This window comes from Lytechinus variegatus, chromosome 11, assembly GCF_018143015.1.
Source record: "Lytechinus variegatus isolate NC3 chromosome 11, Lvar_3.0, whole genome shotgun sequence".
In the NCBI taxonomy this organism is placed as follows: Eukaryota; Metazoa; Echinodermata; class Echinoidea; order Temnopleuroida; family Toxopneustidae; genus Lytechinus; species Lytechinus variegatus.
Genome location: NC_054750.1, coordinates 24,041,690 through 24,160,941, shown reverse-complemented (window position 1 = coordinate 24,160,941; position 119,252 = coordinate 24,041,690). Strand labels below are relative to the sequence as shown.

Here is a 119,252-nt window from a genome sequence, read left to right as displayed (position 1 = left end):
ATTAAAAGTTATGCTTAACTGCCTGTGCATACTGTACATGATATTTAAAACATAATTTTAATTATTATTTATTTCAATTGATTTAACCACAGTAAAACTCACATTCAGTCAGAGCAGACTGCTTTTCAGAGTCTGTGACATTGAAAAACAGGCACTAGTGTACCTACGGGGGAGGGGGGGGGTTTACAACCCATGCAAGGGACGTATCCCTCCCCCCCCCTGACGAGTCACAAACCATGCAAGGGACATATCCTCCCCCTGACGAGTCACAACTGATCCCTGACAAACCACAAGTGGCCCCCTCCTGTGAACTTGAAGACCTTTTTTTTTCTTTTCTTTTTTTGCTTGTCAATTTCTTTTCTGGTACGAAATCCTTTATTTGTGGTTTAAGACCCTTTTTTTAAACAGGTAAACATAAAAGTTCATTAAGTAATACGTAGTACAGTGCATCCCATGAGTGGGACCGCATCAGTGACACCATATTGTGTTAGATACGCATTTGGGAATGGTACAATCTTAGATGCATTTAAATCTCAGTCAACCCCCCCCCCCCCCCCCTTCGTACTAAGTTTTGTGATGAATGCAACAAAACACATAGTAGCATACAGAGCCAATGGTTTAACATGAATTGCAGCAAAATAGAGCTAGCAATCCCTTGTCCACTCTCATCAAGAACACTGTCCTTCCTTTTCCAGCCTCTAATAAAATACCCCCTTCTCTCTCACTTTCTCTCATTTTTCTTTTCATTCTCATTCTCTCTCTCAATCCTTCCCTTCATCCTCTATATGATATCCCCATCACCTTGTCTTTGAGACTGTCAGACTTCTCAAGATCCTCAGGACTTGTTGAAGCTTTTGAGGAAATTATTATATCTCTCCACTTCCCCCGCTTCTTCATCCTCTTTCGTACCGCCTCCACCATCGGGTTTCAGTCCCTTGCAGACTTGACAAGACGGAACTTGATCAAGTCGTAGCCGACTCCTGGCACACTTCTTCATTGACCAGAAGCACCAATCCATCTCTTTACACTCCATCCTATCCATGCGGACGATCAGTGACTGGTTCTGGGAAGAAAAATCAAGTGGGTTGTGAGTTATGTAGGACATTGATTGGTTAAAATCATCTATTCTGGTATAAACATACATGAGAATTATGATCACTTTGATTATCAATTTTGTCATGATACATATAATGCTACCAAAAAACAAGAATATGTGATACAAGAGAATATGAAGAGCTGAACATTGATAAAACATGAAACATGGATCTAAACATCAAAATGACCAAGTTCTACATGTATGATTTCATTAATGCCATTCAGCTACCTACATGTAGGCTATATGTAGACAATTCTATACCATTTTCAGGCTTGTACAAATTGAAAATTTGAGTGTGGCATAAGAAATTAAATGAATCTGGGGCCTTTTCATAAATCTGTTTGCAAAGTTATAACATATTTTATTTTTCGAAAGCAAAATCAGAAACAGAAAGCCCCTAAAAAATGATTTTCCCGATTGATCGTGGGCCCGGCAGCTACTGTGCAGCACCAGATTGACATAGCTCTATCCCTTTTATTGTCGAACGCCAAACAGGGTAGCAGCAACTCCCATATTTTGACGTATTTTGGTCTGACGCGGCAGGGGTTAGAACTCCCGCCCTCCCGTTTGTGAGGCAGACGCTCTACCAACTGAGCCAACACTTACCGGTGGTGTTTGCCATAGCGTTGATTGATGACCTTTTTCATCCAGCATCCTTTGAAAGACGATGCCCTTATGTCAATCTCACCTTCCTCTAACTGAACAAAGGGAAAATAGAAATAAATGTTCTAAGCATTTGGAATATAACTGTCGGTGAACGGCGCAGCAAGCAGGAGGGCACTAGGCCCCACCAGGATGTTGCTAGGAATTCCAGAAGATTTCTTATTGCTTGTCCGATTTCCTTTAAACTTTCAACATCCTGTTTTATCTATTTTTCTCCTTTCGAAACAGCAGTTTATGACCAGGGCTGGATTCCCGTTAAGATCTCTCTGTTAACTTCATTTACAAATATGTACATATACATGTACAGTTGAGGCCAGAAGTTTACATACACCCAGGAAATTCAAAGAAAAGTTGACACTTGCCAAACATCATAAAATTTACTGTATCTTATAAAATATTTGTGCTATCATGACAAATTTGATATCAAGCAAATGAGTATGGCATGCCTTTTCATCACATTGCTTTGTCATCAGGTGCTGAAAAATATTTAGGTGTCAATTTTTCCCCCAAAATCTTCATATTTTATATAAATTGAAAAAAATAACTTTACAAAAACATTTCATATTTGTGCTACTTACTTCTCAACACAAACATTTTTTATTACACTTTTTTGTTCAGTGGTGACATATCAAGATAAAAAGTATAATATAAATCATAAATTTGACATTTTTATATTTCTATGAAAAGATGTTTGAAAATATAATAACAAACAATAGAATACATTTTGCACGAATATTGCTTTTTTATTCAAAGAAAATTCCACCTGAAATATACTATAATCCTGATGGCATTCTTATTATGGAAAGAGCTTAAAATGCTCTGTGATTTGATACCAAATTCGTCATGGTAGTATTTATATTTCTGGAGATATAGTAAATTTTGCAATGTTTGGAAAACGAACAAATTTCACTCAATTCCATGGGTGTATGTAAACTTTTGGCCTCAACTGTATATTCAAAGGAACTGTTGCTGCACTAGCGCCATGAGCGTCTCTATACGGTGTGTGTACGCAAGAAGACATCACTATTATTAAATTATCATAAATTATAAATTGTAACAAATCACTCCCCCAATGATTTTTAAAGGAGTCCATTTGACATAAAAAGAGCATGATTTTGCTCAGAGATAAATAGAGAATTTGGTGACCGAGATGACAGAGATGTGATAGAGTGCTATGTCCCCCATACACAGCTTTTGAATGCAATTTCACTATTTTGACATTGCACAGAGTTTGTGAAAATAGCCAAGAATAATGATAATAAAGCCACACACACACACACACACCATCAAATGATGTACATGTACATGGTGCTTGATCAATAACAGTTCTCATGTATTTGTATACAAACAAATCAAACATAAACAAATCTTCAAACTGGCCTAATACCTCAAAAAGATACACTATGTAAAAATGTGAAGTATTAGAAGCTATTACTACTCAAAAATGTTTTTTTTTCTCATATATTATGTTTTGGTATACCCATGGCTATATATATATATATGTTTTAGCTTATGTTCAAGTTCCATTTCATGTGCATGTATTTACTTTTTATAAATAGCCAATGGAAAACAAATTTCTGCATTGTGGATCCACGCAAAATAATTCAATTCAATGAAACATTCCCAAAGTGTCACTCCAGTGGCTTTGAGAGAATTTTGAAACTCCACCATTTTATTCATACCTCATCCCAACTGTAGAGCTCTTCATAGCATTCCGATGAGATGCATTTCCGGATGCAATTTAACCGCTCTCGGCCAACATATGATGTGCACTCACTCTCACAGATCCTTGTGTCACGCTTGAAAAGGTTTTCCTGGAAAAAAAGAATATCATCAGATAACAAAATGTATTGCATCAATGTTGATATTAATTGATGGACAAGAGCATATTTGAATTTGTATTTTTTTTCTATACATAATGTGATAGAGAAATTTAATTATGAATGGGAACCAATATACATATTATATTAGTAGATGAAAAACAACTCAGGCAAACCAATCCAGGACCTGACTGCAAGAACGTAGGGAGATGGGCAAAAATGTTAAAGCCCAATTACAAGCAAATACCCTAGACCTGTGTCTCAAAACCTGCAAGTCTGCAACAAAATAGTAGCTTATCTTCCAAATATAAAAAATATGTTGAGAGGGAATTAAATTCTATCGAGGTGAAATGATTTTGGTGAGAGAGGAATATATATTGGCTACACAATATCTATGTGAAAAGCAAAATATATGATCATGACAACTGAAAGTGAACTGCATTTTTGTTAAAAAAAGTGAATATAAAGTCAATAGGAAATCTTTTTTTATTAAGAGAAGCATGTACATTTTCACTGAAAAGGGGTCTAAAACAAGGGTCTAAGACAGAGGTCTAGCTATCAACTATCACATGAAATGTTTTATTCATTAGAATGTTGTTAGGTTTTTATCAGTTAGGCCTACTTAGTTTCCATGGTTTCGTAAAACTAAAAAGAGAAGAAAATCTGAAGTCAAATTCAAAACCAAGCTTTTTAATAAGAGTAAAATGCATTTCTAATTTAATTATTTCCTTCAAAGTGTCTCATAGACACATGGCTCATTGAATGTTGATTGATGTCAGTCTCAATCTTTTCTAACAAACACCTGACCTGGCCTGTCCGGGTTTGCCATGCCAGTCAGGACTCGGGACAGGTATCCCTGGCCCTGTCAACTTATTACATGTGTCTGAAACAAGCACAAATTTATACATATGGGACCGTATCGCTGCAAACTGTACAAATAATCCCGATTATCATCAATAATTTACACTCACCGATCTTGGTTTCTTCTTGTAATGATACCGATTGAATTGATATATCATTTTTGAGCTGCAAACATTTACAAATATCATGAGAAATAGTAGAATAATGCAAAAGTTTCTCATGGTGACAAGACCTAACACAACACAGCCTCACGATGCACAGGCTCTAGCTAGCTCTAGCTCTGCTGACAAAACAAACAGCGATAGCAAGCTCGTCGCGGTATTTGGTCGCCCCCCCCCCCCCGTCGAGATCTTCGGGGAGGGGACCACGGAAAAAAAAATTCCGTGAGGGGGACTCAGTGTTGGATCCAGCCAGGGAAGGTCTGGAGGGGGTGGCAATTAGCCAACGCCTCCAGCTTCAACGATTTTCAAGCAGGCCTTAATCAGGCCGCGAAAATGAAGAAATTATTTTTTTTTAATATAAAAAGACTAAATGATTTAATGAACCAACAAAATCATGTATAGTAAGTAGACCTGAATGTAGGCCTGATATGACTCAACAGGGAGGGGGGGGGGGAGGTTAGTGTTTCATACAAATAATCATGGTCCATATGACCCGATTAATTTTTGCATTAGGCCCTATATGAACATAATATGTTGGAACACTAAAAAAATAATAGATATATTGGTCCGTACGTTTTTTAATCATTGATACAGATTTGAAAATTAGGCCAATTGCAAAAATGTGATAACACTTCTTCTGTAAAATTGTTCAGATGTAGGCCTACAATGTTTTTTTTTCTGCAGCACGGTTATCATGTTCATAGGCGGATCCAGTACTAGGGCAAAGCCTCCAATCGCCCCCCCCCCCTCAATTATTGGTCGGAAAAAATATAGGGAAAAAAAGAATAACTTTAAGAATGAGAAGAAATGGAAAGTGAAATGGAGGGGATCGATCATTTATTGAAAAATAAGTAGGAACATTTTCAGGTTTTGAATATCAACGGTTTGAGGTCGCGCTACGCGCTCACTATTTTTAGTTGATTTATGGAATTGCTATCCCATTTATGAATTCCCACAGACAGTCCTAGAAAGTTTCTCTCTCTCTTAGGTCAGTATAAGCCCATTATATCAAATATTTTAGCTCGCGCTTTGCATGATTTGCACAAATAGCTTAGGCCGAGTTTAGGTTGATATACGCATTTTGTCCATAATTATAAAAATTATTAGATCCCGTTTTTAGGTCTAAATAATCGCCCCAAACAGCTTTTTAGTGAAATTCATATCAAACGTATAATTTCCTACATGTTAAACAATTCTGAAAAAGGTTAATTTCCTTTCGAGAGAGTATAAATAATTCAGCTTGTGCTTCGCGCCCTACGAAATAAATATTGATGGTTACACGTAGATCTTGTTCTGTCAAACAAAACAAACAAAAATATTCTTAATAATCCGATATCCAGATTTGAGATCGGAATATTACAAAACTTCAGCTCGCGCTTTGTGCTGGAATCATTTATTTAGGATCACGATTTATACACACACTACATCAAAAATGTTCTGTTTTCAGGTTAAAAATCTAAAATTATTTCAGATAACACTTCTTGCTCGTAATAGGCGATCTAGTCCTAAGTACGTAAAATGTTGATTAAAAACGAGATTAATGTGTCCATCTCGATCCTCATATATCATGTAAAATAAATTCCATTCTTTTATTGGAATAAAAATATTTTTTCTGGATAAGAATCCTGCATCCACTATACAACATACTGTCCTCTGAACCCAGAACCTAACACTATAGCCCAGAATATTAATAACCAACTGTGTGGACAGTACGTTTGTCTATATAAGGTTGGTTAAAAGTTGGGCATTTTTGCCCAACTATTATTTATACGATCTAAAATCGCTTTCAATTTTAAGAAAAGTTTGAAATTTGTATCACACGACACGGAGGAACTGCTGGTCTGCATGTGATGTCACAATCGAAAGTTTAAACAATTATAATTCCGTTATTCTTCACGGATTGAGAGGCACAATTAAAATTTGTAATGTAAAAATGCCGTCAAAATGTGCCCCCCCCTTTGAAAGTGAAGACTTTTTCTTTTCTTTTTTTTTTTTGCTTATCCAAAAAAAAAATTCGGGAAGGAAACACCTACCCTTAATTTTTGGTTTTGTCAAATTCCCCCCCCCCCCGGCTCTTGAAAAATCATGGATCCGCAACTGCATGTAAATCAAAGGACCCCCCTTGCGCTTATTATATTTTTTCTGAACGAAAATGTCCCCTGCCTATTCGGGGGAAAATCCAAAATCTGTCCCTGCATGGTAGGCGAAACGTCTCAAGTCACAATTTTTTCACCCATGATCTTTCGAACATCGAGGAGCAATTCTGAATATGGAAGAATGGCTTATCATAATACATCAATCACAATACTTTGTGTCTCTCTATAATCGTTTCAGTCACGCGCAGAAGGTTTTTGCCAAGGCCAGGGAGAAAGTGTACACTCGTGAGCTTGCTGCATCAAAACAGTTCTGAGTTTCGAAAGTTCGTAGACCTCACTAGTTTGGGAAAGTAAACCCAGTTTGGATTATGATTCAGAGATCTTCTTCGAAATGACATATCTGAATTACCAGGTTCTTTCAGTCTATGTAGGCTTGAAGAAAATCTATCGTCGATGAAGTTGCGGAATTGACTCGTAACAAAATTTGGTCAGCAAATTATATTATCTTATTAGCTCAAACCATTGCACGTGAACAAGCAAGACCTAGATAAGCCTAACGCAAGATTAGAAAATTAAGGGACACCGAATTTTAAAGATGCACATGCAAGACTTGGTGTACAAATTAAGAACACTAGAAATTATAATTTGGAAGACTAATCTATGTTTTGTAATATTCAAGAAAGTATGAACTCGGCTGCTCATAGAGACTATAGCGTCAAACAGTAAACATAACATGTAATCCTGTTTGATCGCTGCTGAAATCATGCTGTAAAGAACGAGCAGTGCATGCATTGTCGTATGGTGCGTAGATTCATCCTATCAGGGAGGGAGGGTGAACGTGAAGCGGAACAGCCAAAACAGCTGACTGCATTGTATGCTAATGTGCAACAATAAATACGCGGACCTTACTGGCAGGAGCAGGCAAGGGTTTGTTGCTATCTGATAAACACAATAAACCCCCTGGCCGTCGTAAGTCTTCTGGAGCTACGGTTGTCACTAATTAAAGGGGGTATATATATTTATTTTTTTACGGTACAGTGAACTTCGCAACGTTGTGAAAGAGCATCATCGATCAGCTGTTATTTCATCCAGGTCTTTTCTTGGACACTCTAGTCATTCAAGAGCTCTGACCACTGCTCTTATTGGTTTTCCTGGGCCCTGTAACGAAAAAAAAGAGATCGATTGACTAATTTGTAGCTCTTGTATTTGGTGCACAATTTCCCCTCATATATCCTTATTTACTTGAATATTTCTCGAGGAAACATGCAATTAACAATTTAACCAAATGATCAAAGGTGTAATGAAAAACAACAAAGAACCCACTATAATACAGTGATTAATTATGTCTGGAATATCACACAATTTCGGCTCGTATTTCGCGCTCTTTTCAATTATTGTTTATCAAGGTACTCATTCTGTTTCTGGTTACAAAAATGCTTACGATGTCCAGTTTTTAGGTTAAAATATTAAAAAAAATCAGCCCGCGCTTCGCGCTCGCATTTCCGATTGGTGAGATATGTATCCTATTCATTATTCACGAAATGCAGTCTCAAAACATTTTCCTTTTTTGGTCAGTATATTAAAATTTTCAGCTAACGCTTCGCGCGAAAAATACTTGTCTAAAAGTTTGAGCTCATGATTAGCGCTCGCAAAATCTCGCAAGGATGCCCTTTTAAACAGCAATTAGCGCCATAATTGACCGAAAAGCGAGTTTTACAACTTCATATTTGAATTTTTTTCCAAACCGCTCGCTGGCGGAAAAATAAAACCTAAATATATATCTTATTAATCAGAAATTACTTCAAAAAAAAAAAAACCTTTGCTCAACTGAATTACTACAAAAACACAGAACTTGTTTACACAGATGATATTGTCATAGTGAAAAATATTCGTTTGCCCCTGTCCGAAATGCCCATAAGTGCCCTTTTTGGCTTTGCCCCTCCCCCGCAAAAAAGGAAATACGTTCCGCCGCCCTTACAACTGAACAAGACGTAAGAAAAAAAAGAGACGTGGTTTTAGTCCCCTTGTGATATCCATAAACAGATTCCTTTAAATATATCACTCAAAATGTTTATTCTTTATTTTTACGAAATAGGCCTGCATTGTTATGTGTGACATGAAAATGGCAAGAATTAGGAATTCGTTTTGATAACCTGTTTGCATGACCAAGTTAATTTCAACTACTCTCTTTACTTTATTCATCAGCTTTACCAATGAAAAATGCCTATAGACCTATACTCATTTGTTTTGTATAACCGATTTCTTTTTTATTTTTTATATGTTCATTTGTATTTTTTTCATTTTAATCATTATAAAACCCCAACATTTTCATAGTTTACATTTATCGTCACAAGATGGAAGCTAACATGTGACATTTGTATAATTATGTAAATTTTCAGTAGAATGTCTTTACGCGATATTTTATCGTTGTTTTCTCTTTTTCTTTTTAAATCACCAAAGGCTACTAAATGTTTTTTGTTTATGAACATTTCATTTTTAATTTCTACCACCCCCCCCCCCCGCTTCCCTGTTCTTGCACGAGTTAACGGTTAAGGGTAAATTTCCGCGGCTGTTACGGTTGAATGTCCTATTGTCAATGGCGCTAATAAATATTGTCAAACAATAAACGGAAATCTCTCTTGATGACATCGAAGAGAATTGATTCAATCAGAGACAATTAGTCAGAAGAGAATCGAGATTATAATAATTGATCACCAATACTGATCTGATTTATCCTCAGTTGCCATGCTGATGTAACCATGAATTTGAGATGAGAATCGAGAGGAAACTCGCTCACACCCCTTCCGCCTATTCAATGTGTTTATTATGCTTACCATGATACACCTTGGGTATGAAAACAAATTATGATTTGTTGAACTAGATTGACCCTCTCCCCGCCTCCGAAACAAACATGGAGGGGGGGAGGGGGCTTCCATATTCCTATTATCCTATTATGTACGAACTGGGCCCCGTCTTACAAAGAGTTGCGATTGATCCGATCGATCACAACTATGGACGGCCAGCAGTGGCGTACCTGGGATTTTCCACAGGGGGGGGGGGGGCAAAACCAGTCGAAAAATTTGACAAGCAAAAAAAAAAGAGGTCTTCAATTAAAAAAGCTCATCAATCGTATCCGAAAAAAATGGACAAGCAAAAAAAAAAGATCGTCAGGGGGGGCAGGGATATGTCTTTTGTATGGGTCGTGACTCGTCGGGGGGGGGGGCAGACTGCCCCCTCCCCCCCGTAGGTACGCTAGTGACGGCCAGCAACATCGACATCTAAAATGTATGTTTGTTCAAAATATTTTCTAGAAATTTATGATATATACATTCACAATAGTCAAATAAAAATAATAAGTGGGGAGAAGACGTCATTAGCTCGCTCATGAGGACATGCATGACTGTTAACTTTCTCCTAACTACTGATAACCTTTGTTGTCATAACTTTGTTCTTCGTCCGATTTTGATTAAAATGTCAGTGTTAAGGTTTTTCTGATTTTTCTCTTTCTGTTTACATCACATCATTTTCAGCCTGGAGTAGCCTTTCAATACAGTCACTTCGAACATGAATATTCAGTGATTGTATTTTTCAGAAAGCTATAGCCTTTCCTGAAAATTTAGCCTTATCACAAGCATGTAATAAAACCAATCAAATGCAAAAATATATCGGGTATTATTTTAATGAAGTCATTTACTTTAATGAAGTCATTTAATTGTAAACGTACATATATAAGTGTCATATTTTTCATTGTATCTTTATGTGGACGTTTTATGTGGCAATATATTCAAACTTTTAGAATAAAATAATAATCCTTAGTAGTTCCGAAACTAAACTGGTTACATGCCTCAATTCTTTCCCTGTCAAACATGTTATAAAAACAACTGCTATTGTTTTCATTTCTAAAGATATATTAACGTTCCTAAGTTCTTGTCCGATTATACAAAGCTTTGAAATACACTGTTAATAATAATAACAATAACATTTTATTTACCCAGGGTAGCCACTTCAATCATAAGACTGCTCTTCCAGCGGGCCCTGCATAACATAATATGCTATTTTTACCCTTCTCCAGTCTTAATGCTGAGCGCCAAGCAAGAAGGCAGAAGATCCCACTTTTATAAGTCTTTGGTATGACTCGCCCATGGATCGAACCCACGACCTCCCGTTCATGAGGCGGACGCTCAACCACTGAGCCAACATGCCCGGTTAGAAAATTATACTAAAACCCCCTAAAAATTCCTGCAGCAGAGTCTTGAGAACACATGTAACAGGGGCCGCTGAACGGTTTTCAAAGTTGGGGAGCTGAGCCAAAAGTGGGCATGGTGGGGTGGGTGGGGCTGACCAGCAAAAAAATCACAATCATATGGTCGTTTTTACGTTTTTGTACACGTTTTTTTTTTAAATGAGTGGAGGGGGCTGAAGCCTCCCCCTCCCCGCTTCCGCGGCCCCTGTGTAATATTACATGCATTTATGTAAAAATACAGAAAATTGGTATTTGGTGTGTGTAACCTTACAAATTGTACTGTTCCCCTTTTTTAAACAGGCCTGTTCTGTAAAATTGTAGAAATATTGTAGAAAATACTTCCTGTTAAAACAATTTACAAAATGATTTGGTCATTTCTTTCTATAAAATCTGATGTTTAATCTTTCTTCTGTAAAATCTTTTCTGCTTTTTTTCTAACAGTGTAGTTTTATGATTAGAATAGAAAAACTAACATTGAGTCTTCGTCCAAAATCCATAATGACCAATAAAACAATATTTTAATCTAGTTAAGTAGATTAGTCATCAATAAAAGGACTGTCTAATAATGGATGAACTGGACCACTTGATTTTATACGTCAACTCACAAAACTAACATTTAGTCTTCGTCCAAAATCCATAATGACCAATAAAAAATATTTTAATCTAGTTGAGTAGATTAGTAATCAATAAAAGGACTGTCTAGTAATGAACTGGACCGCTTGATTTTATACGTCAACCCATTAACCCCACTTTACCACTTAACTTCTCATTATAGATAATATTGTCATATTTGGACCCGATAATGGAATGATTATCTATCATAAAGTCTGTGTCAATACAACAATAGAGCAAATATTGATAATAATTATTAATATGATGGGTCATTGAGGTTCAATGATATTGTCCCATCAAAATAAAGTGCTTTAAAAATGGGAAATATTGTGGAGAGGAGTTGAAGAGAGAATTTCGAACTGTTAAAGGTGATTTGGTCTTATATCAGAGAATTCATTTTTAAATGAATAGAGGATTGTTTATAGTTTATATATTTGTGAAGTGTGAAATGTATGCACTACCGTTTCAGCTTGTATTTGTAAGGTGGTATCAGTCAGTCAGTCAATCAATCAATCAATCAATCAATCAATCAATCAACCAACCAACCATTGTCTCCCTTTTCTATCCTTTGTCGTTTCTGTTGTGCATGGAACTTTTGCCCCCAAGCTCCCATCATCGATACGCCGCTGGCTGATATAGTACCACCAGTGAGTCAGCTTTTCCTTTTATATTTTGTTTTATGATATTGAATTTGAAACATCTAATATTTCTGCTCTAAGAATAAAGAAGCATGTGTTCCTCAAAAAAGAGTAAAATCATAAAAGGTCTTAGTAAGACGTGTTTGGATTGAGTAATTCTGTCATACGTGCTTCTATGAAAGATTGAAAGAAGTCTAAACTGAAAAAACAAAATAATGATGGCTTCTCATGTCATAAACCACCTCAACAACTAAGTCATATTACTTTCAAAGAAAGTTATTCCCCCTGATTTTGACGAACGCTTTGAGGGCATGACGTACCAACTTCAATTCTTCAACCCCCCCCCTCTATTTCTTTCTTTCTACTTCGCCTTCCGTTTCTTTCATTTTCATTGTCTGGGTCAGGGTCGATCGGGTCATCTAAGAGGTCATCATCAAAACCCTCAAACCACAACATGCACAAGGATTCGTGATTTACAATCGTTTGTCATAACACATTAGGGATTTCTACAGGAAAGCATTAAAGTTTTCTTTGAAAGACCATGCAGGCTTGTTTCATTCGAGAGCGAACTTGCACGATTGATGAACCTTTCTTACGCACTAAATAATCACCGATGAACATAATAGTTATAATATCATTTACCCCTTAACTCGATCACTAACAGCTTTATGAAACGGCACCCTGCACTGCGTGGTAAAAATGGCAGAGGTAAAAATGGCAGAGGTAATAATGGCAGAGGTAAAAATGGCAAAGGTAAAAATGGCAAAGGTAAAAATGGCAGAGGTAAAAATGGCAGAGGTAAAAATGGCAGAGGTAAAAATGGCAAAGGTAAAAATGGCAAAGGTAAAAATGGCAGAGGTAATAATGGCAGAGGTAAAAATGGCAAAGGTAAAAATGGCAGAGGTAAAAATGGCAGAGGTAACAATGGCAGAGGTAAAAGTGGCAGAGGTAATAATGGCAGAGGTAAAGATGATAATACATCATAATAATTATCATCCATGACCGAACTCTTGTCGATGAAATGGGCTATAAAAACTGATTAAATATTATGTTGTTTTTCGTCATTTAAGATCTATACTCTGTCATTTATATATGACTAAACTCAAGCATTTTCTCGCCAAAATGATTTCAGTTAGTGACTGCATGATGAAAGAATATTAAGCTCGTAAGCAGAACAACGCTTTACATACAAACCCACGATTTTTTTAAATGTAAACACCAATGTGTGCAGCCACTAACCCTCTGAAACGAACAAGTTCGTGTCTACGTCGAACTACTTTCATAATTTAAACTGGATAAAAAAATAACTGAACATTCTGTAATAAAAGTATTTTTTTAAATTTCCATATCATGATGGATCATGATGAATAGATATTGATGTCACTGGCGGATCCATGGGGCACAGCTGGCCCGTGCCCCCCCCCTTGAGAGGTACAATTAAAATCTTAGCAAATATGCTAACTCAAGTGTGCCCCTTTTTAAAGCGAGACCCTTTTCTGGTTGCTAATTATTTTTGTGGACGAGTTTGTAGGCGGAAAACGTTTTTGCGTGTCATTTTTCAGGAAAATGTGCCCCCTGGAAAATCCTGGATTTGCCCTTAATTAGTGTGATACATTAAATGTAAATGATACAATTATTGTTCAGTCTTTAGAGCAATACCTCAATGCAGCTAGTACAAACTGATGCCAGGTTCCCAGATGGTTTGACGTCATATATGGGAAGCTGTCCCATGACATTTTATGCACTAAATAATGGTTCATAATTGTTTTAAAAAATATTTCAGGAGCGTCAGTGAAATGATTTGTCTCTTGATATATACTGAAGATAAAAAAAAAACATTTTGATTTTTTTTCTAGAAAATTACATTTCATTAATATTTTCTATACACCAAATATGGGAAAGCTGCTCGCAAATGACGTCATCATTAAAATATAAAAGTATAGCTTTTTTAATCTTTGATTGATTTCCTAAAACCCTCACCAATATCATTTTATTTTTTCTGCTATTCTACAATGACTTTTAACTGAGGTTGAACTTCCCCTGTAATGAATTAAGTACAATTGCGATCAAGAGTGTGCTTCAAATTTAAATACTAATACAGCGATTTGACTCAGAGAAGGTCGTCCATGAGAGTCCAGAAAAAAGATATTCTAGCCAAAAGATTATCAATTTGGTGCAGACGATCTATCTATGATTTTAAGAATTTCACCCTTTCCATTATTTTTATTTTCTTAGAACCTCTCTTAGTTAATCTATGTAGGGCTTACATGCGGGGGCTGTTTGATTTTTTTTTCATGGGGGTTTAAGACTCTTTTTACCTATACCATTATGACCTCTGCCATTTTTACCTCTGCCATTATTACCTCTGCCATTTTTACCTCTGCCATTATTACCTCTGCCATTTTTACGTCTGCCATTTTTACACCGAGCCGGTAAAAACATGTCCAGGTCCAAAATACAGGCATGCATCAGGGGTCGCGGAACCGGGGGAGGGGGCGGGGGGATGGGGGTTGCGGGGCTTCAGTCTGCCCCTCTTTTCCCCCAAACCATGTACAGAAACGTAAAAATGACAATCTGATTGTATTTTTTTGCATGGTCAGCCCCCAATTCGGCTTAGCACCCCCCTGCAAAACCGTTCCACGCCCCTGTGCATACACCGTGCATATACTTTTGGTATGCTATATATTTATAACCATGATGATGTTTGAATGAGTCAGAAATACCATCAATATCTGCCAATAAACCATTCGTGGTTTCATGTTTTGTGCAAAACAGAGGAAATCATGATGTTTTGATTCCTTGTCCATCATACAAGGGCTTATCCCAAGCGTATGCACTTAAAACAAAACCAAATAAAAACCTGTCGGAACGGGGGGGGGGGGGGTAAAAGTGATTGGAATAGGGTTTCATCACTCACAACGGCTCTCTTCGACAGTTGAGATGATGCCCCCATTTTCTCCTTGTCTCATGCATGTCCTTGAGGTTTTTTAAAACTTGGTATTATTTATTCACTTCATTATATTCTATATTGGGGGGGGGGGGTCCGTATGTAGACTGAACCCTGGACCCCCCCTGGACATTCTGGATGTTTGTGTTGCGTACTAGTTTTGGTTATATTTGTCAGCTTGTGATCATGAGCATAATATGATCATGTTCCGAACAGAATATTCCATTTTATTAACTCGATCGGGACGATCAGGCCCGCGATCAGGCTATGTTTATGTTTATGAGGGTTCCCGACATATCAGTAGTCTGGTGCCCTAATCCCATGTGTCTCGTTTTGGCATTAGTTGACACATGAATGACAATGACTTTCATTTGGGTTTTCTCGCTCGAACTCTGCCAAGGAGTTTTGGGTCAACAAACTTTACTGACTTCTCTCTCTCTCTCTCTCTTGTTCTTTACTCTCGGTGCAACATCTCGGACATGGACGGGTGAACAAACTTTTGATGAAAATTTGCATGTATTTTTCTATTATAGCAAGGAGCTTTCCTTAGCTAGGCCCTATATACTTCTAATCTCCTTTCTCATACCAGCATTGTATGGAAATCTGGTATCGACTATTCGATCTTATGACTTTCGTCCGAGGCCCCTATTAATAGGCCTATACAAATTACAATACAAACATTATTAAAATTTATGGTCCCGGAGAATAATTGTGCAGGTCTTTGTCCGTTGCGGGTGATTACCTTAAATCATGGAGGGTCCTCATTACATAGTAAAAACTTTTTTATTTGTATACATAATCTAAGATGAGGCCTATATGATTAGAAATTGTCATATTGGCCAAACTGTCCGGTCTATTTCAGTTTACCATTGAAAATATATGAACCAATTCATTCAGTTCATATGATTTGAAGATCTACGAAGCCTGGGCCGATGATCGATCAATCAATCAATCCGAATCAATCAATCAATCAGTCAATCAACCAATCAACCAACCAACCAACCAACCAATGAATGAATGAATGAATGAATGAATGAATGAATGAATGAATGAATGAATGAATGAATGAATGAATGAATCAATCAATCAATCAATCAATCAATCAATCAATCAATCAATGAATGAATGAATGAATGAATGAATGAATGAATGAATCAATGAATCAATCAATCAATCAACCAACCAACCAAGCAAGCAAGCAAGCAAGCAACCAACCAAGCAACCAACCAATTAAGCAACCAACCAACCAATTAAGCAACCAACCAACCAACCTACCAACCAACCAATCAATCAATCAATCAACCAACCAATCAATCAATCAATCAATCAACCATAACACCGAATTATGAGGTGTCGCAATTTTCATATTTGTATCGGGGGGGGGGGCACATATGCGGTAAATACATTTTGTATAACAAGTGATCGGGATTGGCATCACCTTAACGATTCAAAACTGAAACATGTTTTGTCATTTTAGGATTGAAATACCAGGAACCGTCATAACAGGAAAAGAAAATCTGGACGCATACAGGTCATGATCAAATAGGAATAAGGGCTGGTCCCAAAGATCTGAAATCTGGAACCTATAAATTCAGAACGAGATTTCCGTCAGCTGGAAAAAAAAGCATCTTGAACTCAACATGCTCCAGTTTTATGTGCAAGCCCCATCCACAATGTGAATGACACATGACATGTACACATTCTGCGCTTCCAAGAGGGATTTGAAAGCAATGATCATAAATAAAAAGTAAAAAGTAACAATCATTCTCCGAGGAACCAAGCCACTGATCTCAATGGATTAAAGAATGAATATGATTTTTTTAATGGAAATAACAATTTTCACATATTCGAGGGGAATGACTTTTTAAAGAACAAATAGAGAGAAATGACGCTGAAAATGGTTATCGAAAATGAGAGAACAATTTTGAACGTTATATATGACATCGAAATATCGCTTATTTTCACATTAAAAAATGTGCATAACAATGTACGATTGATATTCATTTAACAGAGTCTTGAATTAATAATGCCACACACAGTTTGTTTGTCCTATACATGAATCTGATTTTGTGCACATTGGACAATAAAGATCTGAATTATTGACTAAAATAGGCACGTAAGTAGGTTGCAAGTCAACTCCACATGTTCAAGGGGGGGGGGGTGAACCTTTATTTTACAGGAGGGAAAATGAAATGATTTGACTGAAGTGACGTCGTAATTGGTTCCTTCGTTTCCATACCGATACAGATATGTCTTAACTGTTTTGTGATATTAAGCCGGAAATCAATAATAAAAGAGAAATTAAAAAATGTCAGAACTTTGTTATTTTACATCCTTCATGTAATTTTCAGCTTTAATTTAAAAAATATTAATAACTTTTTGTTTGGGTTTTGGGATTTAGTCTTTAAGTAGGCCTATACGAAAAATGATAGCTTTGTCTGAAGTACCATTTGTCACAATCAATTCGAGATTTGCATATATCGAGTGATAATTTATCAAACATCAATCACTTTGTGTTATTTCTTGCTCAATTTCTTTCGCGATTTCCTCAAATAATTTTCTGTAGTTGCACATGTCTGCTGTACATGGTGTATAGGCAGGCCTATGCAAATAATGAAACTGCCATTGAAAACGCTCAACATCACATCTGAAAACTTTACATCCCTAAAAAGTACATTAAATTTTGGGGGCCATTTCATCCAGGGTAGGTAGGCAAATAACAACAGACAAACTTTCTAATAATGTTTCCTTACGTCATATTGAAGCTAGTATAGATGGGCATTGGCAAGCATCCCGGGTGGACAAACTTTTGGGCAGGATATTGCAATTTGCCGGGAATCACAGCGAACACACGTGATAAGTCTTCACCTCTTTGCTTAGAGTTTGTAATTTAATTTAACTCACCTGTCTATTCTCTTCATTTAATTGTAACGATAACTTGCATCTATATAGGCCTAGGCCTATCTATTTCATGAGAGGTGACCATGTAGGCCTATCCACTTACAGCAAAGAAGGAAATAAGAAACAAAATGGTCTTAGCTAGATCATATCAACTCTACGTAGGCCAACTGGCTGGGACGTCGATCAATGTTTGAAAGAAATGTCAAAACTTTTCGCCTCATACCAAAATACAGAATTCTACGCGCGAAGCGCCAAAAATTGAACATTCGTGTTTAACATTTTTTAATGCGAGGGTTTAATGGTTTCATAGTGCTTTTCCGTGCTTTCGAAAACATATATTTGCATCATTTGTACATCATGAATCTTTAAAGTTAGCAAAATTACTAGTGGGAAAGGGTGGGGTGGGGGGCTAAATCGCTAAATTTGCCCCCAATTATTTCATGATTGGGGCGATCACCCTCTTCCCCACATGATCAACGCCTCTGCCTATTGGACAATCATATTGGAAGCTCCGGGTGCTCAACCCCCTTTTACTGATATTACAACTGCTATGTTTGCAGGATCGTTATCGTTGAACGGGGGGGGGGGGGGAGGGGTCAGTCGCCCATTTTATCAACAAGCGCGGACAAAACCGTGAAAATATTTTTCATTATACTTCTTATAAGATTAGTTCTTTTAGTCAATGCATCTATACCTATATCATGCATTTTGTTTTATATTAAACGTTAAATATAATCAATATGCCCCTTTCTCTTATATAACATGTTTATTATCAAGATGAAAGCAACATGCTCTGATTGCATTATCCTTTTTGAATAAACATAGGCCTTTGTAAAAGTATAATGAAATGACTAATACGCAAAATTGCGTCACAAATAAGTAGGTCTATATGATTGTATCTCTGTTAGCTCCATGATTGTATCAAATTGAACTGTGCAAGCACCAATCTGAACCTGAAGATTATAAAAGCAGAATCTGTATTGATCCTGGAAACTGATAATATTTTCTCTTCCATCCATTGTGTTAAGAAACATGTCTGGACTTTGATTGAACCTGCAAGTATTTCTTTATTACAATGGTAACAAAGCACGGAACGTGCTCGCATATACATTAACCAATGACCCCTCTTGTTGTATTGAGGATATTATAAATGTCTCCCAAAGCGATTACTCTCGATCTTGGAAGGAGCTAATCCAGAATTTGCAGAAATTGATTTTGTCGGGTGACAGATACATGGAGCTTAAAGGATGAGTCCACCCCAACAGAAAGTTGATTTCAATAAAAAGAAAAAAAAACAACAACAAACATAACACTGAAAATTTTATCAAAATCGGATTTAAAACAAAAAGGGTATGACATTCTTAAGTTTTGCTTAATTTTACAAAACAATCATAATGCACATCCTGGTCTGCAGTGGCGTACCGTGGGTCACGGCATGCGGGGGGCACCAGCAAAAATTTTGAGTCACTTCGTGGGCGCGCGAACCGCGCTCAAGAATTGCCAGGTAGGCCTATACTGACCTGAAAGAGAAATTTTAAGGATTGTTCCATTAAACGGATATGTTTCTCACTGATCAATTAATGCGAACGCGAAGCACGAGCTGATTTTTTTTATATTCAGACCTAAAATAAAGACATTATAAGCTATTTTTTACAGTCATGATACATACCTGTCTCACTAAACAAACAATGCGAGCGCGAAGCGCGAGCCGATTTTTTTTGCATATATCGTTGACCCCGAACAGGGACAGGAATTTTTAAAGAAATTCATGAAGGGCATACGTATCTCACCACAGCCATCTAATGCGAGCGCCAAACGCATGGTTATTTTGTTAGAATTACATTCAAACACATGAAACACTTTTTGTAGTCATTGTAATCATGAACATGATACATATATCATTAATCAAATATTGCGAGCGCGAAGCGCGAGCTGAAAACTTTTGAAATTCAAACCTGAAGAGGGGCATTCTAATGCTTGCTCGTAGGAATTCACTAAGACCAAAAGTATTTCAATATACAAATGATGCGAGCGCGAAGCGCGAGCTGAAAATTTTCGATATTCAGACTAGAAAAAATGGACATTTTAAGAATTGTTTTTTAAATTCATGAAGAGTTAACATATCTCACCAATTCGCTAACGCGAACGTAAGTACGGATTGGAAATGTTTTATATTCAGACCTTAAAAGGGGGCAATCACTTTACGTAATCATGAAAAAGAAGTATAATATCATACCACTACATAAAACAATGATAACTGGAACTATAGGCCTATTTGGTGTATATTGATTTGAAAGCGGGATGTTTTAGTACACCAGGAATTGAACAGACAATGCGAGCAGCAGGAATGATGAACACACAGGCCCTAACCAAATTATGTTTCATTAAGTTATGAAAAATATTTCTTATGTAAAAAATATTATGTAAAATATAATGTTATATATAACATAGTATGATATACAATATTTTTTGATCCCCACTACGTTTTTCTTTCTTTCTCCCTCTTTTTCTCTTTTCCCCCGTTTTTTTTTGGCCCCCATGCCCCCCCCCGTAGTTACGCCACTGTATAACAGGGTTATAAATCTCGTTCAACAGACAATGCGAGCACCAGGAACAATGAAGACATAGGCCCTGAGCAAATTATGTTTCGTAAAGTTATGAAAAAAATGTTTCTTATGTAATATAACATAACATAATTACGATATAATATGACGTTATAATGAGCAATAATATCTTTTTTCCCACTACGTTTATATTCTTTCTCCCTCTTTTTCTCCTTTTCCCCGTTTTTTTTGTCAGCCGATGGGGGGGGGGGGGGGGGGAGGGGGGCACGTGCCCCCATGCCCCCGTAGTTACGCCACTGCTGGTCTGTATGCAAATGAAGAAACTAATGACATCATCCACTCACTAGTTCTTTTGTATTTTATTGTATAAAGTATGAAATATTCAAATTTTCTCCTCATTTTAAAGTGTTCGTAATTCCTCCCTGAACATGTGGAATTAGCATTGTTTAATATTATATGGCTCAGTCAAGTTGGTCCTTATTGTCAAATCATATTGTGTAATTCAAACAATAAAAACAAAGAAAAAGTGAGGGACACCATCGTCTGTCTCATTTGCTGTCACTGAGTTGTGCATATCACTGTTTTGTGAAAAATAACCGAAACTTTAAATTATCATAACTTTTTTTAATTTTATATCCGATTTTGTTAAATTTTTCACCATTATATGCTCATTTGATTTTTCTCTTTTTATTCAAAATAACATTTTTTCCGAGGTGGACGTGACCTTTAGGATACTAAAGCGATTACTTTCGATCTTGGAAGGAGTGTTAATCCAGAAATTGATTTTTGGGTGACAGATACATGGAGCTCAAAGACAGAGACATCCCTTCCCCTGGAACAGAAACTCATTGCAATGACTTTCTTTGCGGTGGTTTTGCTGTTTATTAAGCGTAATAACAACTGTTGTCATGGTATAGATTTCATGACGCACAATATCTGAATATCTCGGAATAGATACCTTGGGATGTTTCCTCGAAAATCACCAAGAAAGAAAAACAAAATCCCAAATCCGTTTCGTTACAATCTTTTCCCATTATAGATATAATGGAGGTACTGAATGATGGAATTACGTAACAGCTGGCATAATCATGATATACCGTCGAATTCGTGTACATAATGAAAACAGAAGAACTAATTCAAATTCTAAAAGACGAACTATAAATCGAATTATACTGCAGTAGAACGTTCATTATAACACTGTACCAACTCATCTCGATTGTTGAAAGTTGAGGTCCCTTGGACTGAAATAGACGTTATTTTCACTTTTCATAATCGTTCATTGTGATGTGAAGCGGTGCCTGAATTTGTCAGTGAACCTGCAAGTCTTTCTGAAATTTGCATGTCATATACCAATGTATTGCGAGTGATGCCCGTTCTCTGTTATTTTGCAACAAACAGTTTCCAGAGGGGTGATCGCTGTTGGTTGGAAGAGCTTTCCAAGCTGCTCCCTGGCAGCCAACCCGCGGTCTCCGTTCTGCCAGCACCGTCATTGGTGCAAAAAAGTTAGCTATAAATTGGCGCTGTTGCTGCTTGGCGAATAATTGGAAGTTTGGAAGTTAGGAGGAGAGAGAATCTGTATTCTGTGGAGTTCCAGTGGGATAGTTCAACCCAATACTGGGACCAATTATGGATTTCAAAACGCTGTTAGTCCTCGCTTGTGTAGCGGCTGGATCTCTAGCTGGTATGTTCATCTTTTTTTCCTTTAAAAAAATCCTCTATATCTTCACGAAGCTTCGTCAAGTATAATCATCAAGGATTGTGATTTTAATCATTAGTTATTTATGTTATAGAAAAAATCATTCTGGTAACGCGTCTGGATACGATGATAAGATGAAATAAGTTATCTCAATATAATGTATTTTTGGAGATCAATTGATTAATTTGGATGTATACCTTATTGTATTTATATTCTCTTTGTCTATGTCAGAATTTCCGGAAAATCAAACTATTAATTGGGTCCATTTCTTATGATTGTGCTTATATATCAACTAATTTAAGACGTTTCTGTCATGTCTGTCGGGCTACGTGACAGGAGGGGAGGGTATAGTTTAGATGTAAATTGGAGAAAGAGAAATGAGATGGAGAAACGGGGGTGAGAAGAACAACAAGATATTCTGCAGTGAAGACAAGGGGGATGGAAGATGAGATGTCGGTCTTTCCATTGACTTATTTTATATGTCTCATATGAATTTCCTGAAGTGTGAGGATTTCAATTTCATATCATTAGACTGAAATTTGATCCAAATTTGATATTTTTACCCAGTATGTTCCTTTAAGACCGTCATGTGTCACCTGTTCAACATCATAGGGTGCGCAACAATAGGCAACTAATTTTACCAGCTAATCCCTTTTAATCCTCAAAATAGATTAAGCTTTAACAGTTTTCTTCTTATTGATCGACGGATGGATTAGGATTTATAACCCCTCGTTAGAATAATATCGTCTTGCGTCTTGGGGATCGAGCTATTTAATTGTTCTTCAGTGTTTTTACTTCTGGTATAATTAAAACTGCATGTGTTTTCTTGCGAAATATCTTACGTCGATACTCTTTTCTTGCTGACACATCGCCCATACCTCACGACCCCAAACTTGATATGATAAATTATTTATGCCTATTACTTTATTTGACAGACTTTACAAGGCTATGTTAGCCTTGAAATAAATGATTGTGAGCTCTTTGAGTTTTTATTTCTTTCAGAATAATCTTACGTCAACATGGTATTTTACTTTTGAGCATTCACTCTATAGTTAAAACTATCTAAACACTTTCTTATATTTAAGTTTTGTATTGAAATAATTCAGTAAAAATCGTGATAAGTTCCAAAGATTTAAATGATTAAAAACGCCAAATCGTGGTAAAAAGTCTGAAACTTTCCAAGAGGGAAGCTCCGAGATGAGGGACAGACCTCGGTTCGAAACCACCCATGTAAAAAATACACAACAGGAGCTCAAATTGACAGAACTTGAGAGCGCCGATAGGCCGATCGAGGTCTTGTTTACGTCATGTGCAGTGTCCATCATGTTAAATGAAACCGCACACATCCACAAGGGCTACTAATTATAGGATTATTACGTAACTTGAACACAATCATTTATGTAGACAAACAAATTGGCCATAGGATAATACCTTGTAGAGAATGTTTGATATCTTATTTAATATTTTGGAGATTGTAGATTATAAATTTATGACTGTAAGATAATAAAAGATGCAATTGATCCCTAAGACGGAATTGAAAACAAACTGATTAGCCATGATTGCCTCGATCCATGCATAATCTACCTATTTAAAAAAAAAACGCAAGCAGAAAATGTTGAAGCCGTGTTGAAGACGAGTCAACAACCTCGAATCTAAACTGATATACTTATGTTGGTTTAGGTGAGTGCACGATCCAGGGTATGACGTTCTTGGAAAGTATTATATCATTTCATTGACATCATGTAAACAAACTAGTAACTGTGAAAAACAGCTGGAGGTTTGGCCAGTGGTGAAATGAATTTGGCCTTCCTCCAAAAGGCATTAATCGTGCGGGTGGTTCATATGGATAATAATGCACTTGTTTATTGCTCATAATGTTTTATAGATTATATCATGACCTGGTGATTTTTAAATAGCAATACTTTTTTTAAATATATAAATCAAATTTGTCTCATTACGCCCATCTGCTCATTCAATTTGTTGTTATACTGTTATTGCATTTTGAAACATTATTGGTCACTGCATGCTATGTATCTATTTATTTTCTCTGTTATGTGTTTTTTTTATTGTAAACTCACATTGTTAGTCTTCGCCTTCGGACTTTTTGATGAGTATTGTTGAATGAAACCGAATTTAAAATGAATTTGAAAAGAATAATTGGAATTTGAATTTAGTTATTTAGTTGTGACGAAAGTATTCTTCTGCAGTTTCAAATACTATCGTGACCTATAGTAATGTTTCCTGGATGATATGTCAGGCATGTTCGTATCAGTTTATTTCTAATTGTTGTTCATTAATTAATAGGCCTACAAATCCTAAAGTATAATAAGGTGGTAGATAAATACTTCGAGGTATTCTAGAATTAATCACATTAACAATATTCTTGAGCGAGGTATAAATAGATAGATGAATAACAAGTTTGGGTCTATTTTGCCCCTTTTCTTAATTGTCATTTATCTCTTGTTTTTTAATGTCACAGGACCAGTGAGGGAAACGCAATGTGCGGAACAATGCAATAGTCGAGGTAAGGATGTGATTGTATTTGTAACCATTGAGAATTTCCAATGTCACTCCCATTGTGAATGACAATTACCTTTCTCGAGAGAGATGTGCGAGAAGAAGGCAGGACTGGATGTTGATTGCGAAATACTGAGAAAAGGGACGGAGATCGAATAAGAATGGGAACAACAAGCAGCCATAAAACTTGGCTGTTTTTGTTGGAAGAAGGGGGCCACGAAAGGTGTTGTGTGAATTCGGGATTTGCATAGAATTGTTATGTTGACTCTGAGTCAGTGCAGGGTTTCTTGGTAAAGCTAATTCGTTTCCTGACCTTGTTGCGCACATGTCCGCTCCAGCTGATCAATGTTTACACCTATTTGCGTTCTCATTGGTCAGCTCTACTTAGAGTATAGTCTAGAGTGAGATGACCCAGTTAGTAGTTTACCAAAGTTTTACCTTTTTCACTTTATTTTTTGGGGTCTTTGGGAAAAAAGTGAATCTAAGGTAAATATTGAGGATAGTTAAAAAAAAATCATTTAGGGGTATTTTCCCCTCATATTATCTCTTGTAAGAAAACAACGAAAATCGCCTGCATTTGTAAGTCAAACTAGATGCTGTATTATAAGACTAACGTTAATCAACTTGGAGGCGGACTCTTCTGCTAATTCATTGTTTTCTTACGAATTTTGTGGCCTAGCTTTGCGGTCCATTAAATCTATTGTAAGTTTTATCTATTATTAAATGGGTCATGTGATTTATTGGCATTATTTTTTTACTTCATCAATATTCAGAATGAAGGGTTTGAAACCTAGAAAAAACGTCTGTTTCATTTTGTATTTAGTTCTAGATCTATCTCAGTCCCATATGATGATTTTTTTGTTGCAATATTTACTATTCCGTCTTCGCCTTTGCTCAGCTCAGCTTTGGCCTTTCCTTTATTTTCAGCTTTTCAAATAAAATAAAGTCCTAAATTCTTCATGAAAATCTGAAATTTCAGTTTAGACCTAGTAGTATAGTCGATCTAATATAGGTCCCCATGCCATGTCTGATGATGATCTGAATTCTTAACTGAATAAGATTATACTCGACTGCGACTTTCCGACGACATCCGAAGACTGGAGGATGGAAATCTACAAGTGTAAGATGCATAGGGATGAGTCTGACTGACTGTCTTTGTATGACGTATAGTAGTGTCTTGCATCTTATAACATTTTTATGCATATAAGAGTACATATTATCTTAGTATCAAATGGTAATTTTTTTAATGACAAGAGAAAAGAAGGAGTGCTAGATTAAACATGAAATACCGGTATATTCACAAAGAATCATGGGTCTATTGGATGAAAAGATTTAACATTAATGAATAGTCACTAAAATTTAGTAAAATTATTTTTTAATGTAAGATGATTGATAGTGTTATATAATTCTCATTATTATTGAAGTTTTGAATATTTACAAAAGGCAAAGCCAAAATGTAGTGTAACAAGTTAGACGAGATCTTTATAAAGTTCAGAGTTGTTTATTCATTTTCATAATATGAGTTGGTTGCAAGATTGAAAGGGTAAACATGTTTTTGAGAAAAAGTTGCAATGTATTGGACTAAGGAAATTTAAAAAGTCTCATATATGTAGGGTTCTGTAGATTTGTCTTAATTTTTGTACATAGATTTCTGATATTTCTGATACAAACTTTCTCAGTAATGTAATTGATGAAAAAAGAAATAAAGAATATGTCGATTAAGACTACACTTTTGTAAGATTAGAATAGTTAAAAGTGGCATAATGAAGTTAATTGGCTCGGGGGGGGGGGGGGGGGGGTGGGGGGCTCATGCCCTGTTATGCATCCACATCCAGGAAATCATTGAATGAAAAGGTTTCATTTCAGGCAACCAGGCTTTTTGGTGTCTTTTGAAGAAAAAAAGTTGCTTTTTCAGCACATGCACTTTTCAGAGCTGCCAAGTAGTACTAATCTTCAGTATTTGGTACTGAAAAGTGAGAAAATACTGATAGTTTATTGTAAAATACTGATTTCTATAAAGTTTCAGCTTTATGTGGTGTCGTATGGTATTTTTTTTTAAATACTGATTTCCTCACCAAAATAATGATTTTCAACTTAAGAAATACTGAAATGTTCTTTTTCATGTTGGCAGCTCTGACATTTATTAGCAATAAATTAGGATTTTCCCTTCCTTACATTACAAGATTTAGGTCATTTAGGGATGCTGATTTCGTTAAGCAGTACTATTTACTCTGGGCTCATCAGGCACATTATTTATGAATTATCAAGTCTTTTTTTTTTAGTGAGCTTATTTAATGTGGACTGTCATGCTTAAAAAAAGGACACTTTGCTAGGTTATCACTGTTGATTTCAATGTTTATGCCACTTAGTTGGGGTAAAGAATACCTTAATAAATTCTTATGTACCTGTATGTTTTCTTGCTGTTGCATATGGGTGACTTTTATATATTTTCATTATGAACATGTTAATTTTAGCCTATATTGGCTGTACTGTATTGATTTTTATACTCAATAACCATTCATTTTTGTACTCGATAAAATAATTTATCAAATTGATTTTTTATTGAATTAGAGGATTCTTGCATAAAGGCCCATGAAGATGAGTAGTTGTGCAGTAAAGAGTACCAGTAGCTACATACACACTCTTGTATTAACAGGGCCCAGAAACCCCTATCTCTGTACCAGAGCTTACAAGTAGTACAGATAGTCAGTATTAAGTACTGAAAATGAATGCAAAATACTGATGTCAAAAGTTCCAGTTGTGTGTGTTTTCCTATGGTATTTCTTTGAAAATACTGATTTCCTCACCAAAATACTGATTTTCAGCTTTTGTAATACTAAAATGTTTTTGTTCAGCTTGGCAGCTCTGCTATACTGTTCAAATCAATGTCAATGTACCAGATGTGTGTAGGTGTGTTTTTGTAATATGAATGAATGCAAAGAGATTGATTGTGAATTTTGTTATTTTATTTTTTTCTATCCATTACAGAAGATGAAGGGATGTTCAGATCCTTCAAGAGCTACTACTTTTCATATGCCGTGGACATTGACAGCAGAATCAATGGCTCCGACATTGCCCAATCTTCAACCGTCCGAATCGAAGCTACAGCCGTCATCGAAGGCCTCTCAGCCTGTGACAAGATGCTTATAGTAAGCAGTGCAATAATAGTTGTAATCCTTTGGCAGCCATCTTGTTTTAGGGATCTGATTTTACCCCTCAAATTCTAAACACATAAATTGCAAAAACATTTTGCAATGCATGCATGGACTTCAGCTCCAGTTACGAGAGATCTCTTCAGAAATCTGTCTTCAAATTTATTTTGCAAGATTCACAATTACCTGTTGAGAATTTGTGTAGACTTGGATATTGTCTAAAAAAAATTGGGTGTTAACTTGTTCTTGTAAAAACAATATGAATATAGACACCTTAAGATTTTTTGCCATATATATCTGTGAATCAAGGCTTTGATAAATGTTAAGCTAAATGTTGATGCTTATCGTAAATGGAATTGCATTGTTTGAAGGATGCGAACAAAGCCTTCATTGGTGATCCCTACTACATGTTCATTGTTGTATTCTGATAAAGTATGCTTTACATTTTTTCCTCACGTAGAGTTTTATAAAAAAATTATCAGTTTTTCCTACTATGTTCAGCTTGAGAGTTCATATCCTTATGTGTTTGTCATTTCCTCATTTTTAACCCAAGTTTATGGTTGACTCTTCTTTTTCAGCTCAGTGATATCAGCATCCTTGAAAGGCAGTCCGATGGCGTCATGGTACCCGCGGAGACGGAATCAACCTTCGCCCTCAGTCTCAATGCCCATCCTCTGCGCTTCTCAATGGAGAGCAACGGCACCATCACCTCTGTCTGCCCTGAGGCCGGGGAAGAGATCTGGGCCCTCAATGTGAAGAGAGGATTCCTGTCTCACATGCAGACCAAGAGAACTACCTCAAACGATGTTCTGTCCGTGGCCGGTGTCTTTGAGGTAAGCATCTGTTGGGGCCAAAATTTTAGGAGTGGAATACTCTTGAAAGCTAACTTTTATGGGGAATTTGATGCATTAGGCTGTTCACCAACATAGGACATAAATGAGGGCGCCGGGCGGGTTGCCCTCATGACAGCGCAAAACGCCTCTGAAGTTTCCAAATTCACATTTTTGCGTCAACCACTAGAGACAGTGATTTTCCGTTTCAAAAAATGATCTTTACCTTTTCTGAATATCTGTTATTCCATTTCAACTTGATCTAAAAATGGAAATTCCATTTTGTAACTGAAAATGTACACAGCAAAAACCTGAATTCTGTTTAGAAAAAGGCGAATTCCATTAATTAACTTAAACATGAAAAGTATAAGAACCAAACGGAATTTCCATTTTATCTACTGGTAAAATGGAAAAATTACTGTCCCTAAGCCACCTTTTCAAGAGCCTGAGCAAGAGCTCCCTTAACCAGTATTCAAAAATATTTTAGAAAATTAGTATTTTGCACATAGTAGAATTGCAATGTTTGCATTAACTACATACATTAACATTAACTACATACTTACATAATTGCTCGTTGAATGGAAAAAAAGCCTGTTAAATTAAAGAAATGGCCCTTTAATTCAACAATCACTCCAATAAAATGAAAAAAAAGCCCCTAAAAATAAGAATAATTTCTTACCCTGGTGTTCACCCAGTAACATTCGCTGTCTGTCATCCAGAATGGAATCAAGTCTTATGATCAGTTATTTGTGTATTTTATCCATGGATTCTTATATCATTTAGAGTTAATATTATCTCACTTTTGTAGCCTGACATTGCCCCAAGCAGGCTAAGGAATGTATGTTCTTAAAAGACAAATATCTGTGCTACTGAGATGATGCTCTCAAGTCTTGATCCATCATCCACTCCCCATGATACCATGGACAGTTTGTATTTCATATAGAATTTATCAGTGAGTAGGTTTCAAATTAAAATTATATTTAAAATGTAGTTGTAACATGACTTACTACAACCAGTATATGCAATACACATTTCTAAAAACATGAAACTTATTCTTTCAACTTGCAGCTGAAAACACTGTTCTAGATCCTTAATCATATTCAGACTGATTAATTTTCAACATTTCATGTCCCCAATCGTCGCCAAATAATACACATAGTGTCCGATAGAGCTGCAATTAATCTGGCATGTTATTGTTAAGATATAATTTTTGTGCACTCCATCTTATCTCAATCTGCAGACTAGTGTCACTGGAACTTGCATGCCTGTGTACAGTCCAACAGGAGAGATGTCATTCATTAAGAGTAACGATTATCTGATGTGCAAGCACAGGACGAACCTTAACATGTTTGTGGATGCCGTGCCCGTCCATCTTCTTGCTGTAAGTATTCTCTATGTTAATTGAATGATGTGGGGAAGCATGTTACTTCTTGACAGGTAGTGTTGGGAATTGATAATTGAGAGCACATGAGGTTTGTTCAGAAATGCAACTTGAATATTTGATCTGCTCCGACTTAGATTATCATTTACTGCCTATCCGAATTTTCTTGGCAATAACAGTCATGATGAATACCCCCCCAAGATGTAGCAATTATGATATCATTTAATGAATCATTTGAGAGCTCAATGCTGTGTATAAGTAGCGTACTGAGGACACCAATAGTGCCCCTCTTCTATTTCCTAAAAACAGGGTGTTGAAAACATCTTGGCCCTCAGATAGTATCTCGAATAATGACCACATTCTTTGGTGTTAGAGACATTCACAGGATTGAACTCATTGTACACATCCCATGCTGGTTGGCTCCGGGAAGGTTTCATCAAAGTCTGTCATGTGATCTAACAACTTTCTTTGATATTGATTGGCTGAGAAGAAGTGTTACCATGGTAACTGACATAAACAGACTTGGTGGGATAAAAATCCGACTGTCCTTTCATGAAACGCGACCCATGAGAGTGTCTTAATAGTTGATTTGTTAGTGATTTTTCACATATCAAGCACCGTAAATACTTGCATCTGATTTGTTGAGAGCAGACTGGTCAATGAAAACAGCTGACGAGTTGTTTCATGCAAACCTCCCTTGATGATGCCAGTTCCGTTGATTTATCCCCCTTACTTTTATTTACAGCCTACTGCAAGCCCTTTGACAAGCAGAATGGAGTGCGAGTACACGATGGACAGTCAGAGTATCAGTACCATTGAATGCCAGGAGACACACACACTCAAGCCATTCGCCGAGTCAGAGTCCCATCCAGAAGTCAGTGTACGCACATCGATTGCCAAGATTGATGTCAGGCCAACGATCTCATCATCACTTGGTAAGTTGAGAAATGTGGATGCTGAATCTTTCTCTAGTATTTGTGAAGGAATTGGGAAGTCACTCAATAGCCTTGTTAGGACAAAACGCAAGACAGCTTGTGAGCAATGCTTCACAACTTTTTAAGGTACATGCATGATGCGACAAAAAATGGTAAGAGAGGCAATCCTTTTGTCACAAGGGAGTGATGCTGTGGGACCATTCAAATTCTCTTTTTAAAAATGTGCAAAACATGATGCTATGAGTTGGTGATTTGCTATATAGATTTGCATTTTTTAATATCTTCTTTATTTGGCAATACTCAGAGACAGTAGTCATTAATTTTTTTTTTCTCAAGGTTGATTTAGCTGTCAGAGAAATGTAATAGATACAATTAGCTCATCACACCATAACATCTTTGCTCCTGTGTCCCACAGGTAGCGAGTTTGCTCGTAGGACCAGTCTTCTCTATGAGAATCCAAGCCCAGTCTCTGAGGTAAGCAGTAGGGATGTCCGAAAGACTATCACCCAGATTTGCGATTCCATCACCAACGGCATCAGCCATGAGACTCCTGGACTCTTTGAAACCCTGACCAAGCAGTTCGGAGAACTGGACATGGACAACATGTACACTGTGATCAACAGACTCTTCAGAATCTGCCCTGAGACGAATGAAGTCATGTAAGTCGGTTGATGTCAGTGTCATGTCTGTAGTCGGTCAGTCATCCAGGTTTTACATCCGGTTAAGTCCCCGACAACAGGGATGCCTGGCTTTACTTTGCACTCACAGAGATCACCCCTCCCTCAACTCAAATGCAATGCATTTGAATGAATTAATGTGATAAGATGGATCGATAAAGGGAGCCAGGAATAATCATTCATGAAGATTTTCCAAGGTGCTAAATTGGCCAGGGGGGTTTCCCAATACTCCTGAGAACTAAAGTAATATGATTGCTTGTTATAAAGCTTGAGCAGGTAGGACCTTTGCAAGACCACATTCATTTTACAAGAATGAATCCCTTGGGCGAGCATGTCATCAATATTCATTGTCCGAAAAGCTGTCAGACAGTCATATTTTATGGAATTACCCATCAAAGATTTATGGTACAAAGGTCTAAATAGAGCTACATCTGTCTTGCAGTTCTAAGTTTGTCTTTGTTATGCCCTTGTATGAATACAAGTTTTTCACATCAAAGGGTACAAGACAAAACAAGTATAAAATGGAAATTAGGGGAAATGATATGGGTTATTCTAAGTAGCATTTACGGCAAAGAATTATAAAAGTAGATGAGCTGTTGGGAGAAATCGGAATATTATAGTGTGAAGGCTGAGACTCGCATATTTCAGACCAAGTGGAATAAGACCAAATAAAAATTCACTGTGAATGTATTATACTCGTGTTAAGTTTCTATGTTTGCATCCTTTCAGTAACATGGTGAAGGACGCTTTGACTGATTGCGACACCGAGCAGTGCGCTCAGGGATTCCACTCAATCATCAATTCCGAGAACTCGGCTGAAAACGAATTCTACCTCAGGAAGTGGTTCATGAAGCTCGTCTTTCACAAGAACCCTACCAAAAACATGATCAACATTGTCAAGGTATGCACCTGAATACGGGGCAAGCTATCTTCCGCTGTGTTGCATCAGATTTTCAAGATATTACAAGTCAGTTCTATGGAAATCCATCGGTGTCAAAATTTTTTCTACAGGATATATGCACAAAGTCCTTTGTAAACAAAGAGAAGCACGGTGAATTTTCCAGAAAACAATGAATACATGAATATACATCATAGTTAGAAAATATTTTGAACAAACATGCATAATAGATTTTGACATTGCCGGCCGTCCATAATTGTGATTGATCGGATCAATGGCAACTCTTTGCAAGATGGGGCCCTGGAATCACTTGCAATTTTTTTATTGATTGCTGGTCAGCTTTCCGAACTGAAAGTTAGCATTAGTTAGCTGTTCGATCTATCAATTGTAAGTGTGCAGTTTGCCAAAATGCAATCAATTGCAATTTGAAATTCCTGCTACCATTGGAAACTCTTCCATAAGGCCAACTCTCTTAAAAGGTTATATATTGTGTCTATCACAATAAATGTATGTTGTCTGACATTCTAAGACAGGCTACTGGTCAGATAGTGACCCACATTGTGTATTCCGTTTGAGTGACGTTAATTGACCCAAGAACTTTGACCTTCCATCACTAAAGTGATTGATGAGTTTTGAAGAGAGATTTAGTATTAAGACTAGAAATATGGACAGTTTTGATAATAATAATGATAACATGTGGGATTTATAAAGTGTATTTCCCGTCTAGATTGAAAGAAGGTATATTCTGATGGCATGAGGCAATCTTTCTTCTTTTGGATTTTTGTTGTGTTTTTAGATTCACTTTGTAAGTTATATATCGATTTCATGTGAATCAATTTACTTGTTTCAGCGCTATGTCCATGGAACCGAGGAGGTAAATCTCCCGGCTTACTACGCCCTCTCATCGATGATCCACCAATATTGTCGCATCTCGGACGACGACTGCTCCAGGGACCCTGATATCCAGCAGGCTGCCATGGTCTTTGAAGATAATCTCCATGAATCCTGTCTGCCAGAGAACGAAGAAGATGAAAATAGGGTATGTTCACCTGTCTCAGGTCATGTTTAATTTCAATTTCTTTTCCATTCTTAAAAAAACCCCAGCAGAAATATAACATAGTATTAACCCTTTGCATTGAGATAACAGTATGGATATAATAGACATGGAGGTTCCTCTAACTAACAGCAAGTGGCTTGTAAAATTAATGAACACAAACTTGTACGATCTTGAATACAAAGTTTTTCAGTTATCTTGATGCTATACTGACATAGCAACAAATACCATTGTCTGGATTGCCCACTGGATCTTTGGACAATCATTCAGAAGTCTTTCCTTTGATACCCACAATCAATGAGTTTGTGAATTTCACGTAGTGGTGTTGCAATGTTCTGAGCAGACCAACATTTGTTTTTTTGTTTGATTAAGATGATGTTTCCTGTCACTTTACATTGCAGCTCAGATTGTGAAAGTCAATTTTGCTATTCCATTATCTTTTTAATAAATATTTTATTTGCTGAATGTAGATACTGATGTCTGTCAGGGCCATTGGTAACATGGGTCTTATCCAAACCAAGAGCCTCCTCAACCGATGCAACAGGGACCAGAACTCTAACCAACTACGTGTTGCTTCTATTCAAGCTTACAGAAGAGCGTCTTGTGCTGATGTCCCTGTAAGTAATTTTTTCTTAAAACAACTCAGAAATACCCAGTGATGACCTTATTGTCGTTCAGAAAATTCTGTTTCAGTGATGTAGTTTTAAATATATACTCTCTTACTGTCGAGAAAGGATCTTCACTTAAGATGTCGTAACCTTGCATGGCTCCATGACATTTGCTCCTGCAGAAATTGCTTGGATTTGAAATGCACATGTTCGGCCAAACATAAACCAGAGCTTAATACCTTTCCTCAATCTTCATCCCGATCATGAGATGATTCTGATGAAGACGTCATGTCATGAATCCCTAACTTGGAGCTTAACAGTTTGGAAGATACCTAAATTCTTCATGTTTTGCTGTCTTCTTTTCATCACCAGATTGATCGCTTCATGCGTGTCTTCAGCACCGTCGATAACGACAGTGAGTTGAGGATTGCTGCCTACCGGGCCATCATCAGGTGTCCTTCAGAGGAACTCCTTCAGGGCATTGCTAACGCCATGGCCGTGGAACCCACCAACCAAGGTAGGACTGTAGAGCATTTCATAAAGGGTTGGTCCATACGTGATTCCAGCAGATATCTGTTGTACTCTACTGAAATCTTTGTTGCAGATTGGTGCAGAGAAAAAAAAAAGGGGGGGGGGGCCCAAGACGAAGTTAAAAGTTGTGTTTATGGTGGCAGGAGTGGGATTTATAGTCTTTCTGGTCGATAAAAAAATAAGTCAACCTTGACACGACTAATGAGATTTTTCAATTACTACTAAATCTATACTGTAGTTTGTTGGTGATCTAATTTGACGTGTATTTGCATCAAGTTCATGAATGTATCTTTTTGATTGGAAAGTGTCGAGGTAGGGAGATTCATGCCTCAATCTAGAAGAACTTACTTTTTTTTTATCATTATTGTTGTTTATGGGGGGGGGGTAGTGTGACATGAACCAGGATTTCCTCAAGACCCGTCTCTACAACACAGAGGTAATGGTATTTGCATCTTATCCCAAATATGAACTGCGTTATAGAACTTACAGGCTGGACACAATATATGACCTTTGACCTTTCAATCTGTATCTTCCAGTGACCTGCTATGTATCCAGCCATCTTGCCAACCTGAGGAACTCCCAGGACCCCATGGTGCATGACCTCCAGTCTGCCCTCAGCCAGAGCCCCCTTGCCAATGTGACAAAGTGTGGCATGGACTACAGGAAGTTCTCCCACAACTATGGTCTTTCATACTTCGACGGTGAGTGCGAAGCCCCATGCATTTAATCGGGACTTGTGGGGGCCATTTCACATGGCTGTTTGTAAGTTGAGCATTAATTAAAAATGATGGGAGACCATTCCCTCAGCTGAATGAGCTATATTTCTTGAGCCAAATATACCATGGTATGATGTGTTATATTATAAAAATTCCATTCAATATTTGAAAGGAACATGATAAATAAAAGTATATTTCTTAGAGAATGAAGGTTTGGAATGATGTGCTTTATGATCATCACCTGCAGAAATAAAATAACTTTTTTTTGCACCCGCGTGGGAAATGGATTATTTTCGGGAATTTATATCACATGACACATGGAGGAACTGTGACATCACAATATCAAAACTTCAAAAAGATTGTAAAACTGTTATTCTTTGATGAAGTTTTATCAAGCCGTAACCATTTTTTTAAAATCAACTCATTGGCATGGTGAACGTCCCAATTAAATTGCATCTTGCATTTTTATTTTGTAGATGAGAGTGGCAATGGCATCCATTTTGATGGTGACGTTGTCTTCTCCTCCGAATCCTACCTCCCAAGGAGTGGCAGGTTGGCCATGAATGTGGATGTCTTCGGATACGGACTTGATCTCTTTGAGGTATATGATACACCATTTAGAAATTTTCACAGCTATGTGTATTGAATGAACATTATTGTTACTACGTAAGCTAACACAACCCCAACCAATTGTGAATCGTAGCTCAAGTATTCTGTTTGCTTACTGTATGTTTCCAACATCGTAGGAAGTAATCACATCTGTATAAGGACATGCTGCACATGAAATCAAAAGTAGATTGAGAGGTTGTTAAGAAAAGACAATTTCCAAGAAGTAAAACATTCTTAAAACCATTCTACAAATTTGTTAATGCAGTACATCATTGATCAGGGTTGCCTTTACGAGCTATGAAATATTGCCAAAACCATGATTGGAAGTGGTTTTTTTTTGAGATTGTCATTATACCAAGGATTCTTTGATTGCTGTGTTGGTGAACAATATCGAAATATCATCGAAGAAATCACGTGCCATTTGAATGGGCCACATCATGTAAATGCATGAAATCCGAAAGAGACCAATTTCTTAGTATTGATGTTGACAGTGCATCGATAATATATAGCATGCAGTCTCTATTTGTATATTCAAATCCGCAATACCCCCGGTTTTAGCGTCAGCTGCTGTTTCTAGCGCTTGGTACATTTGAGGATTTAATCCTGCTGGGTACCCATTTACCTCAGCTGGGTGGAGTGCAGCACAATTAAGGTGAATTCCCTGTTGGCGGAAAACATGCTGTAGCTGAGATTTGAACCTGTGACCCTCTGATTGAAAGACACGTGTTAGAGCACCAGGTGGGTGTTTCATAAAGCTGTTCCTAGGTCACAACTCAATTACATAGGGATATCACATCGCACAAAAAAGGATCACCGGTCATCCGTAAAGTCATTTCTTATCTTAGGAATAGCTTCATGAAACACCCACCAGACCACTTAATATGACTAATATGTAATGGTATATTGGGTGTTCTCTTAGTTGGATGCCAGGACAGAGGGATGGCAAGAAGCCCTGGAGTCCCTGATGGCACACAGCGATGAGGACCGTGATGCCAACATGATTCGATCGGTTCAGAGGATGTTCAAGAAACGCGCCAGGCGACAGAGGAGGGAAGGCATCAAGAATTCTGCACTGAATAAGATCAGGAACCAGGTGATGAACAATTTCTATCTGGGTCAGCCTAGGGAATAAATGAGGACGATGGGCTACTTCCCCTGAAATCTCCCCGAAATGCATGCTTCAGGGTGACCAATATCTCTTGAGTCGCCCCAAGATCTGTTACAAACAATATTCAAAATTATTTACAAAATCAATATGCTAACTATGGCAGAATAATGATGTTTGCCTTTACTGTATATGCTTGATGCCCCCCCCCAAGTAGCCCTTAAAATGAAAGAAATAGCCCTCAAAATTCTGCAATTGCCCCAATGGGAGAAAAAAAAGACAGCCTTTAAAAATTCAGATTATTTCCTTTCCTGATCTGGTTGATTCCACCACATACATTGAACATTCCTTTACGTATTTAAAATGACTGTTACAAATGGTATTGCTCCAAATTCTCAAAGGTAGTTTTTGATCGGTGGTTTTAATCGTGGTGTATGTAGACTGCATGCATCTGGTTTTGTAAGTGTGTATAGTTCAATTGAAGTTTAATATCAAGATTTTGTACCTCTGTACTCTTACATGTATATCCTACTGGACTTTGCACACTCCAGTGTAATTCTTATGTATCATACACAAAAACATTGTATTTCCATTTTAAAGTTGTTTATTATTTACACTGTATTCTACATAAAAATATACAATCATGATTATACTGGGTTCTTTACAATTAAATATTCATTGTTCACTCTAACAGTATGAATCAAACCATGACTTGGAGCAGGAGGAGATCGAGCAAGCTTCGTTGGCAATGAAGGTCTTTGGTAATGACGTCTTCTACAAGGACCGTGATGACTTTGAGCGTATGGCTGAGAAGTTCAGCAGGGAAAACATCATGCAGGTAAGGAGATACATAAACACGGTATATATTATAATTTTTTACTGATAGGGTGTGTAATATAACATTCTTCTGACTGCCAGAACCCTCTTTCCTGATGGGACATGAAGAGAATTGAAGATACATGAATGTGGTATATAATAATGTATTAATGAATGATGGGGTGGGCAACATAGCATACGTGACTGTAACTTTACATTTTCCTGTTGGCCCAAGATTGCAAAGGAGGATGGTTGAAGATTGGTATATATTGAGTATTATTGACTAATAGGTTGTGAAATATAACATTCTTTTGACCGTCAGAGTTATATTTTTGTGATGGATTAATAAAGGGAGTGGAAGATATGTAAACATGATATTTTGTATTAATGAATGATAGGGTGTGGAAATTAATTGTTGCACCGGCTTTAGCCAGTGGAGACTTATGAAAAAATCCCAGTTTCAAACTGACCTTTTTATGCATAGATTTTCTAGCAGAATGGTGTAATCAATAACTTATGCCAGAGTTAATACCAGAATTGCTTTTGACCCATCAAATTTTCAATTTCAGTAGCTTATATCATGAGACAAATTCTTCAAATTTGAGTTGTCTTCTTTGAGACCTTAAAGACATCAAAACAGTGTGAAATTGGAGAATATTTACCTTTTAAGTATTCAGCGAAAGCATTCATTATTTCATTGAAAGTAATACTTGCATAAGTTTAGCATATCTGACATGCTCCCTCAAATCCAATTTTGCAGAGAAGGCAAAAAGGAGTTTCTTGAAAAAAAAACCCAAACTTTTAGCCCTGACTTTTAAATTTTCATCAAACAACCTTCTAAATCTCGGTTCCAAAGGGCTAACCTTCATTAAACATACATTCCTATTTCCAATTGTTAACTGCCCACAGATCATCGCATCCCTGACCACGCACAGGACCCATGAATACAGTCTGAACAAGAACTTCAAGGCATCCAAGGTGTCCATCCCGACAATGGCTGGTATGCCTCTAGAGGTCAACATCCAAGGAGCATTCAACAGCATCCTGAAGGCATCAGGGAAGCTGGACGTCCTGGGCATGGTGGCCAGTCCAAGGACACTGGCTATCAAGGGAGTTTTTGAGCCAAGGTAAGCCATTTCACTTGCTATATCTTGCTAATCTAAAATATGTTGCTTTATGTTGGATACTTATATTGATATTGTATACACAATACAACATCCATTTTTTTTTTAATTATGAGAGTGCAGGCGATGTATTATCATAATCAAGTAATATCATCATGATGTTTAAGATCGATTGTTTTGACAGCCGATCCCGGTAAACATTCAAACTAAGCTGAAAGAGTATTGATAAATCATTCAATGTGCAATTTAGGATGATGAATTTCGCTCAAGTTCATCTTGACAGTACCATCTTATGGACCCAATATTTCCATATTGACTATTGTAGTACGCAGAATGGATACTTAAATATTTTCCTGAACTTGATTTGTTTTAGTGCGGCCATTGAGGTGAGCAGTAACATGATGGTGGATGCCCATTGCGCCCGTAGCGGTCTGTCTCACAAGGTCAACATGGCCACATCCCTCAGCCTCGGAGGCAGCCTGTCCTTCGAGGATGGGATGCTCAAGGTCAAGGTTGACGCTCCACCAAGACGAGAGACCGTCATCAAGGCATCGTAAGTATTTACAGAGGATAGGAAGACGTCACAGTTCTTAGAATATCATATGTTATCTGTTGGATGAAGATAATGGGAATTGATCCGAAATCATTTCTAGTAATATCTTTTTGATAAATTACTTAAATAAACACAATCATAATTAAACCTGAAATAAAGTTATATGGTAATTATAAGAAGGATAAAGATTGATTTATTGATTACATAATAGATAGACATCTTTCTATGCACTTTACATAGTAAGACATAAATACATTAATATTTTATGGAATTAAAACTAGAACTATTAGTAAGAATTCCAAAACTGATATTGAGTGTAGGAATTACTGATTCAAGATGAAAGTAAAACATGGGATAATTGAATCAAAGTTAGGCCTTAGACATTTTAAACACCATTTTTGGGAGAAATTTAAACCAGCCAGAACATGTCAGATTAGCATCTTTGCATATGATTAAATTCCTTTTTTTTTTTGCCAGATCCTCCCTGTCCTTCATGCAGGGTAATGATCAACTGGTTGCCGTATCTGAGCCAGAAATCTCCATGGATGAAACTTTTGCCAATCCAAGATACTCTCTTCATATCACTGGAACCAGACCAGCTGCACCCTTCTGTCTGGTGAGAATCTGCTTCTTTATAGCCTCCTTATACCCTTTCATAAACCCAATTATGCGGCTAATAGCAGCACAATTTGGTCCTAAAATCGGAGGAGGACCAGAGTTATCCGCATTATTTTGATGCTGCTATTATCCGCATAAGAGCAGCATAGGGACCAGATTATGACTTTATGAACGCATTTCCAAATAATGTGGATAATTGCCATGGTGCGGTCACAAGGTCACCCTTTTCCAACACCACCACATCGGAGGGGGCGTGTGCAGTTGTCATGACGATTATCCTCCTTTTTCAGGACGGGCGCTCGTAAAAATAGTGCGAATTATTTTCGGAGTTTGTGAACGCAATTTTTATTGAATTATCCGCATTACTCTTAGGCGGCTAATTGGAGGATGGGTTTATGAAAAGGGTTTTACTGTTTATTTTTTTTACCTTACACACAGAAACAGTGACACTACACATTTATTTCTTATTGAATTGTCACATTTTGATAATGACCATGTCCAGCTCAATTAAATGTAAAGGAAGTACACTTTTAATTGATTAAACTAGTTAAATGCCTTTAATCTCAATCTTTGGTTGGAATATCTAATGGTCTCACTTGATTCCTTAGATATTTTACTGCAGTGTAATAAAAAGAAGTAAATCATCCCCCCTGCTTACCAAAGTCTTTAAACACTTATATCTAAAAAAATGTTAATTTGTCTCTTGAGTATGGTTCACAGTGACAAAATTCTCATATGATGATTTACTGGTACCAATGGGACAGATGATGCTACATGTATCATTGGTATTTCAACTTTCCATTCATGACAGTTTGGTAGTATGACAGAAGTCTTGCTTATCATCACCTACATGTATAGGCTTTTCTGACCCATCCTAGAGTATTGAACTATGATATTGTCAGCAATTGTTCAATTTCATCATTGCAATGATCATATATAGGAGCACATGATGAAAAAAACAAACAAGCAAATTGGACATTAATCGGTTCATGGTGGCTCAAATTATGGGATCTCGGGGTGTTTCTCAAGGATTTAGGTGTGGCTTGGAGTCGTTCTGCAATTTTGTTTGCTTGCGGTACATAGTGCATCGCCAGTTTGGTAAGATCAATCACACTGGATGCACACGACCATGTATCCATCAATTACTGTAGGTTACATGTATGTGCTAAATATCATGTGCGCATTGGCACATAAAGCATGACTCTCAGTCAACCTTAAAGTCTTTGTGAAACACCCCCCTAGGAATATTCCTGGCTGAGATAAAGAATCTCAATGATATCTGCATTACCCACCACTAATATACTGCAACATGTTTCACAAATCAGTTCTTTTCCTTCTCTGTTTTGATAGCCCGGTGCATTATTCCACACCTGGGGAATAGAGATCACATTAGACAAGCTTGAGGATAGCCTTGTTTCCTACGATCTTGAGGTTGGATTCAGGACAAAGCAGGTAGAAATCTTCATCGTATTTTAGGGAGCTGTAGATGTAATTATGATAACATTTCGCTTTTATGTTGTACCTTATGCATAGGATGGATGTCTCTAGAAGCGTTTTGCAGATATCTGTATTTTATTCTATTTTTATTCTTCGGACAGTTCTTAATGAATTTGAAATTGAATCGATTAATAAACTTCATTCACTCAACATGACAATTTTGTTTAATGATATATATTCAGTGATAACATAAGAATAATTATAGCAGTGTGTCATATATGATGATATGACATTTCATATTAGTTCAACTCTTTTCTTTGTTGTGTTTGTCACAGAGTGTCAGGAACGGTGAGATCGTGAAAGTTGATGAGGTCCGTCTTTTAGTTGGTGCTGAAGGCAGTGAGAGCATTGGGGTGTACAGCATGGATCTGTTCTATCACCGTGCCAATTCAACACTTCTTATTGATGCAAAAACTCCATTCCATGGCAGCACGTATTTCATAGGTATGAACAACATGGTGTGAATGTGTTTTAGATTTGCCATTTGGTGTAATGCATTTCAACTTCAAAACAATTTGTGTGATAACCATTTGGTCTAATAAATATGTACCAGATCTTGTACCAGTTTGTCTAATTTCCAGTCAGTGGGATACTGTCTGTTCAGTATTCAGTGCAACTGTTAGAAGTTGAAAAACCACCACTAGTCGAAACAATAATGAAAGATCAGTATGAGAGGCCAGAGAATGGTTTTAGAAGTGGGGGAAGGGGGGCTGACCATGCAAAAGATAGGAAGCAGATGGTAATGCTTCTGTTTTTGTGCAAAAAAAGACCCCCCCCCCTTGCCGAGTTCGCAGCCCCTGTTTATCAAAATACTGTAGTCGAGTACATGTAAGTGCATGTATATCTTGATTCTGCAATGTCTTCCCTCCAGGATCACTCCAAAATGAGCAAACCAACAAGAGACTTCACCTGCAAGCAACTTCAGATGCTACCGGAACTGTTCAGACCTACGTCTTGGACGCTGGTATGGACACCATCCCACTGTCCAACGGTATCAAGTTCATCCCAGTCTTCTCCTTGACGATCCCAGAGCTTGTGAGCTACAACCTAGAGGGATACATCAGCAGCACCGACCAGGATAAGGTGGTGGATCTCAGCCTGGTCGATGGATCAGAGCAAAGGCTTATTTCCCTGAGAGGTAAATCACAATTTTTTTTCATATCAAGCAGGTATTTGTTATTCTTGAGAGTTCATGAGAAGTGGATTGTGATTTTCCAATCCCAGAACTCTGGAAAGAACTAAAAATTTAGCACTTGTCGCTGTTGATGTAGTTCTGATGGACAACGTTCGATGTAGTTTTTAATCGGCGAACAATTTTTATGTTGGATATCATCCCTTTTGAGGAATTCCTTGTAAAGCTCATTACAGGTAACCTGTGTGTATTTGCTTGTCTTTAAGAGCATTGTTTTTTTTATTTGCAAAGGGCATTTATGAGAGGTCCGTATCTTAGCACGTATCAAGTGCATGCTCTCAATTAAATGCTTTTTGCTCAATGTACCAATATTTGTACAGGCACTTGTGAAAGATCTTTGCATTCATCATTCAGATATGATAGTTTCGTCTGCGGACAAATCATGTACATAGCAATTCATTGTGGCTTACTCAGTTACTATTTGACCCTTACCTGCACTCAACCCAGGTGAGGTAAATGGGTACGGCAGGAAATAATTCCTCAAAAAGCTGTGTGCAGCTGAATCGATAGCCTAGCTTAGCCGGGTAAGAATAATAGCAGGGACAGCTGGGAGAACAGTTTTCGGAACTGAAGTGGCTACTCTGGGTAAATATGCCGTTATTATTATTATATTACCTTTGATCTTTGATTTTTCTTCAGGTGACTTCATCAAGAATGACACCATGCGCCTCCTGTCCGTGTCCGGTAACGTTGGTGCCTTCTCCGGCTCCCTCCAGGGGGGCTACAAGTCGGAAACCACACCCTCATCTCGCATGATCACTCCCATCTTCAGCCTTACCAGCGCTTTCCCTGTTGTCTCTTTGAGACTTGGTGGAGGCCCTCTTGTCCTCTCGGACAATGGTGTGACCATGGGTGAACTCTACCTCACCTCAGCCAACTCAAGACTGATTGAGATATCCCGTGAGTATGATTCAGAACTATCGTTCTTTTATTAGCTTATCTGGTCTGTAGGGCCGGTGACGCCACATTTGCTCCTACGACAGTATCTCTGGTCGTAATATCTCATAGCGCATAGGGTTAAAGTTAGGATTGTTAAAGGGGTTTTGTTTCAGAATGATGTAAAGAAAAGGATTATTATTTATTTTGTTGTGGACGTTTGATTTTCTGTTTGGCTTAACATGCAGATTTTTCATTGGAGTAATTAGTGCCATAGCAATCTTCACTGGACCAAATGTCAGGGAACTGTAGGGCTAGGGGCCAGTTGCAGAAGGAGTTGTAATCAGACACAACTTAAAAAAAAAATCAAATGCATCTTGATTTTGTGCTGATCAGACGTGTATTTAGGACTTGCGTCCTACGTTACTTTAAATGTAATTCTCTGCAACGGGACCCTGATGTCTGTCATCTGGCGTCTGTTGTCCGCTGTCTTTCCACATTTTGAAGACGCTTCTTTTTTGTCATTTCATGTCTGATTTGAATTCTGTTTGCCTTAAAATGATCAGACTATGTTGGGATTCAAATCTGCTACATCGAATATGTTAATTTCTGCGCATTTTTCAAATTTCGCATGAAGTGTTTTGATTATTAGTTGCCGTTATTGCTGTAATAATAACTTCTGTTTACCCATTCTCTGTATCACCACCTGTACCTAACTTTAAATGATTTGCAATTCATTCAAGTTAATAGCAACTTAATCTTCTACTTAAAGAGAAAAAAACTGATATCAAGTATACATATGCAGAGATATTGAGTAGGATCCCTTTGAACTTCTTCCGTTTGTGACATAGAAATTTGAAATTCAAGATTTTTGTTTGACCTTTCAACTTCAGACCTACACCTCGAGAAAAGTGAGAGGAGGTTTGGTGTCCAGGGTATGATCAAAGAAATCATTCCTTTCGGCATCGAGTTTGAGATGACCAACGACGAGCAGAGACAGTACTCCGTGGATCTGACCGTCAACTCCATGGGCTCATACAACATTCAGGGTACACTCTTCAACAAGTCAGCAGACTCTATCTACAGGATTGAGGTCGTGACGTCAGTCAACGGCAATGAGTACTTCAATGTAACAAGTGAGTGTGAAATAATTATCACGTCAATTAAGTGTCTGACCTATTGTAAGTTGAATAGAGCTAGGTCTGTTTTTCATCATACCTTATTAGCGCCAGGACCTGGCAGAGATACTTGTACTTCCCTCTGTTGAATGCATACCATTAGAAGAAGATACTGTAGGAAATTCATAATTCAATATCCACTGTTGTACTTACATTGACTGTTGAAGATCTTGTTGTATTTTGTGGCTTTTCATTGATTGGTGATTTTAAGTTGCATCTGAGTCCCAATACTTTCTCATGAACAGAGATGTCATGACTTTATCAAAGCATAGTCGAATGATGTGTAAGTCATTTCAGATGACTTTCCCTTTATTAGGATGAAGTACATGTACAGTTTAATTGTAAAGTAAATTCATTCTCAACTTCTGGGGGCAATTGAAATATTTGTAACAGGGTTTGGTGATATGGTGATTTTTTTTTGCCTGATTGCTATTCATCTGAAAGATAAGAAAGCATGAATGCTTGTAAGCAAGCAACCAGGGGACTGTAGACATAAGGTCCTCTCTGAGGGACTTGGTAATGCCTCATCAAAGGGCACTAGTGAGTCAAGTGGGAATCGAACCGGGGTCACCAGAATCCGAAACCCTGGCTCTACCAACTGAGCTAAGACACCTCCTTTTAAACCTGTTTGCCACTGAATTCCGCAATTCCCATAGATTTTTGCACAGGGGCCATGTGGTTCGAGTATGTAGACAGCAGGATAAGCATGAAGCATTCTTGTCCCATGACAGGTGAATTCAAGAACCAAGTCAGCACGCATCAGTACCTGGACACCATCATCAAGTTCAGAGGCAATCAGATCTTCAGGACCAAGAACGGTCTTCAGGTCCAGCCCATGAATTCCGGGAACAGGTTCACCCCGATCTTCCTCTTGGAAACAAACGAGCTTGGAAGTCTCTCTCTGGGAGGATCAGTCAATGTATTAGTGCACAGTGGAATCTTGATCAACAACCTGAGGCTGATTGGTACTGAAGATATTGTAACTCTCAGTGGTATGTATTGCTGATATGTTAAGCCGTTAAGCCCTATATGCCCAAAATTTATCTGGCTAGTGTCCATGGGCAGTGGGTAATATGGTATGTACTGAAATCAAATTGTGTTCAATGGGTTAAAGGGTAACCTAACTTTGGTGGTGAAATGATTTGTGTGAAAGGGTAAAACATGAGAAGAACAGAAAGGTAAGGTAGCTAGCAATGGCAAATCAAAATGAAAATCAGTATTAGGGGGTAAAATGAGAATAACAAAATAATGAGTGAGTAACCCAATCTTTATATCTGCAATAAAGAGGGCAGTATTCATTTTAATCATTTAAACAGTCAAGTGTCAAAATTTTAAGATTTTTTAAAAAATTTTAGGCATTTTATGTAAATGCCCCCAAATGCAGTTTCCCCCTATCCAAACCCCAGAATTTAGTGCAAAATGAATGGGCGCACAAAAAAATTGTTTCCACTTCTTCCCTTCAAATCCCAGAATTTTGTGCAAATGACAAATGACAAGCTGCAGTTGTTATGAGATTGTTGGCACATTTCTCAGAATTTAAGGAACACCATTAGCTCAAACCTTAAGAAATTTTTATTTAATCTTAAGTAGGTGCTCAAACATCAAAGAATAATTTTCATTTATGGACAATGAATAAATACTTATACTTATAGAGTCCCATATCTTTACAAGTAACAATTCTTTGTTTTTCATCTGCATTCAGGCTCTGCTTCCCTGGACCGTGAAATAAGGACTATCGACTGGACATTGAATGTTGGTGGTGCTTACGTCATCGGGGGTGTATCAGGGTCTGCCTCCCACCGTGATAACACTCTGACCTTCCAGTCATCTTTGACATTAGATGGATCAAGCCAACCTGACTACAGCCTCAACATTGAACTTCAGAACTCGACCGCAGAGGTTTGTAGTTCCATTGAAACTCATTTGACCCAAGATTGTTCAATCTTAGGGGTTGGTGCAAGAAATTATTTGCAATCAGTTGCTGATCACTGTTCCAAATTTACGATTGATAGATCCATTTAAACTAAAGCAAATTAGTTTAACTTCTTGTTTCAAAAAGCAGACCAACAATTAAATGCAAGTTTGCAATCAATTTCATTACTTATGATTGATTTTTGGAGCCTAAGTTTACTTGGAATTGATTGCAAGTTAATTGCAAACTCTCCATTAAATTGGTTCCATGACAGTTGCTCTGGCGACAATTGCTCTGATGGAAAATCTGCGCTATAAGCCACACATAAAACCTAATCTTCAGAACTAAATAAACCCTTATCCTTATCTTTACATTATTCTGAATCAGAAACTCTTATTACAATCCTTACTCTAGCCCTATGCCTTCTGAGAAATTAAGACCAGAGTAGTTGTCGCAAGAGCTAATGTCGTCTCACATTTTTTCTCGGTCACCTTTGCATCACTTAAAGTGTTTCCTTATATTAGAAAAAAAATTGAATGACAACTTACCTTGATTTAGATTGACTGAGAACACAGTACCAATGGTAACTGTCAGATAAAACATATTTTCTTGGATAAAACGTTCTTTCCTGAAATGCTTCCCAGGGTCCTGTAACATAAAGGTTTGCGATCAATCGCTAAATAGCATTGGCCTATCAAAATCATTTTTGCATATGAAATTAGTTCAAAATGTTGGCAAGTAAACAATCAAAATATGTTCCTTCATACATGTATCTACAATCCATCATAAACCTTTATGTTACTGGGGACACAGGTATGCTATTGTGATTTATCCTGAAGGCCAACAAGGCTTATTTCAGACTACAGTATTAAGTTCATAGAACTGATGTTTCAACAATGTACTTTGCATAAGTTGATATAATATAATAATAATATTCCCCTTTTATATAGCACTTAATACATGTGAACGACGTATCTAAGCGCCGTACAGATAATATTTGTAACCCCAGTCATTGAATCCTGGCATGCAATGTATGCACCTTCTCCCCTCCCTTTGGAACATTCCAAAAAAAAGTTCCAAGACTCATTTGCTAGGGACACTACATAGGCTTTTGCATCCTACTGGGTTTAGCATCTCCTGACTCTCGAGAATTGAAAAGTAAACCTGTCCATGTTATCACTGTTTCTTGATCAGGGTGAGATCTTTGCATGGGACGGCAAGATTGAGCTGGACATGCCCCACCATCCTGAGCTGAGCTTCCGTATGGACACCGAATATGCCTTATCTGATGGCCGATCCAGCGGAAACGTCTTCAGGCTCTGCTACGATGGAATTGACTGTACTTCTACTGATAAGAGGGTATGAGCACAGAAACCTCTTGTTTTTTGTAATCTGTGTTTTCTTTGATGTTGACCTGTGAACTGTCAATAATTTTAAGGTCACAAGGTTCAAGGTCGAAGGTAACTAGAATTTTTGTACCTGAAAAATACATTTTATCGTGAGAACTGAATTTTTATTCATTTTGAAGGATCACTCATGTATTCATATGGGAGTGGTGTTGACTTTGAGAAGATTTTGGGATCACTGGGTTGAAGGTCAAGTACTTGAAAAAAATGTCATTCATAAAAGTTGCTGTTCTCACAGTAACTTCTCATAATGGCTTCTATAAAACAGATCAAATTTGAAGTTGACTTTGAGTAATGATCTGATTAGGATATTGGGAATCATAAAAATGTATGAAAAGTCAATTGATTAATTTCATGATATATTTCACATGTTACAATTATGGAGGCATAAAGTTTCACGAAGCATAGTTCAGAATCCATGTAATTTTGATAATGTTTTGTAAGAATAGGTAAGTGATGCATGCACAATGTGAATGCCATTGAAACGGAATTCATGATACTAATATTTAGCATATCATAAAGTTATATTACTTTCTGGCTAGTGACTAATGGTTTGATGAAAAACTCTCCCTTGCACACTATGATGCGACTTTAACTTCAGATGAAGAACAAAAAAAAATGTCATCATATTCCTGCTCTCATCCGTGTTTTTGTTCCCCCTTGATCACCCCTCCAACACTCCAGATCACTTTGAGCCATGACCTGACCTTCAGTCATGTAAGGAACGTTTCATACAGTCATGACATGGAAGTGTCCTACACTCATCCTGCTGTTGGTGTTGACTTGTCGATGGAATGGACCACCGGATGTGTCGTAGGTGTTGTAGGTGCCTCCTCCGGCATGGAGCTGACTCTGAGGGACCATGAAGAGGATCTATTCACCACCACCATGAGGTACACCGCAGAAGGACCGTCCACCAACGGCTCCGTAACGATCCTCCTCACGGCTCCAGGTTACTTCGATTACGAGTCCACAGACATTTTCCACTTCAGCAACCCCATGGACATCCTTTGGTTATCGAGGTACAGATCTGGCGAGCAGGTCATGAGCTTCCTCGTGCGCTTCAATATGACTGCTGAATCTGAAACAGATTTCGGGACGACCACTGTTTTGGAATATACAGACATCAGGAACGATGCCTATACTCTTGAATATATTTTTGACAAACATAACGACAATAAGTTGGACTCGATGGTTATCAAGAAGAATTCTGAGTTGAAACTGTGGAAGCTTGAGGAAGACACGGTGGAGATATCAGAAACCCGAATCTTCACTCGTTACATCCGTGCTTTAAGGACCACGTTCCAACCTGTCCAGGACATACGCTACTACCAAGCGGTGACTATCGATCGTCAAACTGGCAATGCCAATGCAGACCTGCAGCTTCGGTTCCTCCCTGGCCAGAAACCGATCTCCCTCATTGCCGATTTTACAAACAGAAGCACGGAAGCAAAGGAGGACGGCCAGATCATCGCCACTCTTACTCTCCCGAAGACTGCCATCACTGTTCTCACTGAAGGAAAGCTCGAGAAGGGTGTCCCGTCCGGCAATATGAGCATTAAGATACAACCTCTTATGAGATCAGCTGAAACCTATGCTGTTGAGTTGGCCATGAAGAACAGGAGCTCCTCATCAAGCCAGGTGTACGACACCGCCTTGACCTTCAGGTCTCCTGCAAATGTTGGGTATGGTCTCAAACACACAGTTGAGTACATGTTTTCTGAAGATCAACCGCCATTTATGACAACTTCTCTCACTGGCATGTGGGGTGGTAAGTCCTAGTAGTAGTATTCATGATGATGGTGATGATGATGAATGTAATGGTGATAATATTGGTGATGATGATGAGAATGATGGTAATGGTGGGGATAATGATGATATTCGCAATAGTGACAATCATTAATTGTTGTGATTATAATAATAATGATAATATTACTGATGATGATTATTTCAATAATGATAATAATTATAGCTTTTCATTGATTTATTTTTTTTAGATTGGTATTATTTGCCAGATGCTCTATTGTTATCATACCGGTTGCATTTATGCTGAAGTATGGAAAATTGTGATTCTAGTTGTATAATATATTTAATTTTTGCATGATGTTTTCATTCTTTGCAGAGGAGGAGGTAGTTTTCGATGGAGCAGTATATGTCCACGACCCCTTGAATGAGGGCATTGCATGTGACCTAAGCCTTACCACCCCAGCTCACGTGTACAGCCTTGGAACTAGGTTTAATATGGAGTCCCGCAACATCACCCTCGCCAAAGACTCCGTCATCATCTGGTCATCCAACTACACCCAGAACTTCCTGGAGAGCGATGCCGGCTTCAGCTACAGCCTACAAATTCTTGAGAGCGTGATGTCCTATGGCTCTGGGCTGACCGTGACCCTGAGTAATATCAGCAATTCCTACGAGTTCAACCTCCAAATACAGGAGAATGATCGGGAGAACCTCTACACCATCTGGGAGCTTGACCTTTTCCCTGGCCAGAAGCGCTTTGACCTGACCACGGAGACCAGGTCAGATTTCTTGCCAGGTTACAACACCAGGACCTCTCTGAACTTTGAGAAAACTGAGCTGGCTTCTACTCTCTTCTACTCACATAATGTGGACAACAGGGACGTGGTAGGTCCCTTTACTGACTGTTTCATATTACTTGACTTTGTAGTAAACATTCGGCATGGCATTGGTTCACAAAAATTTAATCACTTGTTTTGAAAGCACAATTCAACATACTATTCAGTTTATTTTGTCATGATGACACTGAAAATTGCATGCCAAGATGAAAGATGAAAGTATTCTCTTATCTATTATCCTGTTACAAGAGGTTGGATGATAGAAAATTACACATGTATGATGATCAGTGCCACCCAAATATTAATGGCATGTGCACAAACAACATTTCTAGAATCTGGGAATTACGAAAAATTCTCTTAATCTAGATTTCTAAGACAAGACAAGTATTGAAAAAAGAACAGAGCAAAGCAATTAGTTTGACTCTCTCTCTTTCTATGCTAGTTCTCCTTGACATTCACCAACGGGTCATCAGACGAGCCCAACTCCCGTACCACCAAGATTGTCATCAGACAGCCCACCAATCCCAGCATCAACCTGCATCAGGTGGTCCTTGTCGATTCCTGCTCCATGAACGAGCAAGGAGTCGCCCATAACACCACCCTGATGTGGGGTAGTCTGCTCCCTACCCAGACCGTTGCCTTGCGTTTCACCGGCAGAAGAAACCAGGGTGGAGCTGGGGCCACCCTCATGCTCCGAAATGAGGGCCGCATCTTGGGCTTTGGAAGAGTGTACACCCTGAACTTTGACAAGACCAGTACCGAATCTCTTACAGGCTGCAATGTAAGTGTCATACACCACATCTGGGGCCCATAACACAAAGCTTACATGTAGCAATGATCGTAGAACATTTTTGTGCGATTGATTCCATGGACTACAATGTACAATCAATCGTGAAAATCAAGCGTACGATCAATTGCTAATCTTTATGTTACGGGACCCAGATGTTGGGAACTTATTTCTGGCCACAATTTGAATCATTTCTTATGTGTACTCATGCAGTTTCAAGAGACTGCAAATGAAGTTAACAGTGATACAACTATTGGAAGTACTCTGAAAATTTGTTTTGCCCAATTGATCGTGGGCCCGGCAGCCATTGTGCCGCGCCAGATCGACATAGCTCTATCCTTTAAATTGTTGAGTGCCAAACAGGGTAGCTGCAACTCCTTTGTTTTAATGTCTTTTGGTCTCACACAGCAAGGGTTTGGATCTCCTGACATTCTGGTTGTGAGGTGGACACTCTACCTAATTAAACTAGGTGTAATATATTGACAATATTGAATATTTTCAAATTACCAGATTACTCCAAATTGACCAATCCTGATCTTGATATATTCCATTGAAATAACATTTGAGAAACAAGCTTCAGACTGACTGATACGTACATTAAATGGTTGGGTTTCTTCAAAAAGTAAAATTCTCTCCTTTAGTTCTTGCTTAATTCATGCGTTTCAGAATAAATGCACCAGCAATGGTCATAATAATGAGAGGCTTGGGGGTTGACCACTTCTTCCTTAGACATAGAAGATATTGCAGACACCAAATTACAAAATAAAGAAATACAGTATGTCCGAACGATGACTTCCAAGCCAAGGGAAATATAAGGAGTAACCAGTGGTGCTACATGTAGCAATGAGATCCAGGAAAAATTGTAGTGTTTAATTAAATATTGTAATCACTTTCTTAGGGAACCACAGACTGCAATTAACGCATGGTATTTAGTACGCTTTTTTGTTTTGATATTCAGCTGAATTTCAGCTTATATTTGGCTTTCTCCGGTACAAAAAGTATGGGAGCTCTTTCTATTTCAGACTTTTTCAATACTCTTCAACTTCTTCAGATCTTTTTATTTGTGACAACTCACGCCCCTGAATATGGGCAAAGTGGCTGGTATTATGAAATGCATGTATCGGGTGTGGCTTGAAGATCCTAATCAGTTGTTACCAATTTTCTCTGCTTCAGACCACTTTCACCGGGGAGAATGGAAACATCGTCTCTGTTCGATCCGTGCTGTCCAATAATAGCCTTGGCATCACCAAGGATTATGGTTACAGTGTCACCACTACCATACTTGACAGACATGTAAGTAATAATTGGTTTTATAATTGTAATATTTCACTTTTAAATGAGGGCTTAATGCATGAGACAATTCCTCTAGGCCATTTTATATTTAGTTGTATTGCCCTGATAATTTGATTGTTGATTGCATGCATACAGTGTTTAAACTTTTTAAGAGTGTCAGCTCTCAAGTGCTACATGTACATGTAGGCCTAACGTATTAGCCCTCACACCTGTTTGGAGAGTGACAAAATGGAAATTAATGTAGCTTTTGAGTATACATCCATGTTTTATCAATATAAATGTAATTATAGTGTCATTATAATTTCTTGACTTGTAAGTATCCATTGCAATATACATGGAGGTAAATATTGTAAATATAACTATTTCTGTAATGTAGAATCTGAATTAATCAAAATTGAACCAAATCGAATCATATTGATTTTTATGCATATGCCTGTATCATTGTTATCATTCATTGCATTATAAATGTAGGTAAATGTACGAATATGTATTTGTGTCATGTAGACTCCGAAAGAATAAAAATCAAACTGAATTGTTTTGCTTTTGACCATGTTTCGTGTATATTCCTTTGATCTCTTCAGCCAATCACAATAGCGAGCAGCCTGATTCAGAATAGCGGAAACACAGTCATGGACGCCGACCTGACCATCACCTATAGCATTGAGAAGAACCAAAAATTGACCGCTGGCGTCGAGGTCACTCGTGTGCCGAATGGTCACTCCATTCACCTGAACCTTCAGCATTTGGTCAACACCATTGATGTGGACATCATTGGGTGAGTGCACGGGATATCTGGCTCCAGTTTCACAAAACTTGTAAACACTTGGCCAGTGAGATATTGGTTGATAGTACATGTACATGTAGCTATTGACAGATAATGTAATTTTGTTACGTGAAGCCTTCTGATCTCATGCTATCTTTCTCTCTGTCTCTGCCTCTTGTGATGTTTAAACCTAACAGAACTGACCACCTTAAAGGTATTGTTTAACTTTGTGAACCAAGATGAAACATGTGTACAAGTGCATGTATTAGAACTAATAAACCCTGAAAACAACCATTATTGAGAATGAAAAGCGAAAACTACAAGGCAAACCCTGATTTTGTAAATAGGCGTCTTATAGACACCTAAATAGGACACATAAGTGTATGGGATGAAATTAAGATGTTGTTTCTGGTCACTTTATATTTCAATTTTTCAAGCACTAAATAATTATTTTCGAATGCAATTTTTTCTGGGATTCATTTTTGTAACATATCACAGACACAGGTGACAAATGTGACCTTCTAGCTCAGTTTTTTAAAAAGTCAAACCAATGTTAACCAATCACTTTAACCTTCGGTCATTCAAAAAATAAAGGTGATTGTGTCGAAAAGTCAAGATGCGTACATGTAATTCTGCATGTGGTCAGTCCATTCACACAACTTATCTCAAGGTGCCTTAAGTTGTACGTGAGCAAGGAGTTTCTTTAATGGACAATCATCGAAAGAGTTATGCTAAATCATTCATTATGTGATGTTTTAAATTCTCTAGAACCTATTCGAATACTTCTGAGCAATTTGAGGTCTCGCTTGAGAACAGCGTTCTTCTTGGTGAGGATCGACATATGCCTGAACTTTCATTCACCCTCAATAGAGCCACGAAGGAGGTGTCCTTCATGGTATGTATAATTGCTTTATATTGCTTATTGAGATTATGATGATGTTTGAATGTTTGCATGGTGGCATGGACAATCATGGAAGTGGTTTACGATGCACCATCTGGTGAGTCATAGATGGACTGTCAAATAAAAGTGGATAGTGGTAGAAATTAACTGGATAGGCGAGAAAGAGGAAGTTTAGAAAGTACATTTATAATTGGAAATGAGTTTAGTCGTCAAAAGGACTGAACCAGATGACAGGCTGAAGTAGTTTGAGAGATGGGAGGCTTGAGTGGTTGGGTAGATGACATTTAGGCATTCAACTTGGCGACCAGTGTTGTCTTGTCATTTTCTCATAATTATGCTCTTTGTTTGTGAATGTTTCGGAACCTTTTGACTTCCCCAAACTCGCAGTACACTGGCAGCAGACGCTATGGATTCTGGGGCCGGTTTTTCAACAGAACCACCGAGGCAGGCCGGGCGTATCAGATCAGTTGTCGCAACACGTTCGACAGGCGTGTGGTGCCATATGACATGATGTTCGACGAACCACGAAGACTGGTGGGCATGACAGTCCAGTACAACCCAGGTATGTACTAAAGATAATTGATGGGGTCAAGGGTGTTACACGTAAAAGAATGATTTTCTGGTATGCAGAGGACTAGCGATCATTTTATAAGCAGAGGTGTTGTGGCTCAGTGGATAAGTCTCCGGACTGTGTACCACAAGGTCCGGGGTTCAAATCCCACCACAGCACTTGCATCCTTTGGCAAGGCGTTTATCTATATTTACCACTCCTCACCCAGGTGTAGTAAATGGGTACCCGGTTGTAAGGAATTCCTTGAATGCTCGAGCACCCAATCAGGGTCGCAGTACTAAAGCTGGGGCAATATTATGCAGCACTTAAAAACATTTGTATTAAGCACTGTATAGATGTTGCATATTATTGTAATTAAGTCTCGCTATCGGCTATATCCAGATGTAGCTCATGCCGTTAATTTGTGTGACCCAGTAGTTTTCAGTAAAAGCAAGAGGGATGACACAAGTAGCAAGCTATTGGATTCCTCCTCGAAATGTAAGTATAGATAGAGAACGTGGTTGGGAAGGGGATGGGACTGATCTAACTACCATAAGAGCAGGCCGGAAGTTGTTTGGTCACACATCGCTGAATAAGAAATAGAATTTCTAGTTCAGTGCACAAAGTGAATGGCAAATTTATGCAGTGGGTCACACTGTACATCCTGGAACTTATGGTTATTGCAGATAGATATTGTGAGTGGGCCATGAATTTTGATATTATTTAAGTAATGTTATTTAGTTTTTGTTACTTTTATTATGACTAAAATTTTTTTCAAATTAATTTCATTTAGATAATGCTGATGACATCTGGGAGTTCCTGGCAGGTTACCAGAACGATACAGCCGTCTTTGCTTCTTTGGACACCGTCCACTCTGGCCAGACAATCCAGAATGGTTCTCTTGTCTTCAGCTTAGATGGCAGCATGCCAAAGGTTCTTACCACCCAAATCAAGTGGGAGCCGGCATGGCCACAAGACCTCAAGGTATCTAGTCTTACCAAGGATTTAACACCTTTATTCTCATTTGTGGAAATGGTTTAAGGTACACCATATGTAAAGTCCAGGACTAAAAGATAGTGGATAGAGGTAGAAGTGAAAGGGATAGGCGAGAAGGTGGAGGTTAGAAAGTAGATCTACTGTTGTCCTTAAATGAACTGTAAACAAGAAGGCGTGGAAAGCTTGGGTAGTAGGCATGATGAGAGGCTTGGGTAGAAGGCTGGCTTTAGTTGGAGATATGAGAGGAAGATAGGCTTGAGCCAACAAAGTGGAGTTGTAGAGCAGAAGCAGGTGAGAAGACTCAACACTTTTGGGCATGTTGACTGTCTGTCCTTCTTGCAATGACCGTCATTTTGCTGTCCTATCTCTTCACATAGGCTGCCATTCAGGACATCATCAACAAGACAATCGCGCTGCAGGCTGAGAAGCGTGCATCCATCTGCGACGGCTGGAAGAAAGTGGCAAACAGATTGAACCAAACAGCAATAAACTTCATGGTATCCAACATAGACATCTACACTCGGATGCAGCTACTGAAGACTAGCGTCGAAGCTGAATGGGAATTGACCACACTTCCAAGGATGGTACAAATTGGCAACCTCGTTGTAAGTTTCTCACGTTTAAAGGACTGTCTTTCATGTCACTGATTTATTATGCATTCTATGAGTTGTTTAAGATAATGTACATGTAGATCACTTATAAATCAATTTCTATACAATGACTTGAGATATTACAACATTTATAGAAAAGAGATTTTGTTCACTTGAACATATAAAAGAGATATGCCAGGTAATCTATTTAAAAAGGAAAAGGGAAAATGGCATTACTTCTCTTTAAAAAACATCTGTCAAAATTTTTTTGGGGTCTTTTTATTGATTAAAAAATTGAATTCTGAACCAGCTGTAGATAAAGACAATTGGTGAATAAACTGTTAGTTTGTTTCCCCTCTCTCACTATCTATCTTACTATTTTTTTCCTATTTCATATATACCTCTTGTATTTTTCTTCTGGTTTCGGATGCAGAAAGACTTGAGTTTAAACACAACTCAATATCATATTCAAGTCTTAGGGGGTGTTGCCAGAAAATATTTTCAATCAATTGCAAATATTCTGTTGTCATTTTATAATTGCTAGATCAATTTGAACTGCAGCAAATCAGATTTCACTGCTTGTTTCAAGAAGCAGATTAGCATTCAATCACAAATTCACAATTAATTTAAAAACTTTAAATTGATTTAGGGACCAACAATCGACTTGCAATTGATCGCAAGTTTCTTGCAATGCTCCACTATTTTCATTCCTCTGATTGGTTGAAAATCAATATTTGTTCAATTTTGTAAAATTGCGTTTGATTGCAACTTTTTGCGCAATACATGTAGGTCCCTCCATTATGGTTCCATGACATTTGCTCCGGCGACAATTGCTCAGATGAAAAATCTGCGCTTCAAGCCAAACATAAAACTTAATCTCCAAAACTAAATAAACCCGAATCCTTATCTTTGCATTATTCTGAACCAAAGACTCTTTTACAATCCTAACTCTAACCCTTTGCCATCTGAGACATGAAGACCGCAGCAAATGTCGCAGGAGCAAATATTGCATCAATGAATACATCATCTGCTCATTTTTGTATATCTTATGCCTATCGCAGGGAAAATGGATGGCATTCAACCAGACATTCCACAACAACTTTGTAGGCCTCGACGAGAAGTCCTTTGCCTACATTACTTTGGCTATGGAATTTGCGAATGTCGACACATACTTCTCTACACGATTCAATGCGTTTTCAGAGGTAAATACTTGATTTCTTCTTCTACATTTTCTTGAATGAACCAACTTAGTGGAAATAAATTCTCGCACAATATCCAAATGAAATTCACTTTATTTTTTTTTCTCATTGAATAAAACAGTTTGTCAGTGTTTATCCTGTAGATTTTGCCCATGTTTTGATTCAATTATGCATTCTCATTGGAAGGAAGAAAGCCATTATACAAATAGTGAATGTTCATGAGTGCAATGGATAGAATACTTCACGAGGTGAAAGATGAAAAGATCTATTCGAGGCGTAACCGAGTTGAATGGATCATTCATTTCATCCGTCACCGAATGAAGTATTCTGTCCATTGCACAAATGAAGAAACATTCATTATTTGGTTTATATGACACTTAAAACTTGATTATTTTTCATAGGAAATTTATCGATTTCGATGCAAAATATGATAATTTTTTTCAAACAGGCAGTTACCATGGACTGGTTGTCATTTCGATGATTCATGTCAATGTGGCTAATCTGTAGACTGTTCCTACGATGGATTTCATAATGAAACACTAGACAGCTTTGACTTAATCTTAACATTTCCTAAAACCTTGTTTTTTTTTTAAACAGGCAGTTACCATGGACTGGTTGTCTTTTGAAGGGTTATTCAGAGCCATTCAGGATGAGTTCAATGAGACGGCCATTGCTGCCCACTTGGCTGCCGGTGATGAGGCAACGAACGCTTTCTTTGACAATCTATTCGCCCAGTTTGAACAGGACATCGAGTCCATGGATCCAGACTTCACGCCACTCGCTGAACGCCTCTACACCATCGGTCAGAACCTCAATGCGGTCGGAGAGCGCATTCGTGAAGAGTTCAACACAAGGATTGGTGAGTACAACCAGGTCAAAATACTTGTACATGTTTTATAGAATGATAAGAAGAAGAGGTTTTGGAAGAGCCAGGGGTTGAAAAAAATGAGGGATCTTAAATATATAAGAAGGTAAATGTCCTGGTGGGTGTTTCATAAAGCTGTTCGTAAGATACAAATGACTTTACGCACGACTGGTGATCCTTTCTTGTGCTATGTGATATCCCTATGCAATTGATTTATGACCTAAGAACAGGTTCCAGTCGTGCGTAAAGTCGTTCGTAACTTTACGAACAGCTTTATGAAACACCCACCAGGTTTTTAAAAAGTGAAGCAAATAAATTGAAATTGAGAACAAAGGTAAACAAAACCAAGCCAAGTTGAAATAAATTTGAGATAAACAAGAAAGTGGACTATAAAGGAAATTAAAAACAATGCGAGGTACTTAGAACACATGCTCTAGTGTAGTACTTGTTGATAATTTAAATTATGCTTTGTCTTCTTTCTCCCCAGCTGCCTTGAGATCTGAAAAGAGAGCCATCAAGAATGTCATAGCAGCCATTGCTGAGGATGTCCAGAGTTTTAATGCCTCTCTCAGGACAGCTGCATCAAATTGGGAGGTCGCTATCGAAAGAGAGCTTGAGCTATTCCGCAACTTTGATTTTAGCCAAATCCTCACTGTTGTAACACAGTTCAATGAAACCATCCGAATGGTAAGCATGATGAATTGCAGATGTAGGACAATCTTGAACCTGTTTTTATTAGGATGATTGCATTCCAGATTGTGGTTGCAGGAATGAAAGAATGATGATGATGGTGATGATGATGATGGTGGTGGTTGTGGTGGTGGTGGTGGTGGTGATGATGATGATGATGAAGATGATGATGATGATGATGGTGTTGGTGTGGTGGTGGTGGTGACGATGATGATGATGGTGATGGTGATGATGATGATGTTGATGATGATACCTCATGAAGTCTCCAGGAAGGAAGCATCCATCAACTGTCCTATTGCCAGTAGTTACAGTTCTTCTATCTGTCTTTTTTCCCGATGTAATTGACAGATGATGGACGAGGCAGCTGCTCAGGAACTTTCCGCAATCACTACTCATACCTTTATGGCCCCGTACGCCGAGCACCTGGTTCGTCGGCGCCGTCAAGCTCCTGCAGGTTCACCTGGAAACCTAAACTATGACCAAATATCTGCTGCTCTTGCAAAGTTCAATGCCAAGTATACTATCCCTGATGTCCCTCAACAAGTCGATGTCCCTCAACCAGTCATTGTCCGTCCAGCTCCACCTGTTGAGGAAAACGAAGGCTACAACTTCACTGTCCTCATCAACGTCCTGAAGAAGGTCTTCAACGGCACATACGAGCTGACCAAGTTGGATCTGATGAACGGCGAGATTGTTGTCAAGATATTTTTGAAGGTTGGTCTGGTATTCTTACCATTGAATGGCTTATTGTTTCTGCTGAATCCTCCATTCTTGTTGAATCGTAGAGATACATCAGTGTACCGTTTTCGTAGACCATTAGATTATTTACATGTACTATTTTCTAATCATACCTAATATATACTGGATTATGTTTGGTAGATAATGATTTAATTTAACATGGTGATAATTGATTACTCTCATTTAATTGTAGAGGTACATGTAACCTTCTATATATTGGTGTAGCATGTTGTAAGACCATTATTTATTGTTGTCTAATCATACGAAGTATTCAGAAGATTGAGTTTAATAGAACATGGTGATAAATGATTTTCATTCCTTGTGTCTTGCAGGACTTTAGCAACATCACTTCCTTTACCAACTTCACTCATCAGTACATGGACATGCGCATGCTGGAGAGGTTCAACATGACCAAGCTGGAGAAGGTGATTGGCATGCTCCAGGAAGGTAGCCTCAGCGACTTCAAGGCCCGCTTCATGGAGCAGTTCACCGCCAACCGTACCTACTACGAGGAGATGATGCAGGAGATCCAGTCCAGGATGCTTCAGGGTGGTGTCCAGGATGCCTTGGAGACCCGCATCATCCCCTACCTGGACCGCATCGGCGACCGCATCGTCGAGGGTGGCCGTCCCTTCTTCGGCCGCATCATGGACCTCCCCGACGAGGAGGTGCGACGCTCCTTCCTGGAGGAGCTGACCAGCGAGATGGACTTCGCCACTCTGGAGAGGATGTACGGGAGGATGAAGCAAACCATGTGTGGAGTGCGTAATGCTGTGACTGCTGTAGCAATGAAGGCCAAGTTCAGTACCTGTCCCCATAGCTGGATGCCACCATACGGAGGTAAAATAATCTTTGGCCCGTATTCTGAAGTTGGGTTCAATTCAAACTGTGGTCTAAAATTGTGGTTTAAGTATGGATATAATCTCTCACAGTAGAGATGTAATGTATCAGCTTGTTACACAATGTATGACTCTTAACCCTATCTAGGCCGGGGGGGGGGGCCTCGGAGGCCCCCCCTCAACAAATCGCGCGATATTTTCGCCGTGCGAAATTTTTTGACCGCGCCGCTCGCTGACTTTTTACTTTCAAGTCTTGCGCAACTTTTGAGACCAATTTTGTTTCACCCGGGTACGTGGTTCTGAAATTACGCAACATGTAAGTGCATGTCAGACCGAAAATTGCTCAAAAACGTGATTTCGTGTACAAAGTCAATGCAAATTGTGTTTTCAACCAAAATTCATAAATGTATGATTATTTTTAGTTTTGCTAGTCTAAATGTATTCATTTTATGATCACAGAAGAGTCCCCAACAAATTTCATTGAAAAAACAATGAAAAACAAAAGGTCAAAAAAACAAAGAAATACATAAGAAATTGCAAAAAAAATATAATACATAAGAAAATGATTTGATATCACAATTTTTTTCATGTACACTTGCTAAGGACACCACAAAGAGTTTCTATACCAAAAATTAGTACATTTGGAGCTTTATTTAGGGAGTTAGAGGAAAAAGTATGATTTCGCATACTAATTACGCATAAATTAGCATAATCACTTAATAGCGATTCGCATGAAATAAATTACTATACAATCTTGTAGATTATGTCCCAGGCAACCCGCGTGCCAATTTCCGGCGCGACCGTGCGGTCGACGGCCGAGATACCCCAGCCTAGATAGGGTTAAGTCATTCTTGATTATCTGTGAAGTATGAATATGATACTTGTCTTCACCACTAAAAAGTCAGAAAAAGAGCACAGTAAACATCAGAAATCTTATTACGTGAACTCAAATTTTGACGTTTTGCCTTGCCATAGTTTTAGAACAGAGTTTAGACCATGGTCTGATTTAAACCCAACTTCAGATATGGTTGAGAACGGTTAAATGTATCAGTTCTTCCTCTATTTCTCTATTTTGCAACTTTCTTAATCTGTTCTCTTGGTTTATAACTTAAAGAGGAAATGAATATTTAATGTTGCTTTCCTAATCTGTTTTTACACAGATAGTCCTTTAAAATGATAATCGTAATGATATTGATGATTTTTTAAATATGTACACCTTTTTTTGTCCATCTCAGCTAATGCCCTTGTCATTGGAGCCCAACATTACATGACATTCGACAAACTCTTCTACGACTTCTCTGGAAAATGTGGTTACATCTTGGCCAGGGATTTTGTCCATGAAAACGACTTCTCGGCCATCGTTGACTACGAACGCGACATGGAAATTCCGATCAGGAACATGATGTTCATGATCAACTCCACAACGTTCGAGATCAAGTCTGACGGCACGGTAAGGATGATTCCATGTCCATTTCATGGTTGCAAATTTATATTCATTTGTTCCATTCAATTTAATTCAATTCAATCTATTTATTAGACTATGATATGTTCATAGAAACTTTTCCTTCACTGGCTTTACATAAAAAATAAACATTCAAATGTCTGCCTCTGACAGATCTTTCAGGTTCTATGTCATTAAGAAAACTTTCTTGGTTTCGTAAGGTATGTTATCGTAAGTTTAACACATGGCGTAATGCTTTGTTCAGTTATCAAAATATATTATTACATGTATGTGCTCACAAATGATACATGGACTCCATCAAATATTCTTCCATCTGTCACCATCAAGCAATCATGTCCTCATGCTGTGCATTTCACTTCCTTGTCTTAACCACAACTATGGAAAGCCAGCAACGTCGACATCTAAAATGCATGTTTATTCAAAATATTTTCTAGACATAGATGTTTACTTATAATAATACTAATGAAACGTTTCTGTATAGCGCAAAATACATAAGCAAAGTTGCATGTCTCTAAGCGCTTTTTACAAAAGGAGTGGAGATGGAGGGGAGAGCACTGGATTCTTACATTAATTGTTTACAAAATGGTGAATAAATGTGTTTTCAAGCTATTTCTAAACTTTTTGTATGGTTGTATACTTCTAAGATATTCTGGCAGATTATTCCATAAAATAGCAGCTGCATGTGAAAATGATCTTTCCCCATATGACTTTGTCACTGTATGTGGGACCTGTACTAATGACTTTTTACTTGAACGTAGCATTCTGTCAGGTTTATATGGTGTTAACAATTCAATGAGATATAATGGAGCAAACTGATGGAAGCATTGGTAGGCGAATTATACTCTGATAATTTTCTTAAAAATTCAGTGTGCCTCTTTTTTTTCATAAAGTACATTGTGCAAATAACCTGTAAAAAAAAATTACGACATGGATGGATTTCTATATAGTTAAGGTTGATTGGATCTATCGTAACTCTTTGTAAGACGGGGCCCTGGATTTCACATTTTGATCAAGAGTTTCTTTTCTCCACCTTTTCTCTCAAACTTACTCAATGGTGGTCTTCATCTATAACAGATCTCTTTTCCAAAAGTGCCGTTCTTGTAAAGTACTTATAAAAATATGTTTCTCAACTCATGCTAAAGTTCTGATGATGAATTGCAATCAGAAATTATCTACTGTATAGCTTAATAATCTGACTGATTGGCAAAAGACATATTTCATGAGAGGGTAGGGGAAAGACTTTATTGATCTATGTACGATAGTTGATGCTGAATGATTTTCTTTGTCCTGAATTTCATGATACAAACCTTATGGGTTTTTTTCTGTCTCCGGATTTCAGCTATAATTGCTGTGTTGTCAATGTCAGCATGACTGAATACAGCAAAATAAGATAGACATCATTCTGGCTATAATAATACTAATCAATATGCAACGAAATGATGTATCAAACAGGTACGAGTGAACCGCCAGCCTCAGGAACTGCCGCTGCAGCGTGATGGGACTGTCATCATCCGCATTGGAAACAGTATCTTCTTGAAGAACTCTGAGGGCATCTCGGTTGTATGCAAGTTACCCCATGACATCTGTGTACTGAAGCTGAGCGGCAGATACTTTGACAGAACCGCCGGTCTCCTGGGCAACTTCAACTTTGAACCTTTCGACGACCTCAAGACCCCGAGTATGTATCGCTATCGTTGGATGCGTATTCTACAAACCATCTATCTATCTATCTATGTATCTGTCTGTCTGTCTGTCTATCTATCTATCTTATCTATCTAATCTATCTATCTAATCTATCTATCTATTTATATTTATCTTTCTTTAAATTTTTCTTCCTCATCATTTGTCTTTCCCCTCCCTTCTTTCCTTCCTTTCAACTCTCTCTCTCCCTGTTTATATACCTCTCTTGTTATACATCTCGCTTATTACATCTCTTCATTTCTCTCCCTATAGGCAATGAGCTCCAGACCAACATCACTGCTTTCACCGAATCCTGGAAGGTCGGCAAGAACTGCCTCCGTTCCGAGGCTGCTTCCCTGGATCACAACCGGGTCCTCCCAACCATGGATCCCGTTGTGAACTTTGACCCCCTTCACCCCGACAACGAGGCCTGTGCCAGCATGTTCCTTGACAACTGTTCCCCTCTCGCTGCCTGCCATGGTGGGGTAAGTTTCCACTAAGAAAAGAAATGCATATATTTCATGAAAATATCATTCTTTAGTGTCCATTCTTAAAGTCACTACTCATCCTTGCGCAACCCTCCTCCAGAAATGGGCAGTCAAGTAACTGATCGCTCTTGTTTTCATTTTGGGAACTAGCACTTAAGCTGTTGTTTACTCACAATTTTAAGCCCATCTATGGGCTCACTTTTGATCTAACTGCCTCTGGTGTCACAAAAATAGGCCAACTTGTCAATAGTCTGTGCGCTATGTCGTTTAGAAGGAATTGTGCTACGAGGTTACTGTGCGTCTTCATATTGATTTTCCGCGCAATCCGCATTATTTTGTGTACAGTGAAATGTGATGATCGGTAATGAAAGGCCACTTGCCGGATGTCCCCAGGAAAGTCACAGCTCTTGACTTCTGTCAAGGTGTCTAATCATGGAGACGAGTACCTTATAAGGTTTTTATTATCATTGTTCTTGTTATTTTGTCCGTAGGTTGATCCAGACTCTTTCTACAGGATGTGCATCCTAGACACACGTACCCTGCCGGAGGCAGAGCGAAAGAGCAAGATGTGCAGTATTGCTGTTGCCTACAAGACCCAATGCTGGTTCAGCAAGCAGCCTGTACGCATGCCTGATGAATGCAGTAAGTACTCTTCCCCCCTTTACCATTTTAGAAACTTTGAATAGCTCTAAATAGTTTTGAATTGGTGTGTTTCCTAAATGATACATCCATGCAATTTGCACCTTGTATTGTGTTGTCACTCGGAGGGGGGGAGGGTTCGCAAAGATTTGACTTAAAGTCACGCTTAAATTTCAAGTTGCATGCGGTATAAAAGGCATCATCCCATTAGTCAAATCATGCTAAGAGGATGCGCCAAAATAGGTATTTAATTATTAAGATTGCGTGTTGCATATGCGTGTTATCACTATGCATGACTTTGAGTCATATATGTACATGTACTTTTAAGTATACACTCCCAGAACATGGAATCCTGCATAAAGATATTTCAATGATAATAAAAAATCGAACCCCATTGTATTCAGTGTCCCTTGAAGCAAATTATCTTAATTCATTTCATTATCAGTCACCTGTGAGGTTGGAGAGCAGTCCTTCCAAGCTGACCAGCCAATCAGGATCGAAGGAGAGGCGGTACCTCGCAAGGTGGATATCGTCTTCGTCGTGGAAGAGAAGCGATGTGCACGAGAGGATGCCCTTCGCCTCGACGATATGGTTGCCAGATTGGCGAGCGAACTTGAGAGTGCCGGTGAGTAGAACTTCTTGACCCCTCTCATCTTTGCCTCATTTTGTAATTTGTTGGTGATTCTGTGTGTAAACACTGTTTGAAACCCAGCCTGCTCTGGGAAATAATTTAGTGGAGGATCCGGAAGAGGGGATTCCCCCATTGAAATTTGATTTTTTAGACACAATAGTTTCTGTCCGTGTAAATGATTCACCTTACTAGCGCTGAATGCGATATAGCTTGCTGCTGTCATAGATGTGTAAGATGACACTTATTAGCATATTATTTGGAGAAATCCTTTTTGTTTCTGAAAAAAGATACATATTTCATTAGACTGCTCTCCTTCAGGGTTGGTATCCTCTGTTTAAAAATGGTTGTTTCCATGGTGATAACCAGTTTGATATGAGGATCTGTGCTGAGTCTTGAGTTCATTCATATCATTTCAGGTTATGAGGACACTCAGTTTGGTCTCACTGGCTTTGGCGGTCTTGAGATCCACGACGAACCCCATGAGCACACCATCAACCACAAGCTCTTCAACAACCGCACCCGGGACTTCCTACTGGGTCTCGACTCGCTGGTCTTTGAGGATGGCGATAACAACGACACCTTCGCCGCTATCAAGTACGCTGCCAACTATCCCTTCCGAGCTGGAGCTGCCAAGCATATCATCCTCCTCTCTTGCTCAGAATTCACCGGCGATGATTCAGAGGTACGTTGTGACGGTGTTTCCTTCCTCTTGAATCTGCTTTGAAACGGCACCAATATGTATCAGTATTCGCCTCTCTCCATCCAGGGTCCTCTAACACAAACCTTTGCAGTCACCTGAAAATCTACCCATCATGGTCACTGAAACATTCACATTGCTTCAGAAGACTGGCCATTGATCACAAAACTAGTTGCCTATCACGATTGTTGTTACATCCACATTTGGTTTGAAGGAGTGACCAGCAGCCAATCAGAATGGTTCTTTCAAAATTTTGCTGTTGATTGCAAATTATTGTGTAACGAGACCCAGATGTATCAAATGGATACCATGAATGAAAGTTTTTCTCAAAGATTTCAGTCCTTTACACCTGCTTATCAATAGTACTTTGTAGTTCCTTATGTAGTTACATCAATCTTTCTTAAAGAAGCCTGCATATATGTTTGCATATCAATGTTAATGCCACTAAATAGATAGGATTTGTTGACATGAGGAATGGGACCATTCCAAGATATCATGTGAAAAAAACATGTGGTGCATCAATATGAAGAATATTGCAAGCAATACTTCACATATTGATTTTGAATATTATGATTGATATAGTTATATGTTTGATAGTTTGAAAACAATATTTACCATGACCAGTTATAGGGGATGGGAAGTATTTGTTCTGTCTTGATATGTAGGCCTCTGGATACATGACCCCATCCATTCAATTTCTATTCAAGTATATTGAATTGAATTATATTATTCATTTTCTATTAAACATATACACACTCAAGAAATACAAACAACATTACAAAGCATATGAATAAGTCATTATATCAATGGAATGTATCATATCATAATTAATAATAATAATAACATAGGGTATTCGTATTGCGCACATATCCACCTTGTTAGGTGCTCAAGCCGCTCCTATATTACCCGGCTAAGCTAGGCGTTCATAGCGCACGCAGTTTTTTAAGGAATTACTTCCTACCGGTACCCATTTACCTCACCTGGGTTGAGTGCAGCTAATAATAATAATAATTGAGTGCAATCTAATAATAGATTGTTTTTACGTAGAAAGAAACTAGTATGCTTGTGATGTTGGATTCAGCCAGAAAAATGAAAATAAGTAAAAATTGATGGAACACAAAATGTTTGGAATAATAATGTATCTGTGGCTCTTAGTCTTCAATGCAGTTATCTCTCACTTTCCTCATCTTTTCTTTCCATATTTAGCTGAGTTTCAGGGAGTTGTCCGTCATGCTTCGAAAGCGAGCCATCTCTCTCACCATTCTCATGGATTATCAGTTCAGTGTTTCAAACTCTAAATCAAAGTCAAAGTCTGAGCTAGTTTACGGTAAGCCATTTTAGTGTTATCTTTTGTATCATCATTACTTTGTTTGGCACTTCATACATCAAAGAATTGTATGTTATATCATACAACACAATTGAAATAATGTGCATAGAATGTGAAGGGTTAGAGTTAGGTTTGAACTCTTTTGAACCTTTGAGCTTTTCATTGTTCTATTGGAGCAATTATCTCCAGATCAAATGTTACGGAAGCCAATTGTGGACATAACGAAAGAAAATTAGATACGTCCCAAGCTTGTAATGATGTGTTTCTTTTTGTAAAGAGTAGGCTCTGGGAGAACAAGGCATTCATTCACTTGTTATGTCCTCATCAATAATTATAATAAATTGACTTATATCGTGCCAGATCCACGGTGTTGAGTGCTCAAGGCCCTTTTCAAATAATTTTAAAGGTAATTAATATTTGAGGTAATTTTTGAAAGTTTGAGAATTTAAACGTTGTTTTTATTTAAATGTCTTTGGAAAGGCTGTTCCACAATTGAAAGGATGAGTGGATAAATGATCTTAATAACTTGATCTTTTATTACTATGTTTTGATTTACAGGTATTGACTCGACAGCGACGTACACCAGCAAGATGGCCGGTCTAGTGCCGTTCAAGGGATCCGGTTCCCTCCGCCAGCGCACTACCGAACCTAAGGGTGTGAATGCCCTCCTTGCCCAGGAGTCTGGTGGTGCCATCTTTGACAGTAGCAAGCTCCGTGACAAGAGCTTCAACGAGGTCTTTGTCAAACGGTTGGTGTACAAGACCGAACCGGCCGAGTGCCAGGTCTGCAGCTGTGTCCATGATGATCTGCTGGCAGTTGGACGTTCTGTGTGTGAAAAGTGTGCAGATCCTCTGAACGTGTTTGGTGAGGTGAGAAACGAAATGAACATCCTGGAGATGCCCTTGTCAGCCTTCACTTGGATCTGATGTTAATATTAAAGATGATCGGGAATCAATCTTTGATAATTTAAACCAAATTTATATTAGAAGGGAAGTCATCTTGTTGGATAAGACGATGAATACATCAGACAAAATGATATGATTATGAATACAATCAAAGCAAGCACTGTCAAATATAGGACGTCTGTCTATCAAGAAACTGATAAACAGTACGGTCTATCCCAAGGTTGACTATTAATATTTCCTGGCTTCAGCTTGTTGTGCAACTTCCATAGCTTGGTGCTTGCGAGGAATTAATTCTTGTCAGGTACTCTTACACCTCACCTGGGTTGAGTGCAGCTTCGGGTGGATATATTTATTGTTGCAGGAAATACATGAAAGTACACGAATGTCCTAGTTGATATTGTCTTAGTTGATATGCCAAATGAGATCAGCCAGTTGCTTTCCAATGGAACAAGATTTGATAAAGGTTTAGAGTAGTGAAACAATCAATTTAATGCCTTTTTATTAATGGATATACAGTATAATACCCAAATTTGTGTAAAACTTCCAAACATTATCCATTTGCATGCCGATGTTGCAATTTTGCACTATTGAATTCAACAATCGCAATAATAAGTTTTTTCCCATACCTTAATATTCGAGAAGCTAATACATGGCCATAGTTCTTAGATAATATATAATAATCATCAGTATCATTGGTGCAATATGGACATCTGTGTTCAAAGAATATAACATGGAAACGGTTGTAATTATTATCCCCACAAATTAATTCAGTGTGCAAAGAGTCTTAAAAATTGCAGTATTTGTGCATTTGCACATAAATGAACATGGCGTGGACAATTAAAAAATGCTTTATTAGTTTTTTTTCCTCTTTCTTTCATTCTCTCTTGCAGGAAATCCGAGCCGGTGTACGTGACTTTGAACTGAAACATGCCCTACCACACTGGCGGTATCCTGATCAAATAGTCGAGGAAGACGAAGAGTAAATTTATTTTTATGTCTATGGCTACGACTAACCTATGCATTAAACTTGTCTTCCTATTGTAGCATTCGTTTTTTGATGTAGATACTTCGTGAAAATAATGTAGATATCATTTTTGGTAGGAGAAATTTGGGACCAACTGTTAGTGATTGTATTGGACCGTTATTCCATCATGTTTGCAAGATTATTCAGGTGGGGGGTGCGAGGGAATGCCAAAGAATCATCAGCCATTTTTGTTTGCAATACTACGTCAAGTAACAAGGACAGCTGAATTTATAAAGCTATCGTTATTGGACTTTTCTTTAGATTAAGCTCACTTTCGATGACCTTAGACTGCTAAATTTTATATGTGGCTTTCTAAAAAAAATTACAATTTAAAAAACCAACAATATAACTATTTTACAATTCAGTACTCAGCAAGCTTTTGTATCTAGTAAAAATCAAGTTGGATGAAACCCTTTTGTGTTTTTTGAGTATTGTTTTTGCTGGTTAATAATATCCTGATATGGGATATTGAGATTGTTTAGAGCTTGTTAAAATGTAATGTAACTGTGATTTTGATGTAAATTTTTCTTTTGCTGTGTGATTCATGCATTGCTTTATTGGTTTCATGCAGACAATGCAATTTTCCTTCATGTATCTGTTGTTTTGAAAGAATGAGCAATTGTGAGGTTGTGTTGGTGTTTATGCAGTATTAGCAGTTATTATGTTTCTCTCTCGTAATCTGGAAGAAGAATTTCGGTTTGTTTGTACATGTTGATGTCTTTATGTTTGTTAAGTGCATGAAACCGATGCACTATTATTCACAAAATACCCGTTTTTGTGCAGTATTGACGTCATAGACATGTAAGTTTCAAGTTTTTTTTTAACATTCCGTGACAGTTGTCATTCATAGCTTGGTAAAACAAAGCTTAGATATTGATTGTAAAGTCAATACATACAATCGATTTTGGAAAATTACCAATGAATCCATACCTTAAAAATTCAATTCTAGGATTGATCGTTCAGTTTTATTCTTTGTGGCCCTAACTATATTAGTTCTGCATCACCTTATTTGCATATTGCCTTCATAATGTCCCAGATACAAACTCTTATATAGCCTTCTTTAAGAATTTTTTTCTGCATTATGTTCATTCATTCATTATTCCATGTAAAATCCTTCGCAGAGTGACATTTATTTAAGAAATAGTGATGATCGGGATATTGTGTCCTTTGTAAAATGAAATATTTTGTTGATTGTATGGTATGTTATTATAAATTGTTTTATGAAAATGAATTAACATGTATTCAAAAGCATTGTGATCATTCCATTTTAAATGGGGAGTGTGTGTCAATTTAAACTTAGCCTTGTGGCACATTTTCCAGAGGGGGTATGGTGTATGTGCATGTGTTTTTTGGAGGGAGGGGGGGGGGTTGATTCAGAGAATTAGGAGACACACAAGGTATAAAGCAGATAGAAGATAGAGTTGGAGATATGAACAAGGGATGGATACTAAGAAATTGGGAGGTGAAGGAAGGGAGAAGATCGAAAGACAAGGACAAGGAGGCAAATAGAAAGATCATCAAAGAGGAATGAGTGAGAGAAATAGAGAAAGAAGGAGAGAAAGAGATTTAGATACACAAGATAAAAGAAAGAGTTAGATAGGAAATAGGGATGGATACTAAGAAATTGGGATGTGAAGGAAAGAAGATCGAAAGAAAAATATAAGGACAGGAGGCAAATAGAAAGATCTTCAAAGAGGAATGAATGAGAGAAATAGAGAAAGAAGGAGAGAGAGAGATTTAGATACACAAGATAGAATAAAGAGTTGGATAGGAAAGAGGGATGGATACTAAGAAATTGGGATGTGAAGGAAAGAAGATCGAAAGAAAAAGACAAGGACAGGGAGGGAAATAGAAAGATCATCAACAAGGAATGATTGATAGAAATAAAGAAAGAAGGAGAGAGAGAGATGTGGGGGGGGGGGGTACAACGGAAGAAACAGGAAATAAATGAGATTATCACCCGTATCAGACATCTGAGCTGGTCATTTACAAAACCGTATTGCCCTACATTTTCTGAATATCGGGAAGGGTAGGTATATTGTTTGTATTTTCCTCGGTCTCAGTGCGCATATTTACTTTGCATGCAGAGACGAAGCAAAATATACCTTTGTATTTTCCCTGGTCTCACATCCGGGCATTTGTGGATGCGTATAAAGAGATACGCTTCATAAGGATCCGCCCACCAACAATATACGTCATAATAAAGACAACGCTGAATCCGAGCGCTTGCAAGTACGTCATAATGGTAAAGTGCAGAGCCTAGACCGATATTAACATGACACAATAGAACTCTATTTTTAAAAGAAATATCCCCATTATCATGATTTTTGCTCTAGATATCTGATTTGGATGATAATAAAAATATTGACTGGCTCTTCTTTCGGGGAACATCAAATATATTGCCCTTAAATGACCCATATTGCCCTCGTCTAAAGACTCGGGCCAATATGATTCATTTGCTGGCAATATATTTGATGTTCCCCTCAAGGCCAGTCAATATTATATAAGTATAACCGGTGGTTCTTGTACACCTACGTACATATAGGATGACCCCTATGTGAAAACCGTAGTGACCCTGGTCCCTAAAACCAATCCCACATATGACCCCTTATCACTGACTGTTGTGATATGATACTTTGTGTTCTTGCATGTGATTGGTTCAGAGCAAATTTGTCAACGGAAATCACTAACAAGATGTTCCATGAAACAGTCTCTTTGAAAAGTGCCCCCATGAGATGGATTCTCCACAGGGTTCCATGTCATTTGCTCCGGCGACAATTGCTCCCATGGAAAAATCTGCACGTTGTGACAAACACAAAGTCTGACTGCCTAAACGAATATCTGTACATTACCCTGAACCAACAACCCAATAATTACAATCCTAACTCTTGCCCTATTCCTTCTGAGATATAGACCAGTTCGTAGTTACTTCATGGGCAATTTTGGTCAAATGACTTTTCATTTCTTTCATCATGATAAGCAGATTTCAAAGCAAGATATTACGTAAGCTTGCCTTTCATAGCAGGATGAAGAAATTGAATAGACCAGGTGACTAGAATAGCACACCAATGAACACTTAATGAAGGTATTTGTTGCATTCCTACTTTGAAAGCATATCTTAGCATGTTGCACAATGTACTTGACAAACTGAAATACCAGTCGCTCGTGGAAGCATTGTTGTTTTTTGTGGATGTAAATGAAACGACAATTCAAAAGAATATATGAATAATCAAGACATCAAAGTTGGTGCTTATCTCATTAGATTTTAAAGCACCATGTCACTTTAGTACAAATTAGGCCTACCTTCTTCTGATCATGCGTAGAATCTTTTGATCATGCGCAGAAAGGAACTACGAACTGGCTTATTCAGACCGGATCTGGAGCCTGTTGCATAAAACTTTTAACCTGAGAAAACTCTGGTAAAAAATGAAAACTAAGGTTAGTCTGATTTCTGCCATTGACTTTAACACAGGGCAAAAACTCCGGTAAAAACAACCTGAGTTTTCTCAGGTAAAAAGTTTTATGCAATGGGCCCCAGATGTCGTGCCACCTCTCTACATAGACAAAGCTGTCCTATTCGGCCAATTTATGTTGTATTTTTTTCCCTAGAAGTGGAAGTAATTGTGTATGGGGGAGGATGGGGCGCGGGGATAATTTTCTGAGCGTCATTGGTCGTAGATAGTATTGATCAGACTTGGTTGTCCAAGTGAAACTTTGAGCAAATGGAAGTCATGTTTTAATACGTGGATAGGGTAAATATGGTATTTGAAGAGTGAAAGATTCCAGTAACATGGAGATATAAAAAGGAGGGGGGAGTTGTGGATGAATATTGAGTAGATAAAAAGGCGAAAGACAAAAATAGGTAAAATTAAGAAGTAAAAGGGAGAGAAATAATTTTAATGGAATGAAAGCTAGAAAAGGTAAAATAACATCGTTACCATCATCATCATAATCACCACCACCACCACCATCATCATCATCATCTTCATCACCACCACCACCACCACCATCATCATCATCATCATCACCACCAGTGGAGTACCCTGGGTCACGGCATTGGGGGGGGGGCACCAGCAAAAATTTCGGGTCACTTAGGGAGCGCGCGAAGCGCGCTCAGTTGTCAGGTATACTGACCTAATAGAGATATTAGGTCATGCAGTGTCATTAAACAAATATGTATCTCACTGATTAAATAATGCGAGCGCGAAGCGCGAGCTGAAAATTTTTGATATTGAGGGCTAAAAATTATAAACAAATTGTTTTGTAATCATGATACTTAACTGTCTCGCTAAACAAACAATGCGAGCGCGAAGCGCGAGCTAAAATTTTTGTATATACTGACCCTAAACAAGGAAATTTTAAGGATTATATTTTAGAATCCATTAAGAGTATAAATATCTCACCATAGTCATCTAATGCTAGTGCCATCCTTTGCTGATTTTGTTAGAATTACATCTAAACACAGTCATGAAGCACCTTTTGTAATCATGTAATCATGATTATCATATGCATCTTACTAATCAAATACTGCAAGCGCAAAAGCGCGAGCTGAAAATTTGGAAATATAGACCTGAAGAGGGGCATTCTAAGAATTGTTTGTAGGAATTCTCTAAGACCCTACGTATTTGACAAACCAAATGATGCGAGCGCGAAGCGCGAGTTGAAATTTTTTGTATATATTGACCCCAAACATGGATACTTTAAGGACTATAGTTAGGAATCCATTAAGTCAGAGTATACATATCTCACCATAGTCATCTAATGCGAGTGCCAAGCGCTTGCTGATTTTGTTAGAATTACATCAAAACACATGGAGCACTTTTTGAAGTCATTGTAATCATGATTATCATACGCATCTCACTAATTAAATACTGCGAGCGCGAAGCGCGAGCTGAAAATCTAGGAAATTCAGACATGAAGAGGGGCATTCTAAGGCTTGTTTGTAGGAATTCACTAAGACCCCACGTATTTCACTAACCAAATGATGCGAGCGCAAAGCGCGAGCTAAAATGTTTTGATATTCAGATCAGAAAAATTGACATTTTAAGGACTGATTTTAGGAGTTCGTGAAGAGCAAAAATCACAAATCCACTAATGCGAACGTTAGCACGGACAGGAAATGTTTTATATTAAGACCTTAAAATAGGGCAATAACTTTCAGTAGTCATGAAAAAGAAGAATGTATCACTACTTAAAACAATAATAACTCTAATTGCGAGGAAATATATTATTTTGTTGTATATTGATTTGAAAACGGGAGGCTTTAGTACAGCAGGTTTATATATCTCGTTAAACAGTCTATGCGAGCACCAGGAACAATGAAGACACAATTAAACAAATAATGTTTCATAAAGTTATGAAAAAATGCTTCTTATGTTATAACATAATATAATATAACACTATAATAAACAACAATTTCTTCTTTCCCCCACTACGTTTCTCTTCCTTTTTCCCTCTCTTCTCCTTTTCCCCGTTTTTTTTTTGGCCAGCCGATTGGGGGGGGGGGGGGCACGTGCCCCAATGCCCCCCGTAGTTAAGCCACTGATCACCAACACCACCAACACCACCACTACCACCATCATCATCATCATCTTCAATGTCGTCGTCATTATCGTCATCATCAATCATCAACATCACCACCACCACTATCACGTCGTCATCGTTTCCACAGACGTCGTCCAATAATATTGTTTTTTTTGTATTGCGATACATGTATGTATCTGCTTATTCTCGTCTCATATACATGCCATGATATTGTACAATCTATTTATCATTACTCTATCCTATACTTTGTATTGATTTTTTTTAATTGAATGGAAACTTCGAACATATGTGACAAAATCATTACGACTTTAGAATCGCAAATATTTTGGAATTTGATTTTTATTCTATGCAAGTATAATATTTACAACCTGATACTGAAGGAACACTCTGTTGATGACCAATTTAAGATTGAGTTTTAACCAATCAACGCGTTCCGAAATAATACAATAACGCATGATTTGACCTGCAACGCATAGATATTTCTTCACCTAGTATGTTTTTGTCAGGATTCTCTTTCGAGAATCGTCAGGTAAGGCATATAGACACAGATAATTATTTTCTTGCTCTTCCACGTTTAAAATAAACTCTGGCTTTTCCAGGTCTCGAGTAATATGTAAAACCATTGGCGTTGCTATTACACCGGCAAGATAAAAAAATCGGTCCCTAGGTTGGTTGTTGAAGCACGGATATCCGGGTAGTACATCGAGTGTTGTTCAACGGATGTCTTTATTAGGATCAATAATCTTATCAGATGAGGTCTGTGAGAAACAATCAAGTTGGTTTCACTTTTACCCACACTTCTGTTTAACTACCAATCTGTTCCCATATCAATCATGATGATCTGAGGTAGTCTATCAGTTTTAAAATCACACGTCGAACTTTGAAAAGTGACGTTGATGGGCCGTGGAACCGGGGGAGCGTTTCATGAAAGGACTTGTCAGACGTTTTATCCGACAAGTCCTGTTTTATCCGACAGTTACTATAGTAACAATGCTTCTCAACCAATCAGAATCCAGGAAAGTTGTCAGATCTGACAACTTTTGGACGAAAATATTGATGAAACGCCCCCCCCCGATTTCATCAAAAGAGGTGAAGGCAGGAGCCAGGTGGAGATCATTTCTCTAATTAAAGGACAAGTCCACCCCAACAAAAAGTTGATTTGAATAAAAAGAGAAAAATCCAACAAGCACAATACTGAATATTTCATCAAAATCGAATGTAAATTTCGCTTGTATTCACATAACAGTTATATGCACATCTTTGTCGGTATGCAAATGAGGAGACTGATGATGTCATCCACTCACTATTTCTTTTGTATCTTATTACATGAAATGTGAAATTCTTATTTTCTCCCCATTGCCAAGTGAAATAACTATTTTTATTTTTTCCCTGTACATGTGGAATTAGCATTGTTTAATACTACATGGTTCAGTCAAATCTGTCCTTATTGTCAAATCTGTAAAAAGTGAAATATTGTCCCTTTATTGTATAATTCAAATAATAACAAACAAAAGAAATAGTGAGTGAGTGAGGGACATCATCGTCTGTCTCATTTGCATGTCGCTGAGTTGTGCATATCACTGTTTTGTGAAAAATAAGCGAAACTTTAAAATGTCATAACTTTCTTCTTTTCCATCCGATTTCGATGAAATTTTCAGCGTTCTGCTACTTTGATTTTTCTCCTTTTATTCAAATCAACATTTTTATGGGGTGGACTTAACCTTTAAGGGGAAAAGAAGGTAAAACGAATCAAGGGAAGGGGTCCGAAAGGGGAGGCGTGAGTCCTTTTCAATAGTCATCTCGATTTAAAGTCATTATTGGCGACTGTTATTCAGGAGTTATCATCCCCCGGTGTAACGCTCTTTTCGCAGTGACGGTCATTCACCATGGATGATCACGCTCACACTATTTTCCTGATGCCCTTGCTCTCGCTCTACCACGGGGTCTGTTGCGTCTTCCCGGATTACGCCTTCCTGGTCGATTTTGACCGGGCCGTCGACGTCTCGGGCGCGGTGTGGTTGTCGCAGGGGTGGTTTCTTCATCGGGAACGCCTCGGTATTCGAGCAAACGAGGGGCAGTCTCAACGACGGGGTCATTGTTTGTTCTACTGGGTAGGTTATGAACATCGAGCTCGTCCAATGAGATGTGGTTATCACCTGTTTTATCGACAAGGAATATCAATAAAGAAACATCGTTTTAACAAATGGGCTAAAAGCCAAGCCATCATCATCATCATCATCATCATCATCACCACCATCACCGCCACTGCACCACCACCACTCAGCATCATCATCATCCCCACGACTACCATCGCCGTCATCATCATCATCATCACCATTATCATCATCATCATCATCAGTAGCAGCAGCAGCATCATCACCATAGTTATCACCTGCCATCATCACCACCACCACCACCACCTCCTCCCCACTCTCGCCACAATCGCTATCCACTTCCTCAACACAAAGCTTACCATTGGAATCCAGGCGGAGAAGCATGAAATGGAATTCCAGTTGGGATCCACCTGCACCAACCCATTCATCAATTGACACAAGATCGTCTTGGTCTAAAGGATCCTCAATACTTTCAAATGCTTCTTCCTTTGTAATGTTTCCAGAAAAGTACCTCGCAACGGCGATGGGGATACTGACATGCCAATAAGAAAAAAATATATATAAAGAAATCAGCGTAAAATGAATAACACGATGGTTAAAAATGATAAATATTAGATTGTTTATTATGGGGTGTACTATTAAGAGACATCTTTGATATCAAGATCGTTCGAGTTTAACATAAAACTGACAGGTTTCAAGTTTCTTAGTCATGTTCATATAACGAAGATAAAATCAGAATTTGTTTTATTCTATTCAATGCGCTTTTTAGGGGTGAAATTTGTGCAAGCCATGGTTCGTTTGGTTTCGAAAATTACACTGATGACGGGTGTGTTTTGGGGAGTTGCATCTGGTTTACAATAAAGCCTGCAAAAAGAATCATATACATAAAGGGCAACTAAAACTTTGTGCAAACGGAAAGCATGTTTAAGTCATGGCGTCTTCAATTTGTACACATACAGAATGCAAGCAATACACCCGATCTCTACGAAACCCTGATGACGTAGGAACAGATATAAGCAAATTAAAGATACATTTGTGCTTACCCTGGTGTGTTCGATTCCTGTTTGATGAGATGTGACAGATATTCGGAATTTGAGAAAATGAAGAAAGGGGAGATCAAAATCGACGAAAAAACGACAAAAAAGAAAGAGAGAGACAGAGAAGAGGGAGAGAGTGCGAGAAAAAGAGGAGGAAAGAAGGGGATAGATGGAGGGAGAGAAAGACAAAAAATAGTTATCAGCAAACTGATGTGCATTTTAAAAAATTGTTTCATTTGAAAATGAATTTGTTGATGAGGTTGAAAATTTTTACTTCAAACATAATAATACTACGAAATATGAAAATGGCACTAATTTAAAAAGGTTTATTGCTATTTCTTCGTCATGCACTGAAGTAAGAACAATTGCAAAGAAAAGACCAAAATATCTATCACATTTTTATAAAAGCGAACAATTAGAATAAGGCCCAATAGTTATTTTGTATTGGACTACTTGCAGCAGACTTTTTTCTTGCTTTTTCTGATAAAAGGCTTTTCTCATTAGCTGGTGATTTATAATCATTGAACACAAAAATGTAGGCAAATCAAATGTGATAGGATAAATTCGTTTAACATGAAATTTTACATATTGTTTTTTTATTGGTGAAAAAAATTCAAGACACACGAAAATTGCAATGGGACAGGATTAATACAGTTAATTTTTTTTCATTAATACGTGAGTTGAAAATCACTGAGTTATAGTTAAATCCGTTTTAATGCAAGAGGTAGTGGAAATATTCTAATAAATGTTTATCTTTGAGGAAAGCGCTATACGACGGTATAATGCTACAGCCGGGATGATACCAAATATCGAGCGCAGTAGAGAATATACATATAAATGGACCTTATCATTAATATCATTATTATTATTATTACTATTTTATTATTATTATTATTTTTATATTCATTATTATTATCATTATTATTATTATTATTATCATTATTATTGTTATTATTAGTACTATTATTATTATTTTCATCATTATTATCATCATCATCAATATCATCATTATTAGTATTATTATTGTTATCATTATTATTATTTAAGGGCGTCGAGATTATTATTATAATTACATAACTTTGATTTACCTCTAGTTCACCTGTTCCGATATGTCCGGGCTTGCTTCTTCCACCGCCTGGTCTCTGGCCGCCTATCTCCCACGATGGACCCGCACCGGATACACACCCCCAGGCCGTGGAGATGGTGCACATTACGAATACACACGTCACGAGAAATGCCTTCATCGTGCTTCAATGTTGATTGTAAAATAAAGAGGAAAATTAACATAAACACTCAACAACAACAAAATAAGCCAATGTGCAGTATAATTACCGTAACGTGCCCTTTCAAATGACTGGTTTTTCCAGGAATTTTCCGATAATGGGGTATCAAGTAAGAAAAGAAATGTTTCTCCTACAACTTTGTGCCTGAAGGAAATCTCTCAAATAATGTGATCTTTCACGGCGCTTACTTTGAAGTTCATTACAACAGAAATCCTAGTTTCGTTCTTTTTTTCATTTAAAAACTTTAAAATAGTTAAAACTTAAACGTTAAAGAAAATCCAAAGATTCATATATAGTGAGCCAGGCTGCACAGATTAATAAAGACTTTTAAATGCTGTTTTACAATACTGTGGAGCAGGTCAAAGGTAACTCAAATCCTAAGAAAATTGGATATCATGGGGAAATTAACTCTTATTGAAAACAGGTATATCATGCCGAATGTCACACGCATTGATGTATTTTTCTTGACAGAATCACTCGACTATTATTCAGAGTATTGACTATAGTCTTAAATGTAATTCTATTTTCCAATGTTTTCAAAATCTCTTTTAAATATGATATCAATAATTTCGAAATCATAGTGCACAACTTCCATATGGGACAGTGAAACATCGATTAACAAAAACTTGTATGATGTAAGTTATAGCTAAAAGACTAAGGGAAGCATATTATCCATACGGAATATCACAACGCAGTGTCTTTTGACTTGAAAAATCTTGAAATGGTAGGTTTCAGTTAGAATTTTAACAAATTGACAGTTTATATTGTATATACATTTTAGCATTAGCATTTAATATATTACTTTTATCTAAAATATAACAAAATCCAATGAATCAAAGCACAGACCACTATAATTGGGTGTAATGAAAGCACATTTACATTGTAGATCCATGCACAGCAAAAATTATATTCTAGATCGAATAATTTTGAACAAAATAGGATCAAAATATAAGAAAAACACTATTTACCTTGGACCTTGTCCTTGTATATGGAGACGAAACATATAAGTACCAGGCAAAAGAGCGAGATCCTTAAGAGAGTATAGTGTAACCCGTTTGAAGTGTGACTGAAGTCCTCTCTTGAGTTAGTGACAGTTACTCATTCAACTGAATCATTCTTGGTTTAACGTAAGCCTATATGACTCTCAGGGGCGAGCTGCAGTTCGAGAGATCTATAGCTGTATTATTACAACATTGTCCAATGCCAATTAAGAACGCTTCCCACTTTTGTTGACCATTTATGCATATTTGCATAAGTGAAGGGAATATGTATTGATTTATAGGGGGGGGGGGGGTATTCTCCAACCGAATCCGGGGATTTCATCTAAATCAGAACATATGAAAATATACAATCTACGCAACAATAAAGGGAAATGGTCTCTGATTTCCCTTTTATGGTGGGAAACTGTAAGGGGTTTTTATCGACGTAAACCAGTGCCCTGTTTCATGAAAGGACATTACCGCTGACAAGAATAAATCTACTGTTAAAAGCTACGGGAATCCTGTCGTCTGATTGGATAAGAGAACTATTTCGGATAGATTATGTATACCGATTTTTATGAAACCATGTCCAGGCCATCATCATGAAAACAGGATGTTAGAACAGTAGGCCTACACACTTTTATCATGTTTATTGCAAAGTTAAAGCTAAAATCTATAGCTCTAAAAATAGAAGGCATATCTTTATTATTCCTTTCCCCCATATTTGTATGAAATCCGTCATGAAAATTGAAATGATTAAACAAAGAGTATAACCTGTGATGTTTTTCATTATTGAAGGAAAATATATTATCAAATTCAGGGTTAACATTGTAGTATGTCTATCTATTCTTTAGCAAAATACATCCATTGACTCAACATTTTCAATGAACATGATGAACGTTTCAGCCGCCGTAGCTCCTAATACTACGAAGTATATTCAAATACAAATTTATATTCCAAATTAAATATCAAATTCATATTTATATTTATATTCAAATTAGAATTTCAAATTCATTTAATTCAAATTCATTTTGAAATTCTTATTCAAATGCAAATTAAGAAACAAATTCCAAGTTAAAGTTTATTTTCCACAGTTGTGTCCTAAATACGAATCCACAAATCTTACTATTACAGTACTCGAGATAAATAACAATTACCATGGTAACGAAGCTGAACATCCAATCAAAAATCGAAATTCTATACCAGCTACCTTCGAGGGCGAAAAGGGCAATAGTATAAGTTAAATCTAACGAGCCATCGCATTTTCATAACTATGTTAAAATAAACCTTGAGGTCTGAAATAAGAAATTTAATGTCTTATTTACTCGTAAAATTACTGTAATTACTGTAAAGTATAACATCATAAAAAACAGATATTTGCAATTTGCATACCTTTGAGGAGTATGATGAAAAACAAACAGCCCAAACCTGGTTTGAATTGGCTTAACGAGGCCCAAGTATTGACTAACTGGCCCCATTGAAGTTAATGTGATATTGGCATGGTTCTAAATGATCTGGTTGTAAATTAATGGATTCTTATACAAAATTCGTCCTTGACTGTTTTTTTTTTGTTAATATTGATCCACCAAAGGATTTAAATCTCCCAGTAAAAAAAAATAGGAAACACCTTAAAAGTTGTGACCCCATCGCTTCGGTACTGTGTAAGCTTCAAGGGCCCTGGGAACGATTTTTTTTTACTGGGAGTGCTGATGTAAATTTAACAAGAAAAAAAATTGTTTCACTATAAAATAAAGGGTATTTTGGTCCGTAGAAATATGACAGCCCCCCCCAAAAAAAAAAGAGGGGTTCACTATAAAATGAAGGTCATTTGGGGTGCTGCCTATGGAGAATTACACACGCATCACCTCCAAGAAAAATCATGGGTGCTTCAGTACCCCCGCTTCCCAGGGCCATGGTCATTCTGATCAATTTTACCTTTAAAGGTCGAAATAAATGGCAGGAAAAGGATATTGATTGTGCAGGGTTTAAGGGTGCAATTACTATTTCCTCTGTCGGATTAGATTTATTAGATAGTATTTTAGGGGAGAATATGAGGATCATTTGCACAGATCATTGCAAATATCATATAATGATTCAATCACTAAATGTATGTATATATAAGAATAGGCTTGGTATATTTTGTTAAGACTAGAAATTCATTGATAAAAAGAGGGAAATTACTTAGAAATTAAAAAAAAATTGCTGTGAAAAGATAAAAGTCCACCACTGACACCATCACGACCCTGTTCGTGTGTGAAATAAGTATACACTCTTAAAATAGTTGGGCAAAAATGCCCAACTTTAACCAACTCTGGACAACATACTGTCCACACAAGTATTGGTTGAAATATGTCCAAATTGGGTAATAAATTTGCACAATTTGATAATCGCCCAATATATATATATATTTACATACATTACCCATCACAGTGGACAGTACGTTGCCCAACAATTTAAGTGCGTAACCCACGCAACATGTGCATAATTAAAAATCGCCTGGCATTTAGTATTATCAAACGTAATCTTATAGAGGTGTTAACTTTCCGTACTCCATACCAGCAAGTCAGACAAGTATATGTCTAAACCCCCAAATTAAACTAGTAAGCTCCATACCCCCCATTTTGATATTAATTCTAGCTCACAAATCAAACGGGTTGCCTAAAAACTATTCCATACATTTGTCCTGTAACTCTCATTTTAACATCTCCCTGCACCACCCCCATCTCTCACCCTCCATACTTTTTTGTCAAAAAATTATTTATTTATTTAACCAAAGTATAACTTTCTTTAGCTCAGCTGTGAGTATACTATCATGATTGACGCTGAATTTTCTGCGATATATTGGACTCTGAAATGATATGTTTGATTTCATGGTATTTTGTTTACGGATATACACAAATCCATATCTTAATAAGGAACTTTAAGACCAATCTGCCACTGCAGATAAACGCACATACACCCTCACATACAGCATCAACTCTCTGTCTTATACCCCCTCCCTCTCCCATAGGCCTATGCATATCCCAATGCAACCCCATACGATTATTCCCCCTCCTTAATTTATCCCCGTAGGTCTGCATACATCCACACACACACACTCCCACACCCCTAAACACAGGATCAACCGTCCCTTACTCTGACACTAAGCACTCACATACGGTTAACCCTCTGTAATGATACTGTAACAAACAACAATAAATATTTTTTTCCTTTTCTTTTATTACAGGAAATTATTAACAATTATTAACAAATAACAAAATGATAACGGTCTTACGTCTCTTAAAGTGCTGGTTATAGTTTACAGTTATGATAGTCCAGTATATAATCCAGATAAGATCCAAGTTGGCTGGCAAAGATTCTGTAAATTAAAGTTTACAATGATGGCGATGATGAAACTGATGTTGAAGCACGATGAATAATAAGAGTCACTGTAACGAGTTGAAATGTCCGTGAAGACGATGTTGATGATGATTGACAGTCAATTTCAGCAATCCATGGGTTTAAAAGCGTTCATTAAACAGGTTGATGATCTCGATGAGAACTGAGAATTCCTCTTTCAAAGTAACTGCAAACAGTTCCTTGATGGCGTGCAAATAATTCCACAGAAGATAAATATTCCAGGTGGAAATAAACTCTGCTCTGACATAAAGTCTTGCGTGAAACTCTTAGCTCTGATCTAATATGATGATGTCCTTGAATAAACTGCCACCTTAAGGCCTGGTCACACCGCCCGAGCGTTGTTGGAGCGGAGAGAAAAAAAAATCATCACCACTCGCTACCGTTCACCATTTTCGATTTCGATTGTTTTTGTTTTGTTTTCGGTTTTATGTTTTCGATTTTTTCTCCCAATTTTGTGAGCGAAATTCGACCCTCTCTCCCTACCGCCCAACGATCGCTCCAACAACGCTCGGGCGGTGTGACCAGGCCTTTATATATACACATTTCAACTATTCTAGAAACTTCTAGTATTCACTTTTCTAGAATTTTCTAGTATTGTCTACAAAAAGAACATTCTGCACATTTCTAGAGCAGTTTACATTAAATGTAAACTGCTCTTAACACTCTTAAATGACCTCATTGAAATCAACAATGCCAACTACTGCTGGGAGATCTATTGTCTGCCTTACCCTATTCAAAAATAAAACTCCTTGGCCTTTAAATAGGCGAGAGGCTTGCATAACAAAAGCTTTTACAAACACGTTCTGGAATGTTCTTAATCTCATTAAATATAATGCCTAACAAAGCTTTAATGCCAGGACATTCTGAAACACTAAAAGAAAAAAAATGAATGTAATTGCTCTTACAAGTCCTCTTATACATAACACCTCCCTGACCTCACACATATCCACACATACCCACATGCAATTAACCCTCATTTACCATCATCACATACACATCCACGTACACGTGGATATCAACAACCCTCTCTCACCCTAAAAAAACCCCCCACTTACCCTCCCATACCATTATACACAGCACACCACACACACACGCACAATATGATTAGCCTTCATTTACCGTAAGACACTCCAAGCACACCCACATACGACAACCGCTCCCATATACAATAATACACACCATACACACCCACATGCGACTAACTCACTTTTACCCTAACACACATCCACACACACTAACCTTCATTACCCTTAAACATACCCACGCACCTACATACAACACACGCATCCACTACAACTCACCCCTTAATACTTTAACGCACATCCACACTCGACCACATACGACTAACTCCACCTTACCATAACACACACACGCACATCCACACACGACTAACCTTTCCTTACTCTCACACACACCTCACGCACCTACATACTACTACAGTAACCCTCCCTTACCCTAACGCAAATCACACACACCCACATAAACTAATCATCCCTAATTACTCTAACGTACATCCACACGCACATCACACACACACACATACCATTAATCTTCTATAACCCTTACAAACACCGACATACTATCAACACCACTCTCTCTTGCGTACCTTCCGCACATCCCCAAACACACAATATACCCTAAAACACACTGCATGCACCCACATACGACTATCCCCCTTATCATAACACACACTACACACACCCACATAAGACGAAACCTCCCTTACCTCACACACACTGCATACACCCACATACGACTTACCCCCTCCTAACCCAACACACACTACACACACCCACAAACGACTAACCCCCCTTACCCTACACACACACTTTATACATCCACATACGACTAATCCTCTCCTACCCTAACACACATCACACACACACACATACGACTAATTCTACACACACACTGTACACACCTACATACAACTAACCCTCTCCTACCCTAACACACACCACACACACCCACATACGATTAACCCTACACACTCACATAGATTAACCCTACACACAACACACTGTATACACCCACATACGACTAACCCTCTCCTACCCTAACACACAACACACACACCCACATACGATTAACCCTACACACACACACTGTATACACCCACATACGACTAACCCTCTCCTACTCTAACACACACTACACACCCCACATAGGTTAACCCCACACACACACACACTGTATACACCCACATACGACTAACCCTCTCCTACCCTAACACACACATCCACACACGACTATAACCTCCCTTGTCCTTACACACATCCACACGCGCACACACACACAATCAAACTTCCATTACCCTTACAAACACCCACATACTATCAACATCACTCTGTCTTGCGTACCTTACATCCTAAAACACACAATATACCCTAAGACACATACGACTATCACTCCCTTACCATAATACACACCACACACAACCACACAAGACGAACTCTCCCTTACCCTCAAACAGACACCACACATTGACTCAAAATATAGCTGTAATATCATTTCATTATGTATTACACGAAATTATTCACGATATGAATTTTCTGAATACTTTTATTAATACAATATCCTTTTATATGAATTATAGAATGGTAAAATAACAATAATATCGACAACAAGTTGTAGCAGGCTTTATCCATAAAATCAGAAATAATCACTAATAATCGATCCAAATCCTTATAAATTTATTCAAAGTTTTTCAGCCAACTATCAGCAATATTTTAAAAGCTTCCACATAATCGTAGAGTCAACGACTTCAGACCGACCACATCCTTAACTAAATTTCTAATGGGTTACACGACATTTGCTACTGCGACATTTGATCCTGGTCTAATATCTCAGAGGGCATAGGGTAAGAGTTTAGATTGTAATAGGGTTTTTGGTTCAGAATAAGGATTAGGGTTTATTTAGTTGTTTTTTAAGGTTAGATTTTATGTTTGACTGAACGTGCAGATTTTCCGTCTGAGCAATTGTCGCCGGAGTAACTGTCATGGAACCAATGACATACCGTTGGTCGTTTCGGAATCGGTTTCGTTTGTGGGACTGTGTCAAAATGTTCAAGAAATTCTATGGAACCCCCGTGGTTATTGAGTCTGATTAGAAGGCTACGATGTCTGGGCATTCTTGGTGCGGGTATCCTCATGTTCTTGGAACTGGCCTGCCGGGCAGCGCGTTTCCGTTTTACACCCTGGCGAAGGCATTTTCCGGAAAAGTAGCCAAAAAGCGACTAGTGAAGAGTCTACGTCTACGTTTGTTTACATTATCAGCTGGGCGCGCGATCCAAAGTCCGCACCGAAGTTACTTGCAAATGCAGCTGAGCTTATACTTTCCAGGTTCAATACGAATGTTTGCCTTGATCATTTGCCTTGCCGATTTGCTGATGTCTGTCTTTCTCTCTATCTGTCTATATATCTATCTCTCAAATTCTATCTCTATCTATCTATGTTACTGCAGTATATCTATCTATCTAATAATCTTCTCTGTCTCTCTCATTGTTTATCTAACATCTATCTATCTATCTCAAATTCTCGATCTCTCTCTATCTATCCATCCATCTGTCTGTCTTTCTCTATTTCTCTCTCTCTACCTATAGTAACTAGTATATATCTGTTAATTTGTCGCTCTTCTCTCTCATTCTTAATCTATCTGACATCTATCTATCTCTCAAATTCTCCAGCTCTCTCTCTCTCTATCCATCTGTCAGTGTCTTTCTTCTATCTATTTATCTATCTATCTATGAAACTACAGTATCGGTTAATTTGTCTATCTTCTCTGTTTCTCTCATTCTTTATCTATCTAACATCTATTTATCTCTCAAATTCTCTATCTCTCTCCCTCCCTCTATCTATCTATCCATCTGTCTGTCTTTTTCTCTATTTCTCTTTTTCCGTCCAGATATCTATAACATCTCCATCTCTCAAGTTCTCTCCCCCATCCATCTATATATATCTATCTTCTATCTATTTTTGTAACTATAGTATCTATCTATCTGTTAAATTGTTGATAATCTTCCCTGTCTCATTCTTTATCTATTTAACATCTATCTATCTCTCAAATTCTCTCTATCTCCCTATCTATCTATCCATCTGTCTGTCTTTCTCTCATTCTCTCTATTATCTATCTATTTTTTGTAACTATAGTATCTATCTATCGGCTGTTAATTTGTCTATCCTGTCTCATTCTTTATCTTTCTATCTATCTAACATCTATCTATCTGTCTCTCACTTGAATTCTCTATCTCCATCTCTCCCTCTTTCTCTCTCTTTCTATCTACCTATCCATCTCTCTCTCTCTGTGTCTCTCTCTTTCTATCTATCTATCTATCTATCTATTCTTGTCTCTATCTATTTATCAGTCTTCTATATCTATCTTTCGGCAGCTTCTAAGTGTATCAATCCATCAAACTTCAATTTGTCTTTCCATTATAAGTATCTGTTTATTTTGATTTTGTCTGTCATTCTATTCATTTTAATTTATTTTTAGAAAAAAAAACTATCATAAACAACGCGACTGCAAAAGCATTTTGAAAAAGTCTACACGACGTGTGTAGACTCTTCACTAGTCGCTTTTTGGCTACTTTTCGGGAAAATGCCTTCGCCAGGGTGTAAAACGGAAACGCGCTGCCGGGCAAAGGCATTGGGCATAATGTTCAAGGAACTCCATGGAACTCTCGGGGTTCAAGTCTGATTAGAAGGCTACGATGTCTGGGAATTCTTGGTGCGGGTATCCTCATGTTCTTGGAACTGGCCTGCGGGGCAAAGGCATTGGGCATAATGTTCAAGGAACTCCATGGAACTCTCGGGGTTCAAGTCTGATTGGAGGCCTACGGGGTCCGGGCATTCTTGGTGCGGGTATTCTTGGAACTGGTATTCGTGGCAAAGGATCTGGGATTTCTAGGTGAGGGAAACCCACATCTCTTGGACCTTCACTTGGTAGGCTGAATGGCTTCAGCTCAGTCAGAGAGATCATTTGATCGCCTGTAAGAATTAGACAAGACATATACAAAAACGTAAGACATACGATGGATAAACCCTTAGTTATGAATAATCAAACATTTTCTGTATCTACAGTGCGAGTCAGAACAAAATGTTACATTTTTTAAATTTAGTATTTTTCAAGAAAATTTGGGATTCAGAGAGAAATTCTAGCATGTATCGAAATATAATAAAATGATAAATGGTAATGGTAATATTCACGATGATATGAGTATAATAATTCATAGAAATATTTGTAAAAGTGGAGCTTTGTGGCCCAGTGGATAAGTCTTCTGACTTTGAAACAGAGGGTCGTGGGTTCGAATGCCAGCCATGGCGTAATTTTCTTCAGCAAGAAATTTATCCACATTGTACTGCACTCGACCCAGGTGAGGTGAATGGGTACCCGGCAGGATTAATTCCTTGAATGCATGAGCGCTGAGAGGTAGCTCGAGCTAAAGCCGGGGTAATAATAACAATAACAACGCGCCTCGAAATATTTCTAGATAGATGGCGCTATATAAATGGCTATTATTATTATCATTATTATTGTATCCATCATCATTTCATCAGGGATAGGACCAAGGGTGGAACTATATACTAAATGATACCAAATAGTAAGGGTGATGAAACTGATCATAAAACTAATAATAACGATACTCGATGGTATGACAATAGCAGTGATTTTGAATGTCCCGGTCTACAGTCGAAATTGGTAATCAGCACTCTCATGTATTTCTGGTTTGATCAATGCACATGCCAAACTAGGAAATGAGAATACTACATAATCAAAATCGCATAAGAGAACATACCAATATGGTGATAACATACTTCATTTTCTTCGCTCCCTGGAGTTCTTACCTCCTGTGTCAAGACGAAAGAGCATACGTTTGAACTCTGTCCCGTCACCTCCTCTCAGGATCCACTCCTCCAATGAAACCAGACCGTTACCATCAACATCAATGCTTTGGAATGCTGATTCTTTGCTTATAAGTCCAGCGAAATACGTCATTACTGCGAAAGGTATTCTATATTATTATAAGGAGAGAGAAGAACACTGGAAATATAAAATCATGTATGTACAGGGGTTCTTTGCGTGTCCTCTGTCTACATCATCGGTTTCTCTCACCACAGTTATTCAGCAAACACTATATCAGGTAATTTTAACGTAAGTATTGATTTTAATTTGAAACGAAACGAGAGAAGGAAAACAAATAGCAACGAGTTAGCGGTTTTAAAGAGTCAAACATGACTGGTCGCCGTTATACCGAACAGACAACGACAGCATAATGATACGAATCAAATGTCGTAGATTTCATATAACTACGTTTGCGGATAAGCTGGCATGTCAATATTAAAATAGAATGTGATAGATAAGAACAAATATCATTGGTAAATAACAATAAGCCAAATGGGATTTTCTTGATAAATAATATTAACACATCAAAACCTTTATATTAATATAATTATCATACCTTCATGGGATATATGATTTTTAATCAAAAAAAATCTTTCCGAATACAAAGATAAAATGATTTAAAATTACCCTGAACTGATTGTCCTGGGTGGTGAGTCGAGCTGAAAAGGCAAATAAACAATGAGAAAGATGGTAAGAAAGTGATAGTAAAAAAGGATACAAAATTACACAAAACGGAAGGAAGCAAAGAAGGAAAGGAAGAAGACAATGAATAGAATTGAGGCAATTTCAAATATGAGCAATTTTAATATGTGATATATTTTTCTTTTCATGAATGGTAAATTTTCATGAATCAAATGAGGAAGTTGTTATCAATAGTTCTGATCTTGTACTTGAGGCTCATAGAATATTTTGAGCAAACGAATGGCGAACAAATAATCTCGTCTGGCGCGAGATTACACTTGAGAGAAAACAGGGAGAGAAAATCATGTGCGCCACTTTGAGTGTGTGTCATAATATGTGTGTTCGGGGGTGGATGACTGTGTGAGTGGATGAGGAAGATGGTATGTGTGATATAGGAGGTTTACGTGGGTGTGTATGTACATTCTTGGGAGTATATTATACAAATAATGAATGTTTATGAGTGCAATGGACAGAATACTTCATGAGGTGAAAGATGAAATGATCCATTCAACGAGGCGTGGCCGAGTAGAATGGATCATTATTTCATCTTTCACCGAATGAAAACACATTCATTATTTGGTTTATATGACACATAAAAATTGATTTTAGTATGCTCATGCAGTGCGAGTTCGGTCTGTTGATTGTTACGTCATTACAACATGCGTATTTATTTTTTTATGAGCCGTCTCGGTGCGCGCGTGCAACGGACAAAATCGTATGAATAGATCCAAAATTGCACGGTTCATGACGTCATTGCAAAATGGGCTGACTGAACGATATCAAACAACCAATCGAATCGCAAGGATCTATCTAGGTGTCATATAATTCAATGATGTGGTGGGTGTGGGAATACGTGCAAGCGCGTTACGACTGTTCGCGATCCGATTTTTGAACAAATTGCACTTTGCTAATTTTCTGAAAATGTGAATGGAATACATCATTTTATTTGAGATTGAAATTAATTGAAAGAATACTAGTATAACCATTTTGAAAGATTGCAAACCTGTATTTTTTAGTAAAGGCCAAATTAGTTTCAAATCGTAGCCAATCGTACGACTGCTATGACGTCATTAAAACTAGATATTTAATTCGCTTTTATTCTAAGAAGGATGCTAGCATAGTCACAGATTTGAACATTGGTATTATTACGATGATTTAGAACCTTACACAGTTAACAAATCCACGTTTCATTATTAGCATCAGATTCTACAATTTATTGTGAAATCGGGTCGCAGACCAATCGTAAGGTGTGCGTTCGCCTTTAGAATGCTACCCGTGTACACTTACCAAAAAGGATTTGCGAGAGCTGGTAGATTTTCGTCGTGCACCTGTACCGGGTCTTCTTGGCTGGTTGATCTCCCAAGATGGGCCCGCACCGGTCACACACCCCCAGGCCATGGGGATGGTACACACTATTAATACAGATGTAAGAAGAATGGCTTTCATCGCGCTTTTATGTTGCTCCAAAATCTGAAATTGAGCAAGCATTGAATGTTTTTAAAAATAATTTTTTGAGGGAATAAAAATCCCCTGACGTTCCTTATAATGAATAAAAGCTACTGTTGACAACAGGTGGCCGGGTGTCACTTCCTTCTCAAATAGATGCCAGCAGAGAATACAGTCAGCATAGTCACTGATCAAAGTGGCAAAATTCCATTCATTACCTTGTTATGTTGTTGTTGGTTGGGTGTCCGTCAACATGACATTCTTACACTGCAAAAACTGGGATGCTAACCGATGTACATAGATGACCACACTGTCCAGTCATTATATACACAGGTGTCAAATTGACTGTGTTAGTTTAACATATATAGGTGTTATTATAACACATTCGGTTGTTACATTTACCCTCTTTGGTGTTATATTCAATCTCTAGGGTGTAATTTTATCACCTCAGGGTGTGGTCCCCTATTATGTCAGTTTTAATACCACAGTTTTCACAATGTACATTTACTTAATTACTTTATGATAAATTTCATTAGTAGAAACGTGAATCTCTATCACGAATCATAAATCTTATGTAATAGAAACAGCCGTAAGCACAAATCAATATAACCATAAATATACAGAATTAATCGCAGAAATATGATTCAACCACTATAAGGTCTGACTTGCCCATGCCAAAATATAGAAAAAATTAAATGAGCTTTTGATATCTACCATGATATGATGATATAATTCAGATAATGCGATCTCATAGCTTACATGCCCTATGAATGCAGTCCAAAACCATGATAACCCTTATACTCTACAATCCTGTATAGAGCGCATTCTCCAAACATAAAGACTCTTCCAGCACTTAGTCCAGCCTTATTATCAGCCTATTATGCTGTATTAAATCCTTTTTGTTCTGCTCTAATTTTGGTATTGATTAATTTTCATTGTGTTTCATGTACAATGATGATTCAAAAAGAAATAATTTGAGACTGATTTAAAAAAAAAGAAAATAAACTACGATGCCATCAAGTGCACACATCAGCAATACCACACTATAATTGGTACATAATAATCATACAGAAATAGAGTTTGTCTTCATGCTTATTCAATAAAGCTACTATTCTTGCTGAATACAAAGATGATAAACAGTTCAGAAAATGATGTTTTTTCGAATAATCAAATTCTAAGGCACTATCTATGAATATTTTATAAATTGGTCGCACGTATACCTTGATTGTCCAGGGATGCTGATGATAATCCTCCGGTCTATTCCAAAGCAGATTGAACTCATGGAAATGGCAGGACTGGTGTGGGATTCATGAAAACCATGTCATCGGGAACCAGCACCTTTCCCTTCAAGCTCATGGTGTAACTAATAATGATTACACCATTGGCCTTTAAATTAATAGGTGGTAGGATGGGATTGCTTTACCTGTGATCGCATGAACAATCCACTTTCTTCCTCCTACCATAACCATTGTTTCTGCGGATATCATTAGGTAACTTTGTTCTGATAATCGAACAAATCAGGGCGAACTTCCCCTTTTTTTTAATTCTTTGCCGGGATATCTGCACATTTGTAAAAGGGAAGTCCATCCCAAAAGGGTTTGATTTGAGAACGGAGGAAAAGGGTAAATGGAGGATTTGTGAAAATCCATTGAAGAAATACCAGGTTTATCTATCCCTAAAACTTCAAATATGTGACTTTATGGAGTACAAGTATCTCCCCATTGTCATCTAAGTTCCATGTAGTTAAATCAAGTTCTCTGGCAAATGAAAAACAAAGACATCGTTTTTTTAATGTCTTTATGAAAGTGATAATCCGCCAATATGAACCAGTTGAATAAATGTCTTTTAATGACATCATACAGGGTTGAAAGGCAGTTGCTTGCATGCTCAAAATGTCATTTGTGGTTTCCTCTGAATCTTTAACTTTTTGTATCGATCAGAATTGTTCTCATTCTGTATCTTTCTAAATTATATAGCTTTTTTAATAGGCAATATCTTTGGTTTTATCAATTTAAAAGTCTATTTGACCAATATAATCTTTCCAGTTTGCAAACACCTTTTCAATACCCACTGCGTTCAGTTAAGAATGGTAAGTGTACAACAGCCAATTAATTCAATCTGTAAGAGATTAATAAATTACCAATCGATGGATGGATGACAATACATGTTGAAAAGAGGGCATTTACATTCCATGTTTATGCTCTTCTTCTATTCCTTTCCTCTTTTTCCATTGATAGGGACGTTCGCCACCAAGGATTAATTACCTACCTGGACCTTTCGCAAAAAAGTTCATATTTTTTTTCTATCCTGGATAGAAATGTAATAAAGACTGGTAGGAAACCAGGTTTCCTGATTTTAATTTGATTGTTCCGGAGAGATAAACAATCGAGAGGGTTTATTGAAGTCATGGACCTGCACGGGAAAATAAAAGGGGTTTTCAAAATAGTTATACACCAGGAAACAGGAAATATCACTTCAGGGATGCCAGAGATTCAACCCTCAACATAACAATTAAAAATTAAAGGTGTTTTTTTGTCTCATGTGCACCTGCGAAGCAAAGTGAGACTATAGGTGCCGCTTTTCCGACGGCGACGGCGGCGGCGTCAACATCAAATCTTAACCTGAGGTTAAGTTTTTGAAATGACATCATAACTTAGAAAGTATATGGGCCTAGTTGATAAAACTTGGCCATAAGGTTAATCAAGTATTACTGAACATCCTATTAGAGTTTCATGTCACATGACCAAGGTCAAAGGTCATTTAGGGTCAATGAACTTAGACCATGTTGGAGGAATCAACATCAAAATCTTAACCTGAGGTTAAGTTTTTGAAATGTCATCATAACTTAGAAAATATATGGACCTAGTTCATGAAACTTGGACATTAGGTTAATCAAGTATCACTGAACATCCTACATGAGTTTCACGTCACATGACTAAGGTCAAAGGTCATTTAGGGTCAATGAACTTTGGCCGAATTGGGGATATCTGTTGAATTCCCATCATAACTTTGAAAGTTTACGGATCTGATTCATGAAACTTGGACACAATAGTAATCAAGCATCACTGAAAATTTTGTGCAAGTTTCAGGTCTCATGATTAAGGTCAAAGGTCATTTAGGGTCAATGAACTTTTGCCAAATCGGAGGTATCTGTTGAATTACCATCATAACTTTGAAAGTTTATTGGTCTAGTTCATTAAACTTGGACATTAGAGTAATCAAGTATCACTGAACATCCTGTGCGCGTTTCAGGTCACATGACCAAGGTCAAAGGTCAATGAACTTTGGCCGAATTGGGTGTATCTGTTGAATTACCATCATAACTTTGAAAGTTTATGGATGTGATTCATGAAACTTGTACATAAGAGTAATCAAGTATCACTGAACATCCTGTTCGAGTTTCAGGTCACATGATCAAGGTCAAAGGTCATGTAAGGTCAATGAACTTTGGCCATGTTGGGGTTTTTTGTTGAGTAACTATCATATCTCTGTAAGTTTATTGGTCTAGTTCATAAAAAGTGGACATAAGAGTAACCATGTATCACTGAACATCTTGTGCGAGTTAGAGTAGTATTCAAAGTCAGCACTGCTGCTATATTGAACCGCGTGATGCAGGTGAGACGGCCAGAGGTATTCCACTTGTTTTTTACTAGATTTCTGAAAATTTCGTTTACAGAATTTCTGTTTTGAACAAATTTCGGTGAAGATAAAAGACAGATTAGATTTCAGCATTTTGGTAACGATCATATTCATTATTATAAAATCATTGCCATGAAAATTTAAGAAATACTCATGAAATTGGTAAAGACCTAAGCCAGAATTTTGAGAGGCAGACATGGCGCATATGAGAAAAAAAACTTCTTAAAAGTCGCGAACAATGGGGGTGTATTGCCCGACCCCCCTGCCATCTATACGCAGGCCTTTGTATATATATGTATAATATAAATATATATATATATATATATATATATATATATGTACATATATATATATATATACAGTGCGTATCAAAAAAAAGTTTACACTTTGAAAAAGCCCTGGGAATTAAAAAATATACAACATGTGGGTAATTTTTCCACATATAATCTTGGGTTTGGCTCTCATCTATCCAATGAAAGTAAAAATTTTGACAGAATGTTAGACTTTAGTGAGCACTGTCCATTTTGTAAAGCTCACAGAAATCTGTTTGCGCAGAAATGCTCGTTTTCAGGCTGTGTCAAGGGGAACGGGCGAAATCAAACTTACCCTGCGAATCATTTTTTCAAACATTTCCCTCGCACTTTTAGTCTACTTAGATAAAACGGATACATTCAAGCATTTCGTAACAATTCTGCCACCCAAATTGAAATTTCAACACTTAATAAGCACAACCTTTACCCTTTTTGTGCCAGCTGGATCTGAAGACATAACTGAATCTGAACAAAAGTTTACATCAGACATCTCCAGCAGTTTTTCACTAAGTTTTTATCATTTAAAGTGGGTTTACATTTTATTTTCCATTTAATTGTTGTTTCTCCACACTTTTTCCAAGCTTGAAAATGATTAAAAAATGAAAATCAAGCCTGAGCCATTTCATGTAAATCACAGCTCAATCTAAAGCAAATATCGTCTTGATGTCCTCGGTTTGTGGGGGAATGAGGTGGGGCACTCTTCAAAGTGTTTTGGGCAAGGAAACAAGTTTAAAAAAGGTAAAAGATTTCTTCAAATAAATTTTACTACCTAAATTCCACGCGTTCTTCATGATTAAGGCCTACTTTTATTCGCATATCTATTTCAAAGTTCTGCGCAAATAATTCTTACTAACTTTTCAAAAGTAAGTGGTGCTCACTCAAGCGGAAATATTTTTCGAAAGTTATCTCGTCATTTGCTTAAATGGATCTGTACGAATGTTAAAATGTGGAAAAATCTTCAGGATATTACAAATGTATCATTTTACAGGATTTTTTCAAAGTGTAAACTTTTTTTTGATACGCACTGTATATATATATATACAGTGCGTCCCAGAAAAAAACGAAACCGAGATTAAGTGATGATTTATAATAACTTAATCACAAATACAATAGACAAATGACCTACCAATGCAAAGCTTAGAATCTCCTCTTTCATCTGATATTACTAAGATTATTCCTCATTCACGCATGAGTGAGCAAAAACAATTTGAAGAAAGGATACCAAAAACTCATTTGGCAAGGGGGGTGGGTATCTGAATTTCCAAAAGAAAATCACATGCCTGAAAAGTTCAATATCTTCTCTTTTTTTTTGATACCTTAATCACAAAAAACAGTCAAGAAGTAAAAAAGTTATGTTCCCTCAAAACAATGCTTGTATTTCCAAAATTTCATTAAATAAACGTGTTTTCAGCGGTTTCCCATGCTATCGCATGGTTAACAATAGACTTAATGCATGGCTGATCGTCAACAAAACGGATTGTCGAGTGAGTTTGAACGCTGGCCTGTAAAACCTCTTCCTTTCATGAAATTATTGAAATTCAAGCCTTATTTCAAATAAACAGAACTTTGTTATTTCTTGACCATTTTCTGTAATTAAGGTATCAAATTAAAGAGCAGATATTGAGCTTTTTGAAAATGAGGTTTTCTTTTTGAAACCCAGATACAGCCCGCCAAATTACTTTTTGGTATCTCCTCTTCTAATTGTTTTTGCTCACTCATGCGTGAATGAGTAACAATCTAAGTAAAATCAGATGAAAGAGGAGATTCTAAGCTTTACAATGGTAGATCATTTGTCTATTGTATTAGTGAATAAGTTATTATAAATCATCAATTAATCTCGGTTTCGTTTTTTGTGGGACGCACTGTATATATATATACATGATTCTAAGCACTGTTAGACAATGTTTGAAGGCATTGGATTTTTGAGACATTTTTGAGAAAGCGTATTCAGGCTCTATACAAAAATCCATCATCATCATCATGATCATCATGATGATGATTATCATTACAGAATATTTCAGTCAATTAGCCATTGGTGCTTATCAGCTATTTATGTAACCATTCACATCATTAACATCATTCAGGTTTTCGTCATCACCATTGTCATCATCAGTATCACCACCATCATCATCATCATTACCATCATCATCATCATCATCATCATCATCAACAACATTATCATCATCATCATCATTGTCGTGTACAGGATGAAGTGTTTAGTAATTTCTTATTTGTTTTTATACTGTTTTTGTTCAACTTGTAAATCGATTTTTATTTAGATTTGAACTTACCGATTGAGGGCGTATTGCTTTTTGTCCAGTCATGGGAAGCGTGTCGCTTGTCCGTAGTTGCGGTTAAATTTCTCTAATTTCGTGATACGAGCCCAATGACGTAAGTATTATTTGTTTATTTTGAAGTTTATAAGTTATATTATCGGATAAGCCGAGTAGCATGCTGAAATGTTGTTCTTAAGTAATGAAATTAATGTGTCCAAGTTATGTAGGCCGAGTGAATATGTGCAAATGTAAACGCTGTATACGTGTACATGCATGCATTACGGAATAGAAAGCGTACGTGGCGGTAGTTGTGTAAGCAACTTGAATTTGGCGCCTTCGGGCACGTGATGTATGCATTGTCATAAGCTATGCAAACATCAAGAAGTAAACAGGAACGCATTTAAATTCGTAGTTGATTTCTTTTAACATGAAAACTGCTTTACAAAAAAGGTGAATTTAGGGTGCATTAGTCAATACATGATATTTACAGTATGCTTATAGTCTAGATATGACCTTGATATGAGCCCCGGGGGGGCCACTTACATTGACGAGTGGATACCATGCGCGACCAAAAAAACACGTAAAAAGGATGTCTTTTTCACGATAGGGCACGTTACGTACGTAACGTGATAAGGGTGTCAAAAACACAAAAATAATGAAAAAAGGGTATCTATTTCACTACGAAAATTACGTGTTTAGGGTCGATTTTGCGGGGATGATGAAACAAAAATAAAATGTTTTATAAAGGATGTCCTTTTTGCCCCAACACTACGTGTTTAGAGTCCGATTTGCGCGAGGTGTAGAAGGTGGGGTCGAACTAAACCAAATAAGATAAAGCCGACGACCGAAGGACCCGTAACAATAAAACATTTTTATACTTGTTTAGGGGTTCATTTCGGGGAATATTTGCCAAGAGTATCGTTTTGTTTCCAATACTTGTTAAGAGTAGGGTTTCACACGTCAGTACTTGTTATGGGGTGCATTTTCAGAATATGGAAATTACGTGTTTAGGGTGCTTTTCGAGACCCAATGGTCGCGCATGGTATCCACTCGTGAATGGAACTGGCCCCCCCGTGATATGAGCATGTCAAGGTCGATCTTGGTTGTTGAATAATTTATGTTGGAATGCAAGTCGACGTTATTTGCCTGTTTGGAAATCTGTAGACATTATTCATATATATGTCATGATATGTTGTCAATTCAGCTTATACAAGTATTGTTTATTCTGTTATTAAATTGCAGATTGAATCTGTCAGTCTCATTGTGCACACATCAACACACTAGACTCGGCCTGATTCTTGGGTTTGTCTTGTTTCGACTTATCACACGCCATAATCATCATCATCATCATCATTACCATATTGTCAATCATAGTTATTTTCTACTCTAACAATACCTACGCCAACACCTTCATCAATAAAGAGGGAGAAAAAGCGAGAAGGAAAGAGGAGGGAAAAAAGCGAAGGAGAGAGAGGGAGGGGTCGAGAGAGAAGAGGAGGGGGGGGGGGGGGGGTCAGAGAAGGAGAATGGGAACTAAGGAAGCTAGTTAGAAGTAAGGGGAAAACGAAAGTAATGCAAAAACGAAAACCTTTATCACTTTTGGATAAAGTTGGGTAATTAATTTTTTAGGTGCTGGTAATATATAATATTAAATATTCAATATATCCTCCACGAATCAAAGAATATAACTAATAAGATTTATAATAAATCATTCGCATTTCATACTTCAAAGATTTGTTATCTTAGGATTACATATAAAACAAAAGTATCAGTCTTCACAAATGAATATCACTATATATATATATTTTTCAATTCAATTCAATTCTTTATTCCATTTCCATTAAAAAAAATACAAAGTAATATAAATCAGATACAATTTACAGATGAACATTCTTATTTCGTAAAGAAAAAAAAGTAAAAAATTTAGCATAGATGAAAATGTGGGGGGGGGGGGCACTAAAAGCAAATCTTGTAAAGGTATCAAGCTTGTAAAGATATGCAAGGTATCATGCTGGTTTTAAATCCGACAGTTTGTTTTTTTGTGGTTGAGAAAATTGTTATCGTCTACATTCGACGAAATTGACAATGTGAGGGTTTCATATGTACATCATATACAGTATATAAACAAAAACTATTATGCAGTGCGTTCAACAAAAAGGGAAACCAATTTTCAGAGATAGACTTCACAATTATTAAATTGTGTTTTTACTATAAAACTCCTTGCATGATTGGAATCTCATCTCTCTTTTGAAATCAACAGCTTAGCAATTAGTGGCAGGCGTGTCAGATTGCAACAATAAATATTGAGGTACTTCAGAAACGATTCCCGCAGAAATTCTCGTGTGAATCTGAATCCGCTCTAATTTAAGGGATTAGTAATATTTTAACAAAGAATACGGTTGTCGTATCACTAACCAATCATGTCCAATTTTTCTGCTGAACCTGATTTGACATTGAAATCTCAAATTCGTCTTGCTCATCAATGCGTGTAAAGTGTTTTTCTCAAATTTGGTATCAAAATAAATAAGACTAATTGAATAATATGATTTAAATGAAATATCATAATTCATTTGCCTCTAAAGAAAAAAAATACACCGAAATCCCGGTTTCCTTTTCATGTGACGCACTGTATAGGCGAGGATTTCATCATTAGGTTTTGCAACGAAGTTATTATATCAATGACCAGTCTTACATTTTGTTTTTTAGTCTTTAGGCGATAGATCCGACGTATGGACAAGCCATTCGGTCGGTAATAAAGCGGCTTTTTTGATGGCTGTGAAATTATGGCGCCCTTCGTTTCTGTAATACAAATCTATGTACACAAGTCAGGAATGATGAAATTTATGAAATGTCTTTATTGCTATTTTTGTGAAATGATCCGTAAACATTAATGCAGACATGATAAATGAAGGTACATGTTCATAGGCAGACCATTATTTAGACTTTTGAAATTGATCTTATCCTCGGTTTCACCAGGCAGTTCTCTTTTTCGAATTCTCCAAGTTATCGATATATTGGAGATCGACCGGCCAGGTTCACGTAATATCGGGGGATTGGTATATAGGTTAACTTGATCCGATTTCATTTCCCAGGTTAAGTCAATGCTGTTCATAACCTGATATCGATTGTATCGTTCAAGGAATTTGGTATTCACGTTGAAGCCGGTGTTGGAGTTGGAGTTCACGAGGTAGAAACCGGTACCTGAATCGGGGGTCGAACATTTCCCTAGGATTGTGAGGATTGTAGGGTCTCGGTATTCTGGGGATGGGTTCTCGAGGTATGCTCCCAGGTGTTGGTCTCTCCGGTGGAATATCATTCGGTGTTTCCGCCACTTCTTCGAGAGTCCTGTCCACCTGTTCGGTTGGTAGACTGAATGGCTGAAGCTCATCAAGTGAGATCATATCATCGTCTGTAAGTTAGAGTAATAATAGAAATTAATGAGACACGGTGATGGAAAACGATATTGAAGGTAATTTCGCATAAATTAGTTCACTTTGTCTGATTATAATAATGGGTTTAACATAGACATACGTAAAATGTGTTTCCTGTTTTAAAATCATAATAGTTGATAGTAATAATAGTATGTGTTTTGTATAAATGATGATTGAATGACATTGTTTTCGTTGAATTCTGGAGTTCATTTGTATCTTATATTAGGTCCACGATCATTATCATCGCCAATGGCGCAAAGCAAACAAGATTATCGCTATACCAAATAATCAATAAATACTAACCAGAATAATAAAGCATAACAAATGAAAAAAACAATCACTGAGCAATTGTGGATTAAATTGTTATTACCAGCACAACGGTCGTGTCTCGAAATACCCCTGGAAGTGATAAGTACTCCAGGGGCCCGTTTCACAAAGACTTGCTATGGAAACACATGCGCAGTTTCTATAATCAATTTATGATCAGCCAATCAAATTGAATGATTTCAGTAGCTTTAAATCGTTACTGAAAAATCTAATATTATATTAAGTTACATGAAATAGGGCCCAGTTCTATCACATCGTCCAAGAGTGAGACACTTGATAATAAAACATTTTTTATGGAAACGCAGCACCTGACACATTTAAAAACCGCCATTGCCTTGCTGGCGTTGGAGATCTGCAGCTGGCGCATCTCTGACAACTCCATTTACGCATATTCATTTATCCTCTGAGTGAGGGCGCTATGAGGTTATGATGTGATATTTATGCACGAGGTCTATAATGTTGAACTCAGCCAACGCCCCTCCCAACGCCTTGGGAGTTTCACGTCACTTCTTACCATTTGTATCAAGTCGGCGTAGCATATGAAGGAAGTCGGACCCGGTACCGCCTTCGACAATCCACTCGTCAATGGCAACCTGGCCATCATTATCAAGATCGATGCTTGCGAAAGCTTCTTCCTTGCTGATCAATCCAGCGAAGTATCTCGCTACTTCTTCTGGTATTCTGTTCAAAGTTAAAAGACAATAATTATAGAATGTGGTTGTAACATCGTTAAATTGCAGATTTCTCTTGTGGAAATTTAAGATAAAAAAAGCTCCCTCCGAAGAAAAAAATCTAACTCTGTGTTGAATGTATAATTTATAAAAAAAAGAATCAGCGGGTTATTTTTCTATAGGGGACGGGTACATTAGGAATTCAGAGTTTAAGTTGAAAGACAGGTAACAGCTCCACATTTATTCCCCCCCCCAAAAAAAAAATATGGAAACTTAATCATTGGAATATAGAAGGAAATATCCAAGGTTCAGTAACTATATCAGGTACCAAAAAAGTAATTTCAGTTGAAAATTAGTGGGCAATATTATATAATCGGTCAAATAAAAGAAGAAGAAGTGAATTCGCAACATAACAGGCATATAGGGGCAACGTTCATATACATGTAGCACAGAACACGAAGGGAAGAACATTGTTATTTCAATACGCGTAATAATTATTTTAGCTTTGAGCCTCGATAAACTGACAACCGTGGTCAACGATGAAGGAAATATATTAGTTTATCAATTGAATTAAGGATAAAATGTTATCATTGGTACTTTCTATTTGTACATTTATATTACCGTTACTAATCGATTTAGCATGCTTAGAATGATTTAATAGTATAAGGTTCAAAAGTAAATTTCCTTACCTTGGACGGCTTGGTCCCTTTGGTTGAGAATGGCGAGGTACAGGGGTGAGGAGGCAAGAACAAATGAAAAAGATTGAATAGATGTGATAGTGGAAGGGGGAAGAAAGCGAGGGGGAGAACAAATGGACAATCATTCATACATATACGGCCTAAAATTGTCGCTTAACTTAAGTTTCAAGTTTCATAAACAAGATCTAGACATGCAAATGTGGATAAAATCACATTTTATAGTCATTTTCTTGTTTTCGTACATGGTTGGTGAAAAAAGAATGGAGAAGATGTGGAGCCCCCCCCCCGACTCATGCCGCGGTTCCTTACCCCCTTATTATAACCATATGAGTAAATGAAATTGAAATGAAAGGGATGCTCCGGCCTGAAGATATTTATATCTCAATAAACAGAGCCAAAATTCACAGAGCAAAATGCTGAAAATTTGATAAAAATCGGATAACAAATAACGAAGTTATTGAATTGTAAAGATTTGCATTTTTCGATGTAACAGTTATAGGCATGCCTTCATGAATATTCATTAGAAGGGCTGATGATGTCATATCCCCACTTTTTTTATTTCGTATGTTATTATATGAAATCAGCTTTATTTAAGTTGCTTCTACCAAGACCTTAAACAAATGGATTGACAATTGATAAGTGCATTAGAAATTTCTTGCTGCAGTTTATTTCATAATAATGGAGACACATCATTTATGAAAGATGAAACAATTATGATTTCATGGAATGACAAAAGAAAAAGGAAAATGGAGGTATGACATCATCAGCCCACCTATTGAATATTCATGAAGACATGCCTAGAACTATTTCACTGGAATAATGCAAATCTTTAAAATTCAGTAACTAATCGTTATCTGTTATCCGATTTTGATGAAATTTTCAGCATTTTGCCTTGTGAATTTTACTCTCTTTAATTAAATATGAATAATTTCATCCCGGATCATCCCTTTAATTAAGTTATGTAGTCTTTCGATTGCGCGTGTGAAGTATACGAGAATTCTTAATTGGGAGAGTTTCATCGACATTTTTCGTCCGTCAAGTTGTCAGATCTGACAACTTTACTAGATTTTTATTGGTATAGAAGCACGGACTGTCACTATGAATTGACGGATAAAGAATCAAGTTTCAAGAATCTTTTATTGGTCAATGTATGCATGCAAAACATTTTTGTTTCCAATGGCTTTCAAGATAAGTATACACAGAAGACTTGTCGGATACAATGTCCGACATACTACGTTAATGAAACGCTTTCCAGATGAATATGCCTATATGGGAGGATCGACGAATGTGATCGATTAGTCGTGTCTCGGTGGGAAAAAATGAATATAAATGAGTAGGGGTGAACTCACCTCTGGGCCTTCTGGACCTGGTCTTGGAGCTACACCTGGTCTAGGAGCTACACCTGGTATTGGCATTACACCTGTCGGTCCTCCGCCTCTTCCAAGGCCAGGCTTGGATATCTCCCACGATGGACCCGCACCAGACACACATCCCCATCCCATTGGGATGGTGCATACCATGTATGCGAGGGATAGAAGAAACGCCTTCATCACCCCTTTCTTGCTCCTATAGGGAAGTGAAAACGAATGAAGAACAGAATGGGAAATCAGTATTTATGAGTAAGAATTCTAGATCATTTTGTTATACTCTGCAGTAATCCAGCTAACACAATTACAAAGATATCACAATGTTAGCTTAAGGTTAAGAAAACATATTTAGAAATGCAAAAATCTATGGTTTAGTAATATCAAGAAACAAAACATAACATTTAGCAATCATATTGTTAAAGTGTCATTATTATATTTTGCATTTGTGAAGTTTTTTATTTACTACAATAAAAAAATCGAATGTAGAATTTTCCATAAAACATTTCTACAAAATCTTAGACTGATTATCGCAAAAATGGTGTGTGAGGAATCTCATATTGAACAAGTTAAAAAACTTTGTAAAATTATTTGGTGGCAAACATTATTCTAAATCGTTAACATTATGCCAAAAAAAAAACACATTATGCTCCATCTCTGATAAGACTCAGATAAATCCCCTAAATAACAACCGCAATGATCAAGAATTCAAATTAGCTTTTTAGACTAAATGATAAATAAAAAAATTAGTATCCCATTTGTCGATTGACCAATTGCACTTAATACATTAATTTACCTCCTAGCAATGCCAATACATACAAAGTAGGCTACATACCTGAGTTTGGCGCTTCAAAATTCTAGACCTTTCTTAAACCTAGTGAAAATCCAGATTTCAACAATTAGCTATCTCCAAAGAAAGTCAACACGCACCGACCGGTGTATATAACTGTCTCGATCAACGAGGAGGGCATCTAATACTGAAAATTGTGACGGTACATAGCGAGCTTTATACATGGCAGACCCTACCTAATTTTGTCTGATGAGTAAGTAGCTCCCGGATGTGATGACGTATCTTGGTTTCCAGTATTATTGGTACGCATTTGTGTGGGTGGATTTATTTCATCTCCATGGTGGGAAGGTACCTTGGTGGAAAAGGATTTGGATTGGATGTATAACACCTTCCCAGGCGTCATTTTCATTTAGATCTTGGAAAAGGAATACTCATCGAAGTTCACCGTCAGGAGCATGCACTCTCGTTTGTCCCTTAATATCGGCATCGCTATATCAACCTAATCTGTAGGCACAGATCCTGATTGAAACTTTGATCAGTGTGTCTCCGCGCAAAGACTAGCACTTACAAAATTTGCTGTAATTACGCAAGGCAAGAGTAGGCTGCAATTCAGACCCTTTATTCGAGTGAAAGGTTTGCACATTCAACTAATATCAACTGTCCGATATGGGGTGAAGTGATGAGGTATATTCGGGCACATGCCACTGGAATTGATCGCCCTTTAGATGTGACAAAGCAAACCTAGACATACATGTTTGTTTTCCTGCATAATATGTGGCTTAAGTTGTCGTATTTCAGAATCAGGCCTTTTAAAAATTCATCTTTCTATGTAATAACAACCAGTAGTAATTCTCTTGGGAGCCTTGGCCTTCGAGCATTTGCTCTTTTTAAAATGTGATAAGTTTTCTGATCCAATAAAGATAATATAGCTGATTTCAAAAGAAATAATACCGTGAAATTATCATTATTTTGGAGACATTTGACCGTTTGACGTTTGGTAATACCAAAAATCATACTCAGGACAGCTATAGTTTGGGTTTTGTAATATTATATACAGTAAATAATGATTGTTGCAAACTTACAGAAATTAACAACATAGCCCTAGTTTCATTTAAAGTAAATAATGACAGGACAATTAATGAATAAGATATCCTTGGTATTTTCTTAATATAAAACAAAGATCTGGTAGGTGTTTTACATAAAGCTGTTTGTAAATTACGAATCACTTTCCTGGTTACCATTTCTTGAGTGTATCGAATTATTATAAATCCCTCTGTAACTGACCTAGCACCTAAGAACGTGTTCCAGTCTTGCATAAAAGTGTGCGTAACTTAATGAATAGCTATATGAAACGGTTTATTTCCAAATGTGGAGCGTTGTGGCCCAGTGGATTAGTCTCCGGACTTTGAAACAGAGGGTCGTGGGTTCAAATCCCAGCCATGACGTAATTTCCTTCAGCAAGAAATTCATCCACGTGTGCTGCACTCGACCCAGGTGATGTAAATGGGGACCGGCAGGAAGTACTTCCTCAAAAAGCTGTGTGCGCCTTAATCGGTTGCCTAGCTTAGCCGGGTAATAATAATAGCAGTGCCCTTTTTAAAGCGCCATGAGCACCGAAAGGTGGACCTGTGCGCCATATAAGTAGCCACCATTATTATTATTATTATTATTAATTGGTCAATTTGCATTATAGTTTACTATCTTTTCTACTATATCATTTGGTCTGTTATCGATTCGTCCACTATCACATGGTCTCATTGCCATTTAGTCCATAAACCATTTGATCTAATTGGATAAGTATTAATTAGGCGAAATGAATGCAAAGAAAATGGATATTAGACCAACAGGTTATTAGACGAAATGGTCATAGACGAAATGGAAATTACACGAAGTGATTATTTACCGAATGGTTGTTTGGACCAAATGGTTTGATGGACGGAAAGACATTACACTAAATGAATTAGGGAGATCATGTGATGAGTGGACGAGTTGGCAAGAGACGAAGTTTACCGATGAAACACCCACCTAGAGCACATGGATTGTTTTATTCCGACCAAAGAAAACTTGGCACCATTCGACAGATTGGAAAGTTTTTGATTTGGTTGTTCCGGTGGGTCTTCCATATAAGGATTTATTTCGGCTTGCTTGGAAATCGAGCGGGGATGAAATCAAGAACAGGGTCATGATGTCATTCCTATTCAAGGATATTCAGTCACGCAGCTGGAAAATATATACAAACTTGTTTGTATACTGAACTGCAAAATGGTATTTGTTTTATTTTAGCTTGGTTTTATTTACTATATAGAAATTAAAACAAACACATTGCACAAAATATCAAGATTAATTTAAAAAATATATATAAACACTTCAAAAGATGCGAATGAAGCACCATATTCAGAGCAATTGATTAATGTTTCTGTTCCTCCTCGAGGTCCAATCAGGTAAATATATGGTAAATAGATTTGGAGAGCCCTGAAAGTCTTAGGGGATGTCCCTCGATCAGGATAGGTCCTCGTTTCCAACGATTCTCGGACTTTGATTTTTTCTGATATCACCCTTATTCGAATTTCATTTCATTTCATTGATTTCTGCATCTTTTTCCATTTACAAAGTAACAAGAACAAAACAATAGAGTTCATAACCAAATATCTGACAATCAAAACAAAGACCAAAGTTATTTGTTATTTTATATAACATAACGTTTTAGGAATGTTGCAGGGACTGCCACTATAAGCTTAGCTATATATGTGTGCGTATGCTTGTAGTTAATTTAAAACTATTATTGATAACATACTTATGCAAAAATATGTATATACTATTTTAAAGCATGTGTTTTTAGTGATTCCATCAAAATACATTTCATAAACTGAAGGGAAATGATTACAATGAACTTCATTACAATGAACTTCAAATTTTCATTTTTGTTATACAACATAATTTTACAATAAACATTAACGAACCAATGAAGCAAATGATGACGAAATGAAATCCCTGTAAAGAAGTGTACGAATATGAAACTATAAAAACCGATCCTCTACTCAGGCCTCACAAAATTGCCTTATACGCCCCCCCCCCCCGGTTGGTTTTTGTTTTGATAGCTCTTTTTTGTTATAGGGATTGACCCTTGAAAGGTCTTGAGGCATATTCTTAATCCAACCACTTTTTCTTATTTACTTATTCACAATATACCCTTTTGTATTCGTGTTGGAATGTATTTTGATTTTTTTATGCTATTGTACCTCTATTTTTATCAGATTGTGGAAAATAAATAAATCTAAATCTATAAAAAGATACTATTATCAACATATCGAAAACCATGTCAAACTTCGCTGATGTGGTTTACGGTACACCATGTGGAGTGTTATAGAAACAGTGGATAGAAGAAGAGAAGAAATGGATAGGCGAGAAAGTGGAGATTTGAGAGTAGAGTATTCTTTCTTGAAAGTAGTCCTGAAAAGGACTGTAAACCAGAAGGAATTGATGATGACTCCTGAAGACGGACAGTCAACCTGTCCGAAACGTCGAGTCTCTCTAATACTCATCTCTACTCGCCTACTCAAGCCAGCATCTCATCAGCTCTACTACTCAAGCTGTTCTCACTCATCAATTCTTTTTGGTTTACAGTCCTTTTCAGGACTACTTTCATGAAAGAATACTCTACTCTCAAATCTCCACTTTCTCGCCTATCCATTTCTTCTCTTCTATCCACTGTTTCTATAACACTCCACATGATGTACCGTTAACCACATCAGCGATTGTACATGCCACCATGCAAACCTCCTGGATACGATCAGGAGCAATGCTATCAAGTTTGATAGCATTGCTCCTGATCGTATCCATTTTTCATCATTACTCCCACATGTATACCCCAACCAACTTACATGTGAGGAGTGCACATGTTTGTAATTAATTTGCTGCATCAGAGTGTACAAAAAGCTGCAAATAAAATTTCAACAAGAGAAAGGGAAATTGGAAAATGACGCAAACACACGCAAACCCACCCACACACGCATATGTATGAACATGCATACAGTGGCGTAACTACGGGGGGGGGCTACGTGCCCCCCCCATCGGCTGGCAAAAAACGGGAGAAAAGGGAGAAGAAAGAAACGTAGTGAGAAAGAAGAATTTATTGTACATTACAATGTTATATTATATACGTTGTGTTATATTACATAATAACTATTTTTTTTTTCATAAATTTATGAAACATAATGTGCTCAGAGCCTATTTGTTCATTATTCCTGGTACTAGCATTGTCTGTTTAACGAGATATACATGTACAATCATGTTGTACCAAAACGTCCTGATTTCAAGTCAATATGCACCAAATATATATCATCGCACTTTGAGCTATTATTGTTTTATGCAGTGACATATGCTTTTCATGACTACTTAAAGTGATAATCCCATTTTAAGGTCTGCATATAAATAAATTCCTGTTCGTGCTTACGTTCGAATAAGTGTTTGGTTATATATGTCTGCTCTTCATGAATTCCTGAAATCGGTCCTTAAAATGTATCTTTTTCTAATGTAAATATCAAAAATTTTCAGCTCGCGCTTCGTCCTCCCATCATTTGTTTAGTGAAATACATATGGTCATAGTAGATTCCTAAAAACACGCCTTAGAATGCCCCTTTTCAGATCTGAATTTCCTATATTTTCAGCTCGCATTTTGCGCTACTGAGATGCGTCTGATAATCATGATTACTATGACTACAAAAAGCTCTTCATGTGTTTGAATGTGTTTCTAACAAAATCAGCAATCGCTTGGCACTCGCATTTGATGACTATGGTGAGATATTTATACTCTTAATGGATTAAAAAAAAAATATTCCTCAAAATGTCCCTGTTTGGGGTCAATATATACAAAATTTTCAGCTCGCGCTTTGCGCTCGCATCATTTTGTACGTGAAATACGTATGGTCTGCTTAAATTCATACAAACAAGCCTTAAAATGCTTCTCTTCAGGTCTGACTTTTCTAAATTTTTAGCTCGCTCTTCGCACTCGCAATATTTGATTAGTGAGATGCGTATTTTAATCATGATTACAATGACTACAAAAGTGTTTCAGGTTTTCTCACAAAATCAGCAATCGCTTGGCACTCAAATTAGATGAGTATGGTGAGATATGTATTCTCTTATTTGATTTCTAAAAATTGTCCTTCAACTGTCTCTGTTTTGGGTCAATAAATACAGAAATTTCAGCTCGCGCTTCGCGCTCGCATTGTTTGTTCAGCGAGACAGATACGTATTTTTTTTAATTAATAGCTTATTTTGACCCTTTTTAGGTATGAATTCCAAAAATTTTCAGCTCGCGCTTCGCGTTCGCATCATTTCACCAGTAAGATACATTACATATCCGTTTAATGACACAGTCCTTAAAATGTCTGTACATAAAAGGTCAATAGGCCTTTATCTGGTAATTGAGCGCGCTTTGCTTTGCGCGCTCACTGAGCGACTCAAAAATTTTGCTGGTGCCCCCCAATGCCGTGACCCACGGTACGCCACTGCATGTATAAGTATATATATTGCTTGCCTGGAAATCTGAATTAATGCTCTGTTTGTTGCATTAGTACATAAAACATTTCCAACTTTGATTTTTTATCATAAAAAGAGGTGATAATCTATTGTGTAGCAGTAGGACATAGCCGATGGCGTCACACCACACACATTATTGTTTATTTTTTTTATCATTCAAATCCTGAGTTTTCCAAACTTTACATTTTGAATTTCGTAGAATAGAAACAAGTAAAAAGGATTGATTGTTTACCCCGCTTGGATTCCCCTTATATGCATACAACTATTTCACAGTTTTCTCAAATATACAAAGCTTTTAAATTAGGTCCCTTTTATCTTACAACCGAGTCTGCTTATACTCGCATGTTGTGCTTGCTTGTCTTTAATTTGAATAAGCTAAAAGGATTGGGACACAACGTAATGCAATGTACAGATGAAGTTTAATTACTTTCTCATTAAGAAACTAATCTTTAATTAACAATTCAGTCCGATTCGTGTGGGATCTAGTTGGAGTGGTAATTAACAGTTCATTCAAGTAATGTATAGCTCTATGGCTATACTGGTTATCTGAAGGGACCTATCATTTGCATCTTCTGGAACGTATTCTGAAGTCAGGTTTAACTTAGACTCAGGTTTAAAGTTGTGGTTTAAGTATGGGAAGCCAAAAGTATCATTTTTTTATTAAGTTGTATGTTTCTTATGTTTACTGTGCTCTTTCCTGATTCATCGATGGTGAAGACAATAATCTATACATACTTCCTAGACAATTATGAATGATTTGAGAGCCTCATGAGCTGAAATATATCTCTACCATTAGTAATTTATGTTACAATTGGCTGTCCATACTTAAACCACTACTTTAAACCTGAGTTTAAGTTAAACCCGACTCCAGAATACGGGCCTCTGTGTTTACGTAATGTACAATCTGGGGTGTCGCCAATGTGTAAAGAATGGAGTGAGGGCAAAATGATCGAAACATGACGTCTTTTTTTCAATAAAAACATAACGGGGCTAGGAACCGTCCTAAATTTTCCTTAGCCATGTTTTTTCCTTCTTTTCCTCATTGTTTTCTTAATCCCGTTTTGATTTATATCTGATCACTGGATACAATCAGGTATTTTAGCAGTTTCCCCTTCTCCCACGTGGCACTACCCTGAGTACCAGCAATTCATCTTCGATCTCGTATAATTTGGCATAATTGTGTTGCATGAAGCGTTGTCGAAGCCTGGGTGTATATATCTCCGTGTAGAAACATGGACCTTCAGCGTGTTAAGAACTAGTGACTAGATCAGGTTACTTGGAAATTGGGACTTATACAGATGGGGCAAATGTCAAGAGCAGGATAATGACGTCACACCTAATCAAGGTTATTCAGTCACACAGCTGCAAAAAGAGAGTCGTTATACCGAATCGCTGGTAAATATCGTTACGGAATAAAAAGTTCACTGTTGAAAATAAAACTGTAAAACAACAAAACAAAACAGTATTTATTATTGGCAGCTAGGACTCCCAAACAGTATGAATTGTTGAATTACGGTGGGCTGTAAAAATGCCCCACCCCAGAAAAAAAAGAAGAAGAAAAAATGAATAACTGTAACAAAAACCCACCATTTAAACATTCATTTAACATAAAAATCGCCATTAAGTTACAATACGAACACGACGATATTTGCACTGCAATTAACGTAAAAACACGATAGTCCGTTGGTATTTTTACAAAGATCATTATAATATTTTAATATGTTTTACATTTAACTTGTAATTCTACGTTACACATCACTGTATACATGCGTTTGGTTTGTTAAATCATTGCGTCGTCTGTTTTTAAAGGTAAAAATAAACATCCTATAAATTTACGATTTTTCTTTGTAAAATCACTAGTATTGATTCTGCACGGGTCCAAGTCACTTAGCATGTTGACGCAGTTTACATTTTGTTAAGTAATCTATTAAAAGTATGGTTATGATTATGTTAATATAATGATTAAAATGATTAGTTGCTTCCTTCAATTCAACCCAAACTCAGTAAATGCATGATATACATGTATAGATGCGTTTAATTGCAGATTCCTGCTCTTATGGAACACTTCACGCGTACATAATTACATTAGCTCGGTTAAGTCAGAGTCTCACAATACAAATATTTGTGATCAATATCAAGATGGAAAGGACGAATCTTACAATTTTTATATCAATCTGGTGATCAATACATACTTGCATCTATGATCTCGATTAGAAATTGTCGATTGTTGACTTAGGCCCGTATTATGGAGTCTGGTTTAACTAAAACTCAGGTTTAAAGTTATGGATAAATATGGACAGCCAATTGTCACATAAATCACTAACAGTAGAGATATCAAATTTCAGCTCATTTGGCTCTCAAATCATTCATGATTGTCTAGGAAGTATAAATAGATGATTGTCTTCACCATCGTTGAATCAGGAAAGAGCACAGTAAACATAAGAAACGTACAACTTCATAAAAAAATTGATACTCATGGCTTCCCATACTTAAACCACAACTTTAAACCTGAGTCTAAGTTAAACCTCACTTCAGAACACGGGCCTTAAAGTTTTCTGTTGCAAGCCTAGGTCTAATGATTTGTGGCGATGGGATACTCGCTCCCCCCCATCAGAATTAAATCTTGAGTGGAGTTGAAAACAGAATCTTACTCTAACTATAATGATTTATTCATGAAGGTTTATGCCGTCATAATTAGATTTGTCAATTTGACACGTATCATTTGAGCCCAGGTTCTGGTTGTTTGATGTCTAATAATTTATTCATGAATATTCATAAACCCAGTGATTGAGGGTGTTAATTGTACACACCCTGTGTGAGTCAATTACAGTTTGGATAAATCTGGAAACAAGATTTATGTTCTTCCATTATACGGAAAGGAGTGAAACAGATTGAAAACAGGAAAATTTACAATGACTTTTTATCACTCATTTTAGGGATCATGTGGAGACATCAGATTTGCCAGAAGAAGAGTGATTTCAAACCTATCGGCCGGATTAAAAAATGAAACATAAGGTCACTAAATCCTTTAATTGGCAATATGGTGTTTTGAAAAAGATTTACTCACAGGATGTGTGTGTGTGTGTGAGAGAGAAATTTTCTCATTTTCATATGTTTCACTACAAGAGAGTTGCCACAAGTTATTTGCATTTATCTAATCTCTCTCGCTCTCGCTCTCTCTCTCTATATATATAGTCGTTTAACCAAACTCTTATTAGCTCTCGGTGATAATATTTATGGAAAATAAATATATTTTCCTTTTAGATTGTTCTGAATTTATAAGGATTAATAGATGGAAAAATTACGTTGATGACGGTACTGTTATCACTTTATCAACTGAATCGAACTAATTGTAGATGTCAAGACCTAACGAATATCCCAATTCACATTTATCATAAAAAAAATGATGGTATATAACATTAGTGTGAATATGGGCATTTTCATAGTGAATATTCCGCCCCTTCACAAGGTAAAAAAAATTGAATAATAATTCCAGTGAAAATATGGCTAATGACGAATATTTAGCACGTGTGAAACCAAACTAGAACATGATTAGAATCACGGACGCTTATCACAGTCATGGTAACAATAGCGATCCTCATTACAATGATTATTCAAGATTCACGTGTGAAAAGGCCCCTTAAATCATTGTAATGATGATTGCTCTTGTAATCGTGACTGTGATTCGCGTTCGCGATTCTAATCATGTTCTAGTTTGGTTTCACACGTGCTAAATATTCGTCATTAGCCTTATTTTTCACTGGAATCATCATTCAAATTACGATTATTTTACAGTGTGAAAGGGTGGTCAGACAGGTCTAGGCTAACTGAAGGCCTAGTTATTTCCTGTACATTATGTTAATTGCGTGTAGACGCGGAAACGCGAAGGATTATTGTGCCACGTTTGTTGGGGCAAAACTCGGCTAAAAATATTAATACTTTTTGTTTGGTTGGGATGAGTGTGTATATGTGTGAATGTCTACTAACCTTCTTCTGGGGACATTCTCTTTCACTTACAGTTAACCAATCATTGAGGGACCTCCTTGGACTTTCAAAAATACCATGATAATCGATGTTTTATATCCCTCTTGTGAATATTCATGAGTACTCTAGATAAACGATTGGTCAATTCGCGATCATGTGACAAAGTATAATTTCAATAGGAAAGCACATTGCTGCAAGTAGCTCCGTATAGTTTTCTTCTAGATCGGTATGTATTTCGATATACTTTCATGGGGAGAACTGCGCATGTTCATGCTCGATATGTTCCACAACGTTGAACTGCGCATGCCTCCTTGACCCGTTATCCGCCAAAATGAATAAATGAAATAAAATACAATCTCTTGCTCAAATTACTTACCGAAAATCTGAAAAAACGAGGGTGGATTCGGGTATACATCATCATGCAGAAAATTTAATTCCATGACGGCCTTTCATACACGATTATTCCCACTATATTTTCTCAAAGCCTGATATATCTGTATAATATAGCTCGGTATAAAATCTAACTATAGTTCTATATGTGAAGGGGGTAGAAAGATTCCCCGGTTAGCACAATATGATCACATTATTGATTGAATTAGTAACTTTTGACTGTTACAGTATTAGATTGCCAAGTTCATCCTCTCTTTGTCGATTAATGCTACGTGGGTCCCGGATTGTCAAATAACAATATTGTGTTTATCTGTGGGTGTGTATGAGAGAGAGAGAACAAGGACCGGGGGGGGGGGTGTTTATGTAGTAGAACCGGCTGCGAATACATTCGTAATTCCGAAGCTTTGTTATTCTGAAGGTTCGGTTATTCCGAAGGTTCCTATTTCCGGAGGTTTGTAATTCCGAAGGTTCGTAATTCCGAAGGTTCAGTAGTCCGGAAACGAAATGAGGTTCGTAATTCCGAAGGATCGTTAACCCGAAAACGAAATGAGGTACGTAATTCCGAAGGCTCGTTAGTCCGAAAACAAAATGAATAACAAACCTTATTTCGTTTTCGGACTGACGAACCTTCGGAACAACGAACCTTATTTCGTTTTCGGATTATCGAACCTTCGGAATAACGCCACAAATGTTCGGATTAACGAACCCTTTTACGTTTTCGGATTAACAAACATCGAAGTATAGGCAATTAACGTGTTTCGGAATTACGAACCTTCGGAATTACGAAATGTAACCTTTTGGCTGTGGTGTGGTGGTGGTGGTGCTGCTTTGCAAAGAAGAGAAAGTGGGAAAACCGCACACACCAACGTATATTGATAAATAAACAAATACATACATATATATATATATATATATATATATGAGTATGTGTGTGTGTGGGGGGTTTGTGTGATTGTGTGTGTGCGTTTGTGTGTTTGTGTGTGTGTGTGTGTGTATTGTGAAAGAAACGGGGGGAGAGTGATAGGCGGAACTGGCTTTTAAAATATTTTAGTTTTTCTCGCTGTGGACTGACTGAAATTCTGGTTAGTTTTGTTTCAGCTCGAGTATCAATTTTATGAGCTGTACAATAACCGATTAATCGACCTAATTTGTTCTGTAAATTGTAATTAATCTCAGTTATTTTTTAATCATTTCTGATGAGCTGTGATTTAACACGTGAGTGAGCGGGAATCTGAATTGCTCATTTGTCCCCTGTAAACTCCACATACCCTTGGTCAATCGTAACTGGCGTCATGCCAAAATGTTGCAATAATAGACATCAATATTCTGATAAATACAAGTATCATCAATGAGAAATGACGGAATCTGAGCACCAATTCTACTATTCCGCCAAGCAAAATTATGGACTGTGCTGCTCACTGACTATGATTTTCCATTCCTGCGCATCTAAAACAGTTGTATTTGCTGATTTTAATCATTAGTATTCACTGTGGGTTTCTTCGTTCTTGCGCATTGATAAAGTCAGTATAGCTTTACAAGTAACAAACAAAATATAAACGAAAATCATGTGTTTCTTTGCATTTACATGTTTTAAATTTATGTTTTTGCGAGGAGAGATATTTTTCAATATTGATTTGAAATGGGATATTTTAAGTCCCCTCCAATGCTCTTTACCGGGATGTGTATTTTACCGAATAGACGATGCAAGAGATACTTTAGTTGCTTAGTGACTTTAAAAATATATTTTCTAGTCAACCACTCCCTTTTTTATCTTTCTTCTCCTTCTTCGATTTTCCTCTTGTTGTTATCATTTATTTCCTGCTCTTTCTGACCCTATCTTTCTGTTTGTCCATTTTCATTTATTTTATATTTTAAGTCTCCGGATCCACCTAATGTATTTGAAAATATGAGGATATGGACATAGTAAGGAATAATTTGTTCCCAAGTTTAGGCGAGTGACTCTTGAACTGCTTTTGGGTATTTTTTTTTCAGGACAATCCTCTATTCGTGTTAAGAATATTTTAATAATAATTCATCTAAGAGGAACCTAAAGGCTCTAATCTCTATTTATGGTCACTTTCAGACCTTGATGGTTAAAACCTATATATTAAATGTCATTTCCTTGATTTACTTTAAGTTGTGTTCATTTAATGAAAAATGTTGTCTCAACAATCATCCACTATTATTACCTATAGATCCCATGACAGATTAAGTCATCGCAGGTACGTATGCACTTCCTGATTGCAGTTGTAATTATAGCCCAAACTAAACAGCATTTCAGGCAAATTACAAATATATGATACTGAAATAACTAACAATATTGTTCTTAAAACGCTATTGCATCATGAAATTTGAGCAATTTGATAACAATCAAATTTGCTTTCTGGGCCCCTTGAAAGAAACACTGATGATATATTCTCGTCATAGGTGAATGTAATATTATAAGTGTTAAATTCCCCCCCTCAATTACAGGTGGTGTCAAGAGCATAGATGTGAACACTTGGTATCAGAGTGGTTTTTAAGTGGCTGAATGTATTTTCCCCGTCAGTATAGTTTCAATGTATAATTAACATGGTTTGTACGAGAGGAGGCACTATTTGAATTTCCTAAATCCTCTTTTGAGGGAGATTTGGTGGAGTAGTACCTGGCGCATTCTGTCATATTCTTTCCGATTTGGGCCGACATTTGGGTCGTAACCTAAGCACCTGGGCAACATTCGGCTCGATTCTGGCCAATTTTATCTTTATTCTTGATACTATCATGACTATTTGGGTTTGCATTTGGCTTTGATCGGGAATAGCCTAAAATGATTCGAGTAAATTCTTTTCTGATTCCAGACATATTCGTCTCTGATTCGGGAGTTCCCCAAATCACAGACGAATTGGTTAAAAATTCACCGAATTCATCCGAACTGGCCATATTCGGGCAGGATCGTATCCAATTTATTCGGGGAAATTTTTGGTGTGACCATGCATGGCTTTACCAAATTGGACAGTAAGTCTATATATGGCCTATGGCAAGTGGAGGTACACACGTGGTGCACTGTTTCAATAAACATTAACAAACATTATGCATATAAGTCAATGTTATAAAGCAAATTCGATCCATACATAATATGTCTCTTTTCCAAATCAAACCATGACATTTTTATACAATTCATACTGAACAACAAAATGACCACCAGAGAATCAATGTAGAACAGAATCTTGATATACATGCTTGACATAAAATTCAATATTCGAAGAGGGGGGAGGGGGGCATGTCCCCCGGAGCCCATGCACGAGTATTTTAATCAAAAAAAATTATTCGTTGAAAT

The 119,252-nt window shown here is 37.3% G+C and overlaps 5 protein-coding genes across 6 annotated transcripts; 1 reads left to right on the top strand and 4 right to left on the bottom strand.

The window, feature by feature from the left end:
* Positions 1-871: 871 nt before the first annotated feature.
* On the bottom strand, positions 872-4,697 carry LOC121424052. Its single transcript, XM_041619633.1, has 4 exons — positions 4,551-4,697; positions 3,442-3,573; positions 1,703-1,794; positions 872-1,063 (listed from the first exon to the last, which is right to left on the bottom strand). The coding sequence occupies exons 1-4, from the start codon at positions 4,659-4,661 to the stop codon at positions 1,051-1,053; spliced, it is 348 nt and encodes a 115-aa protein (XP_041475567.1). The 5' UTR covers positions 4,662-4,697; the 3' UTR covers positions 872-1,050.
* Positions 4,698-22,116: 17,419 nt separating this feature from the next.
* Positions 22,117-71,360, top strand: LOC121423558. The gene is made up of 49 exons (XM_041618910.1): positions 22,117-22,283; positions 24,778-24,822; positions 27,804-27,964; positions 28,546-28,800; positions 30,038-30,178; positions 30,924-31,113; positions 31,529-31,772; positions 32,520-32,691; positions 33,539-33,727; positions 34,213-34,359; positions 34,723-34,867; positions 35,418-35,582; positions 36,074-36,198; positions 37,126-37,299; positions 38,006-38,149; positions 39,037-39,254; positions 39,625-39,804; positions 40,282-40,420; positions 41,773-41,874; positions 42,195-42,363; positions 42,791-43,057; positions 43,751-44,011; positions 44,881-45,123; positions 45,897-46,157; positions 46,868-47,064; positions 48,272-48,436; positions 49,168-50,254; positions 50,606-51,114; positions 51,508-51,846; positions 53,026-53,145; positions 53,727-53,920; positions 54,677-54,803; positions 55,197-55,371; positions 56,153-56,343; positions 56,733-56,960; positions 58,007-58,147; positions 58,742-59,003; positions 59,497-59,696; positions 60,048-60,413; positions 60,770-61,277; positions 62,512-62,726; positions 64,191-64,416; positions 64,692-64,903; positions 65,398-65,548; positions 65,991-66,170; positions 66,593-66,858; positions 68,080-68,200; positions 68,759-69,069; positions 69,996-71,360. The coding sequence occupies exons 1-49, from the start codon at positions 22,229-22,231 to the stop codon at positions 70,086-70,088; spliced, it is 10,776 nt and encodes a 3,591-aa protein (XP_041474844.1). The 5' UTR covers positions 22,117-22,228; the 3' UTR covers positions 70,089-71,360.
* A 6,111-nt stretch (positions 71,361-77,471) lies between these two features.
* On the bottom strand, positions 77,472-81,325 carry LOC121423927. Its single transcript, XM_041619476.1, has 5 exons — positions 81,076-81,325; positions 79,913-80,072; positions 78,831-78,847; positions 78,147-78,319; positions 77,472-77,829 (listed from the first exon to the last, which is right to left on the bottom strand). The coding sequence occupies exons 1-5, from the start codon at positions 81,108-81,110 to the stop codon at positions 77,579-77,581; spliced, it is 636 nt and encodes a 211-aa protein (XP_041475410.1). The 5' UTR covers positions 81,111-81,325; the 3' UTR covers positions 77,472-77,578.
* A 7,799-nt stretch (positions 81,326-89,124) lies between these two features.
* Positions 89,125-93,931, bottom strand: LOC121424476. Of its 2 annotated transcripts, none has more exons than XM_041620174.1 (5): positions 93,735-93,931; positions 92,356-92,480; positions 91,015-91,046; positions 90,330-90,496; positions 89,125-89,471 (listed from the first exon to the last, which is right to left on the bottom strand). In XM_041620174.1, exons 2-5 carry the CDS (start codon positions 92,464-92,466, stop codon positions 89,272-89,274), a joined length of 510 nt encoding a protein of 169 aa, XP_041476108.1. In that variant the 5' UTR covers positions 92,467-92,480; positions 93,735-93,931; the 3' UTR covers positions 89,125-89,271. The 2 variants fall into 2 exon arrangements, with proteins under 2 accessions (XP_041476108.1, XP_041476106.1); XM_041620172.1 differs by having other exon boundaries at positions 92,356-92,538; positions 93,735-93,904.
* A 6,621-nt stretch (positions 93,932-100,552) lies between these two features.
* Positions 100,553-106,231, bottom strand: LOC121424203. The gene is made up of 5 exons (XM_041619811.1): positions 106,067-106,231; positions 105,217-105,433; positions 103,859-103,875; positions 103,013-103,179; positions 100,553-102,149 (listed from the first exon to the last, which is right to left on the bottom strand). The coding sequence occupies exons 2-5, from the start codon at positions 105,415-105,417 to the stop codon at positions 101,875-101,877; spliced, it is 660 nt and encodes a 219-aa protein (XP_041475745.1). The 5' UTR covers positions 105,418-105,433; positions 106,067-106,231; the 3' UTR covers positions 100,553-101,874.
* Between the last annotated feature and the right edge of the window lie 13,021 nt (positions 106,232-119,252).

What these genes read in the sequence shown, in the direction of transcription:
- LOC121424052 (XM_041619633.1), bottom strand. Translation starts at nt 4,661, where the DNA reads ATGAGAAACTTTTGCATTATTCTACTATTTCTCATGATATTTGTAAAT. An exon ending in ACAAGAAGAAACCAAGATCG is followed by an intron (nt 3,574 to 4,550) that starts GTGAGTGTAAAT and finishes CTTTTTTTCCAG; the next exon opens with GAAAACCTTTTCAAGCGTGA. An exon ending in AGCTCTACAGTTGGGATGAG is followed by an intron (nt 1,795 to 3,441) that starts GTATGAATAAAA and finishes CCCTTTGTTCAG; the next exon opens with TTAGAGGAAGGTGAGATTGA.
- LOC121423558 (XM_041618910.1), top strand. Translation starts at nt 22,229, where the DNA reads ATGGATTTCAAAACGCTGTTAGTCCTCGCTTGTGTAGCGGCTGGATCT. An exon ending in AAGACTGATTGAGATATCCC is followed by an intron (nt 44,012 to 44,880) that starts GTGAGTATGATT and finishes TTTCAACTTCAG; the next exon opens with ACCTACACCTCGAGAAAAGT. An exon ending in GATTCAATGCGTTTTCAGAG is followed by an intron (nt 58,148 to 58,741) that starts GTAAATACTTGA and finishes TTTTTTAAACAG; the next exon opens with GCAGTTACCATGGACTGGTT.
- LOC121423927 (XM_041619476.1), bottom strand. Translation starts at nt 81,110, where the DNA reads ATGTTTCGTCTCCATATACAAGGACAAGGTCCAAG. An exon ending in ATACAAGGACAAGGTCCAAG is followed by an intron (nt 80,073 to 81,075) that starts GTAAATAGTGTT and finishes TCAACATTGAAG; the next exon opens with CACGATGAAGGCATTTCTCG. An exon ending in TCTCCGCCTGGATTCCAATG is followed by an intron (nt 77,830 to 78,146) that starts GTAAGCTTTGTG and finishes TCGATAAAACAG; the next exon opens with GTGATAACCACATCTCATTG.
- LOC121424476 (XM_041620172.1), bottom strand. Translation starts at nt 92,514, where the DNA reads ATGAAAGCCATTCTTCTTACATCTGTATTAATAGTGTGTACCATCCCC. An exon ending in CCCAGGACAATCAGTTCAGG is followed by an intron (nt 90,497 to 91,014) that starts GTAATTTTAAAT and finishes ATAATAATATAG; the next exon opens with AATACCTTTCGCAGTAATGA. An exon ending in CTTTCGTCTTGACACAGGAG is followed by an intron (nt 89,472 to 90,329) that starts GTAAGAACTCCA and finishes TAATTCTTACAG; the next exon opens with GCGATCAAATGATCTCTCTG.
- LOC121424203 (XM_041619811.1), bottom strand. Translation starts at nt 105,417, where the DNA reads ATGAAGGCGTTTCTTCTATCCCTCGCATACATGGTATGCACCATCCCA. An exon ending in ACGCCGACTTGATACAAATG is followed by an intron (nt 102,150 to 103,012) that starts GTAAGAAGTGAC and finishes TCTAACTTACAG; the next exon opens with ACGATGATATGATCTCACTT.